The 141,599-nt window shown below is 38.5% G+C and overlaps 10 protein-coding genes, 2 long non-coding RNA genes, 1 other non-coding gene and 2 pseudogenes across 22 annotated transcripts; 6 read left to right on the plus strand and 9 right to left on the minus strand.

Annotated features, from left to right (window-relative positions):
- The first annotated feature begins 9,008 nt into the window (after window positions 1-9,008).
- LOC148293651 (uncharacterized) lies at window positions 9,009-20,544 on the plus strand. Its single transcript, XM_088254550.1, has 3 exons — window positions 9,009-9,318; window positions 9,364-10,775; window positions 20,348-20,544. Exons 2-3 carry the CDS (start codon window positions 9,989-9,991, stop codon window positions 20,542-20,544), a joined length of 984 nt encoding a protein of 327 aa, XP_088110676.1. The 5' UTR covers window positions 9,009-9,318; window positions 9,364-9,988.
- Window positions 20,332-29,980, plus strand: LOC110746913 (mechanosensitive ion channel protein 2, chloroplastic-like). The gene is made up of 13 exons (XM_088255057.1): window positions 20,332-20,635; window positions 20,722-20,781; window positions 21,169-21,332; window positions 22,051-22,174; window positions 22,298-22,395; window positions 23,205-23,318; window positions 23,625-23,685; window positions 24,026-24,175; window positions 24,270-24,380; window positions 24,609-24,776; window positions 24,960-25,073; window positions 25,614-25,670; window positions 28,505-29,980. The coding sequence occupies exons 1-13, from the start codon at window positions 20,558-20,560 to the stop codon at window positions 29,684-29,686; spliced, it is 2,481 nt and encodes an 826-aa protein (XP_088111183.1). The 5' UTR covers window positions 20,332-20,557; the 3' UTR covers window positions 29,687-29,980.
- Window positions 29,981-32,176: 2,196 nt separating this feature from the next.
- Window positions 32,177-36,637, minus strand: LOC110768563 (O-fucosyltransferase 39). 3 transcript variants are annotated; one of them, XM_088255134.1, is made up of 11 exons: window positions 36,494-36,637; window positions 36,140-36,359; window positions 35,554-35,649; window positions 35,382-35,463; window positions 35,167-35,237; window positions 34,914-35,002; window positions 34,602-34,805; window positions 33,800-34,070; window positions 33,211-33,438; window positions 32,876-33,073; window positions 32,177-32,746 (listed from the first exon to the last, which is right to left on the minus strand). In XM_088255134.1, exons 2-11 carry the CDS (start codon window positions 36,278-36,280, stop codon window positions 32,537-32,539), a joined length of 1,590 nt encoding a protein of 529 aa, XP_088111260.1. In that variant the 5' UTR covers window positions 36,281-36,359; window positions 36,494-36,637; the 3' UTR covers window positions 32,177-32,536. The 3 variants fall into 3 exon arrangements, with proteins under 3 accessions (XP_088111260.1, XP_088111261.1, XP_088111262.1); XM_088255135.1 differs by having other exon boundaries at window positions 36,522-36,540; XM_088255136.1 differs by lacking the exon at window positions 36,494-36,637 and having other exon boundaries at window positions 35,554-35,616; window positions 36,140-36,435.
- Window positions 36,638-39,755: 3,118 nt separating this feature from the next.
- PAS2 (Protein-tyrosine phosphatase-like, PTPLA) lies at window positions 39,756-42,568 on the plus strand. Its single transcript, XM_088254267.1, has 9 exons — window positions 39,756-40,055; window positions 40,135-40,246; window positions 40,379-40,397; window positions 40,544-40,632; window positions 40,750-40,803; window positions 41,759-41,829; window positions 41,924-42,005; window positions 42,206-42,306; window positions 42,393-42,568. Exons 1-9 carry the CDS (start codon window positions 39,985-39,987, stop codon window positions 42,457-42,459), a joined length of 666 nt encoding a protein of 221 aa, XP_088110393.1. The 5' UTR covers window positions 39,756-39,984; the 3' UTR covers window positions 42,460-42,568.
- Window positions 42,569-43,348: 780 nt separating this feature from the next.
- LOC110768560 (guanosine nucleotide diphosphate dissociation inhibitor At5g09550-like) lies at window positions 43,349-48,704 on the minus strand. Of its 2 annotated transcripts, none has more exons than XM_088254266.1 (13): window positions 48,633-48,704; window positions 47,164-47,226; window positions 46,848-46,931; window positions 46,258-46,365; window positions 45,959-46,131; window positions 45,727-45,838; window positions 45,388-45,468; window positions 45,244-45,306; window positions 44,839-44,937; window positions 44,615-44,739; window positions 44,283-44,493; window positions 43,761-43,835; window positions 43,349-43,597 (listed from the first exon to the last, which is right to left on the minus strand). In XM_088254266.1, the coding sequence occupies exons 2-13, from the start codon at window positions 47,215-47,217 to the stop codon at window positions 43,547-43,549; spliced, it is 1,236 nt and encodes a 411-aa protein (XP_088110392.1). In that variant the 5' UTR covers window positions 47,218-47,226; window positions 48,633-48,704; the 3' UTR covers window positions 43,349-43,546. The 2 variants fall into 2 exon arrangements, with proteins under 2 accessions (XP_088110392.1, XP_021828024.2); XM_021972332.2 differs by lacking the exon at window positions 48,633-48,704 and adding an exon at window positions 47,820-48,612.
- On the minus strand, window positions 48,629-56,644 carry LOC148293652 (disease resistance protein RPM1-like). 4 transcript variants are annotated; one of them, XM_088254263.1, is made up of 2 exons: window positions 53,405-56,644; window positions 48,629-48,704 (listed from the first exon to the last, which is right to left on the minus strand). In XM_088254263.1, exons 1-2 carry the CDS (start codon window positions 56,116-56,118, stop codon window positions 48,644-48,646), a joined length of 2,775 nt encoding a protein of 924 aa, XP_088110389.1. In that variant the 5' UTR covers window positions 56,119-56,644; the 3' UTR covers window positions 48,629-48,643. The 4 variants fall into 4 exon arrangements, with proteins under 4 accessions (XP_088110389.1, XP_088110388.1, XP_088110390.1 ...); XM_088254262.1 differs by lacking the exon at window positions 48,629-48,704 and adding an exon at window positions 53,032-53,265; XM_088254264.1 differs by lacking the exon at window positions 48,629-48,704 and having other exon boundaries at window positions 53,405-53,695; window positions 53,833-56,643.
- On the minus strand, window positions 48,830-51,704 carry LOC148293653 (disease resistance protein RPM1 pseudogene; annotated as a pseudogene).
- Window positions 56,645-70,945: 14,301 nt separating the features above from the next.
- Window positions 70,946-72,561, minus strand: LOC110744455 (uncharacterized). Of its 2 annotated transcripts, none has more exons than XR_015836438.1 (5): window positions 72,232-72,561; window positions 71,960-72,111; window positions 71,479-71,605; window positions 71,302-71,400; window positions 70,946-71,174 (listed from the first exon to the last, which is right to left on the minus strand). It is a non-coding gene; the product is annotated as an uncharacterized LOC110744455 (long non-coding RNA). The 2 variants fall into 2 exon arrangements; XR_002524642.2 differs by having other exon boundaries at window positions 71,854-72,111.
- Window positions 72,562-79,460: 6,899 nt separating this feature from the next.
- LOC110745465 (kinesin-like protein KIN-14A) lies at window positions 79,461-82,963 on the plus strand. The gene is made up of 8 exons (XM_088254885.1): window positions 79,461-79,887; window positions 80,173-80,296; window positions 80,608-80,694; window positions 80,901-81,071; window positions 81,202-81,308; window positions 81,814-81,945; window positions 82,062-82,240; window positions 82,625-82,963. Exons 1-8 carry the CDS (start codon window positions 79,663-79,665, stop codon window positions 82,839-82,841), a joined length of 1,242 nt encoding a protein of 413 aa, XP_088111011.1. The 5' UTR covers window positions 79,461-79,662; the 3' UTR covers window positions 82,842-82,963.
- A 92-nt stretch (window positions 82,964-83,055) lies between these two features.
- LOC110745464 (disease resistance protein RPM1-like) lies at window positions 83,056-100,811 on the minus strand. The gene is made up of 4 exons (XM_088254886.1): window positions 99,340-100,811; window positions 85,943-87,628; window positions 83,372-85,803; window positions 83,056-83,237 (listed from the first exon to the last, which is right to left on the minus strand). The coding sequence occupies exons 1-2, from the start codon at window positions 100,355-100,357 to the stop codon at window positions 87,582-87,584; spliced, it is 1,065 nt and encodes a 354-aa protein (XP_088111012.1). The 5' UTR covers window positions 100,358-100,811; the 3' UTR covers window positions 83,056-83,237; window positions 83,372-85,803; window positions 85,943-87,581.
- On the minus strand, window positions 83,462-84,319 carry LOC148293654 (disease resistance protein RPM1-like). The gene is made up of 3 exons (XM_088254551.1): window positions 84,296-84,319; window positions 83,661-84,200; window positions 83,462-83,608 (listed from the first exon to the last, which is right to left on the minus strand). Exons 1-3 carry the CDS (start codon window positions 84,317-84,319, stop codon window positions 83,462-83,464), a joined length of 711 nt encoding a protein of 236 aa, XP_088110677.1.
- LOC148293655 (small nucleolar RNA R71) lies at window positions 90,353-90,459 on the minus strand. The gene has a single exon (XR_015836834.1). It is a non-coding gene; the product is annotated as a small nucleolar RNA R71 (small nucleolar RNA).
- A 4,721-nt stretch (window positions 100,812-105,532) lies between the features above and the next one.
- LOC148293656 (uncharacterized) lies at window positions 105,533-109,283 on the plus strand (annotated as a pseudogene).
- A 20,506-nt stretch (window positions 109,284-129,789) lies between these two features.
- Window positions 129,790-132,029, plus strand: LOC148293657 (uncharacterized). Of its 2 annotated transcripts, XR_015836649.1 has the most exons (4): window positions 129,790-129,926; window positions 130,011-130,142; window positions 130,240-131,143; window positions 131,314-132,029. It is a non-coding gene; the product is annotated as an uncharacterized LOC148293657 (long non-coding RNA). The 2 variants fall into 2 exon arrangements; XR_015836648.1 differs by lacking the exon at window positions 129,790-129,926 and having other exon boundaries at window positions 129,938-130,142.
- A 581-nt stretch (window positions 132,030-132,610) lies between these two features.
- LOC110769580 (disease resistance protein RPM1-like) lies at window positions 132,611-137,210 on the minus strand. 2 transcript variants are annotated; one of them, XM_088255191.1, is made up of 3 exons: window positions 136,683-137,210; window positions 132,990-136,087; window positions 132,611-132,850 (listed from the first exon to the last, which is right to left on the minus strand). In XM_088255191.1, the coding sequence occupies exons 2-3, from the start codon at window positions 135,698-135,700 to the stop codon at window positions 132,793-132,795; spliced, it is 2,769 nt and encodes a 922-aa protein (XP_088111317.1). In that variant the 5' UTR covers window positions 135,701-136,087; window positions 136,683-137,210; the 3' UTR covers window positions 132,611-132,792. The 2 variants fall into 2 exon arrangements, with proteins under 2 accessions (XP_088111317.1, XP_088111318.1); XM_088255192.1 differs by lacking the exon at window positions 132,611-132,850 and having other exon boundaries at window positions 133,574-133,742; window positions 134,062-136,087.
- Window positions 137,211-141,599: the final 4,389 nt, after the last annotated feature.

A 141,599-nucleotide genomic window follows, 5' to 3' on the forward strand; every position in this document is an offset into this window, starting at 1 on the left:
TACTATCACTTTCATCACTATCATTATCCTCATCCTCCCCATGCAAATACGATCGAGTATAATCAGGCCTAATACCCTTAAACAGAAGATGTTGGTGTACTTCATCACGAACCCGTCTATCCCTATTACTACATTTAATGCAAGGATAATAAGTTTTCATGTCATCATACTTCAAATGCTTATATGTATAATCAATAAAATTGGCAACTCCAGTAAAATACTCATGTGTTGACCTCCCTGATCGCATCCATGATTTATCAATTGGCATATTATCTACATTTGATTGAGAGAAGATAGAAACAAATTATAGTAAAAGACAAATAACATAGTATTTAACAAGCCAGAAAATAAAACTTTATACATACCATTCATTCTTTTACAAGCCAGAACTACATAACAAAGTATTTAACTAAGAGAAAATTCCAAATTGACAGAAAATAAAAAAGATTAACAGATTAACTTGTAATTTTGCAAATTGAGTAAGATAAACAGACACTACCAAATTAATTTTGCAAACAAATAAACAGACACTACCAAATAAGAAATTGGAAGAAAAAGAAAAAGATGAAGACATAAGAAGAAGAAGAAACTATGAAGAAGAATACCTAACGAGTTGGCAAACTGGAGTTACAACCTAGACCTGGGTATCCTTTATTTTGATGAAGCTCCTGCTTGGATTGGTTCTCTTCTCCTTGATGATATTGCTGGTGTAGCGAAAGCTAGATTAGTCTGTCCTAATTCCTTTTAGTTGTTGTTGTGTTCGGGGTTTTTCCCCTCCTGTTTACCAAAAAAAAAAAAAAAAAAAGGTAGATCGTGAAGACTTCCCTCTTTTTTAAAAGCATGATACCCTTTGGCCATACAAAAAAAGTTGATGCAATGATTTATTCAAAGAAAAGGTGGTGGCTAAATTATTCATGAACTCAACTCATCGAGGTAATATCCTGCTTGCTTGCTAGCTAAATTACAAAAGGTGGTGGAATTTGTTGTCCCACTTGATTTTCAATCTACGTTAACATTTTTCCTACACTTCAAAACTTTTCAATCATATGTACATTGTTTGTTCTCTAGTGGGATTTTTTTTGTTTTAATTCTAATTAAGTCTGTTGTTGTTCAAGAGGGTTTTGCTTGGCTGAGTATGATGGAGGAGATAAAATAAGAGTTCTCCTATGTTGTGATGAATTTCATATGGAATGCATTGACAAATGGCTAAAAGAAAAGCAAGGGTACATTCATTACTTCTGTGATACTTCTCCCAGTTTACCAAGTGCTTGCTTTTGATGAATTATATTCCTATATATTGTTGTTCTCTCATTTTTATGGAGTTAACTTGATTGAGTTGTCATACATTGCTTGAAATTTTGGATACCATGTGAGTTATAAGTTGCAAATGAAATTGAGATGAAAAACAATGAACTCCATTTTTATAAGAAAATTAGTCTAGGCTTTGAGTTTAAGTTTGTTTTTTCTTGATACGTAAGTAGGAGATTTTAAATTGAGCTTGTTTGTGCTTTTGTGCATCTGCATATATAGCAATAAAAGAAAAGTGATGGTTCCAATAGAGCAGATCAAAGGTGTACCACATTAATACCAATTTGGAGTTTTTCTAAGATGAAGCCATGGATGGTACGAGAAGCATAAGCAGTGCAATATTTTTGAGTGAGATTGGGATCGGGAGTTGGTTAAGCACTGCGCTTGTTGAGATCATATACAATGCGACTGGTGGAGAAGAACAAGGATGGTTGAGGAACGACTTGAACATGAGCAAGTTTGATTACTTTTATTGGATATTGACAGCCATCAATGGGGTTAATTTCATGGTGTATTTGTTGGTGGCTCGGCGTTATAAAAGTAGGCCTGGTTCAAGCACCAGTGTGAGAGATGGGGACCACAGTTGATGTGTCAACTAGTGAAACCTTTAATTAATTTCATGAATTAATACAATTCCAAAGTGTGCGCATTTGTTCATTAATTATTTTTGTCATGCCTTTTTCAATATAGAGATTCATTTGAGTTGAACTTTTACTTGTTTTTGTGGATGGCGAAAATATCTCTTTGAAGACTAAATTAAAGTAGTACAGGATGGTCAAGGGGAGAAAATGGAAAAAATGGATGCCATTCACACATATCATTAAAAGGAAAAGCATCTTACAATCATAAAAGAAATGCATGCTCTCCAGAAAAAAGGTAATTTTTTTTACTATTGTGGAGCCTTTTACTTAACACTTTAATGATGTAATATTGAGATATGATAATTATACATTTAAATCTTCAGGTAATGTTAGGGACACCAAATTTGTGCACCAAATTTAAGTCCCAAATAATGTGGCTCGTGCCATATAATAAATATTTAATTAATCAATTCCAACTTGGATCATAATTTAGCTAACCCTAAACAATTAAACTTGCCGTCATACCACCATGAGCGAGGCTTGTTCTTACTAAATTGTAATTTAATCGGTTCCAGTGGAGACCCTTTCTTTCAAACCCTCTTGATGTAGGATCCGATGCACATACATAAGATTCTATATTGATGATGATGCACAACATATACACAAAGCTAATGGAGTCAAAACTGAAATATATAAATAGCTAATTTAGCCTTCTCTTTCATTCAATCCGTTTATGTGGTTGAACTCATCACGCTTCTCTTCTCATCATTCATTTCCCCTATCCTCAGTCATCTTCATGGAGTCAAAATTGAGCCAGGTCTTCGTTTCAAAAGTCTCGAAAATCAACAATAATTAGATCACCTACCTACCCCTAACCAATGTCGGATTTTTCTTCTTGTGATTATATATAGACTTGAAACGTTGGGTCAATGTAGGCAATAATGTTTCGTAAAACAAACCATAAATTAACATATAAAGCATATGGGATTTGAGGCTCTGAGGCTCACATAACATATAAACCATAACTTGGGGTTACAAAGGGAAAGAAAATTCGGAGCCTGGTCTCTAGTTTTTTTTTAATTATTTGGTGAACCTGGACTCTAGTCTTTGAGTGTTCTTCATTCATTTATGCTTTTTGTTTTTTGATATAGGGTACAAAATTTATGTACTTAAATGACTAGTATGCTTGTGTGCCTTTGAATGTTTAAAACTTTATTTATATCATTTTCAATTGATTTTGTTTCCCTAAATTTGTTGTTTTCCGAAATTACAATATGTTTATTTATTGTTTTTGAGAAACTCCCCATCCTTTAATTAACAAAAAACAAGAAAAAAAACATTTTAGCGACAAAAAAAGTAGCTTCAGCGATGAAATCTCTTAGTAAACAAATTTTATTTCACTTCAAACAGGCTGCAATAAAAAATAGAAATAAAAAAAAACAACATTTTTTCTCTCTCTTCTTCTTCTTCATCCTCTCCCTCATCTTCTTCATCATCATCTCGCCATGCTTCATAATTCCACCAAAAGAGCCTTTAGTTTTGTGCTCTGAATATCCTCTTTCGGATTTTCACGCACCGCTTCTTGGGGCTCATCACTTGAGCTCCCAAAAATCACTCTCTTAGCTTCAACAAAACTAGAGTCGTCATCTCCGCGTTTGCGTTTACTCGGTCGCTCCGAGGCCTCTGGCTATTTTTGCGTTTCTTTAGCATAAAAAGTTACCAGTATTGATAACTTTTCATTTTCTGCCCGCAAAAACTCGAGCTGGCATCGGTGCTCCTCTTCCCTTTTTGCCTTATCATTCTTCAATCTTCTGTTGTCGTGCTGATATTCATCAACCAATTTTTGCTATGCCGTCAACTGAGCTTTTAGAAATTGCACCTCATGAGTTTTCACAATGAGGCGATGCCCCACACTTACGATACATGCAACACTCTGCACGCCCATTGCCACGACATCGCTCACTAGGCGATTGTCATCTCTCATTCCCAGTATGCGCAGATCTCTGGGAGTCACCAGACTCCTCGCAACTCTAATGGCAACATCGTTGTCAAGGAGTAACGAGTCATTGACAGTCACGGGTCCTCATGAGGACGCAAAATAGGGCGCCCAGACTGGTGCAAGTGATTGCACCCTTGTTTGTGTTGGGGGAGCTAAATTAAGATCCAGAGAAGATTGGAAGGAATAAGACATTTTCTTTCTGCTTTCCTTTCTTTTTCTCTCTTTTCTCTTTCTTCTTTCCTCTCTCTCTTTCCTTCGCTTTTAGTTTAGAGAAACACTAGCAATTACAGCTTCAACCGTCCCCAAACCCTTTGTCGCAACGTGCACGGACGTGTTCAAGAAGTCGTCTCTACTTTCCATGACATCGTAATTGTCTGTGCCATGGGAGAAGAGTAAAAGACAAAGTAATACTAAACAAATGAAAAAGTAAAAGACAAAGAGACATGTCGGCTGGCATATAATGGGCTAATATTTTTGGAAGTGAAAATAACTGTGAAAAATTTACACTCAGTTTAATAGAAGATTCCGGGCATCTGCACCCATTGGACATGGCCCCAAACACATCCGAGAGCTTAGGTAATTTTCTTTCTAAGTGTTGTGTCTTTGTTGAATTTAGATATTTGCTCATTTTCTTATTAAGTTACTTTTAATTTGAGCCATGCATTACAAATTCAATATAGTTGTTATTGGCATTCAAAAAATAATAATAATAAATTCTCTTATACTTTTTTAACCCATGCTTTCAATTTTTTCGACAACTTTTTCCGATGCAAGTTATATGCCATAGCAAATAATAACTATTTCTGACAGCGGTTAATTGCAATCGGAAATGAAAATTTACTTCCGACAACAAAAATTATTTGTCGGAAATCGACAACTATTTTCGGGAAGCAAAACATGTCATTGGTAAAATGCAATTATTTCTGACCGCACATAATTGCCCTCAGAAATAAGTGACTATTTCCGAGGGTAAAAACCTCCCCTCAGAAATAACCATGACCATTCCGACGGCCATGTGTTTTGTCAGTAATACAGCTGGCACCAAGGCTTCCCGCCTAGAAACAATGTATTTCCAACATCCATAGAGACTTTTTCCGAGGGTACATTAATAGTCGGAAATAAAATGTATCATATTGACATATTTTCGACGGCCAACGTTTTTTAGTTGAAAAAATGACCTTTTGCGACGATATTTAGGGGCCATCGAATAAAGTTTGTCACAAAAGACCTTTTTTTTTTTGTAGTGCTTTTGAGACATAAACATGGCTCTTTTGGGGATTAAGTGTGTTTTGTACTTTGTTTGAGTAACAAGTTATCATTTTGGAACGTGTGGTGGATCTGGGGATGTATTAAACATGTCATATGATTGCACTTTTGCAGAAAATGCTCTATCTATGAACATTTGAATTTGTAGTGAATGTAAGTTTGACTCTTCTACTTATGTGAAAGGTTGCTCTACTATTTCATGTGCATTTGTATGCCTTAATTTTAAGAAGTCTTGTATGCAGATTGAGGTTAATGAATCTGGAATTACAAGATTGCAAATAACCAAAGTCTTCAAATTCCATAAGCCTTTTGCATAACTAATAACATTACAAGATTGCATAACTAATTTCGGGAATTACATTAGCTCCAAAATGGTTTTCACTGCCCTTACTCCCATACATTTTCCAGACATGCTCGACACCATCATCATCATCATCACAATGACCATAAATAAAACACAAGCGCCCATACTCATCCTACATTCTCTTTGTTGATGCCTCATCATATTGTCTTCCAGCAAAAATCTAAGCCTTCTGTTGTCTCTGATTGCATAATCCAACTCCTTATTTTCTTCAATTATGCCCTCCATTTCCAAGTTTCGAGCTTCTAAGGATTGAAGTGTGTTAACCACAACATTTTTTCTCTCTTCTGTCTCCCTCATTTCAGTCCCCATCATTCTTATTCTTCTAAGTAGATCAGGCACCACATTCTTCCCTCTTGTACATGTCTCCTTGTCCAACCACCTAAAATAATGCTCTCCAACTCTGTTTTTCTGCTTCATTATTATCAAATTCTTCATTAGTACAAAATCTAAACATAATACCATTTTTGTGCATAAACCCAAAAATCAAAAATTGTTTACTTGGTTGTTGTCACAAGCCTCAAAGCGTCTTCCTGGATTCATGTCTGTCCATGAAGTCCTCGATTTGATCAAACTCCCACAATGACAATACTTCACCGATTTGGGGCTTTGGTTAGATTCCATTGATGATGTTTGAGACATATCACTTGCCATCCTTCGAACTAATCTGCTCTCCAAGCTTCCAAACTTGACGATTCCAACTTTTACTCAACCAATATGAGAGGGAAGGCGAGTTGCAGAAGCGGATTGCAATTTTTGGTTCTTTAGGTTTTTGGCGGCAGGCTCTGCAAGGTCTATTTCAGAGGGAAGGCAAGTTGCAGAAGGGGGATAATAAAACCAACCTAAAAAGATCCATCTACCCCTAAATTTAACAAAAAAATTTACAGAAGTAACGGTGGGACTAGTTGTTCAAACGAAACTAAAGTTAAAGGACCCCGAGTACCATTTTGGAAATTGAGGTACTCAAATGCAAATCGGGTCAAAGTTGAGAGACTAATAAAACGATTAACTTGACTAAAAATTGTATTTATAGGAGCCAAGTGCTGAAGCCGCATATTTCCTAAGAAAATGACTAAAATGGAACAAACCCAAAAGTTCAAGGTGCAAGTCCACAAGAGCATTAGAGAATAAATATATGAATATTGAGGGGTCCAAATAGAATTACCATTTTTCTAAAAAAAATAACAAATACTGATTCTGCAAAGTTGCAAGGGCGTTGCATAATTTTTAATTTTTAATTCTTCCATCTGTCTTCATCTCGTCGCCTTTGGGCTCCCCATTGAAGAAAAGGAAAACCAGCCTCGAAATTCCATTGAAAGCCTCCGAAGCTTGGGAGTTTCCCCTTCATCCTCCTTTTCTCAGTCTACGAGCTAATCTCTTAAACTCCAATTTTCAAGCTAGAAATTTCTTGCTAATTCTTTACGCCATGGGAAGCTTCATGTCGGAGTCTCAATTTATTGAGTTGAAATGTGATTTTGCGTATTGAAACTCATTCTGTATATCATGCCAGTGAGGAGGAAGGGTTTCTCTTAATAATTTTGAATTTTTAGTTAGCCTCACCTGCAGATTTTCCTTTCCTTTTTGTATGTTTTGTTGTTTATTAGAATTATATAACCGTGTAATTCAAGAACTTGTGCCAAACTCCTTATATGGATTGGAAATTTGGGGTTTGGGTCAGTGGAAATTATACAGTGAGAGTTACTTTTGAACTGAAATTTATCGTATGAAGTCATTTGATTGTTTGATTTGATTATTAGAAGTTAAGGGCCCGTTCGGTAACGTTTTCTTAGAATATTTTCATAGAATGAAAACAAGAAAACAAATTTGCATTTTCAGGAAATGAAAATGCGTCTGGTAGATTAATTAGAAAACATCTTCAGAAAACAAAAACAATGAAAACGTGTCTGGTAGTACAGTTTGAAATAATAATATGTGAGTTATTTTTATGAAAACTTTTCCCATGAGAATGAAAACAACTTTTTGCTGTTTTCTACAAGCACACATGAACTTGTTTTCATTTTATGAAAATATTCTCAGTGTTTTCTGTTTTTGGGCCACCGAACTTGTTTTTCCCTCATTTTTGTTCTCTGAAAATAAAAATAGCCCCTTAAAATGTTACCGAATGGGCTCTTAGCATTCTTGTGGGTAGAGAAATTAATGCATCCACTAGGAGGTGTTGATGAGATTTAAGTTAGAGGGTGGTGCTTTGAGAAGGGCAAACCCACCAAATATTAGCCACGACAAGGTTTTCGATTGTAACATGAAGGCTTGTAAATAAACCAAATATGTTATTACAAGATTAAAGAGTAAAATAGAATGTGTATGGATGGATTTCCCTACACTATTCAGTGAACATGTTACTAAAGTTGATGGGTCAGTCATGAATTTTGGTAAACTACCATGTTTTCATTTTAATATTGTCTATTATGTGCTAACACGTGCATCAAGAAATTACTAATATTTGAGCACTCACTAGATTTTATTTTATTTAGAAGTGTTCTTGTGTTTAGCTTTGAATGTGATGATATGTTTTTGGGAGTTTTACTAAAACACCCAAAATGGGGGCTGAAATTATAAAAAAACCCAACACCCAAAATACTTTATAAACACACCCAAAACCCATCATTACACACACTCAAAATCCATTTATAAACACACCCAAAAAATATACAATTGTTGATTTTGGGGTTGATTTTGGGTGTGTTTCTATGTTTAAATAGTGTTTGGGTTTTTTTATAAATACATGTCTAGGATTGGGTTTATTTATAAATTTGTATATGTTTTTCTTGTTTCAGACCTTGTTAGAATCTTTGATTAGCTTAAGCTGGTTCTGGGGTTGCAACATTGTGAAAGACTACTTGATCACTTAATCAAATATCAATTGACTTTTGAAGACTGTTTTTGAGCTGTGTTATGATTTGACGTGGTAATTTCAAGTTGATGCATTAATAGCTATAAAACAACACCATTAATATTTCTAAGATACAAGTATGATGCATGTTGATGCTAAATCTTGAATAGATAGAGATGAGTGCAACTTACAAGTGGGATGGACGATCAAGAGATCGATTGGGTGTTGGATGCCGATTCTTCCTGTCCTTGGATGCTGATCCTGAATAGAAGATAAGCGAAGCTCGTAAAGTCTATGGAACCGGTGTGGAACCAGCCTAAGACCCTCCGATGCTCGAGTAAGATTGTTTTTAAGAGCTCTTGCTGTTGACTATATAGTAGTATAAAAGTCAAGCTGAAAAGTCTTACCCCTGTATTGTAGTGGGAGGGGCATACTTATAGAGGGCATTTAGTATGCTCTTAGCGCTCATTTTCGATGTGGGACTCGTGGGAGGGCCCTATGAGGTTGACACGAGTCCTTAGATATTTCAGGCGGGTGCTTCGAGGTTGATTCTGCAGAATCGGTAGGGGATACCGATTGTAGGCTGTGTTGGGCCCTGTAATGATCTTTCGCTGCTTTGAGACAATATCATCAGTAGCCTATGCCGATTGTCCGAGGCCTTGGGTGCTTGGGCGAGTTTATGAGATCCACGTGTCGTTGTACGAGTGGAGGGTCAGATATGGTACAAACAGTAGTCCCCCAAGTTGCCGATTGAGAAGCTTCTCGGTTGGGGACTTGAATGTGTATTCGGCATTCTGACCCGGACACAATGGTCCCATAATTGCCGATGGTGGTATGTAGTCCCCCAAGTGCCCAAGGGAGTGAGCTTGGATAGGAGACGGCATGATGTGCCGGTTGTTGCAAAGGGGCGAGTGAAAACTCATGAATATGCGGCTGCCGTTCGGCACGAGAGGTGAGTGAGAACTCATCAATGTGCGTCTGCCGTTCGGCACGAGAGGTGAGTGAGAACTCATCAATGTGCGCCTGCCGTTCGGCACGAGAGGTGAGTGAGAACTCATCAATGTGCGCCTGCCGTTGGTTAGTGGAGTTGTGCTCGAAGGTGGCTAGATCTGCCACGTTCGGGAAGTTGAAGCGTCTCCGAGGATTGGAAGCGTTGCAACTGACGTTTGGTCTCTCCCATGCATGCGTGACACGTGTCGGCATGGCTGTGAAGAGCCGCGTCGTTTCGTATCCCGATGCGTCGCTTCGCTTCCCGATGCTAAATCGGCCTTATAAATGTGAGGAGAAGACGAGAGTACAAATACTTGGAAATTTTGAGAGCAAAGAGAGCTTGTGAGAGGCGATTTCCGGCAACCGTGCTGAGGCTGAGCAGGCGATTTCCGGCAAGTTTGAACAAGGCGGAGGCGATTTCCGACGAACTTGAGCCACCGTGCAAACAAGGTATGTTGCCGTGTTTTCGTATTCCCATGGATCAAAGTGTTGAATTGCAAGAATTTATGTTTGAACAATGTATGAACAAGCATGAACACGCATGAACACGTATGAACGTAGTGTTTTTAGGAGGTAGAATAGGATTTGGATTCTAGCACAGCCCTTAGTGTACGTTCGTGTGTTGTTTGTAGATGTCAGATACCGAATCCGAGCGTAGGCGTAGTCCGAGGGCATACGAGGATGAGTCGTCCTCGGGGAGTTCTGCCGAAGAGAGTGGGAGTTCTGAATCTGCGAGCTCTTCGAGCTGTGAGATAGTGGAGGGGGCAGGAGGGCGTGCCGAGGCTGGGGGTACTTCAACGAGGGTGCCTGGGGGTGATGAGCCTTCGACCTCGGGTCGTGAGGCCGATGGGGGTGGTGTCTCTGTTGCCGTTCCCGGGGAAGGGGTGCTGAGGGTCGTCAGGGGTAGGCAACGGATCCCGATGGCGAAGCCCACGGAACCTGTGTTCGGAGTAGATGACTTAGAGCCGAACACACTGACCGAATCCGAGTTGGCGAAGATTCGGTCGGAGTACAACATTCCGGAATCGGTAGGGATGCGAATTCCGGAGCCCTTAGAGTCGCTAAGTGACAATGACAAGGGGGTGGTCTTCTTCACAGATGTGTTTAAGCATGGCCTTCGGCTGCCGTTAAAGCATTCGGTGCAGAAGATCCTGGCGGCGATCGGTTATGCGCCAGGGCAGTATAACCCAAATTTTTGGATTACGCTGCTCGGGACGATCACGGCGTTCAGCTTGGCCGGTGAGGGGGAGCCAAGCTACGAACAGTTCGCCCAGCTGTACAGTGTGACGAGGGCGAAGAGTGCCGATCATGGAGGGTGGGTTCAGTCCAACTGTCTCTCGGCAGGGCAGCGTGGGCACTTTGTGGTGGGGGTGCCGAGCTCTCAAAAGACGTGGCGCAAGCGTCGAGTGATTGTCTCCGGTGATTGGGAATCGGCACCCGGAGTTATCGTTGAGAGGAGGATTCCTACGTCCTTCCAGACAGTCGGTAGGGTAGAACCTGCCGTTCGGCAGGGTTAATAGTGTTGGTTTTTTTTTTTTTTTTTTTTTTTTTTTTTTTTTTTTTTTTTTTGGTACTGACCGTTGGTATTTTGGTTTCAGTGTCCTTGAAACGGCCGGCCGCACCGATCAGAGAGATTGAAGCAATCGAGAGGGTGAGAGCGAAGATTGCCGAAGAAGATCGGTTTTGTAAGGAGCTGCTCTACTTCCGGAATCTGTTCAAGGCAGGCCTGATCGGTAGGGCCGAACACGATCGGAGGGTGAAGGAGGAAGAGGAAGAAGAAAAAAGGCAAAGTAAGAGATGCCGTTCGGCAGGGTCGGTGTTTTTTTCTATGCTGCCGTTTCCTTTTTGACTTCGTGCTTTTCCTGTTTTGCAGTGGCAGGAGGGAGGCCTATGAGCGAGGCGACGAGGAGGCGTCTGGAGGGGCAAGGGGCGCCAAAGACGAAGAAGGTTCAGTCCCCCGGGCCGAAGAAGAGAAAGACGGCAGGGCCAGCGGGAGGGACGTCGGCTGATGAGCAGACGGTGGCTGACCGCCGGAGGGAGAAGAGGGCGGCGGAGGCAGAGGTCGTTCGGGAGGCCCACCTCCAAATGACGGGCAAACGGCAGATCGAGGGTCCCATCGATGTGACGCCGTTGCCGAAACGGCCAAGGGGCCCGAACGAGGGGACATCGGTGTTGATCCCTGATGATGAGGTGGAGGGAGAGGAGGGACCGGTTAACATCGCGTGTCCTCGGAAGGCTGTGCCGTTCATCAACTGTATGATTGACGGTGCTCAGATGGAGCTGGCTGAGCTGGAGCAACTGTCAACGAAGACGTTGCGTGAACAAACCGGTCGGGCCTTCCGTCTCCAAGCAGCGGTAAGTGTAGGATTTGTAGCTTAAGGATACTTTGATTCGGCATGTATTAATGTGTCCGTTGGTGTGGCAGGCTAATATGGACATGTGGCTCTGCGCGAAGCGAGCTGTGAATGCTGCCGAACGGTACCAAAAGAGATTTGAAGAGGGCCGTTCGAAGATCGCTGATGCCGGAAAGATGCTGCAGGAGGCGGACCAGCGTGCCGAGGAGAATGCGGCGAAAATTGCTGAGCTGGCGTCGAAGCTGGCGGCGACCGAGCTGGACGTGATGGCTGCCCATGAGGCGAAGGCAGCGGTAGAGGTGGCGATGGATGCGGCCGAGCGGTCGCATGCCAGGGAGCTAGTAGAGGAGAAGGCGAAGGCCGTTGCGGACTACCGATCGTCGGAGGAGTTTACACGTTTGGTGGATAGAGAGGTCATGGAGCAATGTGACGACTTTCTCTATCGAGTCAAACAGTATAATGCTGACAAGAAGCTGAACCTGAACTTCCTCCGGGATCCACCACCGCTGCCGGAAGGGGTGACCGAAGAGATGGTGGAGGCCTACAAGGGCGAGGATGCCGAGGCCGAGGAAACCGACGACACCGATTCAAGCAGTGGGGAGGAAGGTCATCCCGGGCCGAGGGCTGCCGTTACGTCTACTGCCGAGCCGTCGACTGATCCTGTGCCTGCGTCAGCTGATGTCGATGTTGTAGCGACCGAAGCCGATCCACCCACCTCGTAGACTTTTTGTTTTTAACATTTTTGAGCGTGCCGAACGGCGTATTGTAAAGACAGATGGCCCTTCTGTGGCCCCTTATTTATCAATGTTCAGTTTGTTTCGGGTTAATGTGCCATGTCCCTTAATTCTGTATGTGCGCATGTCGTATGTAGAGTATGTTTGACATAATATTGCTGAATGGTAGTGCCGTATGTATAGAATAGGGAGTTCCAAATTAAACCGATTACAAAAGTTGATGACCGAAGGTGACGACCGAAGGTATGATACAGAGGTGATGACCGAAGGGGCGTTCACTTGTAGTAATATTTGAGATGTTCTATATTCCAAGGGTGGCCGAGGGTTTGACCATCGGTACCACGCAAACGGTAAGTGCCTGGGCGGCAGATGGTGACAACTTCGTAAGGACCTTCCCAAGATGGACCAAGGGTGCCGTCGTTGGAGTCCTTGGTGGCGAGGGAGATTTTGCGTAGTACCCAGTCCCCTACTTTAAACGATCGGCGTCTGACGCGCGAGTCGTAGTAGCGGGAAGTCCGTTGTTTGTAGGCGGCATTCCGAAGCTGAGCCTGGGAACGGTGTTCCTCAATGAGGTCCAGGTTGAGAGTGAGCTGGGCTTCGTTTTGCTCTGGCTCGTAAGATGCCGTTCGGCACGATGGTGCGTTGATCTCGACTGGAACAACGGCTTCGGAACCGAAGGCAAGGGAAAATGGCGTCTCGCCAGTCGACCGTCGATAGGAGGTATTAATGGCCCATAGCGCTTCCGGAAGGAGATCGGGCCAAGCTCCTTTAGCTGTCCCAAGCTTTTTCTTCAGCGTCTTCTTGATGATCTTGTTGATTGCTTCGACTTGGCCGTTCGACTGCGGATGTGCTGGGGAGGCGAAGAACAGGTTGATGCCAAATCGGTGGCATAGGTGCCGGAACTGAGAGGAGTCGAATTGTTTTCCGTTGTCGGTGATTATTGCGTTCGGGAGGCCGAATCGACAAATGATATTCTTCCATACGAAATGTTCAACCCTGGCTGCAGTGATTGTTGCCAAAGCTTCGGCTTCGGTCCACTTGGTAAAGTAGTCGACGGCGACGATGGCGAATTTGACCTGTCCCTTGCCCTGGGGCATAGGGCCGATGAGGTCTAGACCCCATTGGGCAAAGGGCCATGGGCTAACAATCGGAGAGAGTGGTTCGGCAGGCAGCTTTGGAACGGAGCCGAAACGCTGGCATTGATCGCACTTCTGGACCAGGGTGGTGGCATCGGCATGGAGAGTCGGCCAGTAGTACCCTTGCCGAATGGTCTTGAAAGCCAATGATCTAGCCCCAGAATGGTCCCCACAGGCCCCCTCGTGAATCTCTCGTAGGACGTAGTTTCCCTGCTGCGGGGTCATGCACCGAAGCAATGGTAAGGAGTGACCACGCCGATAGAGAATCTGATTCAGAAGGAGGTATCGTGCCGATCGGCGGCGGATAGTCGTTGCTTCAGGTTTGGGGCCAGGCAACGTGCCGTTGGCGAGGTAGGCGTGGATAGGATCCATCCAACTTGGATCCTGCCGAACGGCATGTACTTCGAGGTCGGTGGTACTGCGCCGAGTGAGGACCTCGATCGGCACACGGCGCCCTATGTTGTCGTCGATCGCTGATGCAAGGCGTGATAGAGCATCGGCGTGGCTGTTCTCGGATCTGGGGATCTGTTGAACTTGGTACGCAGTGAAGTGGTGCAGCAATCGGCGAGCGTGTGTCAAGTAGGCAACCATCGAAGTGTCCTTGGCTTCAAATTCAGTCAGTATCTGGTTCACGACAAGTTGTGAGTCGCTACAGATCCTGAGTTGCTGAGCGCCCATTTCTTTAGCGAGCCGAAGGCCGGCCAACAGAGCTTCATATTCGGCTTCGTTGTTGGAAGTCCGGAATTGGAATCGGATGGCATATTCGATGGTTGTCTGGTCAGGGGCCTTGAGTACCAAGCCGGCTCCGCTGCCCTGTCGGTTGGACGAACCGTCCACGTAGAGAGTCCAAAGTGGAATTGACGGATTAAAGATTCCTTCGGTCGGGTGGGCGACTGGTACCGTCGAAGATGAATCGGATGCGGCGTCCTTCGAAACTGGCCCCTCGGACGCGGTTAACTCAGAGATGAAATCGGCTACAGCCTGTCCCTTCTCGGCAGGACGAGGGTGGTAGCGGATGTCGAATTCGCCGAGCTCGATGGCCCATTTGACTAGCCGACCGGATGTCTCCGGTCTCTGGAGTATCTGGCGCAGAGGCTGATTGGTGAGGACGGTAACACTGTGAGCCTGAAAGTATGGCCGAAGCTTGCGTGCTGAAAGGACGAGAGCGTAGGCGAGTTTTTCGAGCTCGGGGTACCGAATCTCAGCGTCTTGCAAAGCATGGCTAATGTAGAAAATGGGGAGTTCGATGCCGTTCGGCTTGCGAATGAGCACAGAGCTAAGTGCCGTTGCCGAAACCGAGAGGTAGAGGATGAGTTCTTCGCCGGGGAGAGGAGTGGATAATAGGGGTGCTCTGCTCATGTAGGCCTTAAGATCTTGGAAGGCGCGATCGCATTCGGCAGTCCAGACAATCTGCCGTTTGCTTCCTTTGAGGGCTTTGAAGAATGGAGCGCACCGATCGGTAGCCTTGGAGATGAACCGGGCTAGAGCGGCGACACGCCCAGTCAGACTCTGAATGTCCTTTTGTGTCTTCGGGACCTGCATGTCGAGTAATGCCTTGATTTTTTCAGGGTTGGCCTCGATTCCTCGTTGGCTGATCATGAAGCCGAGAAATTTGCCCGAGGAAACGCCGAAGGCACACTTGCTCGGGTTGAGGCGCATGTTGTACTTTTTTAAGACGCCGAACATGAGCGAAAGGTTGTGGAGATGAGAATCGGCCGTTCTGCTCTTGACCAGCATATCGTCCACATAGACTTCCATCGAGGTGCCAATGAGGTCGGAAAAATTTTTGTTGACCAATCGCTGGTATGTCGCCCCAGCGTTCTTCAGGCCGAACGGCATGACGTTGTAGCAGTAAAGTCCCTTGTCGGTGATGAATGCCGTGTGTTCGCGATCGGTAGGGCTCATGAATATTTGGTTGTAGCCTGAGTATGCATCCATGAAGCTGAGAAGTTCATGGCCTGCCGTGGCATCCACCATCTGATCGATCCGTGGCAGAGGAAAGCTGTCCTTTGGGCAAGCCTTGTTTAAATCGGTATAGTCTTGACACATTCTCCAGGCGCCGTTTGATTTTTTGACTAAAACCGAATTTGCCAGCCAAATTGGGTAGGTTACTTCGTGGATGAAGCCGATGGTCTTCAGTTTGTCTACTTCGAGCCTCATTGCCTCATACCGTTCGGCATCGTAGGCCCGCCGTTTCTGCCTGATGGGTTTGAAAGTGGAGCAGATGCTGAGCTTGTGGCTGATGACACTCGGGGCGATGCCGGGCATATCGTCGTATGACCAGGCGAAGACTTCTGCATTGGTTTGCAGGAAGGTGATAAAATCGGCCCTGAGTGCCGGACTCAAGGTTGTACCGATTCGAACTTGTCTGTCCGGTTGTGCTTCGGAGAGGGTGACTGGTTCTAAATCTTCGGCGGGTTGCGCTTGCGGGGTTACAGTCTCATCTCGGGGGTCATCTGGTTTGTCCGTCCCCCTGCCGTTCGGTACGCCCAAGCTGGTGGCGACCGAGTATGTTTCGCGAAGCGCAGCCCTTGCCGATTCCTTGGTTGCCGAAACGTAACACGTCCGTGCACTCAATTGGTCCCCTCGCACTTGGCCGACGCCAGCGTGTGTGGGGAACTTGAGGAGGAGCATGTGTGGTGACAGCATGGCCTTCATTTTTGTGAGCGCCGTCCTGCCGATGATAGCGTTGTATGCCGTTGGGCAGTCGACCACTAGAAAATGGGTGTAGAGGACCGTTCGTCTGGGGATGGTACCGACAGCGAACGGGAGCTGGACACTGCCGATTGGTTCAACCACGTCGCCAGAGAAGCTCAGGAGAGGGGTGATATCCTTGTTCAGATGCCGAGGGTCCACGCCGAGGGCGTTGAAAGCGTCGGCGAATAGCACGTTGACCGAACTGCCGGTGTCGATGAGGATTCGGCCTACGTCGAAATCCGATATATCAGCCCGTATGATCATAGGATCAGAGTGGGGGAAGATGATGCCTCGCTCTTCTTCTTCAGAAAAGGTGATAGGTTCCCAACCGTTGCGTTGAATTTTGTCATTGCGTCCTCCCGCCACGCTGAGGATTTGTGGATGCCGTACGGCACGAACGTAGTTTTTAACGGATCGGTTGCTGGCTTCGGCAATAGGCGCCCCTCCACTGATCATATTGATCTGCCGATTCAATGAGTTATCCGTTGCTGGCTTGGTGTTTAAATACTGATCCAGCTTTCCGTCATTGATGAGGCGTTCAACGATTTTGCGCAGCGCGATGCATGATTCCGTATCATGGCCGTTGTATTGGTGGTACCGGCAGAAGACACCGGTGTCTTTTTCGCTCTGGCGAGGGAGTTTCCGATTGTTCGGCTTCGGTATCATATCCCCTTCGGTCAGGAGAACTTGCTCATAAGTGGTGTTGAGCAAAGTGAAGATTTCGTCTGGCCGATTCCCCTTGTGGTTGCCCTTCTTGTTGTTGTCCTGCCGTTCCCGGAAGTTGTCCTTCCGCTTGTTTCGCTGAGTGGAAAAAGCAGGGACAGGGGGTGCCGTTCGGTAGGGGGCTTGGTTTGCCGATCGGTCGACCGGGAATCGGTCGTAGTTGTGCGTTGGAGGCTGATCGGTCAACGCCGTTTTGTTTATTGGGGTCGAAGCCGATCCCTTGGAGTTGAAATGCTCAGCCTTGGCGTGGATAGCCGCCTGTTTCATTAATTCGGAGTAGGTGGTCCAGTTGCTGCTGTGGACCAAATAACGAAACTGAGACGACCGAAGGCCGCTTTTGAAGGCACCGAAGGCCGCCCTGTCGTCAGTTTCCGGACATCTGGAGTACTCATGGCTGAACCTAGCCGCATATTCCCTCAACGGCTCATCGTCTTGCTGCCGAACGGTATATAGATCATCGGCGGAATATAGGCGATCGGTCTGAATCATAAAATGGTTGAGGAAGGTTTGCTTCAACTGATTGAAATTGTCGACCGTGTCTGGCTCCATCCGATAGAACCAATTCAGAGCGGCTCCGGTCAGGGTGGAGGGGAATAGCAAACATTGGCCTTCGTCCGTCAGTCCTTTGCAACCCAGAGCTGATTGGAAGGTATGAATGTGGGTAACGGGATCTTCGACCCCCGAATAAAACGATATGCGGAGTGCTTGGACCTCCTTCTCGTGTCTGAATGTCCGGATTCAATTGGTGAACGGCCCTGGCTGTACCGTTCCCCATGTTGGTGTCCGAGCCTGGTCTTGTTCCTTCTCGATGCGAGTCATCTTCTGTAGGAGGAGACGAATAGTCGGATCGGTAGATGGAAGATCGTCACCAAAGGGTTCGATCGCTCGGTTCCCTGTGCGTTGGTCAGTATTGTGACCTCGCCTTCCTTGGTCTGCCGTTCGGCTGGGGCTTCTCTCGTAATTTCCTTTTCGCCGATCGTTGTCTTGGTTTGATCGGTGGCTGTGGCGTCGTGCAGAGGGCCCTGCCGATGAGATTGTGGTTCCTGGGGATGTTGGAACATAATCTGATTCGTCCGTCTCTTCCAGGCCGATCGCGCCGTACCTCTGGCGTAAGGGGGATTTTGGTCCAAGTACCTCCAGGCGTGGATCGTCTAGCTTCGCCCGGACCTGGATGGGCGATGACTGCCGTTCCCTGCGCCGATCGTTGATCCTCTCGCGGCAATCAGAATAAACGCGATATTCGGGATGGCGTTCCTTCGGAGTGGGCACGAACAGTCTTCGGGAGACAGTTGGTCCGTTCGCGGCCTGCTGCTTCCCTCTATCCTGGAAAGTGGGCTTTCGTACGCTTTTAAACGATTTCTCCTGCCGAAGCTGTGTGGCTGGTTCCCGATCGTTCTGCAACTGGGCGGAGAGTGTTTGTTGTTGATGCAGTTGCCTCTGGGTGTCATCCAGTTTGGAGGCGAGAACATTGTTGTGCTCCTGCATTCTTGCCATATCCTGCTGTAGGGTCTCCATCCGAGCCTCCAGGGTGGTCGGTCGAGCAGGTGTCTGAAGCAAGGGAGTTGGATTCGGCTCGCCAACGAGGCCGAGGATGGGGCCATCGGTAGGGAGGGCCGAAGATGGATTCATTTTTTGGTCTCAGAGTTCTTTGTTTTGAGATATGGGTTGATCGATAAGCGATTCCCACAGACGGCGCCAATCTGTTGATGCTAAATCTTGAATAGATAGAGATGAGTGCAACTTACAAGTGGGATGGACGATCAAGAGATCGATTGGGTGTTGGATGCCGATTCTTCCTGTCCTTGGATGCTGATCCTGAATAGAAGATAAGCGAAGCTCGTAAAGTCTATGGAACCGGTGTGGAACCAGCCTAAGACCCTCCGATGCTCGAGTAAGATTGTTTTTAAGAGCTCTTGCTGTTGACTATATAGTAGTATAAAAGTCAAGCTGAAAAGTCTTACCCCTGTATTGTAGTGGGAGGGGCATACTTATAGAGGGCATTTAGTATGCTCTTAGCGCTCATTTTCGATGTGGGACTCGTGGGAGGGCCCTATGAGGTTGACACGAGTCCTTAGATATTTCAGGCGGGTGCTTCGAGGTTGATTCTGCAGAATCGGTAGGGGATACCGATTGTAGGCTGTGTTGGGCCCTGTAATGATCTTTTGCTGCTTTGAGACAATATCATCAGTAGCCTATGCCGATTGTCCGAGGCCTTGGGTGCTTGGGCGAGTTTATGAGATCCACGTGTCGTTGTACGAGTGGAGGGTCAGATATGGTACAAACAATGCATGTACGTCAAATTTCTACTATATCACATAAACGAATAAGATAACTAATATATTGAAAAAAAAATTGAAAAAAAATTATACGGAACTTCAAATTACAGTTGCGAAGAATTAGAGAGAAAAATAAAATGGCTTACTTGCAGTTGAAAGATGAAGAGAATTCTTGAAATTGATGGAGATTATCTGGTAAGGGTAGAAATTAGGGTTGTACAATACAATATATATATATATATATATATACACTAGCTCCTTGAGCATGTGCCAATTGGTTTTTTTTAAATTATTTTTTTTAGTATTAAGAAAAGATAACATGGGTAATTATTATCTGATTTTGTTTTTAATTTTAATTTTTTTAATATAAAAAAATATGAATTTACCATATTATCCTCATGTAATTAATAATTTCAATTTTTAATTTTTGAATTAACCAAGGGCATTTTATGGTATTTTGAATGTTTCATCATTCTTTGCCTTTTTCTTTATATATATATATATATTAATTTAGAAAAAAAAAAAAAAAAGAGGTAAGTAGAATAAACCTACAGCCGGCTGGATTTAGAAAAGGCAAGAAAGATATTAATTCTTCTTGCTTTAAGTTTATCTTCTTCTATATATCTATATATATAAAGCAAAAGGCAGAGAATGGTGAAACATTCAAAATACCAGAAAATGCCCTTGATTAATTCAAATATTAAGAATTGAAATTATTAATTAAATTAGGATAATATGGTAAATTCACATTTTGTTCATATTAAAAGAAAATAAAAATAAAAACAAAATCAGATAATAGGTCATACTTTTATGAAACATAATTACCCATGTTATATTTTCTTAATTCTAAAAATAAAATAAAAAAGGAAAAAGAAAATCAATTGGCACATGCTTACAAGGGGCTAGTTACAATTAAGGTAAGGAAAAAAAAAACAGAAACTTGCGTTTTTATTTTTCAAAACACTCCAAGTGAGACGTCGTTTCATTTAAAGTTAAAACACTGCAATCTAAACGACGTCGTTTCATAACAATAAACCTAAAATACAAACACGTGAGTCGTCTTCCTCGCAGAGTCGCAGCCAATTTGCAGACTCGCAAAATTTCTTCCGGTTCAGAAGTGTCCAGATCTGGCTCGCCTGGCCACGCCTTGCAACGCTCCTTACGCCTTCCCCGCGCTAAACGTGCAACTCGCGAAACAGCTGACCGCCTCGGGCGATTTCCTGCCGCCTCTCTCCGACGCGCGCGAAGGCATGCCTTTAAAACACTGATTTCAACCCAATAATGGTTCTTGCTGGTTCATTGCAATTGTCCCATCAACTGGGACTTTGCAAGAATCAGAGGTACCGAGAACAATATAAGGTACTATAAAACTTTATTTTTTCAATTTCTATTGCACTATTATCCAGAGATTGTTTTTTATCCTAAAGTAATTTCATTCTTCACAGAGTGGAATAGGAAGGGACAAGTTATATTCATTAAGCACTGCCCTTACATCACGATTTGCGGTATGATTCATGACTTATTACTTTAGACCCTAATATGGATAGGACCAATTGGGACAGAGGAAGAGTGATCACATGCTATCATTACATTCTATTAGTTTTCCTGACATATATCAAAAAATTTGACCATTCTGATGTACTTCATTCCATTACTTGTTTTCTCGCCCATTTAGCAGATGGATATGTAAATTTTTTGTATGGGGAAATGATGGCTGAGTTACTCTTCTGGAGTACTGTAGATGGTATATATAGGGAAACATTCTCTTACTAGACTGTGTGGCAAGATAACACACTGTGGTATATATAGGAATACTCTTTTAGTGATGCTCTCATCTTTTGGAAGTTTAGAGACTTTCAGCAAAGATTTTGAGTTTATCTCCTGTGTTACAGTTTCAGAAGCAGGATTCTTGGGGTATCCGTTTATCAGACAATGGATACAGGTCCTTACATACTGTGTCTCACAGCTATCATGCATTTAAGTGCCATTCTTCGCTAACATCAGGCCAACCATTCGACCAACACGGCTTGAAGACAGCTGCAATGGTGTTGACAAGGTAATTTTTGTTTCTTGCTTAAGTGTGTATGAACATGTCATATGTGTGCCGTATAGTTATGGTTTTTTAATATTAAAATTATATGGTAACTTATGCATGACTATGGTTTGTGCATTACGATAGCTTCTGTGGCTTTACTCTATAGTTTCCTTTCAATCTTTCATTCTACTTATGTTATTCTTTTGATTTTGTCTTGAAAACATTATTTGATAACTTCTGCTTGAGTTTAAACATAAGCAACCCTATTACCATTTACCAATATATGAGCACGGCATCATTTTATTTTGGAAATCAATTTGCATACTTTTTTCCCCCGATCATAGGTATTTGCATGACCCGGATAATTTTCTAGAATGGTGTTTTGATGTATCATGCCATTAATATGTTTCGACTCTACGTACTTATAAGCAACAAACTGACTGCTCAAAATAGTATTTCAATCTCTAGTAGTGATGATCGATTGCAATAAAACTACTCAGATATGAAGACTAAAGTCTGATAAGTAGAAGGATATCGAGTTCAGATATCTTGATGTTTTTGCTTGCTTAATAGTTTCTCGTGTTCTTTGTTGTTCAGCTGGTGCATTTTAAATGCAGGCTTTCATGTCTCTATCAGTTGTGCATGATGTCAAATGCTGTAATCTTTAGTGCTCTACACTTGTGATTTGTGGAATCTTCTTTACTAAATTTTATAAACAGTCATTCGTTTTATTATGCAGATCATATAATGCTTTGCAAGGTTGTCCTCTTGTATTCAAATTGATTCCATCAGTTGGCATTATTATCTTTGCCATATGGGGTCTGGCACCACTTATGCGCCTGAGCAGAAATCTGATTCTTCATGTATGTTTATCTTTTTGTGTGTTCTTTTTTGCTTTAAATAATACAGTGCAGTTCATTTTGCCTGTGTTTCTGAATTGGACAAACACCTGATAATGTTATCCAATTTTTCATACTATCCTGCAGAAAAGTGATGGTAGTTGGAAAAAGAGTAATACACATTATGTTACAACCTCGTATATTCAACCTACGCTGCTATGGATGGGAGCAATACTCATATGCAGGTTTCTCTATGTTGTATTTTTCTGGATTATATAATTTTATGTCTTATCTTCTTCATGGGAAGTCCCTCCGCCAAAACAAAATTTACGGTTAGAAAAATGAGAAAATCTAAAAGCTCTGAAGAAGATAAGGAAGGAATACTGTCTAAAACGGATAAATTCAGTCAAACAATGGGTTTAGAACCTTTGGGTTATTAAAGAGAACTCAACACCATTAAAATTTTGACTATTTTCTTTTCCTTCATTTATGTGATTATTATGATAAAGGTGGAACAGCCTTGAAACTACTCTACTTCCTCACCAACCAAACTTCTCCTTCCAGCACCATATGTATTCCAGAACTGTTTTAAGGCATTAGTGTATGTACCCCATAAAGATAAAGCACAGGTGACTAAGGGTCTTTGTGAATTCGGTTTTGGTTTTTGGTTTTCATTTTTGGTTAGAGATAGAGAAATATATGCGAGAAAGGAAGAATGAAGAAGGGTGGCGGGAGGGAGGTGGAAGAATTATATATGAAATGGTATATAAAATGAAAACTATAAATTTAATATAATTTTAAGTGGTTTCTTTTTCAATTTTTTGTTTCATATGTTCTCCTTCATTTCTCCCTCCTCTCTCCTACCGCCCTCCTTTCCCCCATATATTTTCCCTCTATTTCTAACAAAAAATAAAAACTGAAACCAAACATGAAAAAGGTTCCAAATGGGCCCTGAAGTTCCCTCACAACAGAACATTGGAGAAATAATAATTTTTTTTATTTTTAATGTGAAGTCCAGTTAGGTAATGTACTGATCATAGTGGTTTTCTTGCAGGGCATTGGATCCAGTTGTTCTACCTACAGAAGCTAGCCAGATTGTAAAGCAACGTCTTTTGGATTTTATAAGATCATTGTCAACTGTTCTGGCATTTGCCTATTGTTTATCAAGGTCAGCCTGTTTTCTATTTTAGTCTTGAAAATGCTTGATTAGGTTGTCAGCGAACAATAATATAGGAGAGTATAACTGTTGGACCACTTGAAGATTTTTTCTGAACATTTTAAGTACTGTGTTTCGGATCACCAATACTTGGTCTTTTTAATTTCTTGATGTTTCATTTGACCAATCAACCATAAGCTTTCCATGATATGTAGTTGTTGTATTGATTTGTGCTCTTTAATGCAGCTGACAGTCTCCAATTTGTAACCCTGGTGGACAGTTGCTTTCTTGATATCTAATTGCAATATTTTCATGCAGTGTGATTCAACAAGCACAGAAATATTTCATGGAGACTAGTGACTCCGGTGATACCAGAAATGTATGTGTTACGTGCCGTAATTGTTCAACTTATTATCTGATTCGGGGATTCAACTTTCTAGGATTTTCCTTTTCTTTTCTTATTTACCTCTAGCTCTAGCTTATGTGCTATATTCCTGCACTCATTGGCTTTTCATTTTTTTTGGGTATGCCTTATTGAAGAGGCACACAAGTATGAACAAATATGCTTGATTAATTGCGATGACATCTGGGTCTTATTTTGCTGAATAGTCAAATTATGCTCGTGGTTATCAAGGGATCCCACCTGCCACTCTCTCTCTCTCATCATGAAATGCGTTGTAGTTATTTCCATAAAGAATGAGCTCTTTCGTTTTGTGCAGATGGGTTTTCAATTTGCTGGGAAGGCTGTTTACTCTGCAGTATGGGTTGCTGCTGTTTCATTATTCATGGAGTTGCTAGGTTTCTCTACCCAAAAGTGGCTTACTGCAGGAGGTCTTGGGACAGTATTACTGACGCTGGCTGGTCGTGAGGTGAAACCCTGAAACTCCCTTTCATGAGATGTTCTTATGTTCCTTTAAATATCCAAGTTTATTTCATTGTTTGACCTCTTCTTTTTAAATCTAGATCTTCACAAATTTCCTGTCAAGTGCAATGATTCATGCGACTCGGCCTTTTGTTGTGAATGAATGGATTCAAACAAAAATCGAAGGATATGAAGTATCTGGCACTGTTGAGGTTTGTATTTGAGATTGAACATTCATGCACTAGGGTTAACTGACAGTTGGAGGAAGACTAGAGAAAGATATTAATGCTTTTTTTTTTTGGGTACAGATATTATGCATATTTGTAAACTGGTAATAATGCAGACACGAAACCATGCAGTTACATGACCAATTTTATTAACATTTGTTTGCTGAAATTATAGATTACCATGGTAATCTGGGACTCTTTTGTTGTGTGTAGCATGTGGGTTGGTGGTCACCAACAATTGTTAGAGGTGAAGATCGTGAAGCAGTTCACATTCCAAACCACCAGTTCACAGTGAATGTCGTGAGAAATCTCAGTCAAAAAACTCATTGGCGTATCAAAACTCACCTTGCTATCAGTCACTTGGATGTCCATAAGATAAATGTAAGGAGTAAGATTAACTATTTCTTCAATACATAAGATTAAGGAGTCAGATGATCTCAGTTCAATCTCTGACTTTTGGTCCTCTCCTCTTCTGGTTTGATGGCTGGTCTGGTTGTCAGAATATTGATGTAATTGCATGCATGCTGAGTGTGTTACTTGTTGGTTTCCCTTATCTTTGTGTAGAATATTGTTGCTGACATGCGCAAAGTCTTGTCCAAGAATCCTCAAGTTGAGCAGCAGAGGTTGCATAGAAGAGTATTTCTGGATAATGTTACTCCTGAGAATCAAGCTCTTTTGGTTAGTGTTAAACAATTTGACGCTCGTAAAATTATTTACTACATCCACATTGTTAGTCTGTTCATAGGTGCTAGTTATTTATTGATTTTATTTTTTTAGATATCGAGTTAATTTCTCATTTATATGGGAAGAATACACCAGTCTTGATATGGTTCCCAAATGAAGGGCTATGTAATGTATATTCTGAAGATATGTAAGAGCTGTCCATTAATGTTTTTGTTTTATTATTTAAGGGAGAGAGAGAGAGAGAGAGAGAGAGAGAGAGAGAGAGAGAGAGAGTACATAAACCTAAAACCAAAAAAAATACTGTTGTTGGCACTCCAAACTAGTCATCCTGCTTAAATATTGTAAGTAATTTTTTATTTGAAAATCTTATATACGTATGCATAAGTGTTCATACAGTGAAGCAATGAGCGTGTGTCCATAGGCTCATCAATAAAATTATATTTTTAAATATTATTGTCCTCACAATTATATGTGTTTTAACTTTGAACTACATACATATGTGTACATAAGTTTCTTATTTTGTGCATATTGCAGATCCTGGTTTCCTGTTTTGTGAAGACATCACATCATGAAGAGTATCTATGCGTCAAGGTAAGAGCATTTTGATTCAGTAGAGCTGTTCTACCTTCTAATAGCTGACTTCAGTTTACCATAATTAAGCTAAATTATAATATGCCAATGTGGAAGAAAGATGATAAAATATCTTAGCCAATTAAGTAGAAACTGTTTTCTTACAATGAAATAATGCATGTTTCAACCCATACCTTGCATGTCAACAATTTCGTACTTGAGACAAGTTTAGTTAAGCCTTAATTACACCAATGCCCCCTGAAACTTTGGTCAAATCTCAGTTTGCTCCCCAAAACTTAAAATGACCACTTTCATACATTGACCGAGGTTTAGTGACCCACTTTGCCCCCTGTCGTCAACTCCATCCAAAACTCTGTTAAAATTGATGACGTGGCATGGGTTTATTGGTAATTTCATACACAGATCATTACACCAATTAAGTGGGTGACGTGGCAAGTGGAGCCCACCTCTGCATAGTTAAAAAATAAAAAATAAATTTTTTTCTAATAACTACAAATTTAAAAAAACTTTAGAAAAAAAAAACTCAAAAACCTTCCTCCAATCCTCCCATCTATGCACCCCAAACCCAACCCACACCCATCTACAGCTGCCACCACTCCACCATCCCTTTCCACAAACCCAACCCCACCCAGCACTTACAACCACTCAGCACGACAGTGGATTGATCTTCCCCCCAAAATCCCCAAATCAAAATTGCCAAATATGAAATAGACAACAGCGTTGGGTAGGGGCAAGATCTGGTTTTCTGGGGTTGAGCCAAGCAGATCTTGGGGTGGGGCGCGATTGTTTGGGGGTCAAAGTTGTATGGGGCAATTTTGGGTCTTTAAATTGTATTCTCCTCACTTAATTGTCTCTATGTGCGGCTGGACCTGGCAGTCCATCCATACCAAAGATTGAGTAAAGATTTGATATCTGCATATATTTATAGGTCTAGGAAAGGGATTTTCTTGTTCTTTTTCTTGTGGGGTTATGAGATCTAGGAAATTGACTCATTAAGAAGAACTGAGGAATATTAAAAATTGAGATCTGCATATTGAGGAAGGAAGAGATCTGCATGTATTCTAAGAAATTAAAAACTAAGAGTGGTTCGTTGGGGAAGAAAGAAGGTGATGATTGACGAAGGACCATAAAAAAAAAACCTACATTCCGATTTCACGGAAATGGATTTGAGTCTTGACAAACACTTCAGAGAATCTAGATTTTATTTTGTATTTCTTTCTTTGGGCCAGACGCTTTAGAGGTTTGAGACAATTATTGTGTTAACGGTAATGCAATCCTAATCCAAATATAAGGATTTGATGGATGTATTAGAAGTTTTTTATGTTATGCTACATGATGAAGTAAGCAAGCAAAAGAGAGTATAATGCGAATGAAAGAGGAGAGTCGTCACCCTCTTAATGTCGGCTCCCTAGATATATTTATATAAAGCCATCTTTGAGTTAATTTCATAAACCCCATTTATATTATGATTACACTATGATCCATAACTTACAACACTCCCTCTCAAGCTGAAGGATAAATAATTGTCATGCCAAACTTTGTACAAATATTAGAAAGATTTCCTTTCCCTAAATCATGTTAAGACAAAAAAAAAAATCATTGCTAAAGATATCTCCCGACTCATCCTTAGACCTGACTTAAGATGTAGTAATATGTTTCTTCATAGTCCTTTCTCTCTCTTAGTAGCAATCCATGGATTCCATGTCAATATGTTTCATAACCTCATGAAATGTCAAATTACTTGCAATATACATGTAGAGTTGAAATATTGAATTACTTGCCGTCCATTTCTTCACAGTCCTATCTCTCACAAAATAACAATCCTTGTCAATATGTCTCATCCTCTCTTGAAATATCAAATTAGACTTTGATTATCACGAAACACTCTCATAGAGTGCTGTCACGTGCACCCATTTCTTGTAGAGAAAAAGGTTTTCACCTACAAAATCTCACATGTCGTGTGAGTTGCCCGTAATTGGCCTGTAGATGATGTCACAACCACACTTATCTTTTTTACTTCCTAAGCCACTACAACAACAGGAGATAGATTTACCCACGTAGACACCTGCCCAGTCAGCATCTGAAAAACTAATAACTTCTGGGTCATTTAAGAGTTCCCCTGCTTCCTTATCAAATTTGACTTTAGGATCCAAAGGAGTATCAATCGGCTTAGCTCCCAAACACTCCTGTCTCATTTAATAGATCAATATATTTCCTTTATTGGAGACTTACTCCCATTTGGGATCTAGAAATCTCTGCTTCGTCCGAAAATTGTATTCAGATAGGTTTGAAGTTCATTCATGGATGCCCAAGGTGATAATGCCATTGGTATGCAAAGACCTAACACTTGAAACACCAATAAGATAATAGGGGACCATATACCATTCCCCGATAAGTAATGTATTTCCTCTGAGATCCTGAATAACACAAAAGGTAGCATGAAAGATGACACAACAGTTAACGGCTTTATCAGTCATTTACAGATACAAGAAAATTAACAGAAAAATGAATAAGATGAGGAGGGATTCTTTGTGCCATTACCAATGACGGCACACAAATTGCCATCAACAAAATGGCAGAATGAATATGTATTCCTGGCGTACTCTGATTCTGAAATCAGATTGGTACTTGCCTGAATGTGTGTTCCAGATTCATTGTCTGGCAATATAAGTCTGACCAGAGTACATCATTCAGTTTGTTTCCCACTTCATATAATAATTGTACTGTGACCCATAACTCCTAAGTCTAACTATTACAATGCATTTTTACATCATGATTTCTTTCTCTGTGAGACTATTGCTCATTTTACGTATAATGAATGTTTGAATGAACAGGAAGCTATACTGTTGGATCTTCTCAGAGTCATTAGCCATCATAAGGCCCGACTTGCCACACCAATTCGTACAGTTCAGAAAATGTATAGTGACACCGACTTGGACAGTGTACCATTTGCAGATTCAATATATAACCATTCTGGAGTAACATCCAGACGCCCACTCCTACTGATTGAACCCTCATACAAAATCAATGGAGAAGATAAAAAAAGAAGCCGTACGCAAACTAGTGGAGAGCGAGATGGGAAAGCCACAATGCGGCCAGCACCTGACTCCAAGGTCAGAGAAACACCAACTTCTGACACCAAGGCAGATTCTAAAGTTGGAGCAACACCAGTATCTGACTCCAAGACCAGAGAAACACCATTATCTGACTCCAAGACCAGAGAAACACCATTATCTGACTCCAAGACCAGAGAAACACCATTATCTGACACCAAGACCAGAGAAACACCATTATCTGACTCCAAGACCAGAGAAACACCATTATCTGACACCAAGGCAGATGCCAGGAGTGGAGAAATGCCAAATTTAAACACGAAGGAGGGTTCTAAGGGTGCAAAATCATCTATTTCTTATCCCCAAGGTGACAAAGAAACGGGGAAGTCAACATCTAATTCTATCTCCAAGATGAATTCTAGAGACACTGAAAAGTCTGATTCTGATTCCAAAGCAGCAGGCATAGTGTCGAACACATCTAATTCTGTCTCCAAGATGAATTCTAGAGACACTGAAAAGTCTGATTCTGACTCCAAAGCAGCAGGCAGAGTATCTGATAATTCGACGCAAAATATCTCTGATAGAAAGCAACTTAAGACTGCAAGTTTAGGGAATGTTATTCCGAGCACTATTAATAAACCTACATTTTCCTCATCAGAAGGTGGTGCTGACAAAACAAGTGGGTCAGCGGCATCTCCAGTGAAACAGGAAGGTGAAAGGATGCCAGTTCCAGAGCCACCACCGTCAAGGCCTGCTAGAGAAGAAAATATAGTGCTTGGTGTTGCTTTAGAGGGCTCAAAGAGAACCCTTCCTATCGAGGAGGGGATGGCTTCCCCTTCGCCTCATGTAGCGGCAAATGATTTGGCATCTAGCCGCAAAGGAAATGCATCTCCAATTGCTGATAAGGGTAAGAAAAATTATCAGGTTCCAGCTGCACCGGGTTCAACATCTGGTAGTGATTGAGTTTAGGAAGATAAAGGGAGTCGTGGCTTATGCCCTGTGCAATTCCTGACTCTTTTAGAAAGGCACTCCATGAAGCTGTATTTTTTCAAAGCTGCTCACACTGTACAGTGTACATGCTTACTGTATTTTTCGTCATTGTTGTTGCCAATGGTACTCTGTAGTATTTGTCGGCCCTTTTCATTGGGCCAACAATACATCAAAGAAAAATGTAAGCTTCCATCATGGCCGTTTGAGGCTGATCTGTTTGGATTTCTTTCATGATTACAAAGATGTTCATACATGTCCAAGTTGAAATTGGGGTTCATTGTTTCTCTCATATCAGGCTCTCATTTCATTCTGCTTTAAATTTGGTAAGCTTATCAAACATACTGTAGTAAAATATAAAAAAAGGACTGCATAGGCGGGCAATTATTTGAAAAGGTTTCTGAAGTCCCGAACAAAACTTAATTGTATTAGAAATCCAGCATTACTCGAATTTATACATTAAGCTCCTTCAGTGAACATTTAATACAAATACCTTAGTGAATGTCTAGTGTGCTTATTTGTTCAATAAGGGATCATGAGGGGCTTTTGATTCATAATACACTTGTCAATATGTGTTCAATATAATTGTGTAAACAACTTTTGAATATTTAAGGCTTAATTACTACAGTGCTCCTGAAACATTGGTCAAATCTCACTTTACCCTTTTAAAGTCAAAGTGACCCACTTTGCCCTTTTGACCAAGGTTTGATGTTCCACAGTGCCCCTTACCATCAACTCCATCCAAGAGTCTGTTAAGTTTGATGATGTGGCAAGGGTGTTTTAGTCATTTTGTGCATATAGGTCTTTTACTCACCAATTTGAGTGGGTGATGTGGCAAAATGGAGCCCACCTCCAGCATGGATTAAAATATAATAAACATTATTTACTTAAAAAAAATTAAAATACATACATAAAATTTAAAATCTCTCTCTCTCTCTCTCTCTCTCTCTCTCTCTCTCTCTCTCTCTCTCTTCTCTCTCTCTCTCTCTCTCTCTCTCTGTGCAGGGTGGGTTGTGATGGGGAAAAGGGGCTAGAGGGGCACAGGTTAGGGAGGAGGGGAATGGGTATGGGCTATGTTGCACGGATACGAGTATGAGGACACAAAAACGCGACACGGTGACACGAAAAATATCAAAAAATTAGGACACAGACACGGCTAGGACACTACAATTAAAATAATAATAAATACTAATAAAATTATAATAATATATATTTAAAAATAATAATTCATACTCAATACTTCAATATCTCATAATTCAATAAAACAAAACAAAGGACTCATGTTCATCATCCATACATAATAATTAATACACTACAAAATAAAACATAAATGATCTATCCTCTCAATCTTGTTCAAGCATATGTCTTCATTGTTGTTGCTATTAGAAAATAACACGCCTGGAAAGGAAGAGAAGAAGAAAAGGGAAGGAATTCGTGGCTGTTGTGTGCACAAATGAGATGTGCGGCTGAATAGGTGAGCTTTAAGTTTAGAAAAGTTATTTTTTACACTTTTAACCCTACTGTCCACCACCGTTTCAAAAATTACGTTTTGACTGCAATTTTTATTTTCAAATTTTCAAATTGGTCCCTGCCGTGTCTTAATGTTCAATCTGTGTCTTGACAGTGTCCCAACCGTGTCTTGACCGTGTCCAATCCGTTGACCATGTCCAACGCATGTCGGAGGAATGTCCGACACTCCGACACTTCGACACTCCGACACTCCAATAATTTGAAGTGTCCGTGCAACATAGGTTATGGGGGTTGGGGTTTTGTGGGAGTGGTCTTCATGGGGAAAGGGGGGAGTAGAGTAAAAATCGAGAAAAGGGGGAGCATAGAAGAAATCGGGGGAGGGGGGAGGTGTAAGAAATCTGTAGAGGTGGGGGGAGGCGCTAGGTTTCTAGGTTTTGCACAGGTAGGGAGGGTGGGTTACGAGGTGGGTTTCTTTGATCAGGGAGGGGGGTGATGGTGTTATGCACAAGGATAGGGTGGGTTGCGGGTGGTAGGGGAGATGGAGGTGGGCTCCATTTTGCTACATCACCCACTCAAATTGGAGTAAATGACCTAAGTGCACAAAATTACTAAAACACCCCCATCATGTCATCAAACTTAACAGACTTTTGGATGGAATTAACGGTAGGGGGCAATGTGGAACATCAAACCTTGGTCAATGGGGCAATTAAGGGGGTAAAGTAGAATTTGATCAATATTTCTGGGTGCAGTGTAGCAATTAAGCCTATTTTTAAACGTTGTGAGAGACTAAAAAGAAATAAACTTCAAAGGGAAATTTGCTCAAAACCACCTGGACTATTGGGAGTGTGCATAACCGATAATGGATAGTAGCAAGCAAGGGACTGATAGCTCAAGTGGTTAAGAGAATTTACTCTTGCATCCGAGGTCCTAGGTTCAATTCCCCCCTCCACTAATATTGCTTGTATTAAAATAAAATAAAATAAGTAGCAAAGAAGATGCATAAAGCAGGGGCATGGAAGGGACGGTATACATGTAATTCGAATTGGAACAAACACATTTGTTTCTGTCTAAAAGTATTGTCCCTAAAAGTCAATCACATCCAAACCCCTTGACAAATACAAGTACAAACCCAAACCCCAACCCCACTTCTACATAAGTGTATTTTTCGACCAATACATCCCCAGAAGCACCTATTACACCTATTGCACCCTATTGAAAATATTACCTGTATAGTTTTATGACTAACAGAAATGGGATTGTTTTTTATTTACCAATAATACAAGTCACAAAGGTGTAGTGGTACCAAATAATGAAATCTAGAAGGTCGTCTAGATCTTCTTCACCATCACATTAACCTCATGCCTGGCACATGCAGTCAGGAGCAGGATAGGTGTATATGGACTGCTTTGGCTTTCTCAGCCTGATTTGCCCTTGTCTGTTTTGGTGCCCTTCTACTACTGACTGCTGGAAGTCTGACCAGCTAATGCTTTTGTTTAGGAAGAGTTGACCCAACAGTGACATACTCGGCCTAATCGTCTTCAAGTTCTCATAAGTTCGATGCCCTACCTGTTGACACCAAAGATTGTCATCTTAGTATGACTATAATGCAAAGTAGGGTATAAAAATATCTATGGTCTTAAAAGTACCAATGCTGACCATGTAGAATTCATAAAAAGTTGCTTTTAAAAGTCTTACCAGTGCATTGTGCATATTTCCTGGAGAAGCAGAAACGAAGATGTCGCTGTGCATGCTAACGTAGTAATCAACTGCTGCTAACAAAGAAGCCTTTCCTTTTATTTGGGCCCGTTCTTCTGAAGAAGCAAGGCTCTTTTTGTCTTCCATTAGTGGAAACAATCTTCGCAAGTTTGAAATCCTAGCTTCCCCACCATATACCTGGATAAAACAAAACAATTTTAAGAAATAGAACTCCGTGAACCAGAAACATTAAATTTGAAGTTCCAAATTGAAATGTTCCAATTCACTGGGATGAGCCTTAGCTAACAGGAGTTGGATAGAAGAAAGCTATGAACCTTGTGGGAAGCAAGATATAGACGAGTACTGTTGTCAAACCCCAAAGCTGCAAGCAGCAATCCAATCTCTTCTGGAGTTAATGGACAACGCCCCTGACTCCTCAACTCTTCGTCGGTGAACTGGGAGTTAAGGACCCTTCCCTGCCAGATCACTTGTCGGTATTTGGCCAGAGCCAGTTTTTCAGCTTTTCCACCACCAAAATCACAGGCTGAATGGGCTGCCATATCCTGTAGAAAGACGAGATTAATGAAAGAACATACAAATACGATTCCAACTTGAAATCCACAACTACAGAGAGTGAGAAAAAAAATTAAGCAGAGGGTGTGGGATACATACGAAACATGGTTACTAGACGTATAGATAGTATTGGCATACTGCAGACACATCATTTTCATATTTTTGAATAGTTAAAAATAAAGTGTAAGTTGGTTAGAATGAAATATAATGTGTTACGATCTGTCGATTGTTTGTGTGCCCCATAACATAAACACTTCAAGTCAGACATTGCTAGTATACATCAAGCAGTTCCTCATACCAATTATGCCAAAATTCTCTGTAGCTTGCATCAGTTATAGGAGAGGAGCATACCTTATCAAACCGTAGGTGTAGCACAACAAATTTCCCTGCCCCTTGTTTATCTTTCACATCAGGCATCTCCTGCAGGTAATTGGTGGCAACTGCTCCACTTTTGCCAGAAGGATTTCTAAGGCGGCTGATCAGAGCATCTCCAAGTGCTCTAATATGAGGGACAAAAACTAATGCTTGAAAGTTGACCTTACAGCGTAGCCGTTGGATGTCCATAGGCAAGTTATCAAATGTCAGGCGGTGAGAGAAAGGGGCAATTGCTGCTATTCCATAACTGAACCACATACAATTCAGTAAATATGAAATCTTAGGTATGAAGACATAATTTTTTATTAACTTTGATACCTACTCAAAATTAAGGGGGACAAAAACCCCGAGCAGACATCGAAGATATGACACAAGCAGCTTATAATGACTTTAATGAAGTAGAATCTTAGTAATTTCACAGTAATGCACTGAACATAAAGAGTTCAGCTACACCTGTCAATGTAGATAGACAAGTTATTGCATGTCCACCTTCTCAAATCCTGCCTCTCCACAACAATGAATGGAAAGGGCATCATTTTTTGCCAAAACTTTCAAATTCTGGTACTGGAGTACATAATGCTGCAGTTGAAATATCACATGAACAAGGCCTTTAAACTTTCCTTATCCTCAAAATCAATATGCTGCTTTTGGGGCATTACCAAGAAAAAAAACTATGTTTCCATTGATGCAAGACACCTTATATGTCTCACCTAAACGCCCAAAAATTCAAACAACAATAAAACTCTAATTTAAGTCAACAAGTTCAGGTAATACTGACCTCTGAACTACAGGCAATACGTTCTCTAGATACCAGTTGGCTGAAGCATGCACAGGTGCTGTCTTAACTCTGGTAGCTCGGATGGCCGTTGCATAGTACTCCCTTGTGCTCCAGGAGAAATCAGAAGGTAGCTCTTTAACTATGGAAATATCATCCTTCAATGCATTAATGAAATGATCAACATCAAATATATCCATGAAGGAGCTGCAGAGAAAGGAAAATATCCAACATAAGAATTCCACTCAGAATTCAAGAGATAAAGAACAAATATAACCAAAGCATAGATAAACCAACTTTTGCTTCTACGTATACCTCGAATCTCGCCATACAGGATTCACTTCAAGGTATGGGATCACAAGAGTTGCATTCAGTATTTTAGCAACAGCAACTGCATCACATATCTACAAAGGGAACAATTTTAAGACCTAGCCAAGAAGTTCTACAACTTTGAAACAGACAAGACAAGACTGCAAATTTTAATCATAGAAATAACAGCTATTCCAGTTGACTTTTTTTTTTCCTACTTCAGATTTACATTGGACACATTAGAAACTTTTAAACCTACCCCCATCCTCTGCTGGTTCAGCCCTCCATCAAGAAATAATTGGATAAATCCCTCAGACTTCTCTGGTAATGCTGCATGAGATAAAAAAATCAATTGCGGAAAAGTAACACTTTATAAACATTGTTAAAACACATTAGTTCTGCAGCATACGGTAATGCTACTTTAGGTGGAATACAGATATAAACAAAGTATCACTGTTTTCCATTAACACTCACAAGGGGCAATTGATGATTCTGCACAAGGTTTCAATGATTGGTTGGCCAATGGAGTCCATAGATCTGAGAGTTCCCTTTCTGACTATACAATGGAAATAATTTTTATTTTTTTCAGTCAAGAATACAAATCAGTCAAACTATTTAAGAAACAATTGTACTGCTTAATACTCACAGTTTGGCGTTGTACAGCACTCTTGAGAAGGCGCTGGTGTCTAGATTTTGGAACATTCCATTCCTGAAAATTCGACTTCATCATCACATTAAGCCCCTAAAAGCAAAGCTGTATTTAATTGATGCTGATTTTTGCAACAGGTGGAAATGCACTTATATATAACTGAAATGGCACACACTTGCACAAAAGTCGCCGAACATTTGATGGGTCTCGACATTCAATTTGATATGAGAAATGTACAAGCAATATGTTCATGACGCCAGCACATACAGTAACTTGCTACTCGTCATTACACAGAGATTTTACATCAAAGTAACTCACACTGCTGATGGCCTATTGACATTTGGGAACTCGGGGAGGGGATGGTTCCCATTTCACACTTACAACAAAACATAATTATATTGCATTGAATATCTATTATTCAACCAAAACCACTACAAAAGGCCAGAAAATCCCCTAGAAAATATCACAAATTTGTCCCTTAAAATAAGAAACCGGAAAATCTCTTTACCAATCGAAACAAGCAGGTAAAAATAACTTATAATCCCAGGAAAATAGCTAATTAATTAAAAAGCATGAAACGTACCGACAACATGGAAGGTGAAGCATGCCCCAATGGGCTGAACAAACTGGGCAAGAAAATGGGAAGCAGCAGCAGCAGAAGAGCACCAAGTGCCCCTCCTCTAGGAGAATGATAGTGATTGTGGTAGTGAAGCTTCAGGCCCATTTTCCAAAACTCTGATCACTCACTCCACTCCACCTCCGATCTGAAACTAAAAACTGGGTTTTGCTCTGCAGTGTGAAAACTACAAAGACCCAGAAGAAGAAGAAGAGAAAAAGGGAATAAGCAACTATAAATGTAGGCCTAGAGAGTAAGCCATTATCATCAATAATATAATAGAGAGAAAGCAGAGAGAGGAGAGAGAGAGAGTAAAGGTACTTTGAGTTGGGACACCTGGACACTTTACCGTGAATTGATTATGGGAACGTGTCACTTTTCTGGGATGAAAGTGAATTTAAGGATTTTGGCGTCGAAAAAACCAAAAACAGTGTGATTTAGTTTGCCTTTTTTGTTGGTTTTATTTATTTATGTATTATTTTTAAGAGAACTCGGATGCTCGGAGTGAGTCATTTTGGAGTCTACAAGGTTTTGCATGTTTTTGGACCGTTAGGTTGGTGGCGGGTGGGTATCTCTATGACCCTATGAACTTTATTGTATTGGCTTCTGGTGCTACCCACCGACACTACAGTGGACTCTTGGGAATTTTTACCCCGAGTACTCTACTCACATGGAATTTGGGAGATATGATATGAGGTCATGGACTCATGGGCTCTCTCTCTCTCTCTCTCTCATGACTTTTGTGTTGTGTTTATTTGACCCATCATTCAGGTCTCTCTGCACAAGAAAGGTTTCTTCTTTTACAATTTTATATTCACCCCCAACGGTCTAATATTATTATCATGGCTGGATGCTGGATGCTGGATGCTGGATGGATGAATGCAGATCAATTGCTAATTTCCGCATCCAATGTGCCCAAAAGTCTAACATTGGAACTTGATTTACTTTTCTTTTCCTTTTTGTGGAATTGGGTTTTTCTCTAAATATCCAAAATTTTCTAATCTCTCTTGCAAATCTCCTGCCATTGACAAATGCTGGCATAACTGGTTAAGCTTAGGATATGGTGGTTGCTTGTAGGCTAATGGAGGAACAAGTTTGATTTTGATGATAGCCGCCCTGACCCCAAAACCTTGTCTTTTATCATGTGGATGTGGTTGAGTTGCGTTGCGTGTAGCCGAGGGATGTTTCTAAGAAAGTGTGCTAAATGGAGTGGGAGGATAGCGGTTGTTGTAGGTGGCTCATAATAAGAGTTGATGAGGGTGAGTTTTTGGGGCCCTTTTTAAAGACTCTTTTATTTATTTATGTTTCTTTTTTGGGTAAAACCCTTTCAAAGAGTGTTTTTTTTGGGTAAGAAACCCTTTGAAAATACCATTAGAGAAGTCATGAGGAAAGGAAAGTACCCCCCCCCCCCCCTTCATGGTTTTAGGTTTAGGGACCGTACAAGAGTTTGCTGTATATATATAGGACTAGCTATTCTTACCGACATCAGCTTTTTTTTTTTTTTTTTTTTCTTCTTTTTTTCTTTTCTTTTCTTTTCTTTCTGCTAGCACGTGTGTGGGCTCCACCACCAGCCTGGGCTTGGGATTAGGCTAAAGTGGCCCTATTACTCCTTGAACACCATTAAGAATCTTCATTGAACAGTCAATTTTACTTGGGTTTATTGTCTGGCCCAACTTCTTTTAAACTATAAATAGGCTCTTAAATGGTAGATGGAGCCTCATTTAGAGCTTCGGTAGAATTTTTCGGGTTTGAAAGGAATTTTCTCCACAATGAAGGCTCTATATTTAAGGTTCTAAATGTTTTCATTTTGTAATTTACATGCTAAATTTTTTTGTTGTAAACTTGTTTTATGTTCATGGATAATTATGTTATATTAGTTTTTTTTTTAATATGAACATTTCAATAAAAAAGAAATAAATTTTGGATGAGATTTGGAAAAACAGTATAAATTGAAAACAAACACAAGGAAAAAAAAAATTATACAAAATACAAAAAGTAACAGCATCAACACTTGGCAACCTATAAAAACAAAAAAGGGATAGAAGCAAAAAGGAGCCTTGTGGAGCTGCACAAGCGAGTGAATGGTAGCACCTAAAATGGGCTTCAGCTTTCCACGTAGCAGGCCCCGCTTGGTTTCAGTGGCTTCAACCAGAGCCCTATATATATAAAAGTGGATACAACCCTCCGCCCAAGCTTGGGTTTTTAAAGATGACTTTTTGACCCTAGGTGCTACCTTTTGAAGCCCAAGGGTGGTGTAGCCCCATTTTAGGAGTCATTCTATAGTGAGGGCGGTATATATGGCCCTTAAGTGAGGTCCTGTCTCTTAATCGTTGAATCAGGCTAACCAATTTGATCAAACGACTAAGAGATAAGATCTCACTTAAGGGCCCTATATAAGGCCCTCACTATAGAATTCTTACCCCATTTACAGCCCTCATTGGGCTTGCTCTTACAAAGTTGATTCTTTAGACTTGTGAAAAGACCCAAATATTCTCTTTTTCAAGGATGGTTGTTGATATGTTGTTGAGTAATTGACCACATTATGGATTTTGTTTTATGGGCATATCCTGGCCCATATTGAAGCCCACAAATGGAAAAGGGTCCAAGCGTTTGTCTAGATAGGAGTCATCTTCATTTCGTATTGATCTTATAGTTTACCGTTCGTTCTCTCAAGTCTCTTGTAAAATATTACTCTTTTGAGGCATGTTTACTAATCAGAAATAGGGAAGTCATGAATCAGAGAACTTAAATAAGGGTCTTGACTTACAGACCAAAGGTCTCAGGTTCAAATCCCACGACATCATGGTGTTGTGTGTGTGTGAAATCTCTCTCCCTCTCGTTTAGACTATCGTTTGTACTAACAAAAAAAAAGAATCAGGAAACTTAAATAAGGGAATTAAGAAATGGGAATTGGATCAACCCGCCATAGTTGATCTCATTCCTTAATTTAAGGATATTTGATTGTGAATTTTAACTTGGAACCCACATAACTTTTTATTTCTTGTTATAAGTAAATGCTAGGAAAGTCATGAATTAGAATCATTCAAATACTTACGTGTTCGTAATGCCAAATGATTGCCCCTTTGTGCTTAAGCATGTGATATTTTGCTTGACAAAAATATCACCCTCCCTATGCTTCAATTTAATCTTTAGCCTAGGGATTTTAATACTAATTTTTTTAGTGTCATGCAATTCATATGTGATTAGAGAAAAAATTATAGATATTCAATTTGAAGTACACATAACTAAAAGAAGAGTGCTAAAATCGTCACCCTTATCTCCATATGCACATGAGGTATTTTAGTCAATTCCCAAGCCAAAATATTCAATTTCGTAAGTTAAGAGTCAAAAAAGTAGTAACGTGTTTTACTTGGAATGGGGAAATAAGGAATTAGATCAACTACCCTCTATAGTTGATATGATTTCTAGTTTTGAGAATAGGGTTATGATTAGTGATTTTAATATAATTTATATATTTTTGATTTCTAATGTGTTAGTAATAGTATACGTGGAAGTCAGTAATTAGATGAAAGTAGCGTTGAACCATTAAATACGTTTGGTGTTTTTGTGATTAAAATTGGAGCCCGTTGGGGGTTGGATGTTGGGGAAATACCAAAACAGAGTAAACAAAAATTTCAGACGCCAGTGCGAGCAAGTAGAAGAAGTAGTTGTGGCGTTGAGCTAATAACTCACCTACATGCATTTCATTCCTTATTTATTATCCTTCACATCTCTCTCTCTTTTCTGTATCTCTCTCTCTCTCCCTATATAGATTAGTGTTGTAGGCTGCTAGATCTGCCATAGCTTCATCAATGGCGGGGGCGTTATCCGCTCTCAGGCGCCTGTACCTCTCTCTCTATAACTGGACCGTCTTCCTCGGATGGTACCCACTCCCACAATCTCTCTCTCTCTCTCTCTAGTGACCACTATAACGTATTGAATTCTATATTTCATGGTTTCAGGTTGCAGGTACTGTATCTTGCTCTCAAGACTCTCAACGAATCAGGCCACCAGCATGTTTACAAAGCCGTTGAACGCCCACTTCTTCTTGCTCAATCCGCCGCCGTTTTGGAGGTTCACTACTTCTACTCCCTCCAATTATTATTATTTTTTTCTTCGTTGTATTTTAAATTGGGGGATGCATTTTCACATTTCTTCTTCTCTATTGTTCTCTAAATTGGATTTTGGAAATGTATGGAGCAACAGATTCTTCATGGTCTAGTAGGTCAGTGTCTTTAAATTTTTTCTTTCCTCAAGGTTTTTTTTTCTTTTACATAATTGTAAACAAGATGGTCTTTAACTGAAATTTAGCTGATTTCTTTTGTGGGTTTTAGTTAACATTGTTAATTGCTCTTTCTATGTATTGTAAAGGTTTGGTCAGATCTCCGATATCAGCGACGCTGCCGCAAATTGGTTCAAGATTGTATCTTACTTGGGGAATCCTCTGGAGTTTCCCTGAGGTACCAATGCAAATTCCAAGTTGTGATCACTGTTAAACATTCTATACTTCAAAGATTTTTTTTCCTCTTCATTTGGGGTTTAAGATTTTACTAACAAGATGAAGCTTATTGCGGCAGACTCAGAGTCATATACTTGTGAGCTCTTTGGTCATCAGCTGGTCTATCACTGAGGCAAGTGTTTCCTGGTTGCCAATTCTTGCCTTTTTTACTCTCTTTTGTGTTTACAGCTATGTAAAAAGTATTATTATTGTATTGCTAGAGAGAAATTGTTGTGCCCAACTGCCTAGAGACCTGCAAGTAGTGTTTTTGTTTTTGGGGTTTTAGCCCTTATGCAATCTGAGTCATCCAGAATTATTCTAAATCAATATCGAAATATAGAATCAAGAAGTTTAGTTGGTGCACTAAACATAATTTGTCTTGCTTCCCACAAAATGGCGTGACCACTTTAATTGAAGATATAGATCAAATGCCACTTTTTATCTCATAGTAAAGGGCAAGGGGTGCCAGCTTGATAAATTTTAAAACAGTTTCATTGTTCATATCTTCATAATTGAGGATGTATTCACTTGGTTTATTTGAGAACAGAATGTCTCTAGCCAGATGTGGTTCTCACCCCTTGAATTATAAGGTTTATCATTTTGTCTTAGATTGTATATAAAATGACCTATTAATACGCAGGCTTTTAGCTTAATGAAATGCTTTCTGTGATCATAATTTGTTGCTTTAAGCATGAATTTTGTTATTTATTTATTTATTTTTCTAAAGCAGTTGGCTTGAACTTCTGCTTCGAAACATGTACTAAGAGCAACTATGCATGTATGTTTTCCGCTTCATAAATGCAAATTTTAAATCCAAAATTTGTATGTTATAGCTGGCCTTTTTATCAAGTTGTATCTATACAGAACAATCATAAAATAAATTGCCAGACAATTGCTTCTCTGTTGAAACTTCTAGAATTCTTGACTTAAGGTAATACATGCTGCATCCAGGTGTTTATTGCATTAATACATGCTGAATCCTGATGTTGGTTGCGTTAATGCATGCTGCATACTGATGTTGCTATTCTCCAGTGGATAAGTTGTAGTAGGTGGGAAACAAAGTCAGATTCGTTTCTTTGTAATTGCAGATTATTCGATACTCTTTCTTTGGCATGAAGGAGGCACTTGGTTTTGCACCTTCATGGCTCTTGTGGCTCAGGTAGTACATCAGTTATATGCCCACTGGACGGGAATGTAATTAGTTTGAGTTCTGTGATTCATTCATTTTTTTTTGTTCTTTCAATCCCATGCAGGTATAGCACCTTTATCTTGTTGTATCCAACTGGCATCACAAGTGAAGTTGGTCTAATTTATATTGCCTTACAATACATTCAGGTATCAAATTAAATGATGCATAAAACCAAGAATTTTTTTTTTTGGGTCCCTCTTTTTTGGGGTGAGGGTGTTTCCAAAGGGGTGGCTTTTGTGGGTTTGAGGAGTTTGGTGTTGTAGCCGTTTATTACTCATCTTCTACGTGGAACTTGCCGTATTTTCTACTTGTAGCAAAGAGTTTAAAAGTATCTGTGTATTTGCAGAAGTCTGAAAAGTATTCTATAAGGATGCCAAACAAGTGGAACTTCTCTTTCGATTACCTCTATGCTGCCATTATCGCTCTAGGAATCTATGTCCCAGGCATGTATTCTTTCATTGGCATATTTTACCACACATACCTATTTTGCCTCTCATTATTCATTTTCCAATTGATTTATCTGTTGCAGGCAGCCCTCACATGTACCGGTATATGCTTAGTCAGAGGAAGAAAGCTCTTTCAAAAACCAAAGCGGCATAGATGGCGACAAAGGTTTAATGTGTTTCTCATGGTCATGATAATATCAATCATATCGTTGTGTGTAAGATGGAATTTTATTCTTGAAAAGGTGATTTCTGTTTTTGACAAATTTTCTAACATGCTAACAAGAATAATTGATCAACCGGGTTAGTGCCAAACAAAAATTATTTGATTTTAACACGACGTATGGGATGCTGATTTTCTTTTTTCTATTTATTGATATGGTATATGAATCCTTTTAGGATTAAGTTTGTAGTTCATATGATATGTGGTTTTGGTTAAAAAAACAACACGATTAATACCAGATTTTGAGAGTGGATTAGTATTAATCACAATCCTGAAACCAGTTGAATGGATTTTATTGATGCTACCTAAGAATCTGGTTATAATAAACATAGTTTGCACTCTAAGCTGTATTGCCAACAGAGAACAGTCCAAGATAGAATTATAGAGCCAAAAAAAAGCAAAGAAAAGATTGTCAAAATAACTTGTACAGGTATACAAACAGAACAAATTAGAGAAAATTTTGCAGAAGGTGCTCAATCAAGCATTTGGATCCTTAACTTCTTTTCCTATCCAAGAACATGCCCCAAGACCAGTCAACATTTGCAATTGCAAGTGAGTATTGGGATGTACAGAAAATTTACTTAAAAATTGTGGCACAAAAACAAAAAGGAAAGTGTTTTGAGGATGACCCCAATGCATACTCATAAAGAAGAGGGGGGCAAAAACGTATGGAAGATGCTTGCTATCAACAAATAATAATCCAAATCATCAGATTCATCCATAAAATAAAAAAATTACAAAAGGATAGTGATTAATTGTTATCATCAGATTCATCCATAACTCAAAATTCCCATAGCCATGCCGTAAAATCCACTTATTCGAGTCAGAAAAACAAGAATTCTATATCCTTTGAAGGTTCAAAATCTACACCGTTTGCATTGCAGTGGAACAAATTTTTCAGCAAAAGAGTAGCTAAAATGTTCAAGAAATACAACATCAGAACACTTGAATAATCTTCAACTTTAAAAATAGAGGAAAAGAAAGTACAGAATGTTTCAGCAACTGTTCCTCTTCCACAATGTCATTCTTCAGCAGCGCTGGCAGCACTCAGGTCCACACTCAAGTCAAGAGTCTGAAATATATTCACCTACTTGTTAGGGCTTTCCAAAGGGTTATGCAATAAAGGAAAAACTGGAAACAAAAACTATTTCTTTCGATTTTGGTCAAAATTAATGAAGGATCTAAGCATGTTCAATTGTATAAGTTGGCTAACTGGAGTGAACTTGAAAACTTACCTTTCCAGTTATCTTGCTGTACATGGCAATCACATCTTGGACAGTAGTCTCGAAGTGTGTCGTCGCATCATAACTCTGCAAAGCATTCCAACTCCAAGAAATGAACAAAGACTTCAAAGTCTCAATGAGAAGAAACACAGGCTAGAAAGTCACATGGAAAAGTATTTGGAATAGGCTTTACAAATCATTATCTGAACATCAACTTATGGCCCTCCTTTGCTTAGAGCAATTGAAAATGTGGGAAATCATTGGAAACAGCGTATGAATTCATTAACATCAATAAATAAATAAATGACTTGGATCTCCATCTAGAAGAACCTGTTGCCAGTCTTCATACCAGATAGCAAGTCTGAGCTTTAATTGCAGCTGAACAAAAAATGTTGGTTATTCTAGCACTAAATATCCTATAATTTCTCTTCTCCAGTTTTGAGCTCTAACAGTTGTCATGAGTGCAAATTGAAGTATAAATTTATGAGACTACGAATAATCGAAACGAAGATGTAAGATTTCATTTATTCTCACCGCAGAGATGAAACAGTTGTCCCCATCATTCTGGTTGGTAGGTTCGTATCTGTCGTAAGTGTCAAAGAAGATTTCGTCTATGGGCCCAAGGAGATCTGTGCCAGCTTTCAACTCCACCTGAGGATTATCGGTCTCTGCTTCTGTCAACACAAAAGCAATGTATTTCCCTTTCGGAGCTACATTGTGGGAATAGGAGCAGCAAAACAGGTACCTAGAACAGAGGCACAGAACTTTCTTTGGTAATCATTGAATATCTAGATTATATATTTGTCATTACATGTTGGATTATATATGTAGTAGTTATGCTCTTGGCATGAGGGGTAACAACTTACATATCTGATTTACGTCCAAGTTGCTTCTGGGGTAGAATAACCTGGACTGAGTGAGAATCATGGGTGCTTGGGATTGGATGACTCATAATACATATAGCACGGGCAACTTTCCCTATCTTCTTCACCTGTTGCAAGTGACGGAGATTGCAACTCAAATCAGTTGTCAAACTGCAAATTATCGTGTCGAATGACACTGCTGATATTCAAAGATTTATTAGTTTTACCTTGTCAGGCAAATATGAAGGATCACATACAACTTTTTTGCATTTTGCAGTTTCTCCTTCGGAAGTCACACCAAAGGCCTTTCCGTTTTCGAACTCTACCTGCCATTTGGCAACATCCGCATTGTAGATACCAGATTCAATTTGTTGGTTACCACATATACTTGAAATTTGAGAAATCAATCACAGCAGTACATTGTCTCCATGGATAAAATAACTCTATCCATAGACTTCCAGAAGGGTCAATTGGTTCTATCTCTCAGCCTATATGAGCCAGTCATGTTATGTTCAGAGAACAAAAACCCTATTATACCATTACTAGATATAAAAGATGGGATTTAAAAGGTTTATGACAGAGCATTTGGATAATTTTGGATTTGCATAAATAAAACACCCAAACACACACACCTTGCATTCTGGCTTGCTGAGCATGTAGGTGCCACCATAAACAGCACTCAACCGAGCAAATGCCTGCCGATTTCATAGCACATATAGTCAGAGGAACAAAGTTGCATATCCATGAGATACTACAAATAATGGTTCTAAACATACCTGGGGCAGCTCTCCCAGACCATATAAGGGATAAATATAAGGAGATCCTCCTTGAAAGCGTGCTAAAGACTCTGCATATAACTTTTCAAAAGGAAAGTAGAGTGCGTTATAAAACACTGTAAAGTTCACTATTGCATACAGTTGGAAGCGAAAATAGCAAAGCACCTTACACCAGAATGTTGATAGTTTCTTCACCTATTACCAATCTTATTTCTATGATTCTATCACCTGTTGTCTTTGCATCTCAAACAACTTCTTTAAAATTCTATCTTTACATAATTTTTCTTGCTCCATTTTTAAGTATCATAAGAAGAGAGATGGAATGGAGCAAGTCATTACCTTCATCCTCTTCACAAAATCCATAGCAGGCTCGCCCAAGTAAGAATCATCTCGGTGTAGCGCTAGCGCATGCCCAATGAAATCGACCGTGTTGTCATCTAGCCCGTACTTCCTATGTCAGAAACAAAAACCCTAATGTCATCATGCAGAAATTGAATGTATAGCTCAATTAATGTTTAAGAGGTAAAAGTCAACAAATAAAAAGGGTAAGGAGAAGATGCGGAGGAAGTACGAAATAAGCTCTCGTGCTGTAACTTTGTTGAGGTCCAGGCCTTCATGAGATTTTGGATCATTCTCATCATAGTCTTGCACATAAATGAAAAACTTTCGAGCACGACGCTTCTCAAACAATCCCATGAGTGGAGATTTAAGTGCTTCCACATCATTAGCTGGTACTTTGTGGATCTGGAAACATAAAGCAGAAGTCTATTAACTGATTCAGGGTGAAACAAAATCAACAGTTCAATATACGATATATTCATATAGATGATGGATGCACTCAGTGAAATTAAAACTTATTAGGAATCGCACCTTCCCTTTGTTATACACAAAACTACCATCTACAGCCTTGAAATTCAGATATTTAGTAACATCGGTGTGAATCAGGACACGAACCAAAGCACCATTGGCCATCATGAACTGTCAAATTATGCACAAAGACTGTCATCAATATTCAACATCCAAGCAGACTTTTGTTTTTTTGGTACTAACAATATTCAAGCAGACTTCAGTTAATAAACAAATTCCAGACTAATGACATTCCTGATCAAGGTTGTATCTTTACACCTTTGGAAAGGGATTAAAATAAACAAAGTGCAATTCAGGAACAGGATTTATTCTTGAAAAAATATTAAATATGATAAATACGAGATTGTTACTCCAAATAGGGTTTCCTAGAGCTTGTTTTTGACTTTGCTAACCCATGAGTGACTGAACCTAGCTAGATCACATCATTTACAGGCAAAACAATTAACATGAGAGCCCATGAACATATTACAATCTTAAGAAAACACAGAAAATGGTACATCAACCTTAAATATGACGATTGGGGGCCAATGAAAGGAAAGCGAAAAGAGAAGTCAAAGAACAGTAGTAAGAAATTTATGCATCATTCTTCATACCTTGGGAATCATATCAACATTGTAGTCTCTACTTGAGCCCAAAGTTTCTGGAGGCTTATCCTCCCCCCTGAATCGCTTCCAAAGCTACAAGAAAAGAAAAAAAGAAAACAAACCGAAGCTGGTACTTAAAGAGAAAGCATGTGTAGGAATATCTTATAACAAAAGTATGTCATACTGTTTAGCAACATGTCAAACTATAGCAGTAGGTTAGATTGTTAGCAATAACATTGCCGTTAAATAACTATTAGCAAGATAAAAGCATGTAATCCACCCGAAAACAGTTTTGAAGAAAAAAGAAAAAAAGAAAAACACTAACCTGGTTGAGATTAAGAGAGGTGGACTCTCCTCCATAATAGTCATTCCTATCCATATGCAGTACCTATTTCCAGTAAATGACATATTAGGAAGGAGCTAGTGGCCCAAAACATTCTTATCAATTAATGATCTAACTATAACAACAACAACAACAACAATGATTAATCTAGGTGATATCTGTTGCAAATTGCAACAAATGAAACCTGATCAGAGTGAGATCCGTCATCCATGGTAAATACTGATCAACCAAAGTGATGCCAAATAGTGAGCCATTTGTGTTTAGTTTATGTAAATGCATCTTTTTTTTTTCCTTTCCATTTTTGTTATTTATAAAGTGATATAGGGGGAGGAGGATTCGAACACAAGACCTCGGGTGTATGAGTAATTGCTCTTAACCACTTGAGCTACAAGACCCTTATCTGAATGCATCTCAAATGTACAATTTGACAAAATTCAAACAGCTAGAGTACATTATAAACATATATTTGAAATTTGACCACTGGGGAATTATACATATAAACTAATTAACAATGTGTATCTGCATAACCAAAAATACAAGTACATAAATAGGTAGGTGATTAATGCCAGAGTTAATTAGTCGTTTTGTTTTGATTTGCAAGAAAGAAGTTTCATAAGGTTTCAAATGGAATCAAGAACCTTGAGACCATCAACTGAGAGAAGGCCGCTGAGAATGCATTCTTTGAGGCCCGTTCCGAGCACTATGACGTCGTATTCTTCATCCATGGTTGGCTCTGAGAGACAGAGAGATCAGAGGGAAAACAGAGTATTTGTTTTGTGTTTGTGTTTTTGTCTGAGTGAGAAATGGGAGGTTGGTTAATGGGAAGAAGAAGATTGTGATGAAGAAGTGAGGCTACTTTTAAGCTAGAGATGGAAGAGGTCTCTGTCTGACTCTCTTAGCAAAGCCAGGCGTTCCTGCAGTTTCGGTTAAAACCGTTATTAGACCCCCACCTACGGTTCCACGTGGAAGCGGCTACTTACAATGAATGTCTTTTTATTTTCTTCGTTAAACATGTTTTAAATATATAGTTTTGTTTGATAAAAAGGAAAAAACAAAACTAGATTTCATTTCTTATATAAGATAAAAAATTTGCGTGCATCCTTGTCACAATTGGGGGAGAAAGATGGGGTGGGGGCAGGAAGCCACCGCCGGAGAAGAGGGGGAGGTGGTCGGCGGTGTAAAGTTAGGGAAGGGGAGGAGCCATTCCCTCCTTTTTAATATAATTGCTATCGTAGAAGTGTAAAGAAGAACTGCTATAATTCAGCTTATGGCTCCTGTCCCGTCACCAACATATGCTTGCCACTTTTTTCCTCCTTTTTAGTATAGGTGCTAAGATTACTCATGTGCAGAGTTGATTGAAAGCAATTAAGATTCTGTATTACTAACCTTCACATATAAACGGTTGCCGACACTACAACAAAATTCAACATAAGGCAATAAATGTTGTGTACCTTGATGTTTGTTAAAAGACTTGTACATTTACCCACTTAAACTCAAAATCTTCAATCGGTATGGACTTGTTTCCGCAAAATATATAAAAAGACAAAAGCAATATTTTAATTAACAAACAATTTATATGGCTTTACATCCAAATCATTAAGTTTGAAAATATTCCAAATCATTAAATCAATGAAAGGATAAAAGATACTTATGTATATTTCTTACATCTCTCGTCAACGAGTAGCATGCTTGCATGATCCACACCTCCTTCTTTTATGGACTCTCTAAACTTGTCTGAAACATTATCAAATCTGTATCCTTGTAGTTTAGTAAGGTGCTCAATACCCTGTGGCAATGTTTCCAACGTCATGCAACTACGAATGTCTAACAACTCGAGATTTGGCATCGCCCTTTTTTTTATAGTTATCTTATTTAATAATGCGAGATTCCGAAACTGCAAATACCAAAGCTTCACAAAGCCTCTGTTGAAACATAACTCTTTCCTAACAGAGGCATTATCAAGCCAAAGAGAACGTAGAGAGGGCAATGCTTCAATATGAGGTAGTAAATCTTCTTCAAGTCTGGACCCACGCAGATTCAAATATGTGAGAGAGTGGAGTGAACAAAACCAATGTGGTACCTTTTCCAGTTTGCCGACCAATTTAAGAAAATCAAGGTAGGGAGGCGGTGACGACAATGAGTCAACTCGAAGAAATTCCTCTCCATCTACTACCGATAGATACAAGTAGGAAAGGACCTTAATCTCTCGAATTGAGGCACATAGGTCCTTCTCATCTCTTTCTTCCACATTTGTAATGGCAAGGGTCGTCTTCCACATTTGTAATGGCAAGGGTCGTCAGCTGGGTCATATTTCCAATAAGTCTAAGAATGTTTCCTTCTGATTCAATACATCCCAAAAACTGCAATTTCTTCATCTAACTAATACTTGATGGTATTCTTAGACCAATTATCTTTCCGGAAATGGACCTGCCCGCAAGTAAATAGCGTAAGTTTATCAACTTGGAAATCCCTCTTGGAAGTGCCACTATTTTTGTCGACATTATGTTCAAGGTCTGAAGGTTGCGGAGCTTTCCAATGGATTCCGGGAGCTCCGTAATTGGAGTTCCACTCAAATTTAAATATTTTAAATTAAATAAGGACGTTAGATTGTCTGGTAGATAATCAAGTGGGACATCCTCCAAATCTAGAACCTTCAACAATTTAAGGTCAAAAGGTAATTTATTTGAGAAAGAGAATGAGGATACGCCAGTGGCAAAGACGAGAAACGAACGAAGCCGTGATATACCCGTGCATGATCCAATTTCTCCATTAGTTGTTTGAATTGACAAACGGAGTGCCCCAGTTTCTTCTACTGTTTCACTCCCATCATGTACAGTGCAGAACTTTTTTTTTTTGGCTATAGACAGGGCAATCTCCCGCAAAAGATCATGCATCTTACATGCTGACCAGGGTCCTCGAAATGTTACGAAAAATGAGTTCCATAAGATAGCTATTTGCAACTTTTTCTGGAGTGAGCCCTTCGACATGTTCAACAAATCCTTCAGCGATCCACAATGTGATAAGCCTAAAATTTACGATCAGATGATCTTCAGGGAAAAGGGAACAATATAGAAAGCATTGCTTTAATCGGTATGGCAAATCCTTAAAACTAAACAACAAGATGCGCATCTTCATAGGTTCTAGCAAAGGATTGTTTGTTAAATGCCAATTTAAGCTGTTGTAGATTGTGCTCCACTCTGTAAGTGACTTCTTAGAAGACATAAGACCACTCAAGGCTACGATCACAAGAGGTAGGCCTTCACACTTCTCCACAAGTTCCCGAGCTAATGGCAGAATTTCTGTTGAACAAGATTTGTTAGGGTAACTTGAGAATGCTTTCATGCTGAAGAGCTCCCACGCATCACCCTTTTCCAGCGGTTGAATCTTGTGAACATAGCTTTCAACTCCAAAAGAAGAGGATGCTATGTCTTCTCTTCGAGTTGTAAGCATGACTTGACTTCCAAGTTGTTTATCTAGAAATGAAAACCTTATTTTCTCCCAAAGGTGGACATCCCACACGTCATCCAATATAACTAGGTACCTTTTAGTCTCCAAGTAGTTCACCAAAATCTCCAGCAATTCGTTATAACTCATGGCATTCATGTCTGCAGGGACCTCTTCCTTCTTTGCTTTGTGGAATTCTTTGATCAATCTTCTAAGTAAGTCTTCAATCACATAAGACTGGGAAACAGTAATCCACGCATAGCATTCGAAATGTCTCTTTACAATTTCATCTTTGAAAGTCCTTGCAACTAGAGTTGTCTTCCCGGATCCTCCCATCCCGACCACCGACACAACAGTTTGGCGTTGCTCTTCGTTCATCAGCCATCCCTTTAACAAGTTCTTATCACCTTCAATCCCGACGAGTTCATCCTCCTTATGATAAAGAGAAGACTCCGCTTGATTCTGCACCCATCTGTGAATATCCTCAGAAGAAGTACTTTTTCCTTCTACAGCTGCACCACCACCATATCTCTGACTTCTCTCTGGAAGGGCTCTAATTGCCGTCACGATTTTCTGTAACTTGTTGGCTATTTTACGCTTGTACCAAAGGTGCTTTGGAAAGTGAATGGTTTTGTGGATCCACCTGGCAAATCGACCGCCAATTTGCTGCTCGTACACGTGATACATGAATTCATCAATGACGTTTTCAACATCATTGGCTAAGTCTCGAACGCTTTTGATCCACACTTCCTCTACTTGTGTGTGTGCTTTGTTGCCCCCGTCAGCATCCGCTAAGAAGGCTTTCATGAATTCCAGCTCCCGCTTAATCTCATCAACTTGATCACCAACACCCGCTATGGAGGCTGCTTCACTCTCGAGAATTGCTACAAATTTGTCAATGAAGTGGTCTGCTGAAACTGAAACTGACGCCATAATGGCCTTATTTTGATATATGCTAGCTTAATCAAAACAACACATCTAGAAATGATTCTGGGGAGCAATCAACCGGATGTAACACAAAATTTAAAAATCAAAATACATGAGAAGATAAGATTCCATTGTGTGATGGTGGGTTGGGGCTCAGCTTAGATGTACTAGAAGAGAGAGATGATCAGAAGTTATTGCTTAGAAATCTTGCTATGTTTTTATTATTGCTTTGGAAACTCGGAAAAGTGGGCCTGCTTTCATCATTTTGTGATCACAAGTTCCTCATCCTCGAACGCAATAAATGATGTATTTATTTTGTAGGCTCGTTATATGGCTGTTATAGTGTAAGGTCGTACTTTTAGTAACATAGTTTAAAGTACTATGCTAAGCTTGACCTTTCTCTTAAAAAAAGTTCCGTCAGATCACTGAATAAGAAGACCATGCTTAAACTGTGAAATATTTATTTATTTTATTTATGAATTATGATCCAATTTTTAGGAGTGAAAAGAGTTGAAGAAAGGGAATAGTGGATAGGAAATATAACTATACCATTAAGTTGGAAAACTAGAAAAAGAAGTTCAGTATTTGCAGTCATCCATTTTTTTTTATGTATGCTTGTCTATGTGTTACAACTGATCCTGTATTAATTTATCTAAAATAGATTCTTGTCAGGATCATCACGATATGTATATATTATAACAACTTGATCACTGGAGAAAACACATACAGCAAGCTTTCTGTAGTTGACTTGGCTGGAAGTGAAGGTTTAATTGCTGAAGATGACAGCAGTGAGCGTGTGACAGACTTGCTGCATGTGATGAAATCACTTTCAGCGAATGTTTGGATGACTTATCTCATTTTTCTGATATTGAAAAGTTTTGGTTTCTAGCCTTTCAGGTTGCCTATAATTTTAAGGATGGTTCACATTGGTCTTAAACTTTTGAACAATACGGTTTTCATTTTGCATGATCTTGATACCATAGTATGGCATTTCAAATCTATTTTCTTAGCATGTGATCACAACGGTTACAAATTTGGTATACTAGAGACGATACGAATATCTCCAAAAACTAGGATACATATACAACGGTTAAAATAATATATATAGATATATATGGGGAAAGGAAATGTTTGTCAGATTGTCTGGCAAATTGTGAATCTGGACCCTTGATTAAATTGAATTTTGTCAGAATCTATGGTACAGATTCACAGTATGGAAACATAAGCATTTTTTTGGCAAGAGAACATTAATATACTATAGGTATAATATGTGTTATTTCTTCTCTTTAATTAGAAACGTCGAAAACCTATCCGCCTTTCTCATTTTGTCGAACCACAAAAGAGAAGAGACTTATGTGGCCGGTTAAAATTAGCTTTTGAACAGTATACCCCATTTTGTATCCTCCTGACCGTGTCTTTTCCTTATCAATTTTTGTGGTAGTGGCTACAAATAAACTCAAGAGGTCATATTTCCAATAAATCTAATAATGTTTCCTTCTGATTCAATATATGCCGAAGTTTGCAATTTCTTCATCTTACTAATACTTGATGGTATTCTTACAAACACAATTAGCATAGAAGAAAGTACAAACACTCCGATCGAATATAAAAGAATCCATGATCCAAATCTTAAAAGCTAATCATTGACATGCATCTGCCCATTGCTGAAGCGAGTACTCAGGGATAAAATCTTCAATCGGTAAGGACTTGTTTCTGCAAAATATATAAAAAGACAAAAGCGATATTGTAATTAACAAACAATTTATATGACTTTACATCCAAATCATTAAGTTTGGAAATATTCCAAATCATTAAGTTTAGGAAAGTCAAGGAAAGGATAAAAGATACTTACGTATATTTCTTACATCTCTCGTCGACGAGTAGCATCCTTGCATGATCCACACCTCCTTCTTTTATGGACTCTCTAAACTTGTCTGAAACATTATCAAATCTGTATCCTTGTAGTTTAGTAAGGTGCTCAATACCCTGTGGCAATGTTTCTAACATCATGCAACTTTGAATGTCTAAGAACTCGAGATTTGGCTTTGCCCCTTTTTCTATAGTTATCTTATTTAATAATGCGAAATTCTGCAACCGCAAATACCGAAGCTTCACAAAGCCTCTGCTGAAACATAACTCTTCCCTAACAGAGGCATCATGAAGGGAAAGAAAATGTAAAGAGGTTAATGCTTCAATATGAGGTAGTAACTCTTCTTCAAGTCTAGACCCATACAGATACAAATATTTGAGAGCGTGGAGTGAACAAAACCAATGTGGTACCTTTTCCAGTTTGCCGACCAAGCCAAGTGTAGCAAGGTAGGGAGGTGGTGAAGACAATACGTCAACTCGAAGAAATTCCTCTCCATCTGCTACAAATAAACTCAAGTAGGAAAGGACCTTCATCTCTTCAATTGAGGCACATAGGTCCTCCTCGTCTCTTTCTTTCACATTTGTAATGCCAAGGGCCGTAAGCTGGGTCATATTTCCAATAAGTCTAATGATATTTCCTTCGGATTTAATACTTACCAAATACTGCAATTTCTTCATCTTACTAATACTTGATGGTATTCTTACCCCAGTACAAATTACCTTTCCGGAAATGAACCTACCCATAAGTAAATTGCGTAAGTTTAGCAACTTGGAAATCCCTCTTGGAAGTGCCTCTATTTTTGTCCCCTTGATGTCCAAGGTCAGAAGGTTGCCGAGCTGTCCAATGGATTCTGGAAGCTCCGTAATTGGAGTTCCACTCAAATTTAAATATTTTAAATTAAATAAGGACGTTAGATTGTCTGGCAGAATATCAATTGGGACATCCTCCAAATCTAGAACCTTCAACAATTTAAGGTCAAAAGGTAATTTATTTGGGAAAGAGAATGAGGATACGTCAGTGGCAAAGATGAGAAACGAACGAAGCCATGATATACCTGTGCATGATCCAATTTCTCCATTAGTTGTTTGAATTGACAAACGGAGTGCCCCAGTTTCTTCTATTGTTTCACTCCCATCATGTACAGCGCAAAACTTTTCTTCTTTTGCTATAGACAGAGCAATCTCCCGCAAAAGATCATGCATCTTACATGCTGGGAGGGGTCCTCGAAACCTTTGCTGTAGCATGTTACGAAAAATGAGTTCCATAAAATAGCTATATGCAACTTCTTCTGGCATGAGCCCTTCGACATGTTCAACAAATCCTTCAGCGATCCACAATGCGACGAGCCTAGTAATTACGATCACATGATCTTCAGGGAAAAGGGAACAATATAGAAAGCATTGTTTCAGTCGGTATGGCAAATCATTAAAACTAAACAACAAGATGCTCTTCATAGGTTCTAGCAAAGGATTGTTTGTTAAATGCCAATTTAAGCTGTTGTAGATTGTGCTCCACTCTGTAAGTGACTTCTTAGAAGACATAAGACCACTCAAGGCTACGATCGCAAGAGGTAGGCCTTCACACTTCTCCACAAGTTCCCGAGCTAATGGCAGAATTTCTGTTGAACAAGATTTGTTAGGGTAACTTGAGAATGCTTTCATGCTGAAGAGCTCCCATGCATCACCCCTTTCCAGCGGTTGAATCTTGTGAACATGGCTTTCAACTCCAAAAGAAGAGGATGCTATGTCTTCTCTTCGAGTTGTAAGCATGACTCGACTTCCAAGTTGTTTGTCTGGAAATGAAAACCTTATTTTCTCCCAAAGGTGGACATCCCACACATCATCCAATACAACTAGGTACCTTTTAGTCTCCAAGTAGTTAACCAAAACCTCCAGCAATTCGTTATAACTCATGGCATTCATGTCTGCAGGGGCCTCTTCCTTCTTTGCTTTGTGGAATTCTTTGATCAATCTTCTAAGTAAGTCTTCAATCACATAAGACTGGGAAACAGTAATCCACGCATAGCATTCGAAATGTCTCTTTACAATTTCATCTTTGAAAGTCCTTGCAACTAGAGTTGTCTTCCCCGATCCTCCCATCCCGACCACCGACACAACAGTTTGGCGTTGCTCTTCGTTCATTAGCCATCCCATTAACAAGTTCTTATCACCTTCAATCCCGACGAGTTCATCCTCCTTATGATAAAGAGAAGACTCCGCTTGATTCTGCACCCATTTGCGAATATCGTCAGAAGAAGTACTTTTTCCTTCTACAGCTGCACCACCACCATATCTCTGATTTCTCTCTGTAATAGCTCTAATTGCCATCACGATTTTCTGTAACTTGTTGGCTATTTTACGCTTATACCAAAGGTGCTTTGGAAAGTGAATGGTTTTATGGATCCACCTGGCAAATCGACCGCCAATTTGCTGCTCGTACACGTGATACATGAATTCATCAATGATGTTTTCAACATCATTGGTCAAGTCTCGAACGCTTCTGATCCACACTTCCTCTACTTGTGTGCGTGCTTTGTTGGCCCCGTCAGCATCCGCTAAGAAGGCTTTCATGAATTCCAGCTCCCGCTTAATCTCATCAACTTGATCACCAACACCCGCTATGGAGGCTGCTTCACTCTCGAGAATTGCTACAAATTTGTCAATTAAGAGGTCTGTTGAAACTGAAACTGACGCCATAATGGCCTTATTTTGGTATATGCTAGCTTAATCAAAACAACACATCTAGAAATGATTCTGGGGAGCAATCAACCGGATGTAACACAAAATTTAAAAATCAAAATACATGAGAAGATAAGATTCCATTGTGTGGTGGTGGGTTGGGGCTCAGCTCAGATGTACTAGAAGAGAGAGATGATCACAAGTTTTTTTGGTCAATTGAATTTCATAGAAACCTCAAAAACAGAGGCAAGGAAAAACAAAGGGAAAGAAAACACCATAAAAGAAGCCAAGGTGGAAACAGGGCCACAGAGAACACACTAGGAACTCAGACACAGCAAACCTGTTTCCCACAGAAAAATCAAACAGTTGGGGGGCAAGGTAGGCCGTCAGACACCAGCACACCTACTAGAGATGATCACAAGTGATTGCTTAGAAATCTTGCTATGTTTTTATTATTGCTCTGGAAACTAAAAGAAGTAGATTCCATCTTGCTATGGGTCTATTATTGCTGAAAAAGGGAGCCTGCTTTCATCATGCTGTGATCACAAGTTCCTCATCCTCGAACCCAGCCCAATAAATTATGTATTTATTTTAAATTAATAAATATATATAACATAATATAATATAATAATTAAAAAGTTTTAATGTATAAATAACTAATTAAATAATATTAAGTTAAGTTAGATTAGTCTGTTCGCATGGCCGCTGTAATTTAGTAGCTGTATGTACAGCCACGTATCCTTTTCTTGCGCAAGTTTTTTTCGTTTTCCATTGAGTGAGGAGGACATTCATCTTGATGATGAATTGTTGATGAAAACAATATGTTGTATTAGTTTCATTAATTTTTACCCCATTTTTTCAAAGAAAATTATATGATTTTATTATTTTTGTCAAATTGAATTAAAATGAATTTGAGTAGTTGAGTGAAATTTTATAATTCAATTGAATTTAATTAAGTTGAATGATAGTTTAAGGTGAAAATGAAGTGTAATATGGATAGTTTTTATATTTTTTAAATATATAATTTGGGATTTGGGCCGGGTTTGGGATATAATCCCTCGATGGGGATGGGGACAGGGACGGGGACGAGAATTCCCCGAAGTTTCATACCCTAAACTCAAACCTCACCGAACGACCTTAACTACGTGTAAAATATAACGACCTGTCCCGAAATTTCTTTTGGATAGAGAAATTTTTGCTTACTTGGATGATTTTGCCCCTAGGTTTTCATATTTGAATTTTGAAAGGATCTTTTTTGCATCTTTTTGTTGTAAACAAATAAAATGCCGGAATATAGAGCAATAACTCCAAAATGAGAGCCCACTTGATTAAGAATAGAAATTTTGAAATTTTACCTCACGTTATATGCGGCAAGAAATTACTGATCATCCGGTCCTTTTTTCAATAAAGCTTATGGTTATTTATTTCTACAATTGTCTCTAATACCCTTGTAATCATGACACGACATCGCTATAATTATCGTATGGTTTTTATATTATTTTTTCTCTTTCTGCTACCCAACACACACACTTTTGCTACCTCTCTCACACACAAACCTTACCCACGCATACATTGTACCCCTTTTAGAGCACCTCCACCCCAAAGGTGAAGGGCAAGGCAAAGGCAAGGCAAGGTTTGTCACTATTTATGTGAATAGTGGCAACCTTGCCTTTTTTGGTTCCACCCCAAAAGGCAAGAGCAAGGTCAATTACTATCCACTTTAATTTATTTTCTATTTTTTTTATACTTAAACCATTAATTTTGATAAGCTTTTCGGATAAGATTTTCAGTTGCCACGTGTCACTATTTATTATAAAATTCTCACCTAAAATTTCAGATAACATTTTCGGATAAAATTTTCGAATTAAATTTTCGGATAAGATTTTTGGTTGCCACGTGTCCATATTTATTATAAAATTCACATCTCACTCATCATACAATTGAAATACTCCCGGTCCTCATAGTCCGACACAATCGAGTACAAGGATGACTCAATCATTGGCAGAGGTGGTTCCACCGGATCACGACGTGGGGGAGTATTTTCCTTCAGAGGACGTAATAGTGCCATTATTTCTGACACGGAACGCACCACTGGAACAGACTGCGGGCATTGTTCACTTGAGGAGCCATGTGTAATGGTTTTCCTCTTTTTTGTTTTGCCTTGAATAATCTATTAAAAAAATGAAATTGGAAATGCAAGAAATATTATAAAAAAAGAAGAAGACATTAAATTGAATAAAATGGCAATTAATTTTTTTTACCTCGTCGCCAAGATTTTGACCTCTTCGAACGTTTGTCCACGACACTCCGACTTCGATGGAAGAGGCCATTTCTATTTTTGCACAAATGGAATTTTGTAGTAGAGAATTTGGTGTGGAAAGTGAAAAATATTGGAAGGAGATGAATTTGTATGAAGATTTGGTGTGGAAAGTGAATAATATTGATAGGTATTTATAGGGCAGGGCAGCCTTTTGCCCGGACCAGGCCCCTGCGTTGGACTTGCTCTTAATGATTTCTTTTTTTTGGCATGCATATGTTTCCTTTCTTTTTTTATTTCATTTTTTTTGGATTTTGTATGTTATATATATATCTGCGTAATATTAATGGTTCTATTTTACACAATCTTTTGAATGTTACTCCAAATATGGTTTCTAGAAAAAAAAAAATTTCGAGTTGATTTTCCTACTTTTCTTTTGTTCACTTACACTCCCTTTTATTTATTTTTAATATTTTTTAATAAATTTTGTTCTTTCTCCTTCATATTGTTGCATTCCTAAAAGGACACAAATTAATGTGCAAACAACCAATTAAAAATACCCGCAAGTGCACGAATCTATCGAAGTATAGATTATGTAAGTACGGGGTCGATCCCACGAAGAACTTGTCGGTTTCCTATAAGTTCTAATTCGAGTACAAAGAGAACACTTAATTAACACACCACAAATGGACAAATGAAAGAGGGAAACTAGAAATGAGTAAAGAAGTGTAAAAGAAATGAAACAACACAAAAAAACTAAAGAAAAACACAAACAACACTTTCTATCACCCTTTTATCACCTATGAACAGTACTAAAGCGACCGGTCGTGAGGCAAAAGCGACCGGTCGTTTTTGGGCAGAGTCGAAACTCAAATTTTGACGTGAAAAGCGACCGGTCGTCAGGTAAAAGCGACCGGTCGTTTTTGCACAGAGTCGTTTTCTCTGTTTTTCAGTTTCGACCTCTGTCCAGTGTTTTGCCTATAACTTTCCAACCGTTTATCCAAAATTCACATTCTTTATACGGTTGGATTCAGCACAGAAAATGCAAGAACACAACGCGGACCAAAAGTCCAAAACAATTACAGAAAGAAATAAAATTCAGTAACAAAGACACGTAACGTTTCAAACACGCAACTCACACACACATTGGGGGGGGGGGGGGGTTTGATTTGTTTGAAGTGACCTATTTCTATTGCATGAAAGTAAATGGACTTTAAAATTGAATAAGAAAGGCAGAGATGAATTATCAAAGAGTGGAATCAAGATGTAACAAACACTAGGGTTTCGGAATCCACCCTAAACAATTCTACCAATGTTCATGGATACTCAAGTGATGAACTCTAAACATGTTGTTGAAGATGTTCGCAATCAAGACCAGTACGAGTGGCTCAAGACGCATTGATTCTCTCTAATGTACGTAAAGTGCAGTACGAGTGCTACAATACTTGTGCCTTTCCCTATAATCGAATCTAGGTGTGCTTAGTACTTTGATTCAATTACAAGAAAAACTCATTAAGTTCAAAGAGAATATGAACATCACAAGAACCCTAATAGCATGGTGTTTACATTAGGTATTCAAGAAACCAATTCACATGGATGGTTCTTACTCCATCCATTTATTGCTTAGGAAAACATGAAGATACACATAATCCCAACAATCTCAAGAAGCATGCTTTCAAAGATGGCCAACCAAGGAAAAACACACATCAAGGATAGATTAATTTGGTGCATTGGAATTCATCAACAATATCTAGAAATTCATACACTCAAGTATCAAAACAATAAGATAATCATGTTTAGGGCTTCAACCTAAGCCCTAGCTATGGAGTTTAGTTGCTCATACTTATTCCAAATACAAACTCAAAATAAAATTAGAAAGAGTTTACAGATTTTGAGAAAATGATGAAAGCTTCAAGGTCATCAATGGTGGAAGCTTTCTTCTCCACTTTGCTTGGCTGCACCTTGGCTTTCTCCTAGCTCCTAGCTCTCCAAAATCTGCTCTCAATGTGTAGAATGATAGATGAATCAAATCCCCCACGTTCTATATTGTAGAATGAAGGAATTGTCATCAGCTTTGCAGATTGCACATTCATCTTCCTTTAGCCCTTGATTTCCAGCTCACTTTTAATATATAAAACTCCACCTTTTGTTAAAGCTTCAAACTTTGTCCCCTTGCCATGATGAAGCTTTGTCATTGAAAATATGCTCTTTGCCTCTGAAAATATCTCTTAACCAAGGTAATTTCTTGTTACCAAGTGTTATGGTAACAAGAAGAATCAAGATAACAATATGGAGGTAAAAGCTGGAGCACTTCGGATTTTCAGAGCTGTGGTAACATGCTGGATTGGTTGGATAGGCAATACTTGTCCAATGAAGCTCAAATTTGGATATGTTGTAGTTAACATCCATTGGAACAAGTTTCATGAAGATCTTCACCTCATCCGAGCACCAGAGCATGTTGATCCCAGGCCAAGAAGTTGACCTACGAAAATGAACAAAAACAGAATTTATAACCAATAATGCACTTTTAGCTCATTTTCATTCTAACCAAGGTAAAATCTAAGAAAACACAAAAAGGAAGTAAAAAGCTATAAAATGTCAAGAACTAACTCAAAATAATAGGTGAATAACATGAAAAATCATGTGTAAAAATGAACCGAACACATATTCTACTCTTACTTTGCATTAATTTCTTTTTACTTTACTTTCATATGATTTTTTTCTTTATATTTAATTTTCCAACTTGCATTCCATTTTCAACGGTGTTTTCAAAAGGCCTGGATACAATTAGCAATGGAATCACTTATTATAAGTTGTAATTTATTTTGTTAAGTTTCTAATGTGGGATTTATATTCATCAACACGGCCCCTCACGTGGGATCACCACATAGTAGGCCACACATGAAACCAAGTCCATATTTAGAGTCAAACATTCAAATCCAACACGTGAGCAACCACATATTGGGTAAGGTACTTATTAAACAAATTAACTTCAATACATGTATATATATAGGAAAATATTTGTCTCTTTGCCATGGAAGGTTAGAAAATAGTCTTTGTCCTACACAAGCAAGTCATAGGGTTGTTATTACATGAACAAAATATGAAGAAATTGATCACACCCATTAACTTTCATAACAACACCACAAGAATATACAAGAAATATGAGAAGGAGACTAAATACTTAGTATGGTGTATGTAAGAACCGTAACAGAGCAAGCCTAAGAATCTTTTACTATTCTTTTTTTTTTTTTAAATACAAAGCAATATTAAGAGAGGGGGGAATCGAACCTACGATCTAAGATGCATTGGTAAATGCTCTTAATCACTTGAGCTACAAACTCCTTGCCATGTATAGAAATAACATATTTCTCACGTCTCACCAATATCCTAAAGCCTAAAAGTAATATTATTATTTGGTTCATGTTCTCAAATACTTCAGCTCAGAATATTCCAGATATTAACATGGTAGAATAGCGACAAACACAAATGAAGATTGTAGTGCAAGCCACAAACACACGTGGCTAAGAATGGTGGAGATATCCCAAGTTGCCGGGACAACACGGGAGCCAGGCAACATTCTATACATACACTTGATCTCTCCCACCACGTAATCAAAACAAGCACAAATTGTGAAGCCAAGAGCTAAACCACTAGAAGGCAACATAGCCCACACAGACCTATATAACCAAGCCCCGTAATAATTCTCTCCAGTCTAATCAAATCTCTTTGTTTCTATTTTAAAACCCTCCAATTCTAACTCTAAACTCTTGTCCTAAATACTAACTCAAATACCTTTTAACCCCTTCACACAATCATATGCATATTCGGAAAAAACATTTTAGTAACACAAAATTTAGTGAAACAGTAAATGATCTCATATGTAGCTCAAAAGGAGAAGTGGACAGTAACTGATCTCATAAGCATTTGTGTGCAGGAAGAACAAAATATGAAGAAAGATAAGGCTGAAGAAAAGATTAATATGATTCAGAGCTTCAAAAGGGATTTTGGAAAAGGCAACTTTGCTGGAAAGAAAAACAAGGAAGAAAAGGAAACTAAGGGACTAAAACCAGAAGGGATCAAGTGTTATTTATGCAAGAAGTTTGGACATTTGAAGAGAAATTGTGACAAGTGCAAGCGTTGGTTGGATAAACAAAAGGCTAAAGGTAAGACTGATCAAGTTCATGTTTGTTTTGAGTCTAATGCAATTGAGATTTCTTCAGATTCATGGTGGTTAGATAGTGGTGCATCAATTCATGTGGCTAATTCTTTGCAGGGGTTCAAAACAAAGAGGCTGCCAAGCAAGGCTGAGATGAAGGTGTTTGTGGGAAATGGAGAAAGAGTCAAGGGGGAGTACATTGGATTAGCTAAGATCGAATTGGAGTCTGGTTTTATTTTGGAGTTAGTAGATGTTGTTTATATTCCTTCTATGAAAAGGAATCTTATTTCAGTTAGTAAGCCTGTAAAATCAAACTTGTAGTTTGAGTTTGATGAGTCTGGATTCTCCATTTTCAGAAATAAAGTTATGATTGGTAATGGTTTTCTAGATGATGGCATGTTTCGTTTGAATTGCAAGAAACCAAATCCAAGCAATACTAATCTAAGCATCAATGTGATAAGCACTAAAAGAAAAGCATATAAAGAAGAATCATATAGAATTTGCCACAAGAGACTAGGACATGTCTCGAATGAAAGAATGAACCTGTTGAACAAAGAAAATTTGTTGCCACCACTTAACCACCGTGACAAAAACAACGTTTTCATTGAATGTGTTAAAGGAAAGTTGACTAATTTGAGGAAGAAAGGTGCTACAAGAAGCGAGAAACTGTTGGAAATTATACATACTGACATATGTGGTCCTTTTCCCACTCAAACACATGATGGTTTTAAGTATTTCATAACCTTCACAAATGACTTCTCAAGATATGGTTATGTATACTTAATATCTAAAAAATCAAATGCATTAGACATGTTTAAAGTTTACAAAGCAGAAGTAGAAAACCAGCTGGATTCGAAAATAAAAGTGGTAAGGTTAGACAGAGGAGGTGAGTTTTATGGCAGATTTGATGAGAAAGGAAGAAATCATGGACCTTTTGCCAAGTTTTTACAAGAAGAAGGAATTGTGGCTCAATATACTAATCCAAGTACACCACAACAAAATGGAGTGGCTGATCGGTGCATATTTACATATCATTTTGTACCCTTCTAGCTTATGATTTGGTTATGTTTTTGAGTTAAACTTGTGCTTTTAATCCTTTTTGTGTTTATCTTTCAGTTCATTGAGCTTTAGGTAATAATGAGGGCTTTGGATAGTAAATGATGCAATCCATGCATGTTAGGGCCTAATTTGGATGAATGGATGAAGAGCTTAAAGACAAACTCAATTTTGGCTACAGTCCCCTGCCAGCCCAGTTTCGTAGGTCATATTGCAAGCTTTGTTTCAGCAACCTACATAGCTCGAATGAGGCCACATTCTTCATGAAAGTTGTTCCAATGGGTGTATACTATAACATATCCGAAATTTAGCCCCATTGGATAATTGTGGAGTCTGTTACCTAGCAAACACGGAGCCATGCTCATGATGGATTTTATCAGCGCGCAAAATGAGTTAGCAATTTGTTTTGGCCTTAACTTCCTCCTCCGACCTTGGATTGGCCCAAATGATATTTGGCTGGAAAGAAGACATTCTGAACTTCAAGTTTGAGTGCTTAAAGTCTTAATTTGCTTAAGGGAAGCCCAATTCGTAAGCCCTTGAAGTTGCTGGTCATGCTGACCTCAGCATGTGCTGGTTGGATGCTTGGTCATGGTGAGCTAGGTATGAGCTATCATTTCTGGTTGGAAGCTTGGTCATGGTGACATGAAGATGAGCTAGGGCTGCTGGTGGGATCTATTGGTGAAGTGCATCAACCAATTCAAGATTTTCTAATACAAGTGCATCACCCAATTTAGATTTTCTAATACAAGTGCATCAACCATTTCAGATTTTATAAAACAAGTGTTGTATGCATTAGCCATATTGAATTCAGATTTTTCACTTCTTTAGGCCTATAAATAGGGAGGTTCTCTAAGCTTGTAAACACACCCCAAGGGGGGGAGCTCTCAAACACTTCTCTAGAGCTCCCTTCCCTTCTCTCCCTCAAATTCTCTTAGTTTCTCTTTCTAGTTTTCAATTGTTATAATGAGATCTTTGTGCTGAAATTTTCCTTTAAGTCTTTCCAAGTTCTACTTTAATTTTCATTGTTATGTAAATTCTTTTCTTTAGTTTCAAGTTTGATTAGTTTCCAAGTTTCAATTATGATTTTTGTTCTTATTCATTATGCTTATAAGTTAATATGCTAGTTTGAATGATTGATCACCATTTAGGCTTGCATGTTAGCTATCTTGGTTTGAATTAAGAGTAGACACCATACTTTGATTCGAATTGAACTATGAATAGGAAGAGTATGTATGGACATTCGACAACAGGGATTAGATACATGCTTGGTTGTTTAAATTGTTCTTCTATGCTTAATGGGTTCCTAATGCTTAATTTTAGGTTAGACAACAAATGATCAAATTAGGGAATTAGGAACACAAGGTTATGACCACACACCATGGCTTAATCATACATTAGCTAGAATCAATCCGTTAATCTAATTGAACTTGGGAACTTATCTGCTTGAGTTAGTTATTTTCTTTCTTCCTTGTTTTATTTATTTCCCTTCTTTTTCATTTCTGTTTTGTGTAGGGAAAATGAATTGAATCATTCAATCACCAATCCTCGTGGGATCGACCTCGCACTTACATACGCTATACTACCGAACGGTTCGTGCACTTGCGAGTATCACAAGTTGAGGATGCAACTGAATCCATTTTGGTGAAGCTGTATCTACACAACAGTGGCCGAGAGACGAATTAGAACATTGATCGAAATGATAAGAATATACTAAAACTGAAAGGATATGCTGATGCAGATTTTGCTAGTTGTTTGGATACTCAGAAGTGTACATCAGGTGTTGTATTCTTGTTTTCAGGAGGAGCAGTGGCATGGAAAAGTGTCAAACAACAATATGTATCAACCTCAACTATGCAGGCTGAATTCTTAGTAGTGTATGAAGCTACTTCAATAGCAATGTGGCTTAAGAATTTTATGTCAATGTTGAGAATTGTGGAATCCATACAGAGACCAATCCAGCTGTTGAATGACAACAGTGCTACAGTTTATTTTGCAAAGGGACATAAGAGATCGTCAGGTATGAGACATCTGCAGTTTGTCGGTAAAAGAGAAGACGAGGGTTATACAACTTTGGATCATGTTGGGATAGATTCTATGATTGCAGACCCCTTGAATAAAGGTTTGCCTAATCATGTTTTTCATAGGCATGGTAGAAGCATGGGTTTGCAGATCAATTTTGATGTTTAAGTCAATGGGAGTCAATGGGAGCTAGAGTTAGTTTTGTTTCATTTAACTAGTTTCAATCGAAGTTGTTATTATAGTTTTATTTGATAATGTTATTCAAGTTTTTTCTTAAAATCGTGTTTTTCAATTTATAAATGTTTTGGCATATGGATGAAGGAAGAATCTGCAAAATTTGCTAGCACTTGTGTTTTGCATTTTCGTATCCATGAAGGAGCCATGATAGTTTTATTAAGACCTTGGTAGTCTTGTAAGGGTGAGCTAAGAACTGTACTCATCAAACACATTCTAAAGCAGATCTCAACAATTCTTTGATCCTAATTCAGTTGGCAGCCTCATGTGTTGTTATAGGCTTGTATGTGTGGTTGTAAAAGAGACTTGAATGTTATTTATTCAATGTGCCTTGACAGTTCCATATGAGTTTATATCAATGACAGCTGCTTGATAAGAAACTGAGAAGTTTTAAAGTCCTAAATTGGCCATTAAGTGATTAATCTTTGAGTCACAATGATTATTTGACCAAGTGGGAGAATGTAAGATAGTTTACTATCTTAAACTCGCATAAAGTGGTCTTCTAATCATTATCAGATTGCAAGACCTCTAGATTAATCAAGGACTTAAAAAACGACCTCATCCAGCAGACTTTGTATCAGTGTTTTAATTGGATTACAAGGCTAAAGGGGTTTCTAGTTCTATTAGAATTGGGATTCATTGTTCTATTGGAATAAGGATACCTCAAGGAGTTTCTTGATGGGCAAGACTCCTTGAGTGATGCGTATAAATAGAAGAGCTCTCTCTAAGAGCCGATACACACAACTCATCAAGATATTCACCCCATCTAGAATATTGAGCTAAGGCAGTCGGTTATCTTAGAGAAGAACTCTCTCCCTCAAGCGTTCATTCCAATTGCAGAACAAGGTTAGTGTTCAAGTCTAATAGCTTATAAGGTTTACATGAATGCCATATGAAGAGAAATTAGTCATAGGACACTTGACAATTAGTGAGTGGCAGTATCACTAGCAAATATGGTAATATTGTATCACTCTATAATTTCTCCTCACGACTAATTAATCCCATTTCGCAATAAGACAAGTTGGTCCAATTAATGTAATATTAATGATGAGTACTCCGTCTGATGTGATGATGTATATAAAAGTCTCCACATCCTAACCTTCACATATAAACGGTTGCGGACACTACAAGAAATGATAAAAAGAACATATCTAGGGAGCAATCACTCCGTTAAAAACTGTTCATAGGACACGTGACAATTATAGAGTGGCAGTATTACTAGTTAACGTGGTGATATTGTATCTTAGTGGTAATTTAGCTAATTTCAAGATTAGCATGATTTCGTTCATTTTCATTTCGCTAGTGTCCAATCAATGTTGTCCAGCACTAAAAAGATCAACAGATTACCATTTCCTCAAAATTCTATACATTCACCACATTAGTCAAAAGTGGCGTGTTTCTGTTTGTCCGTCTGCTTTTGAAAATGAATATGTGGCTACCAGGAAAATTAAAAGTCAAATAAATATCCGAGATATTAATCCCTACCTACTACACTACGACACATGTGGCTAAGAATGGTGGTGGAGATGTCCCCAGCAGCAAAATATTGACTTGGTAGAATAGCCGACAAACACAAGTTGCTGGTGGAGATGTCCCAAGTTGCTGGGACAACACGGCAACCACGAAAATTCTATACATATACTTGATCTCTCCCACCACGTAATCAAATCAAGCACAAATTTTGAAGCCAAGAGCTAAACCACTAGAAGGCAACATAGCCTACAGTCCTATATAACCAAGCCCGGTACTCTCTCTCTCTCCATTCTAATAAAATCACTTTATTTATATTTTAAAACCCTCTCAGTTCTTCTAACTCTAAACTCTTGGCCTAAATACTAACCCAAATACTTTTTAACCCCTTCACACAATCTAACACAATCATATGCATATTCGAAAAAGCATTTCAATAACACAAAATTTAGTGAAAGATTTACTGATAAATGATTGGCTTGAGTGAAGATTAAAAGACATGGTTTGAGGAAAAGGTTGAACAACAACAAAGTTCCATTGTGTGGTAGGTTGGGGATCAGATGCACCAGAGATAGAGACATTATCAATTATTGCTTAGAAAATGTTGTTAAGCATGACCAATGTGAATGAATGCCATATGACGGGAAATAGAGTGACAGGGCACGTGGCAGTTTTTGAGTGGTAAAGTTACCAGATCTGTATCACTCTATTTTCTCCTCTTGACTAGTCAATCACATTTTGTAATAAGACAAGTCAATGATAAAACAATTTCTCCAATTAATGTAATATTAATGATGAAGTACTCCATATCATGCCATGTATAGGTCAAATTCCTAACCTAACATATAAAAGATTGTCGTTGAAAGTCTTATATATTTAATGGCGTGTCTTTGACGTTGTCATTCACGTCAAGTAGTTCGAACTCATTTGACACCCTTTGAAAACTCATTTGACAATGCTCCAAGGACTCAGTAGAAATTACCTGGAAGGAGGCCAAGATTGTGGTTGAAGAAAACGGAATGCAAAACTCACTCTCTTACTCTTTGACAATCCCTTAATTATGAACTTTGAAGATTAGGTTTTCACACTAAAGTATCATTCTCTTTTTATAAAAGGTTATGGGACACTACAACAATGTATGTATTCAACAACGGCGCCATGACCGTTGTGTATGTCTTTTGACAATGCGATTGCAAGTATTGTGTATCTTGATGTTGTTAAAAGTCTTATACATTTAATGACGTGTCTTTGTTGTTGTCGTATATGTAAATTTGTTCAAATTTATTTGGTGACTAACCGCTAGAAGATGCTTTTGTACAAAGACTGCAGTATTACTCATAAATGTAGAGAAGGAAATTGCCTTGCGAATAACTTGGCATGTTTGGGCTCAAAATTAGAATTGGGGTGTATAATTTGGGAGGGTGTACCTGAAGGATTTGGACATTATCTACTAGAAGATTTGAGTGGATTTGCTAGACCAGGAGTTTGATTATGTAGTTTTTGTTTCTGAGATTCAACTCCCTTAGAACCCTAAAAAAAAGCATGTTCAAAGTCCTGCAACACACCTAGTATCATCCATACTACTTCCAATAATTTAATTCATAAAAACGAGTCATTCATATATAAAAACAAAATGTTAGTCATATCACATTCATATACCTCGTTATGTATAGAATGTCACATGAACTTATACCCTAGTTTCAATTTGTCATCTTAAAGAAAATTTTAAGAGAAGTTAATGTCACCTTAATTTTTCAAAATCCATGATTTGTCATTTAACTTTAACACCATCCAATTTTCCATCCATTTGTAAGGATATTTGATTCTTTCCATTTTCAAGGGAAAAAAGAAGAGAAAAAAGAGACCTCTCCCTCCCTTTCTCCCTAACCCCATGTCACATACCGGGATCGGCTCCGCCGTAGCACGATATTGTCCGCTTTGGACCCCCATCTTTGCCCTCACGGTTTTGTTTTTGGGAGCTCACGAGCAACTTCCATGTGGGATCTTACAATCCACCCCCCCTTAGGGGTCCGACGTCCTCGTCGGCACAGTCGCACCACACGGCAGAGTGGCTCTGATACCAAATTGTCACATACTGGGATCGGCTCCGCTGTAGCACGATATTGTCCGCTTTGGGCCCCCCTCTCTGCCCTCACGGTTTTGTTTTTGGGAGCTCACGAGCAACTTCCCAGTGGGTCACCCATCCTGGGATTGCTTTGGCCCCTAACTCGCTTAACTTCGGAGTTCCCATGACTCCGAAGCCAGTGAGCTCCTAAAAGGCCTCGTGCTAGATGGATGCGGGCATGCACATATAAGGCACATCACCCCCCCTCCGTTGGTCGATGTGGGATCTTACACCCCAACCCCACCCGCCCCCAAAACACATCCCACAGGACACACACACCCCCCCTCCCTCACCTCTCTTCTCTCTCTCTCTTTGAGCATGTATAAAAAAAAATTTATGGAGTTCATTGAGCATGTCTGAAATTTTCAAATATCTGATTTAAAACTACTTAAGCTTCTGACCCGAAATCCAACTCCTTTCTTGTCTTCATAGTTTCATTAACTTACGCCACTGTGTTTATGTTGAAGGATCTAAAGTTTGCTTGGTCACCATTTGTTACATCGACTACCGAATTATTGGTTTGGTAGCTGTCCTTCCACAAATTTTCAATATGCAAATGGGAAAATTCCAAAAAGAAAAAATAAGAAGAAAAAGGTGGGCTAAGGGAATTTATGAGTGGAAGGTAGGTGTTCCATGGTAGAGAGAGGAGGAAGGGGAAGATGGAAGGGGATGTGAAGAGGGAAGGGGGAATGTTTTTCAAAGTGGGCGGGATTGGTTGGAGCCGTCAGTGGCGCACATGGGATGGGGGAAGGTGAGATTTTTTTTTTTCAATTTTAATTGTTTAAAAGATATACAATTGTTTTTATATTGATTTTTCCATTTTTTAAAATACCCTTAAAAATAGAAAGACTAAAAAAATTGATAGAAAATTGGATAATGTTAAAGCCAGATGATAAATCATGAATTTAAAAAAAATAAGGTGACATTTCTACAAAAATCCCGAAAAAATATTGACACTGGTACAATCAACTATTTTAACACAAGACAACAATCTTATTTATGCACTGTACATACAAAATTCCAAATTAGAACCAATAAACTCGGTAGTCATATATGAATTAACGTCATATATTCAATAAACTGTTATCATAAAACATCATAAATAGTTATGATGAACAACTCAAATTTTGAGGTGTAGTCCTAATAACTACAAGTGTTAAATATTTCATCATCCGACACTAAAAGCTAAAACAGAGCTAGAGTTACAGAAAAAAGCTAGAGCACCAGCCAGCCAGGGAGTGATTACCTCAATGGTAGAGGTGTGCGCCTCCCACCGCTACCCTAGATTAGTTGATATAGCTCTATCTTAAAAAAATACTGAAAATAATTATATTAAAATTATTATAAAAATAAATAAAAAAGGCTTGACAGCATGATCAACATGCTGCACACATACATCTAGCACATACAAAAGGCTTGACAGCAACATGAGCTCCAACATCATTTCAATTTTTACAAGCTTTCCTTGTGCTTCCAACTCACAATTTTGCAGCTTGCTCAGTTTATGGTTAAAAAATCACAAAAATTGTAGTTAACCCCAAAAAATCTCACAAAGTTGACAAAACACTACAAACAAATCACAAAAACATAAATAAATAATTAGAACCAGGATGCTTTACATAGAAGCAGCTGGGTTTCTTTAGGTCCTTTTCTGTGTCAACAGACTATCTTCATCAATCAAATACCATCATTGATCTGAACTTTTGGTAAACTTCTCATGGTCTTTTGATGAACCAATCTTCAAACTTTTTAGCCTTGACATACAAAATGAGAAGTAAACAAAATCAAAGCTCAACTGACTAATCTACAGCGATCACATATATAACATATCCAATTACAACATTATGTCAAGGGATACTAGTAAGTCACATTGAAACTTACCCGAAAGGACAACTCATATGATAAATTTGATTTCATCTGAAGAGCTTGTGCTTCTAGAAAACTAGACAGTAGTAGGTTGTGCTGAATTACATAGGTGGTCTGCAAGAAATCCAAGTAAGATTCTCACTTCAAAACTAAATCCATAATGTGACAATGTGAACATGAATAATGAATTACCTTATGCCTTTCCCCTGTGGAAGAATCAGAGGCTTCAAGGCTCTTGAGATTTCCCCTAACAACTGCTCACTTAGAATTTCAATCGATCTACAAAGAGTAAAAACAATGTCCACAAGTGGCAGCTGACCTGTCATAAGTCAACAAAATCAGATGAGCATTATACCAATTTGATCAAATTTTGACTGCTATCTAACTATGACGATGAAGTACAGAGACATGCATACACATACAAGTAAAAGTACAAGAAACATCGCAGCACGTGTATTAATTTTATGTAGCGCAGGGATCAAATTGAAAAATTGGTTTTGAAAATTTTACTTAATTCTTAGAAGATCATCTTCTCTGTTTCTGAAGTTGCACAAACAGAAAATTTACCTTATAGACAGAACAGAAGGAGCCGAATTTTTTGACAAAAAAAGAAGAAGGAAAGAGCTGGATTTAGTAAAAGACCAGAGAGCAAGATACAGGCAGCTCAAATGACCAACACTCAAGGCTTGGATTGCTTGTACACTTTGCCTTTCTCTCCCTCCCTCTCTCTCTAAATAACAATATACATGTATATAATTATATCTGGTTGAGATTAAGAGAGGTGGACTCTCCTCCATAGTAGTCATTCCTATCCATATGCAGTACCTATTTCAGGTAAATACCATATTAACATCAGCTAGCAGCCTAAACATTCTTATCAATGAATGATCTAGCTAAAGCCAATTTTATTGTGATTGAAAAAGAAAAAAGTTCCATAAGCTTTACCTTGAGACCGTCCACTGAGAGGTGAGGAGGACGCTGAGAATGCATTCTTTGAGGCCCGTTCCGAGCACTATGACGTTGTATTCTTCATCCACGGCTCTGAGAGGCAGAGAGATCAGAGGGGAACAGAGTGTTTGTTTTGTATTTGTGTTTTTGTCCGTGTGAGAAAAATTGGGGTTGGTTAATGGGAAGAAGAAGTTTGTGATGAAGAAGTGAGACTACATTTAAGCTAGAGAAGGAAGAGGTCTCTGTCTGACTCTCTTAGCAAAGCCAGGCGTCCCTGGAGTTTCAGTTAAAACCGATATTAGCCCCCCACGTACGGTTCCACGTGGAAGCGGCTACTGCCTAAAACGAATGTCTTTTTATTTTCTTTGTCAAACATGTTTTAAATGTATATAGTTTTGTTTGATTAAAAAAATAATAAAAACTACATTTCATTCCTTAGATAAGATCAAAAATTTGAGCGCATCCTTGTCACAATTGGGGGAGAAAAGAGGGGAGGGGGCAGGGGAGGTCAACCGCCGCAAAAGAGCTGGCTTTGGGGAGAAGATTCTAACAGGTTACTCAATAGGATTGATAAGGGCGATGAAAAACTTACTTACGTCATGGATGTCAATATGGCGGTATTTCAAATCAATCACGCATTATAATGTGTTTTAGTTTCCTCACATAATAGTGCATAATTAGCTTGAGATACCGCTACATTCACATTCATGTATTATTTATTTTATTACAATGTGCTGAAGTTACAGATGCAAACTCGAATTTTATTACATGCAAATTAAAACACACACAAAAACGTAGACCGCAATTTTATGAACATCAACTCTTGGGGTGTTTTAATAAGAAGCCAATCTAGATCAGTCTTGGGGTCAAAACAAGACGAACAAGTTCTTCCCACCCCCAAACTCATGGGTAAAATCTTCAATACCTGGACTTCTTTCAGCAAAAATATATAAAAAGACGAAAGCAATATTGTAATTAACAAACAATTTATATGGCTTTACATCCACTAACAGAGGTGTGAACGAGAACAATTTCTTGAACACAAGTGCAATATTCCAAATCATTAAGTTTAGGAAAGTCCATGGAAGGATAAAAGATACTTACGTATATTTCTTACATCTCTCGTCGACGAGTAGCATCCTCGGATGATCCACACCTCCTTCTTTCATGGACTCCATAAACTGCTCTGAAACATTACGAAATTTGTATCGTTGTAGTTGAGTAAGGTGTTCAATACCCTGTGGCAATGTTTCTAACATCATGCAACTATGAATGTCTAAGAACTCGAGATTTGGCATCGCCCCTTTTTCTATAGTTATCTTATTTAATAATGCGAGATTCCGAAACTGCAAATACCAAAGCTTCACAAAGCCTTTGTTGAAACATAACTCTTTTCTAACAGAGGCATTATCAAGGCAAAGAGAACGTAGAGAGGGCAATGCTTCAATATGAGGTAGTAAATCTTCTTCAAGTCTGGATCCACGCAGACTCAAATATGTGAGAGAGTGGAGTGAACAAAACCAATGTGGTACCTTTTCCAGTTTGCCGACCAATTTAAGTCTATCAAGGTAGGGAGGCGGTGAAGACAATGCCTCAACTCGAAGAAATTCCTCTCCATCTGCTACAAATAAACTCAAGCGGGAAAGGACCATCATCTCTTGAATTAAGGCACATAGGCCCTCCTCGACTCTTTCTTTCACATTTGTAATGCGAAGGAATGTAAGCTGGGTCATATTTCCAATAAGTCTAATAATGTTTCCTTCTGATTCAATATACCCCAAAGATTGCAATTTCTTCAGCTTACTAATACTTGATGGTATTTTTACCCCAATTAGCTTGGAACCACCTTCGTAACGGCTCATAACTAGATGTCGCAGGTTTAGCAACTTGGAAATCCCTCTTGGAAGTGCCTCTATATTTGTCCACTGGAAAAATTAATATTCAATTTCCCATGTCAATTCTCCATGGGGTCCAAATTCTGCATAATCTTCTTGAGTTCATATGAATGCACTCCACCACTCCAAACATCTCTCGATTAATTCATACGGCAGCCAATTGAAATTTTAAATTTCAAGTTATTAACAAATATAGATGAATAGAGAGAGGGAAAAAAATTAATGAATTGTGGTTTGTGGGGACTGCCGATGGCATACGGTGGCGGAGTGGCATGAAATTGACCAGGTTGACGAACTACATAGGCCCAGTGGGCCACAAGGAAAACATGCCCACCCACGGCCCCACAGAAAACCACAGCCCTTGTTCTTCTTCTTCATCTTTTTTTTTCCCTAGCTCAAAACGACCACTTTTTGGCCAAGATTTTGAAAAAAAATAAAACAGATGCGCGCTGTGCTCAGCAGCACAGCAAAGAACAGAAAAGAACAGGTTGCTCAGTCATTTAATGAAACACTTGGTGGGCAACTTCAAGACAGACCAAAGGGGCAACTTCCGGCGACTCCAAAGCTTTTTCCGACGAGGGGAGGTGCAGCTGCATCTCCTTGCGCCTCTGTAGGTCCGCCACTGGAAAAGTGTGAAGGCCCTACCTCTTGCAATTGTAGCCTTAAGTGGTCTTTTGTCTTCTAAGAAGTCACTTAAAGAGTGGAGCAGAGTCTACAATAGCTTAAATTGGCATCTAACCAACAATTCTTTGTTAGAACCAATGAAGAGCATCTTGTTGCTTAGTTTCAATGATTTGCCATACCAGTTGAAGCAATGTTTTCTATATTGTTGCCTTTTCCTAGAAGATCATGTGATCATAAATACAAGGCTCATTAGATTGTGGATTGCTGAAGGATTTGTTGAGCATGTCAAAGGGGTCACGCCTGAAGAAGTTGCAAAGAGCTATATTATGGAACTCGTTTTCCGTAATATGCTACAGGAAATGTTTCGAGATTACCACCCAGCATGTAAGATGCATGATCTTTTGCGGGAGATCATGATGGGAGTGAACAGTAGAAGAAACTAGGGCACTTCGTTTGTCAATTCAAACAACTAATGGAGAAATTGGATCATGCACAGGTATATCATGGCTTCGTTCGTTTCTCGTCTTTGCCACTGGCGTATCCTCATTCTCTTTCTCAAATAAATTACCTTTTGACCTTAAATTGTTGAAGGTTCTAGATTTGGAGGATGTCCCACTTGATAATCTGCCAGACAATCTAACGTCATTATTCAATTTAAAATATTTAAATTTGAGTGGAACTCTAATTAAGGAGCTTCCAAAATCCATAGGACAGCTCCGCAACCTTCAGACGTTGAACATCAAGAGGACAAATATAGAGGCACTTCCAAGAGGAATTTCCAAGTTGCTAAACTTATGCCATCTAGTTATGGACCGTATGAAAGATGGTTCAAAATTTATTGCGGAAAGAATACCATTAAGTATTAGTAAGATGAAGAAATTGCAAACTTTGGGATGTATTGAATGTGAAGGAAACATTATTAGACTTATTGGAAATATGAGCCAGCTTACGGCTGATCGGTGCATATTTACATATCATTTTGTACCCTTCTAATTTATGATTTGGTTATGTTTTTGAGTTAAACTTGTGCTTTTAATAAGTTTTGTGTTTGTTTCAGTGTAATAAACTTAAGGACTCACTAATTGCATTTTGGAGACAAGTTAGCTCAAAACGGTGTCTGCGGATCAGTCAACTTCACGGATTGGACTGTACTTGCTCAAGAAGAACCAGATGATGAGCCATATATCATTGGAAAGATACGGAAGTCTAGTTTCTGTATAATTTTACGGTTCATGATTCCGAGTCTTCTAAAGAAAGTTATACATGTTTTGGAAACTTAAGGTCAAATTCGGCATCATCTGCGTTACTGGGCCAAATATCACATTTGAAGGCCTTCCCGATTTTTCCTTGAGTTGGGCTGCATATGCTTGGAAAGATAATTCAAAGAGATTCAAGATCCATATTTTTCCAGATTTTTCAGATTGGAGCCACAAGCCCAAAACGAGCCCACAAGCTGGCTGCAATGCATTGTCATGCATGACATATGCATGATGAAGTGTTGTTGATTGTGGGAAAGTTTGGTGAAGCATATTCAATACCTATTTTTGAGTGGAATTTTGCAGCAGCCAAATGAATTAATTGAAGTTGAAGTGGATGATGCAACACTAAGCTTAATGACAAGAAGAATTGTTTTCAAATGCAATTGTGTGTTAGGTTAAGTTGGTGAATTAAGTGTTGTGTGTTAGGTGAAGTTAGTGTGTTTAGAAAATTCAATTGTATAATTCAGATTTTCACTTCCCCTAGGCCTATAAATAGGGAAGTTCTCTAAGCTTGTAAACACACCCCAAGGGGGGGAGCTCTCAAACACTTCTCTAGAGCTCCCTTCCCTTCTCTCCCTCAAATTCTCTTAATTTTGCTTTCTAGTTCTCAATTCTAGCTTTCCTTTTGCTTCTTAGTTGTAATTTATTTTTCTTTGTTATGTAAATTCTTTTCTTAAGTTTTCAAGTTGAATTAGTTTCCAAGTTTCAATTATGGTTTTTGTTCTTATTCATTATGCTTATAAGTTAATATGCTAGTTTGAATGATTGATCACCATTTAGGCTTGCATGTTAGCTATCTTGGTTTGAATTAAGAGTATACACCATGCTTTAATTCGAATTGAACTATGAATAGGAAGAGTATGTATGGACATTCGACAACAGGGATTAGATACATACTTGGTTGTTTAAAATGTTCTTCTATGCTTAATGGGTTCCTAATGCTTAATTTTAGGTTAGACAACAAATGATCAAATTAGGGAATTAGGAACACAAGGTTAGGACCACACACCATGGCTTAATCATACTTTAGCTAGAATCAATTCATTAATCTAAATTGAACTTGGGAACTTATTTGCTTGAGTTACTTTCTTATTTTCTTCCTTCTTTCATGTTCTTTCTTTTTGTTTCTGTTTTATGTAGGAAAACTGAATTGGATCATTCAATCACCAATCCTTGTGGAATGGACCTCGCACTTACATACGCTATACTACCGAACGGCTCGTGCACTTGCGAGTATCACAAGTTGAGGATGCAGCTTAATCCATTTTGGTGCAGCTGAATCGACGCAACAACGGCCCTTGCAATTTCAATGTGAAAGAAAGAGACGAGGAGGACCTATGTGCCTCTATTCAAGAAATGAAGGTCCTTTCCCAATTGTGTTTATTGGTAGCAGATGGAGAGAGATTTCTTCGAGTTGACGCATTGCCTTCACCGCCTCCCTACCTTGATAGACTTGAATTGAGTGGCAAACTGGAAAAGTTACCACATTGGTTTTGTTCACTCCACTCTCTCACATATTTGAATCTGTGTGAGTCCAGACTTGAAGAAGATTTACTACGTCATATTGAAGCATTGCGTTCTCTACGTTTGCTTTGCCTTGATAATTCCTCTGTTAGGAAAGAGTTGTGTTTCAGTAGAGGCTTTGTGAATCTTAGATATTTGGGGGGTTTTAATTTCTCATTCTTAAATAAGATCACTATAGAAAAAGGGGTGATGTCAAATCTCGAGTTCTTAGACATTGTTGAGTGCTTGAGATTAGAGACATTGCCACAGGGTATTGAGCACCTTACTAAACTAGAAGGATACAGATTTCAGAGTGTTTCAAAGCAATTTACAGAGTCCATACAAGAAGGAGGTGTGGATCATCCAAGGATGCTACTTGTCCAAGAGAGATGTAAGAAGCCGACGTAAGTATCTTTTATGCTTCCATTGAGTTTCATAAACTTGTGTTCACGAAATTGTTCTCATTCACATCTCTGTGTAATGGCTGGCTGTAAAGCCATATAAATCATCCCAAGTTAGAACCTTCGTGTGCTACTAATTGGTTTCCAGAGATTGTTGGAACCTTCGGGTCAAAAGTATTTCTCAGATGATTTGTGAGAGCAGGAAGCTTTGATATTTATATGCATTAATTCAATACAGTTCTTCCCAGCATATAATCATATTAAAACCAAATTTCCTTACTATAGACTTGTGTTTAGCCTATATGCTCTACACACTGAACATAAAAGTACACGTAGTCCAAATCTTAGAGACAAATCATCGACATATAGTTGCCAACTGCTCAAGTGAGATGCAAACTACACCCCAAAAAATATTTAAAATTTAAGTCGCAATTTATGAACAGAATCTTGGATATATTATTCGATTTAAAAGAAGGCAGATAAGAAGCCGAGATTAATCTTCATGCTTCACACGAGAGCAGGCTCTTCCTGGACATACTAGGTAGAAACTTCAATCCTTAGACTGGTTGTTTCTGAAAAATATACAAAAGAGACAAAAGCAATAAGGTAATTATCAAACAAAACTTCAATTCATATGTATATATATGTATTGTGTGTCTCATGAATTTCAGTTGGAAGGATTTATATGGTTTTACATGCATTAACAGAGATGGTGAGATTGAGAATGATATTTTCTTGTTAAGTACAGTTCAAATGATTAAATTTATGAAATTAATTCGATGCAAGGATAGAAGACTATGTTTTGGACGTAAATGTTGTACCTTTGGATGATCCATAACTCCTTGTATGGACTCTATAAGTTGGTTTGAAACATTCTCAAATCCGTATCCTTCTAGTTTAGTAAGGTATTCAAAACCCTAAGCCAATGCCACCACCACACAAGGGCATTATGCAAATCCACTTGTTTTTGTTTTTTTGTTTTTTTTTTTTTTTATTCGTTTACTTTTTATCTCCAGTAAAATATTGTACTACTTAACAGTAAAAAGATATTTGTACCTCAAGCAAAAATAAAATAAAATATACCATTTAAATTTTAAAAAAAGGACTTTTAATTGCAATCGTCCCTAAATTTGTACCCGAGTGCCCTTCAATTGTGTTACGTGTGACAATTTGGTCATTCCGTCAATTTTGTAGTCAAAATAGATAGGTCATTTTATGAGTTATTTGTACACTAATTGAGAGTTCTACTCCTTAAATTCACGGTCATATTAATGGAAGTACCGCTATAATACAAGTGGAGCCCATCCATACAAAGTGGTACATAATATTATACATAAAGGTGGCATTTTCTCAAAACCCCAAAGAATTTAACATTAGGACCAAATATTCGAAGTGCAGGTCTACAATCAAAGGCAACCCCATCTGAGAGCTAGGCGTGAAGTAATAACGAGCGCAAAAATTTTGTGACTCAAAAAGCCGAGGAGTGTCCCCAAAATGTCCAAACGACGTCGTTCCCAGCCCAACCACAAGGTAGTAGAGTACAGACTTACATATTCCCAGTGTCTTCACTCCATTCATATATCCCAAACGCAAAACAGAAAAAGAAAATGGCTGAAATTAGATGATCCCTATTCTCTAGGTCCACAGAGCCCAAGCCAGAGCCACTGAGAAGCAATTTTGGCTTCTTTTGTGGTTTTGAATTTTGGTTTTTCAAATTTGGGGGCTAGGTTTGTGGGGGAGACGGCAATGGCGGAGCAGAGGAACAACAATAGGTGGAACTGGGAGGTCAGTGGCTTTGAACCGAGGAAGTTGTCTTCTTCGCCGTCGACGGCGTCGAGCTTCGACCATGAATATTACAAGCCTGGTGCGCCTTTAGTTCGGAGGTACTCGATCTCTGCTGCCTCGGCTTTGGCTCAGTCTGAGCTCCACTCTGTGACTTCTAAGCTCCGGAAACTCAAGGACCAAGTTAAGGTAATACGTTGTTTGGTTTTGTTAATTACGGTATGAGGCTGTGATTAATGGAGTTTTGAACTGAATCAGTGTTAAAGTCAGTGGTTTGTGGTTCAAGAGTGTGAGTTGTTGGAAATGCATTTTGAAATTATGATAATTTGGCTTGGAGAATGTGAACGCTTTGTGCATAATGTGAGAGAATAAGTGGTTGCATCTGTTGTGGAGCCTTTTGAAGTTATTTCACTGTTTTTATGTGAAGATTATGTTGGGTTTAGGAGGTCTGCTACAACATTTCTTTTTGGACAGCTTGCTAGAGAAGATTACTTGGAGTTGAGACAAGAAGCAAGTGAGTTGCACGAGTACTATAATGCCAAACTCGAAAGAGTTACACGTTATCTTGGTGTTCTTGCCAATAAAACCCGAAAGCTAGGTAAGAGATTTGGTTATGCTGTTTGATTGTGCGTTTGTCGGTTTAAAGGATTTCTGAAGTGGGTGGTATGGGACTTTTGTCTAAATTCAAGATGAGTGATATTTTTTGACAGGGTACAAGGTTTGATATTACATTGCAACAAAATAAAACTACTTTTTTCTTTTTCTTTTGTGATGTATTTGCACTTTGAGATTAGTTAGTCCAAGAAAACTTAATGCCCTTCACCCCAGCGTTACTTTTTGTAAGGTTTTTTTTTAATGTTCTTGGGTTTTCTTAATGGATTTGAAAGTTTGTCTCCATAAAAATGCCAGATCAATTTGCCCTTGAAACTGAGGCTAGAATTTCTCCGCTGATCAATGAGAAGAGAAGGTTGTTCAATGACTTATTGACAGCCAAAGGTACTCATCTTCTGTGAGTTTTCTCCTTTTGGGACTCTCTCTCTCTCTCTCTCTCTCTCTCTCTCTCACGCAGTCACTCACACCCATAAAAAAAGGCATGCCACACATAAGCACTTTTAAATGTAATTTTCAAGGTTGTTGAGTTATTTAATTGATCTTACAATAGTTCAACGTGGTTGTATTTTCTAACTAGCCTTTAATTCCAGGAAACATAAAGATATATTGTCGTGCAAGACCATTATTTGAGGATGAAGGTTCCTCAATTGTTGAATATCCTGATGACTACAACATCCGTGTAAATACTGGTGATGATGCCTTGTCCAACCCCAAGAAGGATTTCGAACTTGACAGAGTTTATGGACCTCATGTTGGACAAGGTGAGCATAACTTTCTTATTTCATTGTTTTCACCTTCCTGTTGTGGTTGTGCTAGGTGAAATATTAAACATATTCTCCTATTTTAAAATTGTCTTTGGCTAAAACATCTTTGACTTTTTTTGTTTGTCAGCTGAACTTGTCCATGATGTTCAACCTTTGGTGCAATCAGCGTTGGATGGATATAATGTTTCTATATTTGCATATGGACAAACCAACTCAGGAAAGACACACACAATGGTTGCTCTCTTTTCCTCTTTTCCTCCCTATGTATTTGTTTGTGTGTGTCTTTGCCGGAATGTGTTTCTGATGCATATAAATTTGTACTTGTATGCTGACTTCTATTCCTATAACCAGTTCAGGGCGTTGTAACTTGATATTTTCTATTACAAATTTGTAAAATGAATTGATTACAAATTCTACGTTGATGTATTAGGGACTTTAGAAAAGAAATGAGAAGCGATTCTTCACTATTAGATTTGAACCTTAAAGCGTGGTGGGCTTTTCATTGTTTGTTACATTCCTTTTTGTAATCTGGATAATTCTTTCCACTGGTTTACCACAAAATAAACAATGGAATTCACTGTACTAGAGCATTAAATTGCCACAATGAGTGGTGTGCCTTTTACTGTTTTTGGTACAGTAAGAGATTTAGTGGTAGTTGTTTCATTTTATTTATTTATGAAAGTAGTTTCAAGTTGTGCACGAGTTTCATGATATTTGGCCTTCTGTAACCTTTTTTCAGGAAGGATCTAGCCATGATTGTGGTTTATATGCTCGTTCTTTCGAGGAACTATTCGATTTGGCCAACTCTGATTCAACTTCTACGTCGAGATTTAAATTCTCCATTACAGTTTTTGAGCTCTACAATGAACAGGTACTTATTTTTTTTTATAGTAAATTGTCATGATTTCTGGTTTATGTTTGTCTGATGGCTTTTGAGCAAGGAATCCTCATGATGGTTTGATGCGGATCCCCTCCATGCTCTTGTAGATAAGGGATTTACTCCCAGAATCAGGAGATGCTCTACCAAAGATTCGCATGGGATCACCGGAGTCCTTTGTAGAATTTGTGCAGGAACAAGTTGATAACCCACTGGACTTCTCTAAAGTATTAAAAGATGCATTTCAGAGCCGAGGAAATGATCCATCAAAGTTCAACGTTTCTCATTTGTATGTTCCAAATTTTGTAGGCTCGTTATATGGCTGTTATAGTGTAAGGTCGTACTTTTAGTAATATAGTTTAAAGCACTACGGTAAGCTTGACCTTTCTCTTAAAAAAAGTCCCGTCAGATCACTGAATGAGAAGACCATTCTTAAACTGTGAAATATTTATTTATTTTATTTTTGAATTATGTTCCAGTTTTTAGGAGTGAAAAGAGTTGAAGAAAGGGAATAGTGGATAGGAAATATAACTATACCATTAAGTTGGAAAACTAGAAAAAGAAGTTCAGTATTTGCAGTCATCCATTTTTTATTTTATGTATGCTTGTCTATGTGTTACAACTGGTCCTGTATTAATTTATCTAAAATAGATTCTTGTTTCACTATTGTCAGGATCATCACGATACATATATATTATAACAATTTGATCACTGGAGAAAACACATACAGCAAGCTTTCTCAAGTTGACTTGGCTGGAAGTGAAGGTTTAATTGCTGAAGATGACAGCAGTGAGCGTGTGACAGACTTGCTGCATGTGATGAAATCACTTTCAGCGTATGTTTGGATGACTTATCTCATTTTTCTGATATTGAAAAGTTTTTGTTTCTAGCCTTTCAGGTTGCCTATAATTTTAAGGATGGTTCACATTGGTCTTAAACTTTTGAACAATATACGGTTTTCATTTTGCATGATCTTGATACCATAGTATGGCATTTCAAATCTATTTTCTTAGCATGTGATCACCAATGTTGAACTGATACAAATTTGGGATACTAGAGACAATACGAATATCTCCAAAAACTAGGATACATAGAAGAAAGTACAAACACGCAGAATATAAAAGAATCCATGATCCAAATCTTAAAAGCTAATCATCGACATACATATGCCCATTGCTGAAGCGACAGATGCAATTTTATGAACATCAACTTGGGTATTATTTGATTTTCAAAAAGAGCTTAAACTGTACTCGTGGGTAAAATCTTCAATCGCTAAGGACTTGATGCTGCAAAATATATAAAAAGACAAAAGCGATATTGTAATTAACAAACAATTTATATGGCTTTACATTCAAATCATTAAGTTTGGAAATATTCCAATAAATTTAGGAAAGTCAATGAAAGGATAAAAGATACTTACGTATATTTCTTACATCTCTCGTTGATGAGTAGCATCCTTGCTTGATCCACACCTCCTTCTTTTATGGACTCCATAAACAACTCTGAAACATTACGAAATCCGTAACTGCAAATACCAAAGCTTCGCAAAGCCTCTGTTGAAACATAACTCTTTCCTAACAGAGGCATTATCAAGCCCAAGATAACGTAGAGAGGGCAATGCTTCAATATGAGGTAGTAAATCTTCTTCAAGTCCACACTGAGTCAGAGTCATAATTGTGAGAGTGGAGTGAACAAAACCAATGTGGTACCTTTTCCAGTTTGCCGATCAAGTGAAGTCTATCAGGGTAGGGAGGCGGTGAAGACCATGCGTCAACTCGAAAAAATTCCTCTCCATCTACTACATTTAAAATCAAGAGGGAAAGGACCTGCATCTCTTGAATTGAGGCACATAGGTCCTCGTCTCTTTCTTTCACATTTGCAATGCCAAGGTCCGTAAGCTGGGTCATACTTCCAATAAGTCTAATAATGTTTCCTTCTGATTCAATATGCCCCAAAAATTGCAATTTCTTCATCTTACTAATACTTGATGGTATTCTTACCCCAATTAAATTTCCGGAAATGAACCTGCCCACAGGTAAATGGCATAACTTTAGCAACTTGGAAATCCCTCTTGGAAGTGCCACTATTTTTGTCTCCGTGATGTTAAAGGTCTGCAGGTTGCGGAGCTGTCCAATGGATTCTGGAAGCTCCTTAATTAGAGTTCCCTTCAAATTTAAATATTTTAAATTGAATAAGCACGTTACTCTGTCTGGCAGATTATCTATTGGGACATCCACCAAATCTAGAACCTTCAACAATTTAAGGTCAAAAGGTAATTTATTTGGGAAAGAGAATGAGGATACGCCAGTGGCAAAGACGAGAAACGAATGAAGCCGTGATATACCTGTTCATGTTCCAATTTCTCCATTAGTTGTTTGAATTGACAAACAGAGTGCCCCAGTTTCTTCTACTGTTTCACTCCCATCATGTACAGCGCAAAACTTTTCTTCTTTTGCTATAGACAGATCAATCTCCCGCAAAAGATCATGCATCTTACATGCTGGGAGGTGTCCTCGAAACCTTCGCTGTAGTATGTCTCGAAAAATGAGTTTCATAAGATAGCTATTTGAACTTCTTCTGGCGTGAGCACTTTGACATGTTCAACAAATTCTTCAGTGATCCACAATGCGATGAGATTATTATTTACGATCACATGATCTTCAGGGAAAAGGGAACAATATAGAAAGCATTGCTTCAATCGGTATGACAAATCATTAAAACTAAACAACAAGATGCGCATCTTCATAGGTTCTAGCAAAGGATTGTTTGTTAAATGCCAATTTAAGCCGTTGTAGACTGTGCTCCACTCTGTAAGTGACTTCTGAGAAGACATAAGACCACTCAAGGCTACGATCGCAAGAGGTAGGCCTTCACACTTCCCCACAAGTTCCCGAGCTAATGACAGAATTTCTGTTGAACAAGATTTGTTAGGGTAACTTGAGAATGCTTTCATGCTGAAGAGCTCCCACGCATCACCCCTTTCCAGCTGTTGAATCTTGTGAACATGGCTTTCAACTCCAAAAGAAGAGTATGCTATGTCTTTTCTTCGAGTTGTAAGCATGACTCAACTTCCAAGTTGTTTATCTGGAAATGAAAACCTTATTTTGTCCCAAAGGTGGACATCCCACACATCATCCAATACAACTAGGTACCTTTTAGTCTCCAAGTAGTTCACCAAAATCTCCAGCAATTCGTTATAACTCATGGCATTCATGTCTGCAAGGACCTCTTCCTTCTGCTTTGTGGAATTCTTTGATCAATCTTCTAAGTAAGTCTTCAATCACATAAGACTGGGAAACAGTAATCCACGCATAGCATTCGAAATGTCTCTTCACAATTTCATCTTTGAAAGTCCTTGCAACTAGAGTTGTCTTCCCTGATCCTCCCATCCCGACCACAGACACAACAGTTTGGCGTTGCTCTTCGTTCGTCAGCCATCCCATTAACAAGTTCTTATCACCTTCAATCCCGACGAGTTCATCCTCCTTATGATAAAGAGAAGACTCCACTTGATTATGCACCCATCTGCGAATATCCTCCGAAGAAGTACTTTTTCCTTCTACAGCTGCATCACCACCATATCTCTTATTTCTCTATGTAATAGCTCTGATTGCCATCGCGATTTTCTGTAACTTATTGGCTATTTGACGCTTATACCAAAGGTTCTTGGGGAAGTGAATGGTTTTGCAAAGCCACTTTGCAAATCGACTGCCTTTATGCTGCACGTATATGTGATACATGAATTCATCAATGATGTCTTCAACGTCATTGGCCAAGTCTCGAACGCTTCCGATCCACCTTCAGTCCTTCAACCACGTGAACGCAAAATCTTCAATCGGTATGGACTTGTTTCTGCAAAATATATAAAAAGACAAAAGCAATATTTTAATTAACAAACAATTTATATGGATTTACATCCAAATCATTAAGTTTGGAAATATTCCAAATCATTAAGTTTAGGAAAGTCAATGAAAGGATAAAAGATACTTACGTATATTTCTTACATCTCTCGTCGACAAGTAGCATCTTTGCATGATCCACACCTCCTTCTTCAACGGACTCTCTAAACTTGTCTGAAACATTATCAAATCTGTATCCTTGTAGTTTAGTAAGGTGCTCAATACCCTGTGGCAATGTTTCTAACGTCATGCAACTACAAATGTCTAAGAACTGGAGATTTGGCATCGCCCCTTTTTCTATAGTTATCTTATTTAATAATGCTAGATTTCGAAACCGCAAATACCAAAGCTTCACAAAGCCTCTGTTGAAACATAACTCTTTCCTAACAGAGGCATTATCAAGCCAAAGAGAACGTAGAAAGGGCAACGCTTCAATATGAGGTAGTAAATCTTCTTCAAGTCCGGACCCACGCAGATTCAAATATGTGAGAGAGTGGAGTGAACAAAACCAATGTGGTACCTTTTCCAATTTGCCGGCCAATTCAAGACTATCAAGGTGGGGAGGCGGTGAAGACAATGAGTCAACTTGAAGAAATTCCTCTCCATCAGCTACAAATAAACCCAACTTGGAAAGGACCTTCATCTCTTGAATTGAGGCACATAGGTCCTCCTCGTCTCTTTCTTTCACATTTGAAATGCCATGGCCCTTAAGCTGGGTCATATTTCCAATAAGTCTACTAATGTTTCCTTCTGATTCAATATATCCCAAAGTTTGCAATTTCTTCATCTTACTAATACTACTTGATGGTATTCTTACCCCAGTACAAATTACCTTTCCGGAAATGAACCTGCCCACAAGTAACACGCGCAAGTTTATCAACTTGGAAGTGCCACTATTTTTGTCAGCACGATGTTCAAGTCCTGAAGGTTGCGGAGCTTTCCAATGGATTATGGAAGCTCCGTAATTGGAGTTCCACTCAAATTTAAATATTTTAAATTAAATAAGGATGTTAGATTGTCTGGCAGAATATCAATTGGGACATCCTCCAAATCTAGAACCTTCAACAATTTAAGGTCAAAAGGTAATTTATTTGGGAAAGAGAATGAGGATACGCCAGTTGCAAAGATGAGAAACGAACGAAGCCGTGATATACCTGTGCATGATCCAATTTCTCCGTTAGTTATTTGAATTGACGAACGGAGTGCCCCAATTTCTTCTACTGTTCCACTCCCATCATGTAAAGCGCAAAATTTTTCTTTTTTCGCTATAGACAGACCAATCTCCCGCAAAAGATCATGCATCTTACATGCTAGGAAGGGTGCTCGAAACCTTTGCTGTAGCATGTTACGAAAAATGAGTTCCATAAGATAGCTATCCGCAACTTTTTCTGGCGTGAGGCCTTCAACATGTTCAACAAATCCTTCAGCGATCCACAATGTGATGAGCCTATGATTTACAATCACATGATCTTCAGGGAAAAGGGAACAATATAGAAAGCATTGTTTAAGTCGGTATGGCAAATCATTAAAACTAAACAACAAGATGCTCTTCATAGGTTCTAGCAAAGGATTGTTTGTTAAATGCCAATTTAAGCTGTTGTAGATTGTGCTCCACTCTGTAAGTGACTTCTTAGAAGACATAAGACCACTCAAGGCTACGATTGCAAGAGGTAGGCCTTCACACTTCTCCACAAGTTCCCGAGCTAATGGCAGAATTTCTGTTGAACAAGATTAATTAGGGTAACTTGAGAATGCTTTCATGCTGAAGAGCTCCCACGCATCATGTTAAGCTCATAATTTCATACATATACATGCCCAATTTACTTACTTCTTTTGCTTAGTTCCTATAATTCTAAGTTATTTCCCTCCCTTTGTGTGTTTTGTAGGCCAATAGAGCAAGAGAGCATAATTCATGCAATTCAAGCATGTTAAGGCCTAATTTGGATGAATGGAAGAAGAGCTTAAAAGACAAACTCATTTTGGCTACAGCCCCCTGCCAGTCCAGTTCCGTAGGTCATATTGCAAGCTTTGTTTCAGCAACCTACACAGCTCGGATGAGGCAGCATTCTTCATGAAAGTTGTTCCAATGGGTGTGTACTATAACATATCCAAAATTCAGCCCCATTGGATAAATATGGAGTCTATTAACTAGCAAACACAGAGCCATGCTCAGGATGGATTTTATCAGCGCGCAAAATGAGTTAGCAATTTGTTTTGGCCTTAACTTCCTCCTCCGACCTTGGATTGGCCCAAATGATATATGGCTGGAAAGAAGACATTCTGAACTTCAATTTCGAGTGCTTAAAGTCCTAATTTGATTAAGAGAAGCCCAAGTTGTAAGCCCTTGAAGTTGCTGGTTATGCTGACCTCAGCATGTGCTGGTTGGATGCTTGGTCATGGTGAGCTAGGTATGAGCTATCATTTCTGGTTGGAAGCTTGGTCATGGTGACATGAAGATGAGCTAGGGCTGCTGGTGGGATCTATTGGTGAAGTGCATAAACCAATTCAGATTTTATAATGCAAGTGTTGTATGCATTAGTGAAGTGCATCAACCAATTCATCTTTTATAATGCAAGTGTTGTATGCATTAGCCATAATGAATTCAGATTTGTCACTCCCCTCTCCCTATAAATACCACATCCATTCCACATTCAAGACACAACAAATCCTGAGATTCACAACCCCCACAATTCACTCCAACCATCCTCAAACACTCTCAAAATCCCAAACACTCCAACAATCACCAAAACAACTCCAGCAAACCTCTCTTCCATTTCCCTACGAATTTCATCTTCCTTAGCCATCACCACTCACTCAAACTCATCCCAAATCACCTCCATATCCTTCATACATCTTTCTAGAAGTGGGGAAGCTCTTGGAGAAGCATTAGAAGTGGAGAAGCACTTGGAGAAGCCTTGGACACCACAAGAACTTCAGAAAAAGGGTTTTTCTACTCTTATTGTATTCATTATGTTTTCTCATTTCTGTTCAAGTCTCTTTTCCATTATGAGTAGCTAAATCCATAACTAGGGCTTCGATGTAACCTAACATGAATATTCTGGGTTTATAAGTTTGGAGTTTCAAGTTTGATTCATGATTCATGTTCTTATTCATTATGCTTATAAGTTAACATGCTTGTTTGAATGATTGATCACCATTAGAACTTGTTTGTTAACTATCTTGGTTTGAATTAAGAGTATACACCATGCTTTAATTCGAATTGAACTATGAATAGGAAGAGTATGTATGGACATTCGACAACAGGGATTAGATACATACTTGGTTGTTTAAAATGTTCTTCTATGCTTAATGGGTTCCTAATGCTTAATTTTAGGTTAGACAACAAATGATCAAATTAGGGAATTAGGAACACAAGGTTAGGACCAAACACCATGGCCTAATCATACTTTAGCTAGAATCAATCTTTGAATCTGAATTAGACTTGTTACTTGAATCTTTATAACCCAGAATTGAATTGTTATGGTGATTCGAATGCCCTAGTCTCAAAATATGTTTTCCAACTCTTAAAACCACTCTTTGTTACATTTGTTTACTTGTTTTTGTTTGCAATTTCATTTTGCTTCTTTTGTTCAACAATCACAACCACTCTTGTTTTAAATTCTGTTTTAGACATAACCTCCTACTTTCTTGAATTTGGTAATCTAAGTACATAACTAGTTTTAACTTCTCAGTCTTCGTGGGTACGACCTCGTACTTGTCTTGCTATACTACTAATTGCCCCGTACAATTGCGAGTTAACATAATATTAACAACAAATTTTGGCGCCGTTGCCGGGGACTGAACGAAAGTTCTTCCCTGGTTATGTGCCCAAGGTTACCCTATTCTTTTTAGTGTTTCTAATTAATCTAATTTTCTGTTTCAGGTAGTTTATGTCTAAAAATCCATTACTTGAACAAGTGAGGTCTTCGTTCCAACGTTCTAGATCTTTGAACGCAGGACCATCATTGCAACCCAGACGAGTGACCTCTGAAATTCAGAATCGTCTAGAAAGGGAGTTGTCAACTGCAAAAGAGCAAGCTCTTGCTACATTTACAAGTCTTGCTCTCCACACTGAACTTCCCGGTTCTTCACTTTCAAATTCGGAAGCAAGTTCAGACCAAGAAGAAGAAGAAATGATGGCTGCCATTGAGTTCATGGGAGAACTTGATATCCCAACAATTCCAGCATCTCCTTCAAGCATTTTGCTGCCCACTGTAGCTCGAAATTATGAGCTTAAATCTTCTCATCTTAATATGCTACCTTCCTTTTATGGTTTACCTAATGAAGATCCATTGACTCATATAAAGGATATTTTTAATGTTGTGAGTTCTTTTCCCTTGACAGGTGTGACAGAAGATCAACTTCGAATGAGAGTGTTTCCATACACTTTAAAGGATAAGGCGAAGTATTGGTTGAATTCTTTGAAGCCTGGTTCACTCACTACATGGTCTGCCATTCAAAAGAAGTTCCTGGAAAAATACTTCTCCACGCAAAAGACCGACATGCTTAGGGACAAGATCTTGTTATTTGCACAGCAAGATGATGAATCGTTTTGTGAAGCATGGGAGAAATTCAATGGGTTGCTCAACCAATGTCCTCATCATGGGATTCCATTGAAGCTTCAAATGCGTATGTTTTATAAAGGACTAACCCCTTCTAGTCATAATATAGTCACCAATTTTGCAGGTGGTTCTTTTAAAACCAAAACTCCAGAAGAAACGTACGAACTCTTTGAGGAGATAGCAATGGAGACCCAACATACGGATACAAGAGGTAAACGTGTTATTAGTGGTTCTAATGATGCTTCTAGTGTGCAGATTTCAAAACTGGAACAAAAGCTAGATGCTCTTCTTGCATTAAACTCAAGAAGCCCTCCGAAGGAAGTGTGTAGCATTTGTGAATCTCATGACCATGCTACCACAGCTTGTCCACTTGGGGCTGGATATCCAGAATTTGTGCAAGAGCAAGCTAAGTTGGTAAATTCCTACAACCAAGGTCCAAGAAATGATCCATACTCTCAAAGTTATAATCCAGGTTGGAGGAATCATCCAAACTTTTCATGGAGAAATACCCAGAATCAAGCAAATCCCCCTTCATTCCAAAGGCCACAACAATCATCATCATCATTGGAAGATATAGTGAAGCAGATGGCAATCAACCAATCCAATTTTCAGCAAACTACACAAGCTGCCATCTCCAAATTGGAAGTCCAATTAGGCCAAATAGCTGCTGAAATAACTCAAAGAGTGCCTGGGAAATGGCCAAGCCAAACTGAGATCAATCCAAAGAACCCAGAAGCCAAGGCCATTCATGTGCTCAGATCAGGTAAGATCATTGATAATAAAGATGATTCTAATCTTTCAAATGATGTTGTGATTGTAGAAAATGAAGAGGAGGAGACCATGGCCACGGAAGGAGAACAACTCAAAACTTCTCAATCTGCTCCTAAGGCCAAATCAGATTCTCAGAAATCCGATCAATTCCAATTGCATAAAAGGGATGACAAATTTGTGCCACCACATCTTCAAGAAGATAGATACGTGCCACCCGCTCCATATGTTCCACAGATTCCATTTCCAGGCCGTCTTAAGAAAGCAAAGCAAGATAAGGCTTTTAAAGAGATTTATGATATTTTGAGTAAAGTTAATATCAATTTGCCTTTGCTTGATCTTATTGAACAGATTCCTGCATATGGAAAATTCATCAAGGACTTGAAAACTCACAAGCTCAATTTCGCTCCAAATGAAGGAGTAAAGCTCGACCAGAATGTAAGTGCTGTATTGCAAAGGAAGCTTCCACCAAAACTAGATGATCCTGGCAGCTTTGACATTCCCATTAACATTGGAGGCAAGAAGGTTGGAAGAGCCATGTTGGACTTGGGAGCAAGCATCAATGTTTTGCCATATTCAGTTTATCAAGAGCTTGGCTTAGAAGGGATGAAGAAGACTTCAATGCGACTTGAACTAGCTGATCATTCTATAAAATATCCAAAAGGTATTGTAGAAGATATTCTAGTTCAAGTTAATACACTAATTCTCCCTGCTGATTTTGTAGTGATGGACATGGAAGACAATCCAAATGGAGATCGTGTTGATCCCATTCTCCTAGGCAGGCCATTCATGGCCACTGCGGACACAATCATCAAAGTGAAAGATAGCACTCTCTCCATGACTGTTTTGGGTGAAACTGTTGAATTTAAAATGCTTAATGCTCTATCTCAACCTTCTATCTCTCTTGATTCTTGCTTTTCAATTGATGTTGTGGATCATGAGGTTTCTTCCAAAATTTTGCAGAGAAAGTCTAATGATGCTCTAGAAGCTGTCTTAACACAAGAAGAGGAAGATCTTTGTGAACCGGAGTTCCAAGAAGTGGTGGCTGCCTTAGAAGTGTTTCCGCCATACCCACCATCCTTTAGGCCACCAATCGAGCCTCTTGGACCATCATCCACGAAATTGGAGCCATCCATTGTCATCCCACCAAAGCTAGAACTTAAACCTCTTCCCAATAATCTTAAATATACATATTTGGGTGCTAACGAAACTCTCCCTGTTATAATTGCTGCAGGTCTCTCCTCACATGAAGAAGAGAGCTTAATTAAAGTTCTAAAAGAGCATAAAACAGCCATTGGGTGGACCATAGCAGACATCAAAGGAATTAGTCCAAGCATGTGCATGCACCGGATTTTAATGGAAGAAGACAGCAAACCATCTCGTGATGCCCAAAGGAGGCTAAATCCCAACATGAAAGAGGTGGTTAGAGCTGAAGTTTTAAAGCTACTCGATGTAGGAATCATCTACCCAATTTCAGATTCTAAGTGGGTGAGCCCTGTGCAAGTTGTTCCAAAGAAGTCCGGAATCACCGTTGTGAAGAATGAGAAGAATGAGCTAGTTCCTACACGAACTGTCACTGGTTGGAGAGTTTGCATTGATTACAGGAAGTTGAACACATCCACTAGAAAAGATCATTTCCCCTTACCTTTTATTGATCAAATGCTTGAACGTTTATCTGGCCATGCTTACTATTGTTTTCTTGATGGTTTTTCAGGTTATAATCAAATTCCCATTGCTCCGGAAGACCAAGAGAAAACCACATTCACATGCCCATTTGGTACGTTTGCTTATAGAAGGATGCCATTCGGTTTATGCAATGCCCCAGCAACTTTCCAAAGATGCATGATGTCAATCTTTTCAGATATGGTGGAACGATTCATTGAGGTATTTATGGATGATTTTTCAGTTTTTGGTTCCTCTTTTGATAATTGTCTTCACCACTTGTCTCTAGTGCTTAAAAGATGCCAGGAAACAAATCTGATTTTGAATTGGGAGAAGTGTCACTTCATGGTGAGACAAGGCATTGTACTAGGCCATGTGATTTCAAGCAAGGGAATCGAAGTGGATAAAGCCAAGATCGACCTCATCTCAAATCTTCCACCCCCTACCTCTGTTAAAGGAATTAGAAGCTTTCTAGGTCATGCTGGATTCTATAGAAGGTTCATCAAAAATTTCTCAAGCATTACAAGGCCATTGTGTAATCTCCTTGCTAAGGATGCTGTTTTTGAGTTTAATGAAGCTTGCATGGAAGCTTTTTCTACCTTGAAGAGGGAGCTAACTTCAGCCCCTATTATCATAGCTCCGGATTGGTCTTTACCATTTGAAATAATGTGTGATGCCTCTGACTTTGCTATTGGTGCAGTTTTAGGTCAAAAGAAGAACAAGCTGCCCCATGTGATTCATTATGCTAGCCGGACCTTGAATGATGCTCAAATCAACTACTCCACAACAGAGAAGGAGTTGCTTGCTGTGGTTTTTGTTTTAGAAAAATTTCGTTCTTACCTTGTTGGTTCTAAAGTAATTGTTTATTCTGACCATGCAGCCCTTAGATACTTGCTCACTAAGAAGGATGCCAAACCACGCTTGATTAGATGGATTCTCTTGCTGCAAGAATTCGATTTGGAGATTCGAGATAAGAAGGGATGTGAGAATGTGGTAGCTGATCATTTGAGCAGAATTGTGGTTGAAGAAAAAGGAGGAGCTGTGCTACCCTTGAATGAGACTTTCCCTGATGAACAACTATATGCTGCCCAAGTCAAAGAGCCATGGTATGCTGATTTTGTTAATTATCTTGCTTGTGGTGTTCTTAGAAATGATCTAACTTCTCAGGATAAGAAGAAGTTCTTTTCCATGGTGAAACATTATGTATGGGATGAACCTTTCTTATTCAAGCATTGCCCGGATCAACTCATCAGAAGATGTGTTCCAGAAGAAGAGCAAGAAAGCATACTTAGGCATAGCCACGAATTGGCCTGTGGAGGTCACTTTGGAGCTAAGAAAACAGCACTTAAAATTCTGCAATCTGGTTTCTTTTGGCCCACTCTATTTAAAGATGCATTTAATTTTTGTGTTAAGTGTGATAGGTGCCAAAGGATGGGGAACATAAGTCGCAGGAATGAAATGCCATTGAATAACATACTTGTTGTGGAGCTCTTCGATGTGTGGGGTATTGATTTCATGGGACCATTCCCATCTTCCTTTGGTTATACTTACATACTTGTTGCTGTTGATTATGTGTCTAAATGGGTGGAAGCCATAGCCACCAAAACCAATGATTATAAGGTGGTGCTGAAGTTCTTGAAGGATAATATTTTCACAAGGTTTGGTACTCCAAGGGCTGTCATTAGTGATGGAGGCAGCCACTTCTGTAACAAGCCATTCGAAGCACTCATGAAGAAGTACAACATCACCCATCGAGTCTCTACACCATATCATCCGCAAACTTCTGGTCAAGTGGAAATAAGCAATAGAGAAATTAAGCACATCCTGGAGAAGGTGGTGAACAATACAAGGAAAGATTGGGCAGCCAAGCTCAATGATGCATTATGGGCTTATAGGACAGCATATAAGACTCCCATTGGAATGAGCCCTTATCGTCTTGTGTTTGGGAAAGCTTGTCACCTGCCAATGGAGCTTGAACACAATGCTTTTTGGGCCATCAAGAAGTTAAATTTTGATCTAGACAAGGCAGGCCATGCAAGAAAGTTTCAGCTGAATGAATTGGAAGAAATTAGACATGAGTCTTATGAGAATGCAAAGCTTTACAAAGAACGAACCAAGAGTTACCATGACAGAAACATTCAACGGAAAGAGTTCTCCAAAGGTATGTCAGTTCTTTTGTTTAACTCACGTTTGCGTCTCTTTCCAGGAAAATTGAAGTCTAGATGGCAAGGCCCATTCACCGTGGTCAATGTTTCTCCCTATGGAGCTGTGGAGATTCAAAACCCTAAAGATGGCTCGACTTTCAAAGTAAATGGACAACGTTTAAAGCCATTCTATGAGGGAGTTTCAGCTGGCATCCAAACTGGCCATGTGGTAGATCAACTTCCCTTCGTACCATCAACTTAGCTGATTGCACAATGTCTTGCCAAGACAGTAACTAAGGCGCTTCTTGGGAGGCAACCCATGTGTTCAAGAAGAAGGTGCTTGGTAGCAATCGACCTAATCGCATCAAGGGGGAGCATTTCAATCCTTTCTCTTTACTTGTTATTATTTTAAATTTCTGTTTTTTTTTTTTTTTTTATAAAAATTTAAAAAAAATTTAAAAATTTAAAAATTTAAAAAGATTTTTCATATGAGCTAACTTATGGTAACTCCAGTGAGCACTTCCGTCAATACAGTGTCTAGGAGTTCTTTAGGCGACACCTTCGGTGTCTAAGAAGTTTGGGTTTTAAGCGGGACCATTGTGACCCCTCCAACCTTCCCGGATCCCCTGGCTGTGTTTTCTGAGGCCCTTAACTGGTCATCCATGAGTTGCTTATATATTCATTTTTTTTATTTTTTATTTTTCCTAAACCTTCTTCTAAACTTTTCCCTTTATCATTTGTTTGTTCTCAATCATCTTTTGTATGCTTTCACATTGAGGACAATGTTCAATTCAGGTCTGGGGGGAAGGTTTTCAATTTCAATTTTCTTATCCATTTGTGTTTTCAATTTTCGTTCTCTTGTCACTATTTTTTTTTTTTTTTAATTTTTTTTTTAATTTTTAATTTATTTAATTTTTTTAAAGAATGTCATACAATCAATGCTATGGAGCTGCTATTTGAGGTTTTCATATTAGAATTTTGCACTTCACAAAGCTTTTGCTCTTAGAATTCTGGTGGCTAAAGTACCACGCTCAAATTCTTGAAGGAAAATAGTGGAGACTACCCTAGTGAGCTATATCGAGCCTAATTGCTTTCTTGAGAGGGTTTAAAGTGTTCTATTTCTCATCCATACTTATTTTCTTCAATTCACTCTAATTGATCTCATTATTCCATTTTGATTGAATACTAAGGATGATTCTCTTTTGCAGATATCATGTGCTTGCTCTCATTCATGAATGAACTCATTGAAGTGATGCTAGGCTATGTGTGCATAACCATTCTATGTGCTTTCTTTTCACCCTACCTATATGTGTGTTCCATCAACCCTCTTGAAGCCAAACACTTAAAGCCTTTTCTTCTATCACCCTCATCATTTCCCTACCTTTGTATCTCAATCTGAGATACTTGACCTATTGTAGCCATACCCTATAGCTTAGAAATATACCAAGGTGTGCCAAGATAAAGTTTGAAGCAAGGAAGTTGCAGCCATGTACCTAAATAAAGATGATGTGAATCTGTGCAATGAAGTTAATGAAGATGCAGATCAAATCAACGAAGATGAAAGTGTTTCGATTTGATCTAAGTGTGAAAAATAAAGTCTATGCCAGGAGATACCATGAAGTTTGCTGCCATGCCAATCTAAATCAATGATGCCTTGCAGATTAATGAAGCATGCAACCTTGGTATGTTCTTAAGTTATTTGTTTTTCCTTCCAATTCTTCCATTTCCCCTAAACCTTAGCCTTTCATTACAACATTGTGAAAGACCTAGCTGATCTTTGAGGATGTATTCATGGGTGCTGGTAAGTATGTGTGTATCTCTATTCTTAGTATTTAATTCCTTTCATGAGATCTAACCAAATTTGTGCTTCTATTTCATACACTCACTTATGCTTTCTTGAGAGAATTAAAACATAGGTTCTGAGTGATTGAGTGTTATCTGTGAGAATTAGAGTCGAAGCATGTTCTCTATTCAAGGTTTGAGTGTGCTTGCTTTGAAACTGTGTGCCTTTGAGCTATAGCTTCCACTTGTACACACTGATTGATGACCTATCTTGGCAACTCTATGGTGTTGGAGGTATGACTAAAACTTTCTTTCATTTTCATTAGTTGATTTCAAAGTTGTTTTTCTAACCATTTTGTTTTGTAGAGTTAGAAAAACGTTTGTGGGTATCGTATCTGTTAAACCCTCAGGAGACACAACTCCTCCTACTAGGGATGCCTAGAGGTTTAAAGGCTTGTTGCATACGCTCAATGCAATCGAGTTACCTACGAAAGTGGTCTAGTTAACTTCTTGTTTTGTTTTTATCTTTGTTTCTCTTTTGTTTTGCTCGAGGACTAGCAAAATCTAAGTTTGGGGGTGTGTTAAGCTCATAATTTCATACATATACATGCCCAATTTACTTACTTCTTTTGCTTAGTTCCTATAATTCTAAGTTATTTCCCTCCCTTTGTGTGTTTTGTAGGCCAATAGAGCAAGAGAGCATAATTCATGCAATTCAAGCATGTTAAGGCCTAATTTGGATGAATGGAAGAAGAGCTTAAAAGACAAACTCATTTTGGCTACAGCCCCCTGCCAGTCCAGTTCCGTAGGTCATATTGCAAGCTTTGTTTCAGCAACCTACACAGCTCGGATGAGGCAGCATTCTTCATGAAAGTTGTTCCAATGGGTGTGTACTATAACATATCCAAAATTCAGCCCCATTGGATAAATATGGAGTCTATTAACTAGCAAACACAGAGCCATGCTCAGGATGGATTTTATCAGCGCGCAAAATGAGTTAGCAATTTGTTTTGGCCTTAACTTCCTCCTCCGACCTTGGATTGGCCCAAATGATATATGGCTGGAAAGAAGACATTCTGAACTTCAATTTCGAGTGCTTAAAGTCCTAATTTGATTAAGAGAAGCCCAAGTTGTAAGCCCTTGAAGTTGCTGGTTATGCTGACCTCAGCATGTGCTGGTTGGATGCTTGGTCATGGTGAGCTAGGTATGAGCTATCATTTCTGGTTGGAAGCTTGGTCATGGTGACATGAAGATGAGCTAGGGCTGCTGGTGGGATCTATTGGTGAAGTGCATAAACCAATTCAGATTTTATAATGCAAGTGTTGTATGCATTAGTGAAGTGCATCAACCAATTCATCTTTTATAATGCAAGTGTTGTATGCATTAGCCATAATGAATTCAGATTTGTCACTCCCCTCTCCCTATAAATACCACATCCATTCCACATTCAAGACACAACAAATCCTGAGATTCACAACCCCCACAATTCACTCCAACCATCCTCAAACACTCTCAAAATCCCAAACACTCCAACAATCACCAAAACAACTCCAGCAAACCTCTCTTCCATTTCCCTACGAATTTCATCTTCCTTAGCCATCACCACTCACTCAAACTCATCCCAAATCACCTCCATATCCTTCATACATCTTTCTAGAAGTGGGGAAGCTCTTGGAGAAGCATTAGAAGTGGAGAAGCACTTGGAGAAGCCTTGGACACCACAAGAACTTCAGAAAAAGGGTTTTTCTACTCTTATTGTATTCATTATGTTTTCTCATTTCTGTTCAAGTCTCTTTTCCATTATGAGTAGCTAAATCCATAACTAGGGCTTCGATGTAACCTAACATGAATATTCTGGGTTTATAAGTTTGGAGTTTCAAGTTTGATTCATGATTCATGTTCTTATTCATTATGCTTATAAGTTAACATGCTTGTTTGAATGATTGATCACCATTAGAACTTGTTTGTTAACTATCTTGGTTTGAATTAAGAGTATACACCATGCTTTAATTCGAATTGAACTATGAATAGGAAGAGTATGTATGGACATTCGACAACAGGGATTAGATACATACTTGGTTGTTTAAAATGTTCTTCTATGCTTAATGGGTTCCTAATGCTTAATTTTAGGTTAGACAACAAATGATCAAATTAGGGAATTAGGAACACAAGGTTAGGACCAAACACCATGGCCTAATCATACTTTAGCTAGAATCAATCTTTGAATCTGAATTAGACTTGTTACTTGAATCTTTATAACCCAGAATTGAATTGTTATGGTGATTCGAATGCCCTAGTCTCAAAATCTGTTTTCCAACTCTTAAAACCACTCTTTGTTACATTTGTTTACTTGTTTTTGTTTGCAATTTCATTTTGCTTCTTTTGTTCAACAATCACAACCACTCTTGTTTTAAATTCTGTTTTAGACATAACCTCCTACTTTCTTGAATTTGGTAATCTAAGTACATAACTAGTTTTAACTTCTCAGTCTTCGTGGGTACGACCTCGTACTTGTCTTGCTATACTACTAATTGCCCCGTACAATTGCGAGTTAACATAATATTAACAACACATCACCCCTTTCCAGCTGTTGAATCTTGTGAACATGGCTTTCAACTCCAAAAGAAGAGGATGCTATGTCTTCTCTTCGAGTTGTAAGCATGACTCGACTTCCAAGTTGTTTATCTGGAAATGAAAACCTTATTTTCTCCCAAAGGTGGACTTCCCACACATCATCCAATACAACTAGGTACCTTTTAGTCTCCAAGTAGTTCACCAAAATCTCTAGCAATTCGTTATAACTCATGGCATTCATGTCTGCAGGGACCTCTTCCTTCTTTGCTTTGTGGAATCCTTTGATCAATCTTCTAAGTAAGTCTTCAATCACATAAGACTGGGAAACTGTAATCCACGCATAGCATTCGAAATGTCTCTTTACAATTTCTTCTTTGAAAGTCCTTGCAACTAGAGTTGTCTTCCCCGATCCTCCCATCCCGACCACAGACACAACAGTTTGGCGTTGCTCTTCGTTCATCAGCCATCCCATTAACAAGTTCTTATCACGTTCAATCCCGACGAGTTCATCCTCCTTATGATAAAGAGAAGACTCCGCTTGATTCTGCACCCGTCTACGAATATCCTCAGAAGAAGTACTTTTTCCTTCTACAGCTGCACCACCACCATATCTCTGATTTCTCTCTGGAATAGCTCTAATTGCCATCGCGATTTTCTGTAACTTGTTGGCTATTTTACGCTTATACCAAAGGTGCTTTGGAAAGTGAATGGTTTTGTGGATCCATCTGGCAAATTGACCGGCAATTTGCTGCTCGTACAAGTGATACATGAATTCATCAATGATGTTTTCAACATCATTGGTCAAGTCTCGAACGCTTCTGATCCACACTTCCTCTACTTGCGTGTGTGCTTTGTTGCCCCCATCAGCATCTGCTAAGAAGGCTTTCATGAATTCCAGCTCCCGCTTAATCTCATCAACTTGATCACCAACACCCGCTATGGAGGCTGCTTCACTCTCGAGAATTGCTACAAATTTGTCAATTAAGAGGTCTGCTGAAACTGAAACTGACGCCATAATGGCCTTATTTTGGTATATGCTAGCTTAATCAAAACAACACATCTAGAAATGATTCTGGGGAGCAATCAACCGGATGTAACACAAAATTTAAAAATCAAAATACATGAGAAGATAAGATTCCATTATGTGGTGGTGGGTTGGGGCTCAGCTCAGATGTACTAGAAGAGAGAGATGATCACAAATTTTTTTGGTCAATTGAATTTCATAGAAACCTCAAAAGCAGGGCAAGGAAAAACAAAGGGAAAGAAAACACCATAAACGAAGAGAGAGAGGATCACAAGTGATTGCTAAGAACTCTTGCTATGTTTTTATTATTGCTGAAAAAGTGGGCCTGCTTTCATCATGTTGTGATCACCAGTTCCTCATCCTCGATTCAAAGTGGGCCTGCCCAATAAATGATATATTTATTTTAAATTAATAAATATATATAACATAATATAATATAACAATTAAAAAGTTTTAATGTATAAATAACTAATTAAATAATATTAAATTAAGTTAGATTACTCTATTAAAGTAACATGGCCGCTGTGATTTAGTAGCTGTATGTATAATGTACAGCCACATATCCTTTTCTTGCGCAAGTTTTTTTCATTTTCCATTAATTTTTACCCCATTTTTTCAAACAAAATTATATTATTTTATTATTTTTGTCAAATTGAATTGAAATGAATTTGAGTAGTTGAGTGAAATTTTATAGTTCAATTTAATTTAATTAAGTTGAATGATAGTTTAAGGTGAAAGTGAAGTGTAATATGGATAGTTTTTATATTTTTTAAATATATAATTGGGGATTCGGGTCGGGTTTGGGATATAGTCCCTCGATGGGGAAGGGGACGGGGATTCTCCGAAATTTCATACCACCATCCTCGTCCCTCTCCCATCTAATGTGTTTTTATTTATTGTTTAAAAATTAATTTTTCTGCACATGTTTTTTTGGCTGAAATATAGTAATTTAATTCAACTAAACTAACAATACAAGGCCCACATTTTAACAATAAACACTAAAATATTTTAATGCGAACTTAAATTTTTGTGTGCATTAAAAACATAAAACATCAAAAACACGATGACAATGGTATTTCTATACGTGCATGATGGGCATGCACATGATGCAATATTGTTTTTTTTTTTTTCTTTCTTGATGGCAAGAAATCTATATATATAAAGCAAAAGGCAGAGAATGGTGAAACATTCAAAATACCAGAAAATGCCCTTGGTTAATGCAAACATTAAGAATTGAAATTATTAATTAAATGAGGATAATATGGTAAATTCACACTTTTATATTTTAAAAAATTAAAATTAAAAGAAAAATTAGATAATTACCTATTTTTGTGGAACACAACTACCCATTATATTTTTTAATTCTAAAATAAATTTTAATTTTTTTAATAAAAGCCTCTCGCAGGCGCGAAAGCTCTTGCAGAGAGGCTACTTACTGATAATCCAGTCCCTTTTTCAATAAAGCTTATGGTTATTTATTTCTACAATTGTCTCTAATACCCTTGTAATCATGACACTACATCGCTATAATTATCGTATGGTTTTTATATTATTTTTTCTCTTTCTGCTACCCAACAAACACACTTTTGCTACGTTTTTCACACACAAACCTTACCCACCCATACATTGTACCCGTCTTAGAGCAAGTCCACCCCAAAAGGCTAAGGCAAGGCAAGGGCTGCCACTATTCACATGAATAGTGGCAGCCTTGCCTTTTTTAGTTCCACCCCAAAAGGCTAGGGCAAGGGAAAAAAAAAGATTATGCAACAAAATATAAACAATTTAGAAATGTAAGAAATAAAATGATTATGCAAGAAAAAAATAAATATGGAAGAAAATATAAAAAGTTTACAAATGCAAGAAAAAAAATGATTACAATTTACAAATATTGGAAGGAGAAGAGTTTGTATGAGGATTTGGTGTGGAAAGTGAATAAAATTGTTATGTATTTATAGGGAAAACATCCATAATTTTTTGGTATTTTTTTATAAAAAAAATTTTGAATATATTTTTTTTAAATTTTTTTGGATTTTTCGCTCGCTGACGTCAGCGCCTTCAAGCTTGAGCCCAGGCAGGATTTGCCCATGGGCTTGCCCAGGTTGGTTTTGTTGCGCTGGAGGGGGATTTGGGCTCTTGGGGGGCTTGTTGCCAGGCATGGCCCCTGCACTGGACATGTTCTTAGAGCACCTCCACCCCAAAGTGCAAGGGCAAGGCAAAGGCAAGGCAAGGTTTGTCAGTATTCACATGAATAGTGGCAGCCTTACATTTTTTGGTTCCACCCCAAAAGGCAAGGGCAAGGGCAATTACTATTCACTTTAATTTATTTTCTATTTCTTATACTTAAACCATTAATTTTGATAAGCTTTTCGGATAAGATTTTCAGTTGTCACGTGTCACTATTTATTATAAAATTCTCACCTAAAATTTCAGATAACATTTTCAGATAAAATTTTCAATTTAAATTTTCGGATAAGATTTTTGATTGCCACGTGTCCATATTTATTATAAAATTCACATCTCACTCATCATACAATTGAAATACTCCCAGTCCTCATAGTCTGACACAATCGACGTGGGGGAGTATTTTCCTTCAGATGACGTAATAGTGCTGTTATTTCCTACACGGAACGCACCACTGGAACCAACTACGGGCATTGTTCACTTGAGGAGCCTCCTCTTTTTTGTTTTGCCTTGAATAATCTATTAAAAAACATGAAATTGAAAATGCAAGAAATATAACAAAAAAAAATGACATTAAATTGAATAAAATGGCAATTAATTTCTTTTACCTCGTCGCCAAGATTTTGACCTCTTCGAACGTTTGTCCACGACCCTCCGACTTCGATGGAAGAGGCCATTTCTATTTTTGCACAAATGGAATTTTGTAGTAGAAATTTTGGTGTGAAAAGTGAAAAATATTGGAAGGAGATGAATTTGTATGAAGATTTGGTGTGGAAAGTGAATAATATTCGTAGGTATTTATAGTAAAAATTTCCATAATATTTTGATATTTTTTTACAAATTTTTTTTGATTTTTTTTCAATTTATTTCAGCCAAAAATTGGACAACCATTGGATTAGATAAGATTTTTGGATTGGAGGCTCCAGGAGAAGCCACTAGGCTTGGAGCCGTTGGTTTCTGTGGGTTGGTGGGTCAGTGCTGACGTCAGCGTGGTGTCACGCTGAGGTTAGTAGCCTTCGGGCAACAGCCCAGTCCAATTTTGCCTGTGGGCTTGCCCGGGCTAGAATGTGCACGCAAGAGATGGGTTTGAGGCCTAGGGCAGCCTTTTGCCCTGGGCAAGCCCCTGCGTTGGACTTGCTCTTAATGATTTTTTTTTTTTGGCTTGCATATGTTTCCTTTCTTTTTTATTTCATTTAAAATTTTTTTTTTTTATATATCTGCATAATATTAATGGTTCTATTTTACACAATCTTTTGTATGTTACTATAAATATGGTATCTAGAAATATTTTTTTTCGAGTTGATTTTCCTACTTTTCTTTTGTCCACTTACACTCCCTTTTGTTTTTTAAAATATTTTTTAATAAATTTTGTTCTCTCTCCTTCCTACTCTACTCTTACTTTGCATTAATTTCCTTTTTACTTTACTTTTATATGATTTTTTTCTTTATATTTAATTTTCCAACTTGCACTCAATTTTCATCGGTGTTTTCAAAAGGCCTGGATGCAATTAGCAGATAAGTTGTAATTTATTTTGTTAAGTTTCTAATGTGGGATTTATATTCATCAACACGGCCCCTCACATGGGATCACCACATAGTAGGCCACACGTGAAACCAAGTCCATATTGGAGTCAAACATTCAAATCCAACACATGAGCAACCGCATATTGGGTAAGGTACTTATTAAACAAATTAACTTCAATACATGTATATATGTAGGAAAATATTTGTCTCTTTGCCATGGAAGGTTAGAAAATAGTATTTGTCCTACACCAGCAAGTCATAGGATCGTTATTAGATAAAGAAAATATGAAGAAATTGATCAAACCCATTAACTCTCATAAGAACAACACAACAAGAAGATACAAGAAATATGAGAAAGAGACTCAATACTTAGTATGGTGTATATAAGAACCGTAACAGAGCAAGCATAAGAATCTTTTATTATTCTTTAAAAAATAAAATAAAATCCAAAGCAATATTAAGAGAGGGGAGAATCAAACCTACGATCTAAGATGCATTGGCAAATGCTCTTAATCACTTGAACTACAAACTCCTTGCTATGTATAGTATTAGGGAGTTACAATAGTATTTCAGTTACAATACTTAATCCTACTAATGATAGGAAATGGTTAGTTGTCTGTTACGTTGTTATTAGGCCATAACTCCATATTTATGTTTATGATAATGGCTTGTTTTAACTGTAGATTATTCTCTACAGACTTTATATATATTGTATAATGATCTTATGAATAATATAAGGGAAAATCAGTTTCTACATGGTATCAGAGCTAATGGCTAACGCCGATTAGTGATAGGAGCATATTTATGCGACTTTGCTATCTTATTTCTTTGCATTTACTTAGTTAATTCCCATTTGTTAGAATGATTTAGCTTATTTTCGTACTATTGTAGGTCCATATGGCAAGATTGGTAAGAAAGGGCATTTTGGGGCATTTTAGAGCAGTTTTGGACTTGGAATGGATATCATATGCATGGGGCAAGATGGATGGACGTGTTTGAAGTTCAAAGAGGCTAGGAATGTGCTAAAAAGATGGGGAAATTAATTCAAGAATCAGCTTCTTAGAAGAAAGCATTGGGGCCGCACCTTTCTCCTAAAAAGGTGGCGCCTGGGCCCTATCCTTGTTCCAGAAGAAATCTGCCAAACAAACCCTAATTTCTAGGGTTTCTGATAGGCCCTTTTACCCTAGATCTACCACATATTTAAAGGAGGGGTTGCCGCAGGAGAGAGTAGTTTTGAGGGGCCGTAGCAAGAGAGGAAAAAGAGAGAAGAACTTGGAGACGCAACCTGCTGCATCCATTGGGGTTTTCAGAGTTCTTCTTCCCTATTTTAGTTAAATGTTTATTCTAGATTGCTTTTCAGTTATTATGAACATGTATTCTAGGGCAGCTGAAGGCAAGACCGATGAGTTTGAATTGAAGTCGAGTTTGCTACATCACATTCCCAAATACCATGGGCTGTCCATGGAAGATCCAAACAAGCATTTGAAGGAATTCGAAGTGGTATGTTCAAGCATGACACCAATCAACGTGGATAGCAACATTCTAAAGATGAAAGCCTTTCCATTCTCTCTTTTGGAAAAGGCTAAGGATTGGCTCTTTGAGTTAGCACCTAGAACCGTCACTTCTTGGGAAAGCATGAAGAGCGCATTCTTAGAAAAATTCTTCCCAACTTCAAGAGTCATTCTTTTGAGGAAGAGAATTAGTGGAATTCAACAAGGCCCGGGAGAATCCTTCCCAGCATATTATGAGCGTTTCAAGACTTTAGTTGCATCCTGCCCACAACATCAAATGAAGGAAGAGCTTTTAATTCAATATTTCTATGAAGGACTACTTCCACTCGAGAGACAAATGCTTGATGCTTCAGCAGGAGGTGCATTGGTTGACAAAACACCAGTTGCAGCGAAGATCTTAATCACAAACCGAGCCTTGAATGCACAACAATATGAAGGAGTTGGAGAAAGAGATCATACACGGCCAAGTCAAGTTAATGAGGTAAGTGCTATTTCAGAACTTCAATCTCAAATGGCTAATCTCACCACTCTTATTTCATAGGTTGTTGAAGGATCCAAAGTGCAAGGAAGTAGTACTTGTGGCGTGTGCTCTGTGCAAGGACACCCCTCTGATCAATGCCCTCAATTAATAGAGAATGGGGGATGGGAAAGTGCCAACGCCATTGGGTATCAAGGCCACAATCAGCCAAAGTATGATCCATACTCCAACACTTACAATCCGGGCTGGAGAGATCATCCAAATATGAAGTGGAGGGAGCCTCAACAAACTCAACAACAAGGCGGATATAGACAGCCACCTCCAGGACTCTATCAAAGGCCATTCGCACCACCACCACCACTCCCACCACAATCTGCCCAACCAAATTCAGGTACGTCTTTGGATAATGATAAAGTTCTTCAAGTACTAACCTCTTTGACTCAGGGTTTGCAAAATCAAGCCAAAGAAATGGGCGAAGTGAAGAAGCAAATTGGGCAAATGGCGGAATTCATGGGATAGTTCAGAGAAGAAGGTAAACTACCTAGTTCAACCATCGTCAACCCAAAGGGAGGTTTTGAAACGGCTAAAGCTGTCACCTTGAGAAGTGGTAAAGAGGTTGGAACCAATCCCAAAACGTCCAAACAAAGCCAAAAAGAGGACGAACAGCTGCTTCCCGAAGGAGACGAGATGAACAAGGCCACGGCAAGGGAAGAGCAACCCTTGTCGCAGCCTTCTAAGGCTCCTACAGCACCCAAATCGGGTAAGGTTGGTTCGAATTCAATTCCTTTTAACCCCATTCCACCAAATGTGCCTTTCCCTCGCAGGTTTATGCAATCTAAGAAGGAAGAGAATGAAAAAGATATCTTAGAGACCTTCAGGAAAGTACAAGTCAATATTCCCCTTCTTGATGCAATAAAGCAAGTTCCAAAGTATGCTAAATTTTTGAAGGAGCTTTGTACAACAAGGAGGCGGATCTCGAACAAGGAAGTGGTACAGGTAAGTGAGAATGTTTCTGCAGTTTTGCAACGTAAGCTGCCACCTAAACGCAAAGACCCAGGTAGTTTCACAATCCCTTGTGTTATTGGTAATACCAAGTTTGGAAAGGCCATGTTAGATTTGGGTGCTTCCATTAATGTCATGCCATACTCAATTTATGCATCTATGAACCTAGGAGAGCTTAAAAACGATGGTGTTATAATTCAATTAGCCGATCGTTCTAATGCATATCCGAAAGGAGTCTTGGAAGATGTTTTGGTGCAGGTTAATCATTTGATATTCCCAGCAGATTTCTATGTGCTTGAGATGGAAGATTCGGCCCATTCTACACCATTGCCAATCCTACTTGGAAGACCCTTCATGAAGACAGCCCGCACCAAGATAGATGTGTTCAAGGGGACGTTGACAATGGAATTTGATGGCGACATAATTGATTTCAATATCTCTGAAGCTATAAGGTATCCTATTGATGATCATTCTTGCTTCTCTATTGATGTATTTGATTCTTTGGCGCAGGAATATCATGAATTCCTAAATAGGCATGCTCTTGAAACAACCATTGCTAAAGGAATTGGACTCAAAACCAACATGGCCGAGCCTAATCATGCAACAATTGGCGAGATGGTGGCTGCCTTGAGTCATTGCCACAACTTGTTGGTAAGCCTCCAATCCCAATTCCAATTTCCTTTTCTACTAACAAGTTGTTACCTTCAGTAATTCAGGCACCCACTCTGGAGCTTAAACCATTACCGAATCATTTGAAGTATGTCTTTTTGGGAGATAAAGAGACATTGCCAGTCATAGTCTCTTCATCACTCACGGCAGTAGAGGAGGAGAAACTGGTACGGGTGTTGAAGGAATACAAAGCAGCCATTGGATGGACCTTGGCCGATATCAAGGGGATAAGTCCTACAACATGCATGCATCGCATACTTTTGGAGGATGGGGCCAAACCATCTCGAGAGGCTCAACGCCGACTCAACCCTCCAATGCTGGAAGTTGTGAAGAAGGAGATTATCAAGCTTTATGATTGTGGAGTGATTTACCCAATTTCGGACAGTCGATGGGTTTCACCGGTTCAAGTTGTTCCAAAGAAATCGGGAGTCACTGTGGTGAAGAATGAAGAGAACGAACTTGTGCCTACCCGTATCCAAACAGGTTGGAGAGTTTGCATCGATTATAGGAAGCTCAATGCCACCACAAGGAAGGATCACTTCCCTCTACCGTTCATCGATCAAATGCTTGAAAGGTTAACTGGTCATTCATTTTATTGCTTTCTTGATGGGTATTCTGGATATAATCAAATTGTCATAGCTCCGGACGATCAAGAGAAGACCACTTTTACTTGTCCATTTGGTACCTTTGCCTATCGTCGAATGCCATTCGGTTTATGTAATGCACCGGCCACGTTTCAAAGATGCATGGTAAGTATCTTTTCAGATTATGTTGAGAAGATTATTGAAGTCTTTATGGACGATTTTAGTGTTTTTGGTGATTCATTTGATGATTGTTTAGCTAATCTCACTTTGATATTGGGACGATGCATTGAAACTAACCTTGTTTTAAATTGGGAAAAATGTCACTTTATGGTAAAACAAGGCATAGTTTTGGGTCATATACTTTCAGAAAAGGGAATTGAAGTTGATAAATCAAAAATAGATCTTGTACGCTACTTACCCTCCCCCACTTCGGTGAGAGAGGTTCGTTCTTTCCTTGGACATGCAGGATTCTATAGACGTTTTATCAAATATTTCTCAAAGATTGCAACACCCCTGTGTCGACTCCTACAGAAGGATGTGCCATTTGTGTTCAATGATGAATGTGAGAAGGCATTCAATCACCTAAAAAAACTGCTAACTTCAGCCCCCATCATAGTTCCACCAGATTGGAGTCTTCCTTTTGAACTGATGTGCGATGCCTCAGATTATGCAATAGGGGCTGTTTTGGGACAAAGGAAGGACAAGCAGCCGCATGTCATCTACTATGCCTCACGGACCTTGAATGACGCTCAATTGAACTATTCCACCACTGAAAAAGAACTCCTTGCTGTTGTGTTTGCTTTAGATAAGTTTCGCTCTTATTTACTTGGAACTAAAGTCATAATTTATTCTGACCATGCAGCGTTGAAATACTTGCTCATGAAGAAAGAAGCCAAGCCAAGGCTTATTCGATGGATGCTCCTTCTCCAAGAGTTCGACGTCGAAATCCAAGACAAAAAAGGAAGTGAGAACGTGGTGGCTGACCACTTGAGCCGTTTGGTGCATGATGAGGAGCCATTACCTATCCCAGAATTATTTCCAGACGAGCAGCTGCTGTCCATTGAGGTAAGTGAGCCATGGTATGCTGATATTGTGAATTATTTAGTGTCTAAACAAGCTCCAAGCACACTAAACAAGCACCAACGTGATAAACTTGCAAAGGATGCACGGTTTTATGTATGGGATGACCCGTACTTGTGGAAATATTGCCCTGATCAGATTCTTCGTAGATGTGTACATGATTCAGAGTTTAATTCAATTTTAACTTTCTGCCACACATATGCATGTGGGGGTCACTTTGGCACTCAAAGGACAGCCCTTAAAGTTCTAGAATGTGGATTTTATTGGCCTACTATATTTAAGGATGCTAGAATTTTTTGCATAACCTGTGATCGTTGTCAAAGAACAGGGAATATAGGTCCAAAAGATCAAATGCCGCAGACCCCAATCCACTTTGTCGAAATCTTTGATGCTTGGGGCATCGATTTCATGGGTCCTTTTCCTTCATCTCATGGTTTCAATTATATTTTACTTGCGGTTGATTATGTATCGAAATGGGTGGAAGCGAAAGCCACCCGTACTAATGATTCCAAAGTGGTTGCAGATTTTGTCAAAACTAACATATTTTCCAGATTTGGAATGCCGAGGGTACTTATCAGTGACGGGGGTTCCCATTTTCGCAATCGAACCATAGAGGCGCTGCTTAAAAAGTATAATGTCACACATAGGGTCTCGACACCCTATCACCCTCAAACAAGTGGGCAAGCCGAGGTGTCTAATCGAGAAATCAAGCAGATTTTGGAGAAGACAGTTGGACCCACTAGGAAAGATTGGAGCTTGCGCTTGAATGATGCATTGTGGGCGTACCGTACAGCCTATAAAACACCAATTGGGATGTCTCCATTTCGGCTCATCTATGGGAAACCGTGCCATCTTCCGGTTGAGTTGGAGCACAAAGCGCATTGGGCAGTCAAAGCATTCAACATGGACATAGATGCAGCTGGTCTTCATAGGAAGCTTCAATTGAATGAGCTTGAAGAGATTCGGAACGAGGCTTATGAGAACGCTCATATCTATAAGGAGAAAACGAAGGCATTCCATGACAAGATGATTCGTAGCAAGACGTTCTCTATAGGGCAGAAAGTTTTACTTTTCAACTCCCGCCTTCGATTGTTTCCAGGTAAGTTGCGTTCTAAATGGATTGGTCCTTTTGTTGTTACTAATGTCTTCCCTTATGGTGCAGTCCAAATTCAAAGTTTAAAGACAGGGCATGAATTCAAAGTCAATGGACACCGTTTGAAGCCTTATTATGAGTGTTTTGAAGAGCATGTTGTGGAGGATGTACCCCTCTGTGCCGTAGGACCTACTGGAGCTTAAAAGGAGGTATCGTCCGGCTGGAAGACGTTAAAGCAAGCGCTTCTTGGGAGGCAACCCATGTGTTCGAATAAAAGGACTTTGGAATATTCGGCTCCTACAACCAGATTTGCTCTCTTTTACCCTTCTCTTTATTGTTTTTACTTTGCCAAGATTGTCTTGTTTGCTAGCTATCTTTTATTGCTTTCTTATTTACGTTTATTTTTGAAACATTGAGGACAATGTTTGGTTTAAGTGTGGGGGGGTAAACAAAGTGCTTTTCATGAATTATTTTTGAACCCCTATCACTACTAATGTTGTTATTCACTGTTTTAAAGTGTTTTTGTGTCATTTATAACCAAAAAGAGTCGTTTTTGTTGCTTGTTTGTGTCTTAGGGTACCTTCCAACACAATGATGAGGATTTGGTTTTTAATTGCATGACTGTTATGGAAAGTTGCAAACATGGGTGGTAGTTTGATATGCTCTTTGGTTAATACTTAGTTGTAGTCATCATTTACGAACTCACATGTAAGCACAAAAAGAAAACATCAGTTTTTGTAACATGCTTGAAGGAAGAAACTCAAACTAACGCTACAACCCTGTGAGACTTAAGCCTAGCCTTTGTTTGGAGAGTTATTAATCTGGATATTCTTGTTTTCTAAAGTCGTTGCATGATCTCATTAGTTCTTTGCTTGGTTGCTACTTAGAATGCGTTTTCATCATTTAAGTTCCAAATACTAGAACTCATGCCCGTTTCATTCAAAACGTAAAATGAAGTGCATAACAAATAACAAGATGAAGGTGTGTAGTTACCACCAGAGCCCAAAAAAGCCTTATCCCTTGCATTTATATTGTAGGTATAACCCCTTTGAGCCTTATTTAGCCTTTTTTCTGTGTGAAGCCAGCATTATCCTTACCTAGCCTAGTACAGGAATATCCATACCCTTGTTCTTAAAGAATAGTGAAGCATGACTTGTTGGGAATTCCTTTTGTCTACGATTTGCAGAAAAACAACTGGGGGGGAAGGAATTGTTCTTTTGAGTTGATGAAAAGAGGAGTTTTTGTGTGGTTTCATAAGAAAATTAAAAAAAATAAAAAATAAAAAAATAAATAAAAAGAGAAAAAGAAGAAGAAGAAGAAAATCAAGATGAAAAGAAGTAAGAATGAGTTCACAAGTATTGGTTGTTGAAGAAGGGTCCAAAAATGTGGATCTGACCCTAAAATTGTACGGATCTTCCCTTTGTGTTTAAAGTTTGATGCTGCAATCAAAAGTGAATTCTAAATGTGGATTTCATTACTTTGCTTCCTATTTCTTTAAGAACCTTTTTGTACCCTTAACCCTTCTTTGTTAGCCAATACCTTAGCCCTGTTATAACCCTTAGACTTTTATCTTGGTTGTTATGTGTTTCAATATGTGGAGTTTGAAATTGGCACGAGCATATGGAATCCCTGGTTTTCGCTTCTAAGTAGTAGCATTCCATTCATGAGATCATATACATGTTGATTTAATAACTTCATAAAGTGACTTCTTTGTTATAATATATGTGAGTGCTAGTCTACATGTTTACATCAATCTTCTCACATATACTTAGTATAGGGAGTGTAGTCAGAAAATCTACGTGAAAATAGAGAGTATATCTGGTGAGGAATTGAGGGAATTCTCTAAGGCATGTTACTACATTAATAAAAAATAAATTTATAAAAAAAAAAAAGTTGTTTTAATTGATCAAATGCGAGCTAGTGAGTGGTTACTGTGATTAAGTACGAGCTCGAGAGTAAGGATGGCTAAAATCTGTGTGAGTAGCGATTTTTAACATGTCAAGTATCATTGGAAATCCCTGAGGCAATTGTTGGAAGGTTTAGGTTTTATTTTGTTTTCTTTGTTTTGCTAGGGACTAGCAAAAGCTAAGTGTGGGGGAATTTGATAGGAGCATATTTATGCGACTTTGCTATCTTATTTCTTTGCATTTACTTAGTTAATTCCCATTTGTTAGAATGATTTAGCTTATTTTCGTACTATTGTAGGTCCAGATGGCAAGATTGGTAAGAAAGGGCATTTTGGGGCATTTTAGAGCAGTTTTGGACTTGGAATGGATAGCATATGCATGGGGCAAGATGGATGGACGTGTTTGAAGTTCAAAGAGGCTAGGAATGTGCTAAAAAGATGGGGAAATTAATTCAAGAATCAGCTTCTTAGAAGAAAGCATTGGGGCCGCACCTTTCTCCTAAAAAGGTGGCGCCTGGGCCCTATCCTTGTTCCAGAAGAAATCTGCCAAACAAACCCTAATTTCTAGGGTTTCTGCTGGGCCCTTTTACCCTAGATCTACCACATATTTAAAGGAGGGGTTGCCGCAGGAGAGAGTAGTTTTGAGGGGCCGTAGCAAGAGAGGAAAAAGAGAGAAGAACTTGGAGACGCAACCTGCTGCATCCATTGGGGTTTTCAGAGTTCTTCTTCCCTATTTTAGTTAAATGTTTATTCTAGATTGCTTTTCAGTTATTATGAACATGTGTAACTAAATTTCTTCTTAGTTAGGGGTGAATTCGAAGCCATGGACATATGTTTAATATGAATTGATTACTTCCAGTTATGGTTTTATAAAGTATGAATGTGATTTACTTTTCTGTTTTATTGAGAACTTATTCTTGTATGCTTATTAAGGATGCATACTTAGTTTGTATGCAGGGATTTGATGCTAGAATATAAGGGAATTTCACCTAATCGTTATGAACTTATATTCACAAGTGGTAAAAGTCACTAGTCATGATTGAGTTAAGTAAGTTCTTGGCAGGAGTATCATGCTTTTCATAGTTACGAATGCTTTGTCAATGCTTATGATTTTCACAGAATTTAATGATCTTTGATACGTATCTTTATCATGCTGTTCATATAGGGAACTTGATGAGAATAATTTGATTGTGTCGCTGAGTCCAATTCAATGAACTTAGGAAAATCTGAGAGTGAATTAGTGCATTCACAATTAATTTGGGGCATTGTCATTCATACTTTATAGAAAGAGTAACTGGAGATCGATTTGTATGCATATGTTCCATGTGTGGAGAAGGATCCTCTAGCTATCCCTTAATCCATACTTCATTCACAACTTAGTTGTTTACTGCTGTCATTATTACTTTAGTCTAAACCGTCCAAATTTCCCCCAATCATTGTTTTCCTTAACTTAGTTTTCAGTTTAATAAGTTTAATTTGTGTTGATTAGCTTCCCTCCTAATCCCCGGAATAGAACGATCCCTACTTACTCATACTACGATTGCATAATTCATAGGGTTTAATTTGTGTGTTAGTTATTTCTCACGCCAATTAGCGATCCTCTAGTTGCCAACATTGAGAGTCGTTGGCGCTCCTCACCCGTAAGAGTGTTCATTTCTGAATAATCATTTTTCCTCTCCTCTTCTCAAAGATGAATATTGTTTTTTTTTTCCCTCTCCTCCACTGCTTAGTACCTCTTCCACTCCTTAGATACCTAGTCCCACTCCTCATCCATGTCCGTCTCTTAACATGATGGTCAGATCTCTGTTCTCCCTCAGAGAACACACCTCTCTATCATTGTTTCCTTTTTCTCTTGAAATCTCTCTCCACTTCTTTGTCTCCATCGCGCCGCCTCTCTTCCATCTGCAAGCCTTGTCAACGCTTGCCGGATTTTATCCTAGTATACGATTGTGGTTTCTCTCTTCCATGTTTTTCTAATGGTTTCTCTATCGTGGTTTCCATATCGTTCACCTAGCCGTCTCTCTTTCCTTCGCGAGCCTCGTCAACGCTCGCCGAGCCTTCTTTGCTGTGCTACACTGCCGCTATTCCCTTTGCACAGCCCTTGTTTCTTCCTCTGTGTTGCCGACTTGGTATCAACCACTCAAGCCTTATCACTGTGTTGCCAACTTGGTATCTCTATGTTGTTGCTTTGGTATCGGCCTCTCACACTCTATCTCTGCTCAACCGGTGTTCTCCTCCCCTCTTAAACCCAATCTCTTTCTTTGATTTTACTACTGGTCTCTGTCTCTCGCTGTTCTTTTGCGCTGCCTTTCTTCTTCTCTGTTACTGGTATTGTCTTCGTATCTTTATAATTCTTTTATATTATTGGGGTGTTTTCTTCTCTTCTTTTCAATTGTGTTTTCTCTCTCCCCGTTATGGGTTGTTTCTAGCATCTTGAGTTTCCTTCCTTCTATGAGCCCATGCGCTCCTTCGCATCTTGTGTTCTCTCTCCCTCTCTTGACTACTTTCTCCTTTTGATGAGTGTTCAATTTTCTCCTCTTTTTCTCTCCTTTTTCCATCTTTATTTTGAAAGGATTTTCTCTTTATGTGTTTAGCCCATACTCTCTTTTCATTTCTGTCTCACTTGGTTTCTTTCTTTATTTCTTATTATTGTTTTTTGGGTCAATAATCTCTTTTTATTTTAATCTCTATGGGGCCCTATGCTCTTGTGATGATCCTTTCTTTATCACTTCTCTGTTCCCACGTGGTTTTCTTCCCCATACCTTATTTTATTGTTTCTATGTTGCTTTGAAATTCAAACTTGCCCATGCTCTCCTTTTCTTTTCTTTGTGTCCCAAGTTGGTTTCACCTCCTATCCCATATTGCTGTGCCACCCTCTCTTAACCCTATTATTCCCTTCAAATATTCCTTCTGCTTTCTTTGCACACATCCCTTTCTACTTAACATGTGATAAATTTTCTTTTGTTTCCACTTCTCTCTTCCTATGGGTGTAACTTTTTTTTTTGGGGGGGAACTTTTATTTTTCTACATGGCTACTTCTTTTCTCACTTATCGCATGCTCTTTATCCTACCTAAAGGGTGATTCCTAGGTAGAGTTATGTTTCGTAGGTGCCTAAAGTTGTTTCCTAGGTCCCTTTGACTTGTATGTCAGCTCGTCATTTTATTCCTTTCTTCCATGAGCCTGTGCGCTCCTTCACTTCCTGCCTTTCAATGGGCGTTATGTTTACTTTGTTTCTCTCATGCCGTTGTTGCAACTCTGGAGATTGGAGTTCTTCTTTTTGGTTCCCCTTACTGGACTACTACAACCAACTACTGCCGTCATCTTCATTACTATGTAGTTTCTTCATTCAAATCTTGCTATGCTGTGTGTGCTCGATTTGCGGGGGAGTATTAGGGAGTTACAATAGTATTTCAGTTACAATACTTAATCCTACTAATGATAGGAAATGGTTAGTTGTCTGTTACGTTGTTATTAGGCCATAACTCCATATTTATGTTTATGATAATGGCTTGTTTTAACTGTAGATTATTCTCTACAGACTTTATATATATTGTATAATGATCTTATGAATAATATAAGGGAAAATCAGTTTCTACATAACATCTTTCTCAAGTCTCACCAATATCCTAAAGCCTAAAAGTAATATTATTATTTGGTTCATGTTCTTAAATACTTCAGCTCAGAATATTCCAGATATTAACATGGTAGAATAGCGATAAACACAAATGAAGATTGTAGTGCAAGCCACAAACACACGTGGCTAAGAATGGTGGAGATATCCCAAGTTGCCGGGACCACACGGGAACCAGGCAACATTCTATACATACACGATCTCTCCCACCACGTAACCAAATCAAGCACAAATTGTGAAGCCAAGAGCTAAACCACTAGAAGGCAACATAGCCTACAGTCCTATATAACCAAGCCCCGTAATCATTCTCTCCATTCTAATCAAATCTCTTTGTTTCTATTTTAAAACCATCCAATTCTAACTCTAAACTCTTGTCCTAATACTAACTCAAATACCTTTTAACCCCTTCACACAATCATATGCATATTCGGAAAAACATTTTAGTAACACAAAATTTAGTGAAACAGTAAATGATCTCATATGTAGCTCAAAAGGAGAAGTGGACAGTAACTGATCTCATAAGCATCTGTGTGCAGGAAGAACAAAATATGAAGAAAGATAAGGCTGAAGAAAAGATTAATATGATTCAGAGCTTCAAAAGGGATTTTGGAAAAGGCAACTTTGCTGGAAAGAAAAACAAGGAAGAAAAGGAAACTAAGGGACTAAAACCCAAAGGGATCAAGTGTTATTTCTGCAAGAAGTTTGGACATTTGAAGAGCAATTGTGACAGGTACAAGCATTGGTTGGATAAGCAAAATGTCACATCCAGGATCGCTCCGCTGAACGGTTCATAATTGTATATCATTTTGTACCCTTCTAGCTTATGATTTGGTTATGTTATTGAGTTAAACTTGTGCTTTTAATCCATTTTCTGTTTTGATAAGTCCATAATTTCATACACTTGCTTGCCTTCTTTACTTAGTGATTTTGCTTAGTTTCTCTTTATTTTGAGTCACTTACCTCTGTTTGTGTGTTTTGTAGGTTAAGATAGCGAGATCACATTTGATGCAATCCATGCATGTTAAGGGCTGATTGGGATAAGAGCAAGAGCTTAAAGACAAAACCAAAGTTGGGCCACACTTCTTGTCAGTCCAGTTTCGTAAGTCACCTTGCAGGTCTCATTTCAGCAATCTGCACAACTCGGATGAGGAGATATTCTTCATAGAAGTTGTTCAATTGGGTGTCTAGTATAACATATCCAAAATTCAGTCCAATTTAACATATGTGGAGTCCTTAGCCCGTCCAACACTGAACCATGCTCAGGAGGATTTGCAGCTGCCAGCTTTGAGCCTTGTCTCCTCCTTTAAGCCATGTGCCTCACCCATGCTGCAACTGACTTTGGATCCAACATAATGAGTGAAGTGGGGAGGCATTCCAGCAATGAAATTCTAAAGGAGCAAGTTGGTACATAATGGAGCTATTAAAGAGAAAGCATGTGCATGCATGTAAAGCATAAATGAAATGAAGTCAATTCCAGTCTCTGTTCGGCAGCCAAATTGCAAGGCCCAAAACGCACACTTCTACTACTCCGATGGGAATACTTTCTTCATAGAAGTTGTTCCAATGGGTGTCTACTATAATATATCCAAATTTGAGCCCCATTGGATAAGTTGTGAAACCTCTGGCCTTCCTACACCAAGTCTGGTTCAGAAGACTCGTTTTTGTTCAACAACCAAAAGAAGACCACATGGGTTGGCAGCAAAAGGCAGCCACAATTGATCACCTTCGATCCCATGTGAAGAAAGCTTGAGGTGCAACAAAAGAAGTATGGGATGAGATTGATTCCAACCACACTAACATAGACAAGATGAAGTGTGAGTTATGGGTTGTATTAAAAGAGGAATGGTGGTGTTGGATTTCATCATATTGTTCCTCCCTCTTAGCCCTATAAATAGAGAAGCCTTCAAGCTTCAAAACACACCCCAAGGGGGGGGGGGGGGGGGGGGGGGGGGGAGCTCTCAAACACTTCTCTAGAGCTCCCTTCCCTTCTCTCCCTCAAATTCTCTTAGTTTCCTTTCAAGTTTTCAATTGTTGTAATGAAATATTTGTGCTGAAATTCTCCTTAAGTTTTTCAAGTTCTACTTTACTTTTATTTGTAATGTACATTCTTTCTTAAGTATTCAAGTTTAATTAGTTTCCAAGTTTCAATTATGATTTTTGTTCTTATTCATTATGCTTATAAGTTAATATGCTAGTTTGAATGATTGATCACCATTTAGGCTTGCATGTTAGCTATCTTGGTTTGAATTAAGAGTAGACACCATGCTTTAATTCGAATTGAACTATGAATAGGAAGAGTATGTATGGACATTCGACAACAGGGATTAGATACATGCTTGGTTGTTTAAATTGTTCTTCTATGCTTAATGGGTTCCTAATGCTTAGTTTTAGGTTAGACAACAAATGATCAAATTAGGGAATTAGGAACACAAGGTTATGACCAAACACCATGGCTTAATCATACTTTAGCTAGAATCAATCCGTTAATCTAATTGAACTTGGGAACTTATTTGCTTGAGTTATTTCATTCTTTCTTGTTTTATTTATTTTCTTTTTTCATTTCTATTTTATGTAGGGGAAACAAATTGGATCATTCAATCACCAATCCTCGTGGGATCGACCTCGCACTTACATATGCTATACTACCAAACGGCTCGTGCACTTGCGAGTATCACAAGTTGAGGATGCAGTTGAAACCATTTTGGTGCAGCTGAATCGAAGCAACAAGTTTTTGGCGCCGTTGCCGGGGATCGGTAACATTGTTTGATTCTATTTGGCTTTCCTACTTTATTTTATTTTTTTTTCTTAACTGGACAATTTCTTGTTTTAAAGTTAATGACGTTAACGGACAAGTTGTGTTTGTAGTCCAACAGAAAAGGACAATTGCCCAACAAGCAAGAGAACTGGGTTTAAGTCCCAGCTTACACAACCCATTAGTGCTTGTTGCTTTGAAGCATGGAATTGGATGTGTGTTGATTTTCCTTTTCATTTTAGTTTTTATTTCCTCATCCTTTTAATTCTATTTCAAGTTTTCTGTGTTTGTTTTAGCAATTTAGAATAGCTCAATAATAAAGGGAAAGAGAAGGCAACTTCAATCATAAAGATAGGAAGTGTGGAGTAGTGGGAGAAGTCGCGACCTCCAAGTGCATCCATGCTCGACCTAATCGCTTCAAGAGGGAGCATTTCAATCCTTTCTCTTTACTTGTTTTGTTTTTATTTTAGTAATTTTAAGTTTCTGTTTCTTTTTATAAATTTTTAAATTAAAAAAAATCATATGAGCTAACTTTTGGTAACTCCAGTAAGCACTTCCGTCAATACAGTGTCTAGGAGTTCTTTAGGCGACACCTTCGGTGTCTAAGAACTTTGGGTTTTAAGCGGGACCATTGTGACCCCTCCAACCTTCCCGGATCCCCTGGCTGTGTTTTCTGAGGCCCTTAACTGGTCATCCGTGAGTTGCTTGTATATTCGTGTGTTTTTAAATTAAGTTATTTATTTATTTTGTTATTTTTATTTTCTTTGTTTTCTTTTCTATATAGTCTTTGTTTTTGTTTTGTTAAGTTAGTTTATTTATTTATTTACGTGGTATGGTTAGTTAGTTTTTTTTTCTCTGAGTGTTAAAAACAAACTTTATTTCACTTCAAACATTGCATTAAAAAAAAAAAAAAAAAAAGCAACAATAACAACAACTTCTTCTTCTTCTTCTTCTTCTTCTTCATCTTCATCATCTTCATCCTCATCATCATGGCATGCCTCTATTTTCTCTTACTTGTAGAATCTGCAGCAGCTCTACATGGTCTTCATTTCTCTTTTGCAGCATTTCTACATGCTGGTTGGCACTGTAGAGCCGCTTTTGCAAGTCCGCCACCAGAGTTTTCAAGGTAGCCACCTCCTCGCTCAGCGCTGTGCACTCCCGCATCCTCGCCAGTAATCGCATGCCCAAATTGGTAGCCAAGACCGCATGGAGCACAGTTAAAGAGTGGGACTCATCCACTGCCATCTTGTCACACCTACGTGCCACATGCAGATGATCTGCCGGTGTGAGTATACTGCCAATCATGCCACCCAACAGCACTGCTCTGTTCGGCATTGCCTCAGCAAAGTTTGAGGCCGTGCCGTGATGATATGTGGAGTTTGGGAAGACAGGAGTTGGAGGAGCCCTTATTTGGGCATTCGGAGGTGCAAGGGACAATTCAAGGTTGAGATCATCAAGGTGAGCGCATGAGGATGCCATTGTTTTGTTTCTGGATTTTTTGATGTTTTTCCTTGAGTTTGCAGGAAGAAATGCAGGATATCATCCGCTTGCAAAGGCGTGCTTTAAATAGACATATGCTGATGAGGGTGCCAACGCCATTTCAGATTTCCCGGGCATGCTCGACCTAATCGCTTCAAGGTGGAGCACATTTACTTTACTTTTCTTTTTTTTTCCTCCGTGTTTTCTGGTGTTTAATGTTTTTGCCCGTTACTTTCATTTTCTAGAGCTTTGTGTTTTTGCTTTTCCCTTTCGGCTATCATCTTTATTTTATTTTAGTTAGGGAACTGTGCTTTCTTTTCCGTTTTCTTTTTCCTTCTGCAACTTTACTTTTATTTCCGAAATAAAATAACCAAATACAAAAACAACAAAATAAAATAAAAACAACAATTAGCAGTAGAAATCATTTCTTCACAGTGCTCGGTGTCTCGACCATTGGAGCTTTGAGTTTGGCCCTCTGGCTGTCCTCTTCCGGGGCTTCACGCACAGCTTCTTGGGGCTCATCACTTGAGCTCCCAAAGATCGCAATCTTAGCTTGAGCGTAACTACTCTCGCGATCTGCTTGTTTGCGTTTACCCGGTCGGTCTAGGTCCTCCAGCTGTTTTCGCATGTCGCGAGAGTACAACTCTACCATTTTTGATAGGTTTTTATTCTCGTCCTGCAATACTTCTAGCTGGTGTCGATTCACCTCCACTATCCTTGACCTCTCCCTTTTCAAGCTTTTTATAGCAGTCTGACACTCTTCAACCATACTTCGCTCCGCCGCCAACTGACCCTTTAGCACCTCTACCTCATGGGACTTCGCAAGTAGGCGATGACCCAAACTTGCGACTGTTGCCGTACTCTGCACGCTCAGTGCCAGGGCATCGCTCACGACCCGGTTGTCATCCCTTGTCCCCAGAACACGTATATCTTTAGGAGTCACTAAATTTCTAGCCACTCCAATGGCAACATCGTTGTCCAGGAGTATTGAGTCAGTTACTGTCACAGGCCCCCGTGCGGAAGCAAAGTAAGGCATCCATACTGGTGCCGCTGCTTGGCCTCGTGTCTGAGTCGGTGGAGCTAGGTTGAGATCCAACGAAAATGGGTAGTTAGAGGCCATTTGATTTCTCACTCTCTTTTCTTCTTTCTTTCTTTTCTCTTTTGTGTGTTTCTGAGTTTGTGTTTTTCACCCTTTCTTTTTACCTTTTATAGACTTAGTCTGCTAAACCCTAGCCGTTGCAGTTCTGAGTTCTGTGCGGCCCTTACGGCTTATCTCTATTTGTCGCCGCACCCGTTTCCCAACCCCCCTTAATTGCATTTTCACCTTTCACCACCTTCAAAGTGAAAAAGTCATCCCGCTTCACCCAAGAGGCCAATAATTCTAGCTTGGGGGATGTGAAAGCGACCTCTGCGCGCCGACACATCCCTCACCTCTTTTGCCCGTGACTTCCCAGGAACCGAGGCATTAGGGACCACATTTTCTCTTTTCAGAAATCCCGCCTTTGCGCTCCCAATTCACGTTTCTTCTTAAAAATAAAAAATAAAAAATAAAAAAAAATGTGTGGGCTTCGGATTTCTTTGTGGGCTTCGGGTTTTCACCGTTGTTTAGGTTTCAAAGTGGGCTAACTTTCTTTTGGGTTGAGCTTTTAATCGTTTGGGTTTTGGTTTGCGTAAGACTGTTTGTTTAGGGCTTTCTGTTTCGAGTGTTTTACTGTTTCGTTTCTTTTTTATTTGTTTGTTTGTTTTGTAATTTTTATTTTGCAATTATTTTATTTTTGTATTTTAATTCTTGTGTGTTTTGTGATTTTATATTTACTTACTTTAGTACCTTTCATTTCTTGTTATGACATTGCTTGTTCCTAATTTTTAAACATTGAGGACAATGTTCATTTCTAGGTTTGGGGGTATTGGAGTTTCGCAAGTAAATTTGGTTTTTCTTAAAAAAAAAAAAACAACAACAAATTTAAATTAATTTCTTGCTTGTTTTATTTTGAGTCTTGTTTTGTTTTGAGTCACTTTCCGAACACTTATGATGAGATTGTGATAAATGTTTGCATGACTTAAAATTGGATTTCATTTTATTATTATTATTTAATTTTGAAAAAAATAAAATTTTTAAAAAAATAAATTTTGGCATCGTTCTAGCATGACATGTTCGAAACCTTCTTTGCACTTGCCATTTGTTTCATAATTCTCCAATTAAAGGATTTGCATGACCCAAAGAATTGTATCAAACATAAATTAGACTTATATAACCATATAATGTGAGCTTTTGAGCTTTGTGCTTCATTTCATGAGTGTTATACACATACTCTTATTTTCTTGTCATCAAAGTTGTTGTTTGATCTCATTATTCATTGATTTGGTGGAACACTTAAAAGTCATTCTTTCTTATGCAATTTGATTTCATGACATTTAAGAAATGATATTAAGGCCCTCTTTGGATCGTTTGTGCCTTTCAAGCTAACCTTATGCATGCTTAAGCATGATTTTCCATTGTTAACCATTTTGAGCCTACAAGTAAACCTTTTTTCTTTCATTTACCAATTATATTTCCTCGCCTTAGCCCGAAAAACAAATATTTACCTTTCTAAGGAACTCATGAGCTCTAATTCGGATGTGTTTTTCATGCTAAGTTTGGGAAGGGATATTACATAAAGAAAAAAAAAAGAAAAAAAAAAAAGAAGAGAAATTCACACAATTGGTGAAAGAAAAGAAGAAAAAAAAAAAGTTGTGATTAAGTGGTGGTTGATTGAAAATTCATTTTTGGGCCTTCAAAATAAATTGGTGTTTGGAAAGGAGTGTGAATCAATGTAAATGAAGGTATAAGGAGTTTTGATCATGTAAAAGAAAAAAATCTAATCGTGATGATTCGAAGTCTTGTAAACAATTTTATTTTATGCTCTTACATTTTGAGTTCCTTGGACTTTGTATTATCCATACCTTTCATTTCTCACTCACCTTGCACCCTTGGCCCCATTACAACCTATAATAAAGACCTAAATTGATCTTAAATGTCATATGGTTGAATTGCATGCATTTTCTTACTTTTAAGTGTTTGGCATCCTTCTTGAGATCATATTAATGCAAGTTCTTCATCTTCCTATTTTGAGTTAACTCCTTTATGGTTTAACTCTAATCTCATGGTTATAACTGAGTGTTGCATTGTAGCCCTCTTCTGAGTGATTCATTTGTGAGAGGACAACTTTGGTGAGATTTGAAGTTGCATTTGTGTTTGGTATGATTTTTGAAATTGTGTGGAAACTAAGATTGGAGAATTTGTTGCATTTGGCTATCACACTATACACTTTGAGCATGTTGTGCTTTGAACTTTGCCGCCTTGTAAATAATGTCTAAAATTGAGTTTTAACTTTTGAGTCATGTGCATGAGTCATTTCTCTTCAGAAAATGTTCGGAAAGATTGTTTTGAGTTTTATTTTTATTTCTTTTATTTTTGTTTTTGTTTTTGTAATTATTTTTGTTTTGGTTTTTGTTTTTGTTTTTGCTTAAGGACTAACAAATCTAATAAGTTTTCTAACTACTTTGTTTTGTAGAGTTAGTAAAACGTTTGTGGGTATCGTATCTGTTAAACCCTCAGGAGACACAACTCCTCCTACTAGGGATGCCTAGAGGTTTAAAGGCTTGTCGCATACGCTCAATGCAATCGAGTTACCTACGAAAGTGGTTTAGTTAACTTTTTGTTTTTAACTTTGTTTTGTGTTGTTTTGCTCGAGGACTAGCAAAATCTAGGTTTGGGGGTATTTGATCGGTTCATAATTGTATATCATTTTGTACCCTTCTAGCTTATGATTTGGTTATGTTATTGAGTTAAACTTGTGCTTTTAATCCATTTTCTGTTTTGATAAGTCCATAATTTCATACACTTGCTTGCCTTCTTTACTTAGTGATTTTGCTTAGTTTCTCTTTATTTTGAGTCACTTACCTCTGTTTGTGTGTTTTGTAGGTTAAGATAGCGAGATCACATTTGATGCAATCCATGCATGTTAAGGGCTGATTGGGATAAGAGCAAGAGCTTAAAGACAAAACCAAAGTTGGGCCACACTTCTTGTCAGTCCAGTTTCGTAAGTCACCTTGCAGGTCTCATTTCCGCAATCTGCACAACTCGGATGAGGAGACATTCTTCATAGAAGTTGTTCAATTGGGTGTCTAGTATAACATATCCAAAATTCAGTCCAATTGAACATATGTGGAGTCCTTAGCCCGTCCAACACTGAACCATGCTCAGGAGGATTTGCAGCTGCCAGCTTTGAGCCTTGTCTCCTCCTTTAAGCCATGTGCCTCACCCATGCTGCAACTGACTTTGGATCCAACATAATGAGTGAAGTGGGGAGGCATTCCAGCAATGAAATTCTAAATGAGCAAGTTGGTACATAATGGAGCTATTAAAGAGAAAGCATGTGCATGCATGTAAAGCATAAATGAAATGAAGTCAATTCCAGTCTCTGTTCGGCAGCCAAATTGCAAGGCCCAAAACACACACTTCTACTACTCCGATGGGAATACTTTCTTCATAGAAGTTGTTCCAATGGGTGTCTACTATAATATATCCAAATTTGAGCCCCATTGGATAAGTTGTGAAACCTCTGGCCTTCCTACACCAAGTCTGGTTCAGAAGACTCGTTTTTGTTCAACAACCAAAAGAAGACCACATGGGTTGGCAGCAAAAGGCAGCCACAATTGATCACCTTTGATCCCATGTGAAGAAAGCTTGAGGTGCAGCAAAAGAAGTATGGGATGAGATTGATTCCAACCACACTAACATAGACAAGATGAAGTGTGAGTTATGGGTTGTATTAAAAGAGGAATGGTGGTGTTGGATTTCATCATGTTGTTCCTCCCTCTTAGCCCTATAAATAGAGAAGCCTTCAAGCTTCAAAACACACCCCAAGGGGGGGGGGGGGGGGGGGGGGGGGGGGGGGGAGCTCTCAAACACTTCTCTAGAGCTCCCTTCCCTTCTCTCCCTCAAATTCTCTTAGTTTCCTTTCAAGTTTTCAATTGTTGTAATGAAATATTTGTGCTGAAATTCTCCTTAAGTTTTTCAAGTTCTACTTTACTTTTATTTGTAATATACATTCTTTCTTAAGTATTCAAGTTTAATTAGTTTCCAAGTTTCAATTATGATTTTTGTTCTTATTCATTATGCTTATAAGTTAATATGCTAGTTTGAATGATTGATCACCATTTAGGCTTGCATGTTAGCTATCTTGGTTTGAATTAAGAGTAGACACCATGCTTTAATTCGAATTGAACTATGAATAGGAAGAGTATGTATGGACATTCGACAACAGGGATTAGATACATGCTTGGTTGTTTAAATTGTTCTTCTATGCTTAATGGGTTCCTAATGCTTAGTTTTAGGTTAGACAACAAATGATCAAATTAGGGAATTAGGAACACAAGGTTATGACCAAACACCATGGCTTAATCATACTTTAGCTAGAATCAATCTGTTAATCTAATTGAACTTGGGAACTTATTTGCTTGAGTTATTTCATTCTTTCTTGTTTTATTTATTTTCTTTTTTCATTTCTATTTTATGTAGGGGAAACAAATTGGATCATTCAATCACCAATCCTCGTGGGATCGACCTCGCACTTACATATGCTATACTACCAAACGGCTCGTGCACTTGCGAGTATCACAAGTTGAGGATGCAGTTGAAACCATTTTGGTGCAGCTGAATCGAAGCAACATCCGCCGTAGCACGATATTGTCTGCTTTGGGCCCCCTTCTCTACCCTCACGGTTTTGTTTCTGGGAACTCACGATCAACTTCCCAGTAGGTCACCTATCTTGGGATTGATATAGCCCCAACTCACTTAACTTCGGAGTTCCCATGAATCCGAAGCTAGTGAGCTCCCAAAAGGTCTCGTGCTAGATGGAGGTGGGCATGTACATATAAGGCACATCACCCCCTCTCCATTGGTTGATGTGGGATGTTACACAAAAGGCTAAAGGTAAGACTGATCAAGTACATGTTTGTTTTGAGTCTAATGCAATTGAGATTTCTTCAGATTCATGGCGATCACATCAGTTCATGTGGCTAATTCTTTGCAGGGGTTCAAAACAAAGAGGCTGCCAAGCAAGGCTGAGATGAAGGTGTTTCATTCAAAAAGGGGAAGCCTTATTAAAGAAATCTGTATGAAGCAACCAGATGGTTTCATTCAAAAAGGGGAAGCAGATTTGGTTTGCAGGTTACAGAAATCAATATATGGATTAAAACAAGCTTCAAGGCAATGGTATTTGAAGTTTGATGAAGTTGTGAAGTCTCAAGGTTTCATTGATAATCCCTTAGATGAATGCATTTATCTCAAATTTCATGGAAGACATTATATTTTCATGCTCCTTTATGTTGATGATATTCTCTTAGCAAGCAGCAATCTGTCATTATTACATGACACTAAGAGAATGTTGTCAAATTATTTTGAGATGAGTGATTTAGGTGAAGCAAATTATGTATTGGGAATTGAAATAAGTAGAGACAGAGAAAGGGGATTACTTGGTTTATCATAGAAAGGATATATAGAAGGGGTACTCAAAAGATTCAATATGGAGAACTGCACAGGTTGTGATGTTCCATTCTCAAAAGGTGATAAACTGAGTTGTGAAAAATCTCCTAAAACTGAGCAAGAGAAGTTGGAAATGCAGGACAAGCCCTATGCTTCACTTGTAAGAAGCTTGATGTATGCACAAGTTTGTACAAGACCAGACCTTGCTTTCTGCATAAGTGTTCTTGGAAGGTTTCAATCTAATCCAGGCCAAGCACATTGGGAAGCAGGCAAGAAGGTTTTGAGGTATTTGCAGAGAACTAAAGAGTACAAACTAGTTTATTGAAGAGTTGAAGAATTAAAACTGGAAGGATATGCTGATGCAGATTTTATATGTATCAACCTCAACTATGCAGGCTGAATTCTTAGCAGTTTATGAAGCTACTTCAATTGCAATGTGGCTTAAGAATTTTATGTTAGTGTTGAGAATTGTGGAATCCATACAAAGACCAATCCAGCTATTGAATGACAACAATGCTGCAGTTCATTTTGCAAAGGGAAATAAGGGATCGTCAAGTATGAGACATCTGCAGTTAAAGTTTTTGTCGGCAAAAGAGAAGATCCGAGATGGTTATACAACTTTGGATCACGTTGGGACAGATTCTATGATTGCAGACCCCTTAAACAAAGGTTTGCCTAATCATGTTTTTCATAGGCATGTTAGAAGCATTGGTTTGCATATCAATTTTGATGTTTAAGTCAGTGGGAGTTAGTGGGAGCCAGAGTTAGTTTTGTTTCATTTAACTAGTTTCAATCGAAGTTGCTATTACAGTTTTATTTGATAATGTTATTCAAGTTTTTTCTTAAAATCGTGTTTTTCAATTTATAAATGTTTTGGCATATGGATGAAGGAAGAATATGCAAAATTTTCAAGCACTTGTGTTTTGCATTTTCGTATCCATGAAGGAGCCATGATAGTTTTATTAAGACCTTGGTAGTCTTGTACGGGTGAGCGCTAAGAACTGTTTTGATCATCAAACACATTCTAAAGCAAATCTCAACAATTCTTTTATCCTAATTCAATTGGTAGCCTCATGTGTTGTTATAGGCTTGTATGTGTGGTTGTAAAAGACTTGAATGTTATCTATGCAATGTGCTTTGACAGTTCCATATGAGTTTATATCAATGACAGTGGCTTGATAAGAAAATGAGAAGTTTTAAAGTCCTAAATTGGCCATTAAGTGATTAATCTTGAGTCACAATGATTATTTGACCAAGTGGGAGAATGTAAGATAGTTTACTATCTTAAACTCGCATAAAGTGGTCTTCTAATCATTATCGGATTGCAAGACCTCCAGATTAATCAAGGACTTAAAAAGACCTCATCCAGCAGACTTTGTATCAGTGTTTTAATTAGATTACAAGGCTAAAGGGGTTTCTAGTTCTGTTAGAATTGGGATTCATTGTTCTATTGCAATAAGGATACCTCATGGAGTTTCTTGTTGGGCAAGCCTCCTTGAGTGATGCGTATAAATAGAAGAGCTCTCTCTAAGAGCCGATACACACAACTCATCAAGATATTCACCCCATCTAGAATATTGAGCTAAGGCAGTCGGTTATCTTAGAGAAGAACTCTCTCCCTCAAGCGTTCATTCCAATGGTAGAACAAGGTTAGTGTTCAAGTCTAATAGCTTATAAGGTTTACATGAATGCCATATGAAGAGAAATTAGTCATAGGACACTTGAAAATTAGAGAGTGGTAGTATCACTAGCTAACGTGGTGATATTGTATCACTCTATAATTTCTCCTCACAACTAATTAATCCCATTTCGCAATAAGATTAGTTGGTTCAATTAATGTAATATTAATGATGAGTACTCCGTATGATGTGATGTATATAAAAGTCTCCACATCCTAACCTTCACACATAAACGGTTGTAGACACTACAACAAATGATAAAAAGAACATATCTAGGGAGCAATCACTCTGTTAAAAAACTGTTCATAGGACATGTGACAATTATAGAGTAGTAGTATCACTAGCTAACGTGGTGATATTGTATCTTAGTGATAATTTAGCTAATTTCAAGATTAGCATGATTTCGTTCATTTTCATTTCGCTGGTGTCCAATCAATGTTGTCCAGCACTAAAAAGATCAACAGATTACCATTTCCTCTAAATTCTATACATTCACCACATTAGTCAAAAGTGGCGTGTTTCTGTTTGTCCGTCTGCTTTTGAAAATGAATATGTGGCTACCAGGAAAATTAAAAGTCAAATAAATATCATGCTAAGAATGGTGGTGGAGATTTTCCAAGCAGCAATATTGACTTGGTAGAATGGCAACAAACACAAATGAAGATTGCAAGCCACAAACACACGTGGCTAAGGATGGTGGAGATATCCCAAGTTGCTGGGACAACACGGCAACTACGAAAATTCTATACATACACTTGATCTCTCCCACCACGTAATCAAATCAAGCACAAATTTTGAAGCCAAGAGCTAAACCACTAGGCAACATAGCCTACAGTCCTATATAACCAAGCCCGGTACTCTTTCTCTCCATTCTAGTAAAATCACTTTGTTTCTATTTTAAAACCCTCTCAGTTCTTCTAACTCTAAACTCTTGGCCTAAATACTAACCCAAACACTTTTTAACCCCTTCACACAATCTAACACAATCATATGCATATGCGAAAAAGCATTTCAATAACACAAAACTTAGTGAAAGATTTACTGATAAATGATTGGCTTGAGTGAAGATAGACATTATCAATTATTGCTTAGAAAATGTTGTTAAGCATGACCAATGTGAATGAATGCCGTATGACGGGAAATAGAGTGACAGGGCACGTGGCAGTTTTTGAGTGGTAAAGTTACCAAATCTGTATCACTCTATTTTCTCCTCTTGACTAGTCAATCACATTTTGTAATAAGACAAGTCAATGATTAAACAATTTCGCCAATTAATGTAATATTAATGATGAAGTACTCCATATCATGCCATGTATAGGAGAAATTATAGAATGAAACGGTAGTACCATGTCAGCGTATAGTACTCCCATTCAAATATAGCCATATGTCAATAAACAATGGAATTCACTGTACTAGAGCATTAAATTGCCACAATGAGTGGTGTGCCTTTTACTGCTTTTGGTACAGTAAGATTTAGTGGTAGTTGTTTCATTTTATTTATTTATGAAAGCATTTTCAAGTTGTGCATCTGTAACCTTTTTTCAGGAAGGATCTAGCCATGATCGTGGTTTTTATGCTCATTCTTTTGAGGAACTATTCGATTTGGCCAACTCTGATTCAACTTCTACGTCAAGATTTAAATTCTCCGTTACAGTTTTTGAGCTCTACAATGAACAGGTAAATTGTCATAATTTCTGGTTTATGTTTGTCTGATGGCTTTTGAGTAAGGAATCCTCATGATGGTTTGATGCGGATCCCTTCCATGCTCTTGTAGATAAGGGATTTACTCCCAGAATCAGGAGATGTTCTACCAAAGATTCGCATGGGATCACCGGAGTCCTTTGTAGAACTTGTGCAGGAAAAAGTTGATAACTAGAAAAAGTAGTTCAGTATTTGCAGCAAGCTTTCTCAAGTTGACTTGGCTGGAAGTGAAGGTTTAATTGCTGAAGATGACAGCAGTGAGCGTGTGACAGACTTGCTGCATGTGATTAAATCACTTTCAGCGTATGATGCTGCATGTGATTAAATCACTTTCAGCGTATGTTTGGATGACTTATCTCATTTTTCTGATATTGAAAAGTTTTGGTTTCTAGCCTTTCAGGTTGTCTATAATTTTAAGGATGGTTCACATTCAGGGACGGACCCACAGTGGGGTCAATGGGGTCAAACGACCCTATGGACTCCATGAACGCAAGGTAGAAGGTCCCTTTGAAATGGTATGTGACCCCATGAATGGGGGAAAGAGGAAGCTGCAGAACCGGAGGAAGAAGAAGCTGAACAGGAATCTGTTTTTTTTTTTTAAAAGAAGCTGACCAAAACGACGTCGTTTTGGCCCAGCTTCTAATTTTTTTTTAAAAACCGCTGACACCAAAACGGCGTCGTTTTGGAGAAGCCCAGCAGCAACGAATTTTTTTTTAAAAAACCTGGCCAAAACGACGTCGTTTTGGTCCAGGTCTTTGAAAAAAAAAATTAAAACAGATTGTATAACAGCCCCTCTTCGACCAGACATGCCCTCAGAGCTCCAAAACCCCACATTTCCTAAACCTCAAACCTAAATCCCCAATCTCCACCTCCCACAAACTTTTAACCCTCTCCCCCACCAAGCCTTTAAGCCCCAACTCCTCCATTGCCGCCGCTTCCAAAGGCTTGCTTCCGCTTCCACCACCTCACAATTCAAGGTAAATTCTAACTCTAAACCTAAATTACTTGAATTGAAATTGAATTTATGATTGTATTATATTGTTTTGATTTATTGGATATGATATTTTTGAATTTTTTGTGGTTAATTGGTATAAATTTGTTGTTGTCTTTAATTGATTTTAGTTATTATTTTGATTAATTTATGTAGAATTATGGAAAGATTTTTTAAGAGAAAATCATCATTGGGTAGTTCGGATAGTGTGGGTAGTTCAAGAACTTCAAGTTCAAGACAAAATGAGTTAGATGAGGTTTTGGCTAATCTTCAAGCAGACCCGGGACTAAGAATTCGTATGATTGAGTATGATACTAATATTAGAGATGAGGTTCGAAGAGCATATCTACAAAAAGGACCTTGTCAACCTAGAGGTCATTCTTTCCCACAAAGTAATATCTCAGGAATTAATCGACGCTTCATTCCCCAATGGTTTGATGAATTTGATTGGTTGGAGTATAGTGTATCTAAAGATGCTGCATTTTGTCTTTATTGCTATCTCTTTAAATCCAATTTTGAACAAGTGGGTAGTGAAGCCTTCACTGGAGCAGGGTTTAAGAATTGGAAGAAAGGGAGAGAAAGAATGAAGGTGCATGTTGGACCGGTTGGTAGTGTTCATAATAAAGCTAGAGAAGCTGCTACAAATTTGATGAATCAAAATACACATATTGAAACGGCTGTGAGCAAACACTCCGAACAAGCTCGTGTGGCATATCGAAGATGCTTAATTGCATCAATCAAGTGCACTAAGTTTTTATTGAGACAAGGTCTTTCTTTTCGTGGAAATGATGAAAGTGCCACTTCAACCAATAGGGGAAATGATGAAAGTGCCACTTGAACTTTTGAACAATATACGGTTTTCATTTCAAATCTATTTTCTTAGCATGTGATCACCAATGTTGAACGGATACAAATTTGGGATACTAGAGACAATACGAATATCTCCAAAAACTAGGATACATATACAACGGTTAAAATAATATATATAGATATATATATGGGAAAAGGGAATGTTTGTCAGATTGTCTGGCAAATTGTGAATCTGGACCCTTGATCAAATTGAATTTTGTCAGAATCTGTGGTACAGATTCACAGTATGGAAACATAAGCATTTTTTTGGCAAGAGAACTTTAATCTACTATAGGTATAATATGTATTATTTCTTCTCTTTAATCAGAAACGTTGAAAACCTATACCCCTTTCTCATTTTGTCGAACCACGAAAGAGGAGACTTATGTAGCCGGTTAAAATTAGCTTTTGAACAGTAGACCCCATTTTGTATCCTGACCGTGTTTCGTTATCAATTTTCGTAGTAGTGGCTACAAATAAACTCAAGAGGCAAAAGGACCTTCATCTCTTGAATTGTGGCACATAGGTCCTCGTCTATTTCTTTCACATTTGTAATGCCAAAGTTTCCAATAAATCTAATAATCTTTCCTTCTGATTCAATATATGCCAAAGTTTGCAATTTCTTCATCTTACTAATACTTGATGGTATTCTTACAAACACAATTAACATAGAAGATAAAAGAATCCATGATCCAAATCTTCAAAGCTAATCATCGACATACATCTGCCCATTGCTGAAGCGACAGATGCAATTTTATGAACATCAACTTGGGTATTATTTGATTTTCAAATAGAGCAAAAAGAGAATTCGTGGGTAAAATCTTCAATCGGTAAGGACTCGTTTCTGCAAAATATATAAAAAGACAAAAGCGATATTGTAATTAACAAACAATTTATATGGCTTTACATCCAAATCATTAAGTTCGGAAATATTCCAAATCATTAAGTTTAGGAAAGGCAATGAAAGGATAGAAGAGACTTACGTATATTTCTTACATCTCTTGTCGACGAGTAGCATCCTTGCATGATCCACACCTCCTTCTTTTATGGACTCTCTAAACTTCTTTGAAACATTATCAAATCTATATCCTTGTAGTTTAGTAAGGTGCTCAATACCCTGTGGCAATGTTTTTAACGTCATGCAACTACGAATGTCTAAGAACTCGAGATTTGGCATCGCCCCTTTTTCTATAGTTATCTTATTTAATAATGCGAAATTCCGAAACCGCAAATACCGAAGCTTCACAAAGCCACTGCTAAAACATAACTCTTCCCTAACAGAGGCATCATCAAGGTTAAGAAAATGTAAAGAGGGTAATGCTTCAATATGAGGTAGAAAATCTTCTTCAAGTCTAGACCCATACAGATACAAATATGTGAGAGCGTGGAGTGAACAAAACCAATGTGGTACCTTTTCCAGTTTGCCGAGCAAGACAAGTGTATCAAGGTAGGGAGGTGGTGAAGACAATACCTCAACTCGAAGAAATTCCTCTCCATCTGCTACAACTAAACTCAAGTAGGAAAGGACCTTCATCTCTTGAATTGAGGCACATAGGTCCTCCTCGTCTCTTTCTTTCACATTTGTAATGCCAAGGAACTTAAGCTGGGTCATATTTCCAATAAGTCTAATAATGTTTCCTTCTGATTCAATAGATGACAAAGTTTGCAATTTCTTCATCTTACTAATACTTGATGGTATTCTTACCCCAGTACAAATTAACCTTCCGGAAATGAACCTGCCCATAAGTAAATGGCGTAAGTTTAGCAACTTGGAAATCCCTCTTGGAAGTGCCTCTATTTTTGTCACCATTATGATCAAGGTCTGAAGGTTGCGGAGCTTTCCAATGGATTTCGGAAGCTCCGTAATTGGAGTTCCACTCAAATTTAAATATTTTAAATTAAATAAGGACGTTAGATTGTCTGGCAGATTATCAATTGGGACATCCTCCAAATCTAGAACCTTCAACAATTTAATGTCAAAAGGTAATTTATTTGGGAAAGAGAATGAGGATACACCAGTGGCAAAGACGAAAAACGAATGAAGCCGTGATATACCTGTGCATGATCCAATTTCTCCATTAGTTGTTTGAATTGACAAACGGAGTGCCCCAGTTTCTTCCATTGTTTCACTCTCATCATGTACATCGCAAAACTTTTCTTCTTTTGCTATAGACAGAGCAATCTCCCGCAAAAGATCATGCATCTTACATGCTGGGAGGGGTCCTCGAAACCTTCGCTGTATCATGTTACGAAAAATGAGTTCCATAAGATAGCTATTTGCAACTTCTTCTGGCGTGAGCCCTTCAACATGTGCAACAAATCCTTCAGCGATCCACAATGCGATGAGCCTAGTATTTAGGATCACATGATCTTCAGGGAAAAGGGAACAATATAGAAAGCATTGTTTCAGTCGGTATGGCAAATCATTAAAACTAAACAACAAGATGCTCTTCATAGGTTCTAGCAAAGGATTGTTTGTTAAATGCCAATTTAAGCTGTTGTAGATTGTGCTCCACTCTGTAAGTGACTTCTTAGAAGACATAAGACCACTCAAGGCTACGATTGCAAGAGGTAGGCCTTCACACTTCTCCACAAGTTCCCGAGCTAATGGCAGAATTTCTGTTGAACAAGATTTGTTAGGGTAACTTGAGAATGCTTTCATGCTGAAGAGCTCCCACGCATCACCCCTTTCCAGCGGTTGAATCTTGTGAACATGGCTTTCAACTCCAAAAGAAGAGGATGCTATGTCTTCTCTTCGAGTTGTAAGCATGACTCGACTTCCAAGTTGTTTATCTGGAAATGAAAACCTTATTTTGTCCCAAAGGTGGACATCCCACACATCATCCAATACAACTAGGTACCTTTTAGTCTCCAAGTAGTTCACCAAAATCTCTAGCAATTCGTTATAACTCATGGCATTCATGTCTGCAGGGACCTCTTCCTTCTTTGCTTTGTGGAATCCTTTGATCAATCTTCTAAGTAAGTCTTCAATCACATAAGACTGGGAAACAGTAATCCACGCATAGCATTCGAAATGTCGCTTTACAATTTCATCTTTAAAAGTCCTTGCAACTAGAGTAGTCTTCCCTGATCCTCCCATCCCGACCACAGACACAATAGTTTGGCGTTGCTCTTCGTTCATCAGCCATCCCATTAACAAGTTCTTATCACCTTCAATCCCGACGAGTTCATCCTCCTTATGATAAAGAGAAGACTCCGCTTGATTCTGCACCCATCTGCGAATATCCTCAGAAGTACTTTTTCCTTCTACAGCTGCACCACCACCATATCTCTGATTTCTCTCTGGAATAGCTCTAATTGCCATCGCGATTTTCTGTAACTTGTTGGCTATTTTACGCTTATACCAAAGGTGCTTTGGAAAGTGAATGGTTTTGTGGATCCACTTGGCAAATTGACCGCCAATTTGCTGCTCATACACGTGATACATGAATTCATCAATGATGTTTTCAACATCATTGGCCAAGTCTCGAACGCTTCTGATCCACACTTCCTCTACTTGTGTGTGTGCTTTGTTGCCCCCATCAGCATCCGCTAAGAAGGCTTTCATGAATTCCAGCTCCCGCTTAATCTCATCAACTTGATCACCAACACCCGCTATGGAGGCTGCTTCACTCTCGAGAATTGCTACAAATTTGTCAATTAAGAGGTCTGTTGAAACTGAAACTGACGCCATAATGGCCTTATTTTGGTATATGCTAGCTTAATCAAAACAACACATCTAGAAATGATTGCGGGGAGCAATCAACCGGATGTAACACAAAATTTAAAAATCAAAATACATGAGAAGATAAGATTCCGTTGTGTGGTGGTGGGTTGGGGCTCAGCTCAGATGTACTAGAAGAGAGAGATGATCACAAGTTTTTTTGGTCAATTGAATTTCATAGAAACCTCAAAAACAGGGCAAGGAAAAACAAAGGGAAAGAAAACACCATAAACGAAGAGAGAGAGGATCACAAGTGATTGCTAAGAACTCTTGCTATGTTTTTATTATTGCTGAAAAAGTGGGCCTGCTTTCATCATGTTGTGATCACCAGTTCCTCATCCTCGATTCAAAGTGGGCCTGCCCAATAAATGATATATTTATTTTAAATTAATAAATATATATAACATAATATAATATAACAATTAAAAAGTTTTAATGTATAAATAAATAATTAAATAATATTAAATTAAGTTAGATTACTCTATTAAAGTAACATGGGCGCTGTGATTTAGTAGCTGTATGTATAATGTACTAGGGGTGGGCGCGGTCCGGTTCGGTTCGGTTCGCAGCTCACACCGGAACTGAAACCGGTACTGTTCATCCGGTCCGGTCCGGTTTGGTTTTTGATAAAAACAGAAGAGAAACCGGATCAAGCCGAACTGGTAATTTCCGGTCCGGTTTTCCGGTTTGAACCGGTTCTCTAGCAAGTCGCATACGCAGTAGACAATAAGAAAAAAAAACATAAATTTCGTTAAACAATTCTTACTTTTCTGCTAAAAAATATTCGTTTCCTTTCATATTCTCAGATGGCCAACATAAGAATAACCCTAAACAATCTAATACCAGAAATCATAAACACACCAGATCTAATGAAACTCACAAAAAAAAAAAAATACAACACCAGATCTAATGAAACCACACAAAAAAAAAATAGAAAAAAATAATACAACACCAGATTTCTCCTTGCATGAGACTTTGATGCTTGAATCTAGTCCTAGGATCTTCGTTACCAGCATATGAAGAAGGCTCCATAACAAGAACTCCTTTCATCCTCTTCATCAGATCACACAGAGAGAGAGTGAGAGAGTGAAGTTGCAGAGAAGAAAAAAAAAAGGGTAGAGAGAGAGTGAAGTCGCAGAGAAGAAGAAGAAAAAAGAAGAGAAGAAAGGGAACGGAAGAAAGGAAATAAAAGGAAAAGAGGGGGAGAGAGAGAGAGAGAAGTCGCAGAGAAGAAGAGAAGAAATAAAAAAAGAAAAGGGAGAGGAGGAAAAGAAAAAGAAACGGGAAGAAAAAGAGAGAAGGAGGAATGAAGAAAAGGGGAAGGGGGAGAGAGAGATCAGACGAATGAAGAAAAGGGGAAGGGGAGAGAGATCAGAGAATGACAAAAAGAAAAAGAAGACAAAAAGAAGAGGAAAAGTAAGAGAGGGAAGAAAGAATAGAGGAAAGAAAAGAAAAGGGGAAGTGGAATCAAAGTCTGATCTCTGATACCCAAGGGGTTTGGTCTAGTGGATATCCTGGCTAGGCCTGCAAGTGGGCGAATGTTAGCTGGCCTCAGTGAGGTCCAGCGTTCGAATCCCACCTTGTGAAAAACACCCCCTGGGGAGAGTCAAATCCGTTCAGGTCTACGACTCGGAGTGGTTGCTCACTTGCTATTACCAAAAAAAAAAGTCTGATCTCTGATGCTGGTAACGAAGAAAAAGAAAGTTTTGGGAAGAGAGAGGCGCTTTGGGAAGAGAAAAGAAAGGGAAAAAAATAGAGTGTTTAAGTGGGAAAAAAATATAAGATATTTTAAAATAAAATATTAATTAATTAATATAATCCGGTTCGGTCCGGTCCGGGCCGGTTCTGTAGTACGTAAAATCAGAACCGAAACCGGTTCAAACCGGTCCAGTCCGGTTTGGTGTTAATTTGTTGACTTTTTTAGTCAACCGGTTTCTTTTCCGGTTTTTTCTATTCGGTCCGGTCCGATCTTCCGATTTTCCGGTTCAAATGCCCACCCCTATAATGTACAGCCACATATCCTTTTCTTGCGCAAGTTTTTTTCATTTTCCATTAATTTTTACCCCATTTTTTCAAACAAAATTATATTATTTTATTATTTTTGTCAAATTGAATTGAAATGAATTTGAGTAGTTGAGTGAAATTTTATAGTTCAATTTAATTTAATTAAGTTGAATGATAGTTTAAGGTGAAAGTGAAGTGTAATATGGATAGTTTTTATATTTTTTAAATATATAATTGGGGATTCGGGTCGGGTTTGGGATATAGTCCCTCGATGGGGAAGGGGATGGGGATTCTCCGAAATTTCATACCACCATCCTCGTCCCTCTCCCATCTAATGTGTTTTTATTTATTGTTTAAAAATTAATTTTTCTGCACATGTTTTTTTGGCTGAAATATAGTAATTTAATTCAACTAAACTAACAATACAAGGCCCACATTTTAACAATAAACACTAAAATATTTTAATGCGACCTTAAATTTTTGTGTGCATTAAAAACATAAAACATAAAAAACACGATGACAGTGGTATTTCTATACGTGCATGATGGGCATGCACATGATGCAATATTGTTTTTTTTTTTTCTTTCTTGATGGCAAGAAATCTATATATATAAAGCAAAAGGCAGAGAATGGTGAAACATTCAAAATACCATAAAATGCCCATGGTTAATGCAAACATTAAGAATTGAAATTATTAATTAAATGAGGATAATATGGTAAATTCACACTTTTATATTTTAAAAAATTAAAATTAAAAGAAAAATTAGATAATTACCTATTTTTGTGGAACACAACTACCCATTATATTTTTTAATTCTAAAATAAATTTTAATTTTTTTAATAAAAGCCTCTCGCAGGCGCAAAAGCTCTTGCAGAGAGGCTACTTACTGATAATCCAGTCCCTTTTTCAATAAAGCTTATGGTTATTTATTTCTACAATTGTCTCTAATACCCTTGTAATCATGACACGACATCGCTATAATTATCGTATGGTTTTTATATTATTTTTTTCTCTTTCTGCTACCCAACAAACACACTTTTGCTACGTTTTTCACACACAAACCTTACCCACCCATACATTGTACCCGTCTTAGAGCAAGTCCACCCCAAAAGGCTAAGGCAAGGAAAGGGCTGCCACTATTCATGTGAATAATGTCAGCCTTGCCTTTTTTAGTTCCACCCCAAAAGGCTAGGGCAAGGGAAAAAAAACAGATTATGCAACAAAATATAAACAATTTAGAAATGTAAGAAATAAAATGATTATGCAAGAAAAAAATTAATATGGAAGAAAATATAAAAAGTTTACAAATGCAAGAAAAAAAATGATTACAATTTACAAATATTAGAAGGAGAAGAGTTTGCATGAGGATTTGGTGTGGAAAGTGAATAAAATTGTTTTGTATTTATAGGGAAAACATCCATAATTTTTTGGTTTTTTTTATTTAATTTTTTTGGATTTTTCGCTCGCTGACGTCAGCGCCTTCAGGCTTGAGCCCAGGCAGGATTTGCCCATGGGCTTGCCCAGGCTGGTGGGTCCCAGTGCTTGCCCGGGTTGGTTTTGTTGAGCTGGAGGGGGATTTGGGCTCTTGGGGGCTTGTTGCCAGGCATGGCCCCTGCACTGGACATGTTCTTAGAGCACCTCCACCCCAAAGTGCAAGGGCAAGGCAAAGGCAAGGCAAGGTTTGTCAGTATTCACATGAATAGTGGCAGCCTTACATTTTTTGGTTCCACCCCAAAAGGCAAGGGCAAGGGCAATTACTATTCACTTTAATTTATTTTCTATTTCTTATACTTAAACCATTAATTTTGATAAGCTTTTCGGATAAGATTTTCAGTTGTCACGTGTCACTATTTATTATAAAATTCTCACCTAAAATTTCAGATAACATTTTCAGATAAAATTTTCAATTTAAATTTTCGGATAAGATTTTTGATTGCCACGTGTCCATATTTATTATAAAATTCACATCTCACTCATCATACAATTGAAATACTCCAAGTCCTCATAGTCCGACACAATCGACGTGGGGGAGTATTTTCCTTCGGATGACGTAATAGTGCTGTTATTTCCTACACGGAACGCACCACTGGAACCAACTACGGGCATTGTTCACTTGAGGAGCCTCCTCTTTTTTGTTTTGCCTTGAATAATCTATTAAAAAACATGAAATTGAAAATGCAAGAAATATAACAAAAAAAATGACATTAAATTGAATAAAATGGCAATTAATTTCTTTTACCTCGTCGCCAAGATTTTGACCTCTTCGAACGTTTGTCCACGACCCTCCGACTTCGATGGAAGAGGCCATTTCTATTTTTGCACAAATGGAATTTTGTAGTAGAAATTTTGGTGTGGAAAGTGAAAAATATTGGAAGGAGATGAATTTGTATGAAGATTTGGTGTGGAAAGTGAATAATATTCGTAGGTATTTATAGTAAAAATTTCCATAATATTTTGATATTTTTTTACTAATTTTTTTTAATTTTTTTTCAATTTATTTCAGCCAAAAATTGGACAACCATTGGATTAGATAAGATTTTTGGATTGGAGGCTCCAGGAGAAGCCACTAGGCTTGTAGCCGTTGGTTTCTGTGGGTTGGTGGGTCAGTGCTGACGTCAGCGTGGTGTCACGCTGAGGTTAGCAGCCTTCGGGCAACAGCCCAGTCCAATTTTGCCTGTGGGCTTGCCCGGGCTAGAATGTGCACGCAAGAGATGGGTTTGAGGCCTAGGGCAGGCTTTTGCCCTGGGCAAGCCCCTGCGTTGGACTTGCTCTTAATGATTTCTTTTTTTTGGCTTGCATATGTTTCCTTTCTTTTTTATTTCATTTAAAATTTTTTTTTTTTATATATCTGCATAATATTAATGGTTCTATTTTACACAATCTTTTGTATGTTACTATAAATATGGTATCTAGAAATTTTTTTTTTCGAGTTGATTTTCCTACTTTTCTTTTGTCCACTTACACTCCCTTTTGTTTTTTAAAATATTTTTTAATAAATTTTGTTCTCTCTCCTTCCTACTCTACTCTTACTTTGCATTAATTTCTTTTTTTACTTTACTTTTATATGATTTTTTTCTTTATATTTAATTTTCCAACTTGCACTCAATTTTCATCGGTGTTTTCAAAAGGCCTGGATGCAATTAGCAGATAAGTTGTAATTTATTTTGTTAAGTTTCTAATGTGGGATTTATATTCATCAACACGGCCCCTCACATGGGATCACCACATAGTAGGCCACACGTGAAACCAAGTCCATATTGGAGTCAAACATTCAAATCCAACACATGAGCAACCGCATATTGGGTAAGGTACTTATTAAACAAATTAACTTCAATACATGTATATATGTAGGAAAATATTTGTCTCTTTTCCATGGAAGGTTAGAAAATAGTATTTGTCCTACACCAGCAAGTCATAGGATCGTTATTAGATAAAGAAAATATGAAGAAATTGATCACACCCATTAACTCTCATAAGAACAACACAACAAGAAGATACAAGAAATATGAGAAAGAGACTCAATACTTAGTATGGTGTATATAAGAACCGTAACAGAGCAAGCATAAGAATCTTTTATTATTCTTTAAAAAATAAAATAAAATCCAAAGCAATATTAAGAGAGGGGAGAATCAAACCTACGATCTAAGATGCATTGGCAAATGCTCTTAATCACTTGAACTACAAACTCCTTGCTATGTATAGTATTAGGGAGTTACAATAGTATTTCAGTTACAATACTTAATCCTACTAATGATAGGAAATGGTTAGTTGTCTGTTACGTTGTTATTAGGCCATAACTCCATATTTATGTTTATGATAATGGCTTGTTTTAACTGTAGATTATTCTCTACAGACTTTATATAT

This window comes from Prunus avium, chromosome 6 (genome assembly GCF_965620075.1).
Source record: "Prunus avium chromosome 6, drPruAviu1.hap1.1, whole genome shotgun sequence".
Taxonomy (NCBI): domain Eukaryota; kingdom Viridiplantae; phylum Streptophyta; class Magnoliopsida; order Rosales; family Rosaceae; genus Prunus; species Prunus avium.

Bases quoted from the DNA above. Each gene is read 5' to 3' on its own strand.
- LOC148293654 (XM_088254551.1), bottom strand. From the start codon at position 84,319: ATGGAGAAATTGGAACATGAACAG. The intron at 84,201-84,295 runs GTATATCACGGC...AAATTGTTGAAG, and splicing joins AGAAATTGGAACATGAACAG to GTTCTAGATTTGGTGGATGT. The intron at 83,609-83,660 runs GTACCACATTGG...ACTCTGACTCAG, and splicing joins TGATCGGCAAACTGGAAAAG to TGTGGACTTGAAGAAGATTT.
- LOC110746913 (XM_088255057.1), top strand. From the start codon at position 20,558: ATGGTTCTTGCTGGTTCATTGCAATTGTCCCATCAACTGGGACTTTGC. The intron at 23,686-24,025 runs GTATGTGTTACG...CGTTTTGTGCAG, and splicing joins ACTCCGGTGATACCAGAAAT to ATGGGTTTTCAATTTGCTGG. The intron at 25,074-25,613 runs GTTAGTGTTAAA...TGCATATTGCAG, and splicing joins CTGAGAATCAAGCTCTTTTG to ATCCTGGTTTCCTGTTTTGT.
- LOC148293651 (XM_088254550.1), top strand. From the start codon at position 9,989: ATGTCAGATACCGAATCCGAGCGTAGGCGTAGTCCGAGGGCATACGAG. The intron at 10,776-20,347 runs GTGATTGGGAAT...TCTTCCTCGCAG, and splicing joins GCGTCGAGTGATTGTCTCCG to AGTCGCAGCCAATTTGCAGA.
- LOC110745464 (XM_088254886.1), bottom strand. From the start codon at position 100,357: ATGGCGTCAGTTTCAGTTTCAGCAGACCTCTTAATTGACAAATTTGTA. The intron at 87,629-99,339 runs TGTTGTTAATAT...CTTAACATGATG, and splicing joins ACAGCTGGAAAGGGGTGATG to CGTGGGAGCTCTTCAGCATG.
- LOC148293652 (XM_088254262.1), bottom strand. From the start codon at position 56,118: ATGGCGTCAGTTTCAGTTTCAACAGACCTCTTAATTGACAAATTTGTA. The intron at 53,266-53,404 runs GTAAGTATCTTT...TATATTTTGCAG, and splicing joins GAGAGATGTAAGAAATATAC to AAACAAGTCCTTACCGATTG.
- PAS2 (XM_088254267.1), top strand. From the start codon at position 39,985: ATGGCGGGGGCGTTATCCGCTCTCAGGCGCCTGTACCTCTCTCTCTAT. The intron at 40,633-40,749 runs GTACCAATGCAA...TTATTGCGGCAG, and splicing joins TCCTCTGGAGTTTCCCTGAG to ACTCAGAGTCATATACTTGT. The intron at 41,830-41,923 runs GTAGTACATCAG...AATCCCATGCAG, and splicing joins TCATGGCTCTTGTGGCTCAG to GTATAGCACCTTTATCTTGT.
- LOC110745465 (XM_088254885.1), top strand. From the start codon at position 79,663: ATGGCGGAGCAGAGGAACAACAATAGGTGGAACTGGGAGGTCAGTGGC. The intron at 80,297-80,607 runs GTAAGAGATTTG...TAAAAATGCCAG, and splicing joins CAATAAAACCCGAAAGCTAG to ATCAATTTGCCCTTGAAACT. The intron at 81,309-81,813 runs GTTGCTCTCTTT...ACCTTTTTTCAG, and splicing joins CAGGAAAGACACACACAATG to GAAGGATCTAGCCATGATTG.
- LOC110768560 (XM_021972332.2), bottom strand. From the start codon at position 47,906: ATGGATGAAGAATACGACGTCATAGTGCTCGGAACGGGCCTCAAAGAA. The intron at 46,932-47,163 runs GTTAGTGTTTTT...CTTTTCTTGTAG, and splicing joins CCTCTCTTAATCTCAACCAG to CTTTGGAAGCGATTCAGGGG. The intron at 44,494-44,614 runs GTAAGTTGTTAC...CCTCTGTTCTAG, and splicing joins CTTGGACGTAAATCAGATAT to GTACCTGTTTTGCTGCTCCT.
- LOC110768563 (XM_088255134.1), bottom strand. From the start codon at position 36,280: ATGGGCCTGAAGCTTCACTACCACAATCACTATCATTCTCCTAGAGGA. The intron at 35,464-35,553 runs GTGAGTATTAAG...TCCATTGTATAG, and splicing joins GTGCTGTACAACGCCAAACT to TCAGAAAGGGAACTCTCAGA. The intron at 32,747-32,875 runs GTAAGACTTTTA...TGGTGTCAACAG, and splicing joins GAAATATGCACAATGCACTG to GTAGGGCATCGAACTTATGA.
- LOC110769580 (XM_088255191.1), bottom strand. From the start codon at position 135,700: ATGGCGTCAGTTTCAGTTTCAACAGACCTCTTAATTGACAAATTTGTA. The intron at 132,851-132,989 runs GTAAGTCTCTTC...TATATTTTGCAG, and splicing joins AAGAGATGTAAGAAATATAC to AAACGAGTCCTTACCGATTG.